This window comes from Nansenia antarctica (genome assembly GCF_963989245.1).
Source record: "Nansenia antarctica genome assembly, chromosome: 4".
In the NCBI taxonomy this organism is placed as follows: Eukaryota; Metazoa; Chordata; class Actinopteri; order Argentiniformes; family Microstomatidae; genus Nansenia; species Nansenia antarctica.
The window spans coordinates 61,837,281-61,981,459 of NC_137689.1; the positions used below are offsets into that span (position 1 = coordinate 61,837,281).

At 45.0% G+C, this 144,179-nt stretch overlaps 9 protein-coding genes across 9 annotated transcripts in view; 3 read left to right on the forward strand and 6 right to left on the reverse strand.

Annotated features, from left to right (window-relative positions):
* Positions 1-28,858: 28,858 nt before the first annotated feature.
* LOC308155051 (DEP domain-containing protein 1B-like) lies at positions 28,859-37,341 on the reverse strand (the record flags this gene model as incomplete). Its single annotated transcript, XM_080528284.1, has 11 exons — positions 28,859-29,026; positions 29,586-29,771; positions 30,190-30,366; positions 30,566-30,732; positions 31,172-31,312; positions 31,540-31,587; positions 31,856-31,986; positions 32,099-32,226; positions 34,349-34,493; positions 35,273-35,538; positions 37,294-37,341. 11 exons carry the CDS (start codon positions 37,339-37,341, stop codon positions 28,859-28,861), a joined length of 1,605 nt encoding a protein of 534 aa, XP_080384410.1.
* A 1,358-nt stretch (positions 37,342-38,699) lies between these two features.
* Positions 38,700-40,521, reverse strand: LOC308156216 (very long chain fatty acid elongase 7-like; the record flags this gene model as incomplete). The annotated part of the gene is made up of 5 exons (XM_080529569.1): positions 38,700-39,158; positions 39,341-39,583; positions 39,723-39,779; positions 39,877-39,957; positions 40,357-40,521. 5 exons carry the CDS (start codon positions 40,519-40,521, stop codon positions 38,700-38,702), a joined length of 1,005 nt encoding a protein of 334 aa, XP_080385695.1.
* A 9,033-nt stretch (positions 40,522-49,554) lies between these two features.
* Positions 49,555-54,255, forward strand: ubxn8 (UBX domain protein 8). The gene is made up of 8 exons (XM_080528616.1): positions 49,555-49,712; positions 50,194-50,322; positions 50,543-50,616; positions 50,741-50,863; positions 51,146-51,280; positions 51,534-51,575; positions 52,007-52,081; positions 52,943-54,255. Exons 1-8 carry the CDS (start codon positions 49,628-49,630, stop codon positions 53,111-53,113), a joined length of 834 nt encoding a protein of 277 aa, XP_080384742.1. The 5' UTR covers positions 49,555-49,627; the 3' UTR covers positions 53,114-54,255.
* Positions 54,256-54,262: 7 nt separating this feature from the next.
* Positions 54,263-61,946, reverse strand: ppp2cb (protein phosphatase 2, catalytic subunit, beta isozyme). The gene is made up of 7 exons (XM_080528615.1): positions 61,540-61,946; positions 59,467-59,676; positions 58,184-58,357; positions 57,641-57,730; positions 57,250-57,411; positions 55,293-55,411; positions 54,263-55,058 (listed from the first exon to the last, which is right to left on the reverse strand). Exons 1-7 carry the CDS (start codon positions 61,639-61,641, stop codon positions 54,986-54,988), a joined length of 930 nt encoding a protein of 309 aa, XP_080384741.1. The 5' UTR covers positions 61,642-61,946; the 3' UTR covers positions 54,263-54,985.
* Positions 61,947-63,438: 1,492 nt separating this feature from the next.
* Positions 63,439-68,487, reverse strand: tex15 (testis expressed 15, meiosis and synapsis associated). Its single transcript, XM_080529917.1, has 3 exons — positions 65,442-68,487; positions 65,277-65,332; positions 63,439-64,905 (listed from the first exon to the last, which is right to left on the reverse strand). Exons 1-3 carry the CDS (start codon positions 68,415-68,417, stop codon positions 63,906-63,908), a joined length of 4,032 nt encoding a protein of 1,343 aa, XP_080386043.1. The 5' UTR covers positions 68,418-68,487; the 3' UTR covers positions 63,439-63,905.
* A 2,691-nt stretch (positions 68,488-71,178) lies between these two features.
* Positions 71,179-74,540, reverse strand: LOC308156217 (protein TASOR-like; the record flags this gene model as incomplete). Its single annotated transcript, XM_080529570.1, has 6 exons — positions 71,179-71,187; positions 72,422-72,460; positions 72,819-72,962; positions 73,239-73,482; positions 73,908-74,076; positions 74,444-74,540. 6 exons carry the CDS (start codon positions 74,538-74,540, stop codon positions 71,179-71,181), a joined length of 702 nt encoding a protein of 233 aa, XP_080385696.1.
* A 20,917-nt stretch (positions 74,541-95,457) lies between these two features.
* On the reverse strand, positions 95,458-96,522 carry purg (purine-rich element binding protein G; the record flags this gene model as incomplete). The annotated part of the gene is made up of 1 exon (XM_080528606.1): positions 95,458-96,522. The coding sequence occupies one exon, from the start codon at positions 96,520-96,522 to the stop codon at positions 95,458-95,460; it is 1,065 nt and encodes a 354-aa protein (XP_080384732.1).
* A 2,845-nt stretch (positions 96,523-99,367) lies between these two features.
* wrn (WRN RecQ like helicase) lies at positions 99,368-134,156 on the forward strand (the record flags this gene model as incomplete). Its single annotated transcript, XM_080529571.1, has 37 exons — positions 99,368-99,436; positions 100,261-100,382; positions 100,542-100,687; positions 103,289-103,437; positions 103,669-103,818; positions 104,815-104,857; positions 105,580-105,818; positions 106,091-106,171; positions 107,881-108,028; positions 108,794-108,869; positions 109,102-109,169; positions 109,633-109,741; positions 113,994-114,062; positions 114,275-114,357; positions 115,867-115,973; positions 116,340-116,527; positions 116,794-116,968; positions 117,188-117,369; positions 117,853-117,954; positions 118,138-118,242; positions 118,646-118,769; positions 121,156-121,326; positions 121,557-121,648; positions 122,926-123,001; positions 123,250-123,326; positions 123,499-123,580; positions 123,903-124,015; positions 124,265-124,379; positions 124,904-125,029; positions 125,373-125,535; positions 125,679-125,839; positions 127,017-127,226; positions 127,570-127,701; positions 129,964-130,095; positions 130,827-130,958; positions 131,446-131,622; positions 133,866-134,156. 37 exons carry the CDS (start codon positions 99,368-99,370, stop codon positions 133,980-133,982), a joined length of 4,611 nt encoding a protein of 1,536 aa, XP_080385697.1. The 3' UTR covers positions 133,983-134,156.
* A 5,356-nt stretch (positions 134,157-139,512) lies between these two features.
* Positions 139,513-144,179, forward strand: part of nrg1 (neuregulin 1) — a gene marked incomplete at both ends in the record, with an annotated part of 117,889 nt that continues 113,222 nt past the window's right edge. The window contains one exon of the mRNA XM_080529572.1: positions 139,513-140,119. Within this exon, the coding sequence (XP_080385698.1) occupies positions 139,513-140,119 (607 nt within the window). The remainder of the gene's footprint in view (positions 140,120-144,179) is intronic.

The following is a 144,179-nucleotide window of genomic DNA, read 5'->3' on the forward strand; positions in this document are numbered from 1 at the left end:
GACTGCGACCTGAACGCAGCGCCTTAGACCGCTCGGCCATCCTGACTTCTTCTTAAGCAATTCATTTTCTCATGAAAAACCCCAGATGTTTTCAAAGTGGCGTGAAGGGAGATCATAGTTCGTTGCATTGTTTTTCCCTTCTCCAGACGTGCAGCAGTATAAAGCATGTCAGAAGTGGGATTCGAACCCACGCCTCCAGAGGAGACTGCGACCTGAACGCAGCGCCTTAGACCGCTCGGCCATCCTGACTACATCTTAAGTCTGTCATTTTCCCATTAAAAAAATCCAGATGTTTTCAAAGTGGCGTGAAGGGAGATCATAGTTCGTTGCATTGTTTTTCCCTTCTCCAGACGTGCAGCAGTATAAAAAATGTCAGAAGTGGGATTCGAACCCACGCCTCCAGAGGAGACTGCGACCTGAACGCAGCGCCTTAGACCGCTCGGCCATCCTGACTACATCTTAAGTCTGTCATTTTCTCATAAAAAACCTCTGATGTTTTCAAAGTGGCGTGAAGGGAGATCATAGTTCGTTGCATTGTTTTTCCCTTCTCCAGACGTGCAGCAGTATAAAGCATGTCAGAAGTGGGATTCGAACCCACGCCTCCAGAGGAGACTGCGACCTGAACGGAGCGACTTAGACCGCTCGGCCATCCTGACTACATCTTCAGTCTGTCATTTTCTCATTAAAAAACCCCAGATGTTTTCAAAGTGGCGTGAAGGGAGATCATAGTTCGTTGCATTGTTTTTCCAGTGGCCAGTATCTCAGTTTCGAGGAGATAATGTCCAGACTCCTGCCTGTCCAGCCAATGGAGGAACCAGTTGGCCTTCTCCAGACGTGCAGCAGTATAAAGCATGTCAGAAGTGGGATTCGAACCCACGCCTCCAGAGGAGACTGCGACCTGAACGCAGCGCCTTAGACCGCTCGGCCATCCTGACTACATCTTAAGTCTGTCATTTTCTCATTAAAAAACCCAGATGTTTTCAAAGTGGCGTGAAGGGAGATCATAGTTCGTTGCATTGTTTTTCCCTTCTCCAGACGTGCAGCAGGATAAAGCATGTCAGAAGTGGGATTCGACCCCACGCCTCCAGAGGAGACTGCGACCTGAACGCAGCGCCTTAGACCGCTCGGCCATCCTGACTACATCTTAAGTCTGTCATTTTCTCATAAAAAAAAACAGATGTTTTCAAAGTGGCGTGAAGGGAGATCATAGTTCGTTGCATTGTTTTTCCAGTGGCCAGTATCTCAGTTTCGAGGAGATAATGTCCAGACTCCTCCCTGTCCAGCCAATGGAGGAACCAGTTGGCCTTCTCCAGACGTGCAGCAGTATAAAACATGTCAGAAGTGGGATTCGAACCCACGCCTCCAGAGGAGACTGCGACCTGAACGCAGCGACTTAGACCGCTCGGCCATCCTGACTACATCTTAAGTCTATCATTTTCTCATTAAAAAAAACAGATGTTTTCAAAGTGGCGTGAAGGGAGATCATAGTTCGTTGCATTGTTTTTCCCTTCTCCAGACGTGCAGCAGTATAAAGCATGTCAGAAGTGGGATTCGAACCCACGCCTCCAGAGGAGACTGCGACCTGAACGCAGCGCCTTAGACCGCTCGGCCATCCTGACTTATTCTTAAGCTATTCATTTTCTCATGGAAAAAAACAGATGTTTTCAAAGCGGCGTGAAGGGAGATCATAGTTCGTTGCATTGTTTTTCCAGTGGCCAGTATCTCAGTTTCGAGGAGATAATGTCCAGACTCCTCCCTGTCCAGCCAATGGAGGAACCAGTTGGCCTTCTCCAGACGTGCAGCAGTATAAAGGATGTCAGAAGTGGGATTCGAACCCACGCCTCCAGAGGAGACTGCGACCTGAACGCAGCGCCTTAGACCGCTCGGCCATCCTGACTACAACTTAAGTCTGTCATTTTCTCATAAAAAACCCCAGATGTTTTCAAAGTGGCGTGAAGGGAGATCATAGTTCGTTGCATTGTTTTTCCCTTCTCCAGACGTGCAGCAGTATAAAGTATGTCAGAAGTGGGATTCTAAGCCACGCCTCCAGAGGAGACTGCGACCTGAACGCAGCGCCTTAGACCGCTCGGCCATCCTGACTACATCTTAAGTCTGTAATTTTCTCATTAAAAAACCCAGATGTTTTCAAAGTGGCGTGAAGGGAGATCATAGTTCGTTGCATTGTTTTTCCAGTGGCCAGTATCTCAGTTTCGAGGAGATAATGTCCAGACTCCTGCCTGTCCAGCCAATGGAGGAACCAGTTGGCCTTCTCCAGACGTGCAGCAGTATAAAGCATGTCAGAAGTGGGATTCGAACCCACGCCTCCAGAGGAGACTGCGACCTGAACGCAGCGCCTTAGACCGCTCGGCCATCCTGACTTATTCTTAAGCTATTCATTTTCTCATGAAAAAAACAGATGTTTTCAAAGTGGCGTGAAGGGAGATCATAGTTCGTTGCATTGTTTTTCCAGTGGCCAGTATCTCAGTTTCGAGGAGATAATGTCCAGACTCCTGCCTGTCCAGCCAATGGAGGAACCAGTTGGCCTTCTCCAGACGTGCAGCAGTATAAAGCATGTCAGAAGTGGGATTCGAACCCACGCCTCCAGAGGAGACTGCGACCTGAACGCAGCGCCTTAGACCGCTCGGCCATCCTGACTACATTTTAAGTTTGTCATTTTCTCAACAAAAAAAAACAGAAGTTTTCAAAGTGGCGTGAAGGGAGATCATAGTTCGTTGCATTGTTTTTCCAGTGGCCAGTATCTCAGTTTCGAGGAGATAATGTCCAGACTCCTGCCTGTCCAGCCAATGGAGGAACCAGTTGGCCTTCTCCAGACGTGCAGCAGTATAAAGCATGTCAGAAGTGGGATTCGAACCCACGCCTCCAGAGGAGACTGCGACCTAAACGCAGCGCCTTAGACCGCTCGGCCAGCCTGACTACATTTTAAGTTTGTCATTTTCTCATTAAAAAAACCAGATGTTTTCAAAGTGGCGTGAAGGGAGATCATAGTTCGTTGCATTGTTTTTCCAGTGGCCAGTATCTCAGTTTCGAGGAGATAATGTCCAGACTCCTGCCTGTCCAGCCAATGGAGGAACCAGTTGGCCTTCTCCAGACGTGCAGCAGTATAAAGCATGTCAGAAGTGGGATTCGAACCCACGCCTCCAGAGGAGACTGCGACCTGAACGCAGCGCCTTAGACCGCTCGGCCATCCTGACTACATCTTAAGTCTGTCATTTTCTCATTAAAAAACCCAGATGTTTTCAAAGTGGCGTGAAGGGAGATCATAGTTCGTTGCATTGTTTTTCCCTTCTCCAGACGTGCAGCAGGATAAAGCATGTCAGAAGTGGGATTCGACCCCACGCCTCCAGAGGAGACTGCGACCTGAACGCAGCGCCTTAGACCGCTCGGCCATCCTGACTACATCTTAAGTCTGTAATTTTCTCATTAAAAAACCCAGATGTTTTCAAAGTGGCGTGAAGGGAGATCATAGTTCGTTGCATTGTTTTTCCCTTCTCCAGACGTGCAGCAGTATAAAACATGTCAGAAGTGGGATTCGAACCCACGCCTCCAGAGACTGCGACCTGAACGCAGCGACTGAGACCGCTCGGCCATCCTGACTACATCTTAAGTCTATCATTTTCTCATTAAAAAAAACAGATGTTTTCAAAGTGGCGTGAAGGGAGATCATAGTTCGTTGCATTGTTTTTCCCTTCTCCAGAAGTGCAGCAGTATAAAGCATGTCAGAAGTGGGATTCGAACCCACGCCTCCAGAGGAGACTGCGACCTGAACGCAGCGCCTTAGACCGCTCGGCCATCCTGACTTATTCTTAAGCTAATCATTTTCTCATGAAAAAAAACAGATGTTTTCAAAGTGGCGTGAAGGGAGATCATAGTTCGTTGCATTGTTTTTCCAGTGGCCAGTATCTCAGTTTCGAGGAGATAATGTCCAGACTCCTGCCTGTCCAGCCAATGGAGGAACCAGTTGGCCTTCTCCAGACGTGCAGCAGTATAAAGCATGTCAGAAGTGGGATTCGAACCCACACCTCCAGAGGAGACTGCGACCTAAACGCAGCGCCTTAGACCGCTCGGCCAGCCTGACTACATTTTAAGTTTGTCATTTTCTCATAAAAAACCCCAGATGTTTTCAAAGTGGCGTGAAGGGAGATCATAGTTCGTTGCATTGTTTTTCCAGTGGCCAGTATCTCAGTTTCGAGGAGATAATGTCCAGACTCCTGCCTGTCCAGCCAATGGAGGAACCAGTTGGCCTTCTCCAGACGTGCAGCAGTATAAAGCATGTCAGAAGTGGGATTCGAACCCACGCCTCCAGAGGAGACTGCGACCTAAACGCAGCGCCTTAGACCGCTCGGCCATCCTGACTACATCTTAAGTCTGTCATTTTCTCATTTAAAAAACCAGATGTTTTCAAAGTGGCGTGAAGGGAGATCATAGTTCGTTGAATTGTTTTTCCAGTGGCCAGTATCTCAGTTTCGAGGAGATAATGTCCAGACTCCTGCCTGTCCAGCCAATGGAGGAACCAGTTGGCCTTCTCCAGACATGCAGCAGTATAAAGCATGTCAGAAGTGGGATTCGAACCCACGCCTCCAGAGGAGACTGCGACCTGAACGCAGCGCCTTAGACCGCTCGGCCATCCTGACTACAAGTTAAGTCTGTCATTTTCTCATTAAAAAACCCAGATGTTTTCAAAGTGGCGTGAAGGGAGATCATAGTTCGTTGCATTGTTTTTCCCTTCTCCAGACGTGCAGCAGTATAAAGTATGTCAGAAGTGGGATTCTAAGCCACGCCTCCAGAGGAGACTGCGACCTGAACGCAGCGCCTTAGACCGCTCGGCCATCCTGACTACATCTTAAGTCTGTAATTTTCTCATTAAAAAACCCAGATGTTTTCAAAGTGGCGTGAAGGGAGATCATAGTTCGTTGCATTGTTTTTCCAGTGGCCAGTATCTCAGTTTCGAGGAGATAATGTCCAGACTCCTGCCTGTCCAGCCAATGGAGGAACCAGTTGGCCTTCTCCAGACGTGCAGCAGTATAAAGCATGTCAGAAGTGGGATTCGAACCCACGCCTCCAGAGGAGACTGCGACCTGAACGCAGCGCCTTAGACCGCTCGGCCATCCTGACTACATCTAAAGTCTGTCATTTTCTCATTAAAAAACCCAGATGTTTTCAAAGTGGCGTGAAGGGAGATCATAGTTCGTTGCATTGTTTTTCCCTTCTCCAGACGTGCAGCAGGATAAAGCATGTCAGAAGTGGGATTCGACCCCACGCCTCCAGAGGAGACTGCGACCTGAACGCAGCGCCTTAGACCGCTCGGCCATCCTGACTACATCTTAAGTCTGTAATTTTCTCATTAAAAAACCCAGATGTTTTCAAAGTGGCGTGAAGGGAGATCATAGTTCGTTGCATTGTTTTTCCAGTGGCCAGTATCTCAGTTTCGAGGAGATAATGTCCAGACTCCTCCCTGTCCAGCCAATGGAGGAACCAGTTGGCCTTCTCCAGACGTGCAGCAGTATAAAACATGTCAGAAGTGGGATTCGAACCCACGCCTCCAGAGGAGACTGCGACCTGAACGCAGCGCCTTAGACCGCTCGGCCATCCTGACTACATCTTAAGTCTGTCATTTTCTCATAAAAAAAAACAGATGTTTTCAAAGTGGTGTGAAGGGAGATCATAGTTCGTTGCATTGTTTTTCCCTTCTCCAGACGTGCAGCAGTATAAAACATGTCAGAAGTGGGATTCGAACCCACGCCTCCAGAGGAGACTGCGACCTGAACGCAGCGACTTAGACCGCTCGGCCATCCTGACTACATCTTAAGTCTATCATTTTCTCATTAAAAAAAACAGATGTTTTCAAAGTGGCGTGAAGGGAGATCATAGTTCGTTGCATTGTTTTTCCCTTCTCCAGACGTGCAGCAGTATAAAGCATGTCAGAAGTGGGATTCGAACCCACGCCTCCAGAGGAGACTGCGACCTGAACGCAGCGCCTTAGACCGCTCGGCCATCCTGACTTATTCTTAAGCTATTCATTTTCTCATGGAAAAAAACAGATGTTTTCAAAGCGGCGTGAAGGGAGATCATAGTTCGTTGCATTGTTTTTCCAGTGGCCAGTATCTCAGTTTCGAGGAGATAATGTCCAGACTCCTCCCTGTCCAGCCAATGGAGGAACCAGTTGGCCTTCTCCAGACGTGCAGCAGTATAAAGCATGTCAGAAGTGGGATTCGAACCCACGCCTCCAGAGGAGACTGCGACCTGAACGCAGCGCCTTAGACCGCTCGGCCATCCTGACTACAACTTAAGTCTGTCATTTTCTCATAAAAAACCTCAGATGTTTTCAAAGTGGCGTGAAGGGAGATCATAGTTCGTTGCATTGTTTTTCCCTTCTCCAGACGTGCAGCAGTATAAAGTATGTCAGAAGTGGGATTCTAAGCCACGCCTCCAGAGGAGACTGCGACCTGAACGCAGCGCCTTAGACCGCTCGGCCATCCTGACTACATCTTAAGTCTGTAATTTTCTCATTAAAAAACCCAGATGTTTTCAAAGTGGCGTGAAGGGAGATCATAGTTCGTTGCATTGTTTTTCCAGTGGCCAGTATCTCAGTTTCGAGGAGATAATGTCCAGACTCCTGCCTGTCCAGCCAATGGAGGAACCAGTTGGCCTTCTCCAGACGTGCAGCAGTATAAAGCATGTCAGAAGTGGGATTCGAACCCACGCCTCCAGAGGAGACTGCGACCTGAACGCAGCGCCTTAGACCGCTCGGCCATCCTGACTTATTCTTAAGCTATTCATTTTCTCATGAAAAAAACAGATGTTTTCAAAGTGGCGTGAAGGGAGATCATAGTTCGTTGCATTGTTTTTCCAGTGGCCAGTATCTCAGTTTCGAGGAGATAATGTCCAGACTCCTGCCTGTCCAGCCAATGGAGGAACCAGTTGGCCTTCTCCAGACGTGCAGCAGTATAAAGCATGTCAGAAGTGGGATTCGAACCCACGCCTCCAGAGGAGACTGCGACCTGAACGCAGCGCCTTAGACCGCTCGGCCATCCTGACTACATTTTAAGTTTGTCATTTTCTCAAAAAAAAAAACAGAAGTTTTCAAAGTGGCGTGAAGGGAGATCATAGTTCGTTGCATTGTTTTTCCAGTGGCCAGTATCTCAGTTTCGAGGAGATAATGTCCAGACTCCTGCCTGTCCAGCCAATGGAGGAACCAGTTGGCCTTCTCCAGACGTGCAGCAGTATAAAGCATGTCAGAAGTGGGATTCAAACCCACGCCTCCAGAGGAGACTGCGACCTGAACGCAGCGCCTTAGACCGCTCGGCCATCCTGACTTATTCTTAAGCTATTCATTTTCTCATGAAAAAAACAGATGTTTTCAAAGTGGCGTGAAGGGAGATCATAGTTCGTTGCATTGTTTTTCCAGTGGCCAGTATCTCAGTTTCGAGGAGATAATGTCCAGACTCCTGCCTGTCCAGCCAATGGAGGAACCAGTTGGCCTTCTCCAGACGTGCAGCAGTATAAAGCATGTCAGAAGTGGGATTCGAACCCACGCCTCCAGAGGAGACTGCGACCTGAACGCAGCGCCTTAGACCGCTCGGCCATCCTGACTACATTTTAAGTTTGTCATTTTCTCCAAAAAAAAAACAGAAGTTTTCAAAGTGGCGTGAAGGGAGATCATAGTTCGTTGCATTGTTTTTCCAGTGGCCAGTATCTCAGTTTCGAGGAGATAATGTCCAGACTCCTGCCTGTCCAGCCAATGGAGGAACCAGTTGGCCTTCTCCAGACGTGCAGCAGTATAAAGCATGTCAGAAGTGGGATTCGAACCCACGCCTCCAGAGGAGACTGCGACCTAAACGCAGCGCCTTAGACCGCTCGGCCATCCTGACTACAGCTTAAGTCTGTCATTTTCTCATTTAAAAAACCTTACATCTTAAGTCTGTAATTTTCTCATTAAAAAACCCAGATGTTTTCAAAGTGGCGTGAAGGGAGATCATAGTTCGTTGCATTGTTTTTCCAGTGGCCAGTATCTCAGTTTCGAGGAGATAATGTCCAGACTCCTGCCTGTCCAGCCAATGGAGGAACCAGTTGGCCTTCTCCAGACGTGCAGCAGTATAAAGCATGTCAGAAGTGGGATTCGAACCCACGCCTCCAGAGGAGACTGCGACCTGAACGCAGCGCCTTAGACCGCTCGGCCATCCTGACTACATTTTAAGTTTGTCATTTTCTCAAAAAAAAAAACAGAAGTTTTCAAAGTGGCGTGAAGGGAGATCATAGTTCGTTGCATTGTTTTTCCAGTGGCCAGTATCTCAGTTTCGAGGAGATAATGTCCAGACTCCTGCCTGTCCAGCCAATGGAGGAACCAGTTGGCCTTCTCCAGACGTGCAGCAGTATAAAGCATGTCAGAAGTGGGATTCGAACCCACGCCTCCAGAGGAGACTGCGACCTAAACGCAGCGCCTTAGACCGCTCGGCCATCCTGACTACAGCTTAAGTCTGTCATTTTCTCATTTAAAAAACCTTACATCTTAAGTCTGTAATTTTCTCATTAAAAAACCCAGATGTTTTCAAAGTGGCGTGAAGGGAGATCATAGTTCGTTGCATTGTTTTTCCAGTGGCCAGTATCTCAGTTTCGAGGAGATAATGTCCAGACTCCTGCCTGTCCAGCCAATGGAGGAACCAGTTGGCCTTCTCCAGACGTGCAGCAGTATAAAGCATGTCAGAAGTGGGATTCGAACCCACGCCTCCAGAGGAGACTGCGACCTGAACGCAGCGCCTTAGACCGCTCGGCCATCCTGACTACATTTTAAGTTTGTCATTTTCTCATAAAAAAACCCAGATGTTTTCAAAGTGGCGTGAAGGGAGATCATAGTTCGTTGCATTGTTTTTCCAGTGGCCAGTATCTCAGTTTCTAGGAGATAATGTCCAGACTCCTGCCTGTCCAGCCAATGGAGGAACCAGTTGGCCTTCTCCAGACGTGCAGCAGTATAATGCATGTCAGAAGTGGGATTCAAACCCACGCCTCCAGAGGAGACTGCGACCTGAACGCAGCGCCTTAGACCGCTCGGCCATCCTGACTACATCTTAAGTCTGTCATTTTCTCATTAAAAAACCCAGATGTTTTCAAAGTGGCATGAAGAGAGATCATAGTTTGTTGCATTGTTTTTCCCTTCTCCAGACGTGCAGCAGTATAAAGCATGTCAGAAGTGGGATTCGAACCCACGCCTCCAGAGGAGACTGCGACCTGAACGCAGCGCCTTAGACCGCTCGGCCATCCTGACTACATCTAAAGTCTGTCATTTTCTCATAAAAAAACCCAGATGTTTTCAAAGTGGCGTGAAGGGAGATCATAGTTCGTTGCATTGTTTTTCCAGTGGCCAGTATCTCAGTTTCGAGGAGATAATGTCCAGACTCCTGCCTGTCCAGCCAATGGAGGAACCAGTTGGCCTTCTCCAGACGTGCAGCAGTATAAAGCATGTCAGAAGTGGGATTCGAACCCACGCCTCCAGAGGAGACTGCGACCTGAACGCAGCGCCTTAGACCGCTCGGCCATCCTGACTACATCTTAAGTCTGTCATTTTCTCATAAAAAAACCCAGATGTTTTCAAAGTGGCGTGAAGGGAGATCATAGTTCGTTGCATTGTTTTTCCCTTCTCCAGACGTGCAGCAGTATAAAGCATGTCAGAAGTGGGATTCGAACCCACGCCTCCAGAGGAGACTGCGACCTGAACGCAGCGCCTTAGACCGCTCGGCCATCCTGACTTATTCTTAAGCTATTCATTTTCTCATGAAAAAAAACAGATGTTTTCAAAGTGGCGTGAAGGAAGAACGTAGTTTGTTGCATTGTTTTTCCCTTCTCCAGACGTGCAGCAGTATAAAGCATGTCAGAAGTGGGATTCGAACCCACACCTCCAGAGGAGACTGCGACCTGAACGCAGCGCCTTAGACCGCTCGGCCATCCTGACTACATCTTAAGTCTGTCATTTTCTCATTAAAAAAAACAGCATCACCATCATTTATATTTGTATAGAATTACATAATTGATGGGCTGAGGCTAGTTATGTTACAGTATGTATATCAGGGCAGACTCTGTGCTCACCACTTATACTGGTCATAAAGACCATTCATTCATTCATATTGTATTTAGAGTCTTGTCCTGTGTTATATGACGATATATTACATGTATTGTTGGCCTGTGTATAGTACTGTGAAATCAAATTCTCCCTGGGACATTAAACAAACTTAGTTAGTTAGCGTTACATCTTATAATAGATTTGAGTCATGTTCTGTATACATACATACTACCATAAGGGCATACTTAATGTGGTTACTCCATGTTTACTAGCTGTAACATTAACGTTACATCATTCTTCTTCACTTGTTACTCAGTCAACCAGAGTGCAGATATCAAAGACTATCAGCCTGTTATTCACTTTATTTGTATAAGTATTATCCTTTGTTTGATTTCTTACCATGTACCGTAACAGTACCTTGCTATGTTTCATTTTCATTATAACATAACGTTATGTTATGATAGCCAGCTAGCATTAGCAAACCGGAACAGTAGTGTCAGTGAGTCAGTCACCTTTCTAATAAGATTCACAAACCTGAAACATCATCTATGTCATCACTGCTGGTGACGTCATTGTTGTCAGCTGCTGATACTGCTGCTGCAACAGTTCTTGGCGATTGTTTTGTTGAAAAAAACTTTCGGATATCACTTCTTCTTCAGGGCAGGGCAGGGCAGGCTACGCAGTACGCAGGCTAATGTCACGCAGCTGCTGCCTCTCTGTAAGTAAGTAAAACATTTGGGGCTTTTCAGAAAACATCCGGGGCTTGAGCCCAAGTAGCCACCCCTTAGCCCCGCCCCTGGCTCCCAGCATAGCATTATAAAACAACTAAAATCATATTATATCATCAAAATGGCCGCGAAAAAGGTAAAATGCAGACAGTACTCTATTGAGTATCTTAGCTATGGCTTCATCCGCTTGTTAAGTCTGACGTCAAAAGTGACGTTTAGCCATTTCCGAGTCCAAACCAGAAATTCCCCCACCAGAGTACCTGTGAACTACAGCGGTAGAATGACAGTTTAATCGTGTTTTAGACTCGGATCTATTCATACAACAAGGGACACAGCACTTTCCCGTTTTCTCCATATTGTCAGGGTATTTGAGCCTCGGAAAAGCGCTATATAAATATAATTTATTATTATTATTATTTCGGCATTTCGAAGACAGCGCCTCAGCTAACGTTGGACCCGGAAACACGTCACGACTTAACAAGCGGATACCGTCTCCTAACAATGACCAACTCCCAATGTGTTTACTGTGTGAACAAGTATTTTTCAACGAGGCAATGAAACCCTCACGTCTAAAGGAGCACCTTAACAAGATACACCCGGACAAGGCAGATAAGCAGCGTCCATTCTTCCAGGCCCTCAAAGAGAAACATGGTAGGAGCACCATCAGCAGTCTCTTCGCTAGGAAGACCACCCAGACTGACTGCGGGCTAATAGCATCCTATAATATCTCCCTGCTGATAGCCAAATGTGGGCAGCCGTTCACAATTGGAGAGAAGTTGGTACTCCCTGCCATCAAAGAAGTAATATCTACTGTGATGGAGCGTGATCCCACACAGGTGCTGAAATCCATCCCACTCAGCAATGACACCGTAGCACTCAGGATAGATGAAATGGGCGCCGATACAGAGGAGCAGCTGTGTGCCATCCTGCGGGAAACTCCATTCAGCCTTCAGCTGGATGAGACAACCACTGCTGACAATAATGCTCTGTTGATGGCCTATGTCCGCTATAGTGCCTCCAACAGTCAGGAGATGGCTGAGGAATTTTTAGTTTCCAAATATCTGGAAACAGACACCAAGGGCCAGACCATTTTTAATGCACTGGATGCATATCTACAGGAGAAGTCAATCCCAATCAAGAACATCCTTGCATGTGCCACTGACGGTGCCCCGTCCATGGTTGGCAGGTACCGTGGCTTCACCGCTCTGCTGAAGGAGCAGGTCCCGCATGTCCTCACAGTCCACTGTGTCTTGCACCGCCACAACCTTGTGGCCAAATCTAAAAGTCCACCTCTCCATGAGTCTCTCAATGTTACAGTCAAGGCAATAAACCAAATAAAAGCCCACGCCCTGAATACCAGATTGTTCAGACAGCTGTGTCAGGAAAATGACGAGACCTTTGAGCGTCTTCTTCTCCACACTGAGGTCCGCTGGCTCTCAAAAGGAAACTGCCTTGCTCGCTTTTGTGAGCTGTTTGACAGCATCGTGAAGTTCCTGGAGGAGGTGGATGCAGCTCTTGGGGAACAGGTGTCATCCAGCCACTGCGACATCATGTACCTCGCAGACTTCTTTGGAAAAATGAATGAAGTCACACTGAAGCTCCAAGGAAAAGGAGTTACTCTGGTCCAGATGTAGCGGGTACAATTATATGCTGCGCCTTTAAGACGAGCTCACATGAACGCGCAGGGGTGAACGCGCAGGTGTGCTTGAGAGAGGAGCAGTGAGTTGGAACGAGCAACGTGGTCGGAGCGGTAGCGGTGTGGGCTCTTTGCAAGTACATCGTTTTGATAAGAAGATATTGACGAGTGGTCATACAAAGTACGGGATACGTTGATCAGCGAGTGTTTTGTTTGGGAGGAGCCGGCCTGAACGTCGTCGGTATCGAGAGGTGAAGCGTGCGCCAGCTCACCCCTCCCCCACCCCGTGTGTGAACTGCGAGAAAAAGGAGCTACACGTGGTTGGTGTTCATTGTCCTGGACAGAGGAGAAGCGTGCGCCAGTGAGGCGTGGGTTCAGCAAGGTTTCTCGGAGTTTACCCTGCCAGCCATCAGACACTCTTGACGTGCGATCTCTGCTGGATGGGTAATCTCTGCACTACACCTTGCCATTAGCACTGGCCAACCACGCATACCGTGCGCAGACGAACAGAACTGAACTGAACGGACTAACGCTCGCACGCGCACACACACACACACACACGCACACACACACACACACACACGCACCCACACGCATACACAAGCCCACACTGGAGGAAAAGGACTGCTCATTCAGACTGAGATGTGTTACATGTCAATGTGAAAGTAAGAGTGAAATGCCTGTTTTGAGTTTATCTGCATTCAGTTAAGTTGATGATGTTGCATTTAAAGGGTATGGTTTATTAAGTGTACATTTCAAGCATTCAGGGTTGGATGGTGAATTAGAACAGATGTATTGTATGCATTGATTTGCCTTTCATGTGATTTCTTGCTAGTGACCAGTGTATTAATGAAACCATACCATATTGAATTTCTTGACCCAAAGTTAACCGTTTTGTGTTTGAATATGTTTCCATAAGCTCTGTGTAATTTCCCATTTCATTTACTTACCTGGGGGTAGGGGCGCCTCACCTGTTTAGATAGACCTAGGTAAAGTAGGGGGTAGTGTCAGGTCAGTTCGGCACTTACCTCGCACACACTGCACACACTTTTCACGGCCACCTACTAAACAGGAAACAACTTGCTCACTCACCTGAACATTGAGGCCATAGGTATTGGGTGTGGGGGACCTAGATCCTGTCCCACTCAGTCCTCCCCAGACTAAGTACTTTGTAACCCCTACAAGGCGGCGGTAATAATCCCGACCGTCACAATTGGCGTCACGAACAGGATAGAATAAGCAACCATTTTTAAGTGGAAGCCATGGCAGAATTAGAGGAACTTAAGAAGCAATTTGAGAGGATGACGGAGAGGTTCAATGACCAAGCTGAGGCCCTGATACAAGCTAGAAGCGAGCAAAGAGAAGCTCTGGCATTAGCTAAAGCAGTCATAGATCAGCAGATAGAAAAGCCCCCTGCATCTATTGTGTATATCCCCAGAGACCGCAAGATTTCAGATTTCAGTGGTAAACAAGGTGATGTAGATATTGAAGAATGGATCACATCAATTAAATCTGCCCTTCAAATCATGAAGGTCCCTATAGAGGACCAAGCCGAGTTCATCAAGCAGCATCTTCAAAACGAAGCCAAACTCACAGTCAAGTATATGGCAGACAAAGCTAAGGATGCAGAGACCATATTTGAAGCACTGCGTAAGACTTATGGTGACAAAGTCCCTTTAGGCACCCGGCTCAAAGAATTCTATGACCGCAAGCAGTTGGCAGGAGAGACCATACGTTCTTACGCCTATGACCTTCAAGAAAAGCTAATGCGAATTCGTCGTAGAGATGCCAAGCGTGTCCCTGATTCAGACGGAATGCTGAAAGAACAGCTTGCTCTTGGGCTTAGAGATGATATCTTAAGAAGAGAGATCAAGAGGAGACTGAAGGAAAATGAGAGTCGTACTTTTGCTGAGCTAATGCAAGACGCCATCTCATGGTCTGAGGAGGAAGAGGTTCAGGGGTCTGATAGTGCGCAAAGCAGTTCCCGTGCCAAAGGTGCCATTAATGCTACCAGGGCTACCGACGAACCTGCTTCGCAGTTGACAATGGAGATGTTGTATGAAGCAATACAAAAGTTAGCCATCCGTCAAGATGAACTGTTCCAGATGATGGGCCACAGTGGCACTGGCATGACACAAGGGAAAGGCGAGAAGGCAAGAAGCCCCCCTTTGAAAAACGAAGATGGGCAGTTCATCTGCTACACGTGCAATGAGCCAGGACATATCAGCAGACACTGTCCTCTGAACAGGGGAGCTATGGGCATAGCACGTCCTCCACTCAGAAGGGATGGGCCATCTGGGCCTGCAGGAAACGACCCCGGAGGGGCGATGCGCCAGAGTCCAGGTACCCCTGCAATTAGAAGTCACCTGGCAAGGCAGCCCTGTAACACTTCTCAAGCCTCAAGTGTAAGTGCCTTTGGAAACTGCTTGGTCGTTGAAGTGAAGATAGCAGGCGTGAAGACTGACTGCCTGTTGGACACAGGCTCAGAGGTGACCACAATCCGGGAATCTTACTTCAGAGAGTACTTTGGGAAGTCGGCGTTGTCCTCAGCCAACTTGGTCCAGCTCGCCGCTGCCAATGGCCTCGAAATTCCCGTCCTTGGATGCCTGGAGGCGGAGGTAGAGTGCATGGGGAAGACCGTTGGCAGGAAGTGTGTCTTTGTCCTTAAAGATGAAAGCCCAGATGTGGAAGAGATGAGAGGCCTCCCAGGTATCCTGGGAATGAATGTTCTAAGTGAACTGAAGGATCTTTTCGTTGCCACGGACGGCATGAAGAAGATGAATAAGTATCGGGAAACAGAGGCTAAGGTCCACAGGGTGATAGCGAACATCAGAAAAGAGGCAGGGTCCCTCGGACAGAGTGACCGAATAGGATATGTTAAAGTGGCAGGCAGAGAGACAGTCATCATTCCCCCACTCAGCGAGCGCATCCTGGAGGGTTCGCCTCGACTACAGAGAGGGCTCGCCTCGCCTACGGAGAGGGCTCGCCTCGCCTACGGAGAGGGTTCGCCTCAACTACGGAGAGGGCTCGCCTCGCCTACGGAGAGGGCTCGCCTCGCCTCGCCTACGGAGAGGGTTCGCCTCGCCTACGGAGAGGGCTCGCCTCGTCTACGGAGAGGGCTCGCCTCGTCTACGGAGAGGGCTCGCCTCGCCTACGGAGAGGGTTCGCCTCGCCTACGGAGAGGGCTCGCCTCGCCTACGGAGAGGGCTCGCCTCGCCTACGGAGAAGGTTCGCCTCGCCTACGGAGAGGGCTCGCCTCGCCTACGGAGAGGGCTCGCCTCGCCTACGGAGAGGGTTCGCCTCGCCTACGGAGAGGGCTCGCCTCGCCTACGGAGAGGGCTCGCCTCGTCTACGGAGAGGGCTCGCCTCGCCTACGGAGAGGGCTCGCCTCGCCTACGGAGAGGGTTCGCCTCGCCTACGGAGAGGGCTCGCCTCGCCTACGGAGAGGGCTCGCCTCGCCTACGGAGAGGGTTCGCCTCGCCTACGGAGAGGGCTCGCCTCGCCTACGGAGAGGGCTCGCCTTGCCTACGGAGAGGCACCCGTCCAGTAAGGACACCGACCCTGACATTGACACAGGCTGCCCTGACTTCATATGCATCCCTGCCACTACACACATGCCCCACACAAACACAGGCCTGGGTATTAGAGAAGTAGTTGAGGAGCTGGGAACTATGGGTGGGTCAGATGCAGGGAGTGAAAGTGAGAGTGTGGCTGAACCCAGACGGTCTCAAAGACAGACCAGGGGTAGAATTCCCTGTAGATTCAGGAGTGATTATGTTTTGAAATAATTTGTGCGATTGCAAATGTTTTATACTTACCTTCATGCATGTCCATGTTTTTAGGTATTGAGGAATGAAAAGTGTTATGATGCCGTGTTTTATTGTTTTCAGCTCTTCTGAGGCATCCTTATGTACTGGTTGAAATGTTACCTGTGTTGTGAACCTACCTGTGGGTACTGTCGTATGGAGTGACATGTTGTATTTTTATTTCTTCTTTTACTGAGGTCGCATCGTCATTTGGATGTTGGATGGCATGGCAGGGTTTCGCAGGGGGGAATGTAGCGGGTACAATTATATGCTGCGCCTTTAAGACGAGCTCACATGAACGCGCAGGGGTGAACGCGCAGGTGTGCTTGAGAGAGGAGCAGTGAGTTGGAACGAGCAACGTGGTCGGAGCGGTAGCGGTGTGGGCTCTTTGCAAGTACATCGTTTTGATAAGAAGATATTGACGAGTGGTCATACAAAGTACGGGATACGTTGATCAGCGAGTGTTTTGTTTGGGAGGAGCCGGCCTGAACGTCGTCGGTATCGAGAGGTGAAGCGTGCGCCAGCTCACCCCTCCCCCACCCCGTGTGTGAACTGCGAGAAAAAGGAGCTACACGTGGTTGGTGTTCATTGTCCTGGACAGAGGAGAAGCGTGCGCCAGTGAGGCGTGGGTTCAGCAAGGTTTCTCGGAGTTTACCCTGCCAGCCATCAGACACTCTTGACGTGCGATCTCTGCTGGATGGGTAATCTCTGCACTACACCTTGCCATTAGCACTGGCCAACCACGCATACCGTGCGCAGACGAACAGAACTGAACTGAACGGACTAACGCTCGCACGCGCACACACACACACACACACGCACACACACACACACACACACGCACCCACACGCATACACAAGCCCACACTGGAGGAAAAGGACTGCTCATTCAGACTGAGATGTGTTACATGTCAATGTGAAAGTAAGAGTGAAATGCCTGTTTTGAGTTTATCTGCATTCAGTTAAGTTGATGATGTTGCATTTAAAGGGTATGGTTTATTAAGTGTACATTTCAAGCATTCAGGGTTGGATGGTGAATTAGAACAGATGTATTGTATGCATTGATTTGCCTTTCATGTGATTTCTTGCTAGTGACCAGTGTATTAATGAAACCATACCATATTGAATTTCTTGACCCAAAGTTAACCGTTTTGTGTTTGAATATGTTTCCATAAGCTCTGTGTAATTTCCCATTTCATTTACTTACCTGGGGGTAGGGGCGCCTCACCTGTTTAGATAGACCTAGGTAAAGTAGGGGGTAGTGTCAGGTCAGTTCGGCACTTACCTCGCACACACTGCACACACTTTTCACGGCCACCTACTAAACAGGAAACAACTTGCTCACTCACCTGAACATTGAGGCCATAGGTATTGGGTGTGGGGGACCTAGATCCTGTCCCACTCAGTCCTCCCCAGACTAAGTACTTTGTAACCCCTACAAGGCGGCGGTAATAATCCCGACCGTCACACAGAGCAAGGCGGTCATCCAGAGTCTCACCTCCAGGCTGGATCTATACAGGCAGAGCATAGGCAGGAGGCAGTTTGCTAATTTCCTGCTGTTGACCAAGGTAATCTAGCCTAGGCTACTAAATTATGATAATAATAAATAATACATGTAATAAATGTAGGCTACTCTATGCAAAACTATATTTGTGTTCCTGGTTAGTATAAATAACTTATGTTCTGTGTTCTTATGTATTATGAGTATAAACTTTAAGAAACATCAATTAGTTAACTAATTAGCAATAAAATAACCAGTTCAAAATCAGATAGTAACATTCTGCACAGATAACAATTTCCTGGTTATGCTCATTGCAGGTGTCTGAGGCTCTTACCGATGAGCGCCTCCTCATTTACACAGACCACCTGAGGATGGTGAATGCTGACTTGAAGATCCGCTTCAGGGATCTTTTGGACCTTGATGTTCCCATCTGGGTGGTGCAACCCTTTCAGGCGGACGTGGCGGAATGCGAGCCAGCAATCCAGGAGCATCTCATCAACATTTTTTTTTTTAAACCTTTATTTTACCAGGAAGTCACATTGAGATTAAAACCTCTTTTACAAGAGAGACCTGGCCAAGACAGGGTCAAAATAGTAGCTTAAAAAACAGTTCAGATAACAAGACAGGACATAAGACAGTGGCAACAATACAATAGACAAACAATGGTAGGGGTATTTACAAGGTGATTAAAACATTGAGAAGTCTAACCAAAGCAGGTACAGCGAGCGGTGACCACATCCTTTAATCTACGCTTGAAGATACTTATGGAAATAAGGGCCTCTAATTTAAAAGTAGTCTGTAGGTCATTCCAAGACCAAGGGCCATAATAAGACAAGCTTGCCCTTCCAACATTGTTCATGATAAGTGGCACCTTGTATTGTAGCCATCTACGAGACCTGAGACCCGAGCCACTCGGTATAGGGATGAACTTCAGGCCCAGATAATTCGGTAAGAAGCCAGAGATGATTTTAAACACAAGAGTGTACCAGTGTTGGAGCCTTCTGACAGAAAGAGATGGCCATCCAACCAGACTATACAGTGTACAGTGATGGGTCCTGAAGGCACTATTGGTGATGTATCTTAGAACCGAATGATACAGGGGGTCTAGCTTTGATAAAGTGGACAGAGAAGCAAACCTATATACTGTATCACCATAATCCAATTGTGAAAGGAAAAGGGCGGAGACAAGACGTTTTCTGGAAGCCAAGGAAAAGCACGATTTAAATCTATACAGGAAGCCCACTGTACGCTTAAGCTTTATGGCGAGAAGATCAACATGATGTTTGAAGTTGAGGTGAGAGTCAAGCCAAATGCCTAAGTATTTGTAGTGGTCGACGGGCTGTATAGCGATGCCATCCAGTGTAGTGACTGGAGAACAAAAGGCACTGGCCTTTTTCCTCCCGGAGGTGAAAGACATTGCCTTTGTCTTTGAGGAGTTGAGGTAGAGTTTAAGTCCAAACAAAGCATGTTGAAGGGCATTGAAGTCTGCCTGCAAGTTGGAGAGGGCTTCCTCAGCAGAGGCAGCGCAAGAATAGATAACGGTATCATCTGCATATAGATGGTATTTGCAGAAGCTGAAGTTGTCACAGATGTTGTTAATATACAGCAAGAAAAGTAAGGGTCCCAGGACAGAGCCTTGGGGAACACCTTTTGTGATGAAGACGGGGTCCGACAAGAAATGTCCATATTTAACCTTCTGAGTTCTCTGGGATAGATAACTCTGGAACCACCCAATAGCATTGGATCCAATGCCGGCCCTCGACAAGGATCCAAGTAGCAGAGGATGGTCCACAGTATCGAACTCTGGACATCCAGAGTGACGATGAGGCCCAGGCTATTTTCCGCACCTCTGGCTGGGGCAACATGTGGATCAAGTACTCTCAGCGTTACCCGGCTCTGTGGGAGAAAGTGAGGCTGCTTCTTCTGGCTTTCCCAACCACATACCTGGTGGAGCAGGGATTCAGCCAGGTCCTCCACATGCAGTCCAAGTACCGCAATAGCTTGAACTTGATGGCCTCAGGTGCACTGCGACTGAAACTAACTTCTCTGCAACCCGCAGTGAAGAAACTGGCGGAGAACCACCAAGCGCAGGGCTCACACTAATCCCCCCCCCCTGTGCAATTTGGCGAAATGTCACACCAGCACACTTAAAAAACGAACAATGTTAGTTGTAATGTACCGTTTTGTAGCCTACTGTTTGTTCTGCACCAGACGTGTGCAATTGCTGCTGTTCCGTAGCGTCTGTTTGTATTCTCTTGTCTGAGTTTGTTTAACACTCATAAACATAATTTGTATTCACATTCACATGGCTTTTCTGCTCTCTGATGACTAATGATAATGATATTCCAACTGCCCAGTTAAATCCAATTTATTATTTGGCATTCAGTGACATGCTTTTTAAATGGCATGCTTTTTTACACAGAATATTAGTCAACATTAATATTCAGGGGAGAAAATAAGCCTACTTTTTTATGGGGGGCGGTAAGAGACCTGGATAATGGACAGGGGGGCGCTGGCCCAAAAAAGGTTGAGAACCACTGCGCTAAATCAACGGCAAAAGTGTGGGCCCCTCTAGCAGGTTTGGCCCTAAACAACCGCATAGGCTGTTTATGCCAGCGGCCGGCCATGCCTTGTTGTCCTTAAGCCATTTTGCTACAACTTGGAGTCATTGTCCATTTGGAAGACCCATTTGCCACCAAGCTTTAACTTCCTGGCTGGTGGTCACTGGGCTGACCATGTCTGTGTGGACCGTGTGGTCATTGTGTTATATTATACTGACCATGTCTGTGGACCATGTGGTCTCTGTACTGGCCATGTCCATGGCCATGTCTGTGTGACTGTGCAGTGAGCGTGGAACCATTAGAGTCAACATAGAGGCAGTCTGTCCTCTGAGGCTGTTGATCTTAGCCTTAGTATGGAGCACAAAGGACCGACCTGCAGCTAAAGCAAATACATGCCATGAGCTGGTACCGGCACAGAGAGAGGGTCATACAGACCAGCCTCAACTCAGAAACACACCTTCTCACACACACACATGCACGCACGGACGCATGCACACACACACACACACACACACACACCTCATGCACACAGATGCACACAGACGCACGCACACGCATATACACATGCACCCACACGCACACACACACACACACACACAGACATCCTGCACATATGCACTCACACACACACACACACACACACACAGCATAACTCCTGTGTAGACTCTATGTGTGTTCTGTGGGTTGTTACATTAGTCTGGTAACCACAAGGCTGGCATAGGAGGAGGGCGATAGTGTGAAAGAGAAACATACATTCACATGTTTGATTGATGGGCACTTAAAAGCTTTGAATACAAATCCTAAACTTCCACACCTCCTTGGAAAGAGATTGCCATGAAGAGATTATAGTCCTGTTTGCTCAAGGACTTCACTTGAAAAACATGAAGGTAATCTCAAAACATTCCATGAACCAGAAATCTAAGCAAACATTAGATTATGAACAGGTTGTGTAAGCAGCAATCTGTTCCCATAGGAGGCCCGGAGGACAGGCGTATTGTAATGATTGGAATAAAAGGAGAAACAGTATCAAGAACAAGTGTTTGATACCATTCCTGATTCCATTTCATGCATTACAATGAGCGCGTTGTCCGATTTCTACCTCCACCACCAGCCTCCCTCTGTCTGGTGTTGATCTGTAGACGAGCATGGTGGTGAGCAGCCCTCACAAGGCTCTGAGAGACTCCAGCAGTCAAACATGGTCATAATAACCTACTGCAGGCGTCTCTCTGTGACATTGACACTCCTGCCAAGACACGTCCCGCCACCCCCTCACCCCACCCGGAACGCTCAGAGAGGTCGCAAGGTTTTAAGCGCACAGGCATTCTGGCTGCTGCCCATGTACGTACCAGAGTACTTCTGCCAAAGAGGAAAAACACGCACTGAGCAAGGTTTCCACATTCCTCTGTGACATGGCCAAGTGGGGATATGTTTCCCAGGAGAGAAAAAGCTGTTGAGCAAAAAACGGGTAAAACTGGAAACTGTGGAAAATGGTGTGAAGTCACTTATCCATAATGCAAGTCATGTGAACGCCACCAGAGTCACGTTCCAATATACATACATCCACATTGAATGAAGACATGCCTCCTTGCAAGCAGCATGCTAGAGTGCATGTTGGAACCAGAGTGCAAATTATACAATGACAATCGGGGAGGTCAACTTTCTTTCCAGAGCATAAAGACTTCCAAGATGGCGGCGCGTATGCACGCGAGGCTCGGAGTGGCTCCGACGCTGGTGCTTCTTAACGTTTTTAAGTACATTTGTATGTACATTTTTATTTTAGTACTTATAGGGAACGGTTGTGTAAATAGTACATACAGCAGACTAGACTTACTAGAAGTTGGTGCGCAAAACGAGAGGACTGTAACAACGGAATTCTTGAAACAGCAGAACATCCCACTCGACATCGCTCGAACACCGGGTGAACAATGGTATACGATCCCAACCCTAAGGCGCAAGCGGCGGCGGCGAGATCGCAAGCAACGCCGAGGCCGCAGAGGAGGCCTGCTAGCTAGGCTGAGGAGAAGCCCAGATAAGCTTGCTTTGCCGAGTATCTTCCTCTCCAACGTCAGGTCTCTGGCTAACAAGATGGACGAACTGAGACTGCAGGTTGCTTCCAATAACAACGTGGGGGACAGCTGTGTGATTATTCTCACAGAGACCTGGCTCAACGACTCCATCTTGGACTCGGCCGTCGGGCTAGAAGGCCGTACTTTACACAGAGCGGACCGGACGCTGCTTAGCGAGAAGACGCGCGGAGGCGGCCTCATTATATCTACGAAGGACAGCTGGTGCTTAAACACAAAAACTGTAAGTAGCCACTGCTCCCCAGACCTGGAATACTTGACTGTTAAATGCCGACCCACATACCTCCCGAGGGAATTCAACGCGGTGTACATAACATCTGTTTACATCGCGCCTAGCGCGGATGGTAGCTTAGCATTGGCGCGGCTACATGACGTCATCAGTAGTGGACAGAGCGCAGACCCACAGGCAGTTCATATAATCGCCGGGGACTTCAATCATGCTGACCTGAAGGGAGTACTGTGCAACAAGAGGAGAAAAAACACTGGATAAGGTATACACCAACATCAAGCTTGCTTACAAGGCTAGACCGCTAGCTCATCTAGGCATGTCTGACCACGTGTCAATCCTCCTGATCCCAGCCTACACTCCCATGAGGAAAAGTGCTCCCATCACCACTAAGACTGTCAGAACCTGGCCAGCAGGGTCCGCTCCACTGCAGATCTGCCTGAATGACACCTCATGGCAGGAATATGAGCATGAGGACCTGGAACAGTTCACGTCGTCGGTTCTGAACCACATAGTGAACTGCACCAACTCAGCCACCGTGGACAAACGTGTCCGGGCCTACCCCAACACGAAGCCATGGATGACTGTGAAGGTCCAAAAACTGCTCAAGGAGAGGGACAACACCTTCTCAGCGAAGGACACACTGCTGTACAGCACCACCAGGGCTAACCTAAAGCGTGGCATCCGGGAGGCCAAGGCAGACCACAGAGAGAAGATTGAGGAATGCTTCCTGAGCAACGACTCCAGGCGGGTGTGGCAGGGGGTTCAGCACATGACAAACTTCAGAGCCAACAGGCTCACAGGAGGACGACCCCCTGCTGGCGGAAAAGCTGAACTCCTTCTACGCCCGGTTCGACGAGGGGCGAACGGAGGTAACCACAACACAAACACCACTCTCTCCAGCTCTCAGCAGCCTCACCCTCACAGAGCATGAAGTGAGACGCGTGCTGAAGGCAGTGGACCCCAGGAAAGCCTCAGGGCCGGATGGCGTCCTGGGACGGGTGCTGAGGGACTGCGCCGACCAGCTGGCCGGGGTTTTCACCAACATCTTCAACCAGTCCCTGTCCCAGGCCACCATCCCACCCTGCCTGAAAACCTCAACTATCATCCCAGTCCCGAAGAAAAGCACGGTGAGCTGCCTAAACGACTACCGCCCGGTGGCACTCACACCAATCATCATGAAGTGCTTCGAGAAACTAGTCCGGGCCCACATAGTCACACGCCTCCCGCCCAACCTGGATCCATACCAGTTCGCCTACAGAGCCCACAGGTCCACAGAGGACGCCATCGCGACGACTCTCCACTCCACTCTATCCCACCTGGAGAGGGGAAACAGCTACGCGAGACTGCTCTTTGTGGACTTCAGCTCTGCCTTCAACACCATCCTTCCAGACAGGCTAGTGACCAAACTACTAGACCTGGGACTATCACACTCTATATGTGCATGGATCAAGGACTTCCTGTCTGACCGCCCCCAGAGGGTGCGGGTGGGCTCCCACACCACAGCTCTCAGACTCAGCACTGGGTCCCCCCAGGGCTGCGTGCTAAGCCCCATCCTCTACAACCTCTACACCTACGACTTCACCCCCGTCCACCCCAGCAACTCCATCGTAAAGTTTGCAGACGACACCACCGTGGTGGGCTGCATCTCGGGGGGGGACGAGGCGGCGTACAGGGATGAGGTGGAGCAGCTGGGCAAGCTGTGCAAGGTTAACAACCTGCTGCTGAACCAGTCAAAGACCCAGGAAATCATCGTGGACTTCAGGAGGAAAAAATCTGAGGTCCAGCCCCTGCTCGTCGATGGAGGGAGCGTGGAGAGAGTCTCAACCCTCCGATTCCTGGGGGTGCACATACAGGATGACCTGTCCTGGAAGACCAACACAGCAGCCATCATCAAGAAGGCACAACAGCGGCTCTACTTCCTGAGAGTCCTCAGGAAAAACCACATCAGACAGGACATGCTTGTGACCTTCTACCGCTGCGCAGTGGAGAGCATCCTCACCTACTGCATCTGCGTGTGGTTCTCCAGCTGCACAGCCGCAGAGAGGAATGCGCTACAGAGAGTCGTGAGATCGGCCCAGAAGATCACCGGCGCCCCCCTCCCCTCTCTGGAAGAGCTGTACAACACACGCTGCCTCAGGAAGGCCTCCAAGATCTCCAGAGACCCATCCCACCCTGGGAACGAACACTTTGCTCGGCTGCCCTCGGACAGGCGGTTCAGGACTATGTTCGCAAGGACAAACAGACTGAAGCTCAGCTTCTACCCCAGGGCCATTCAGGCCCTGAACACAGCAAAGACCTAGGTTCTAGGCCCTGGACAATCTAGACAATTTGATGGCAGCTACTAGATTGAAATCAAGTGCAATACTGAAACACAACTGTGAACATTTCAAACCTGCAAACTGCGACACTTTAAATGAATGTGCAATAACACTATGTGCAATATGACAACCCTCGGGTACATAAGGTTCAGAGATAGGAAATGTTAGAATAGGTATAGCATAGCATAGAGTACAGCACAGTGTTTTATTTGTATAGTATAGTATAGTGGATAGTGTACATAGCCTTTTTTTTTATGTAAACCAGCTCTTTTCCCTTCTTGTTTTTAGTTTTTTTTCCTAGCACCAGGGAAGCCTTCCCTCCCAAATTTCGTTGTTTGGTACCTGTACTATATCAATGACAATAAAGACCATTCATTCATTCATTCATTCATTCATTCATTCATTCATTCAAAGGGAACACAGTACTTTTTTTTCCCTTTGATGAGATGATGTTGATATTGTTGGAGTACCAAAATAAGTAAGGTGATTAGAGTCATTGTAGGAAAGACCCTGGGGGTGGGGGGGGGCGATGGGGGCGGGATGATTGTTGTGCATCCCATTGTTGTGCACCCCAGCATGATTATTGCACAGATGTGCCTTAGGCTGGTCACAATAAAAGGCCACTCTAAAATGTGCAGTTTTATCACACAGCACAATGCCACAGATGTCGCAAGTTTTGAGGGAGCGTGCAATTGGCAGCAATGTCCCCCAGAGCTGTGGCCCGTGAATTGAATGTTCATTTCTCTACCCTAAGCCGTCTCCAAAGACGTTTCCGAGAATTGGAATTGGAATTGGAAACGCTTATGGTAGAGAAATGAACATTCAATTCACGGGCATCAGCTCTGGTGGACATTCCTGGAGTCAGCAATGCAATTGCACACTCTGTCAAAACTTGCGACATCTGTGACATTGTGCTGTGTGATAAAACTGCACATTTTAGAGTGGCCTTTTATTGTGACCAGCCTAAGGCACATCTGTGCAATAACCATGCTGTCTAATCAGCATCTGGATATGCCACCCCTGTCAGGTGGATGGATTATCTCGGCAAAGGAGAAGTGCTCACTAACACAGATTTAAACAAATTTGAGAACACAATTTGAGAGAAATAGGCTTTTTGTGTACATGGAAAAAGTCTTAGGTATTTGATTTCAAAAATAGGAGCAAAAATTATATTCAAAAATAGGAGCAAAAATGTAAGTGTTGCGTTTATATTTTTGTTCAGTGTATAACAGCCCTCCTGGGGCCTGTCAGGGGGTCTGGGAAATGTCTGCCACGCCAATCAATGTAGAAGTCTTGCGATGAAGAGGGAAAGACGTGCTGTGTGTTTGTAGGAGATCTGGGGGGGAGTAATAGTAATAGTATAGAATAGAATTAATAGTAATATTGAAACACTCATTGATGTGTCCCAGGATTTCATTGCTTACCCTGTGTGTATTTTTCTGTGTGTGTGTGTGTGTGTGTGTGTGTGTGTGTGTGTGTGTGTGTGTGTGTGTGTGTGGTGTGGTGTGTGTGTGTGTGTGTGTGTGTGTGTGGTGTGTGTGTGCACCCTTTAGTAAACGGCTGAACATATTCAGAACTGTGAAGGTTGGATATTATTGTGTGATTGAGTGGAGGTGGGGGTGGTGAGTCAGACAGACAGACAGTCAGAGAGACAGACAGACAGACAGAGAGACAGGCAGGCAGGCAGACAGACAGACAGACAGACAGGCAGGCAGACAGGCAGACAGACAGAGAGGCAAGCAGGCAGACAGACAAATATTGATCGTAGGCCACCTCTCTCTGCCTCTGTAAGCTGTCATTGATTCGAGGGCGAGCAGAACCCACGGCAAGCGGACGGGTGGACGCTGGACTGAGAGCGGCAGTTTTTGTTTGGAATGTCAGCCAGATCCTATAAACATGACATAATGAATATCTGCCATCGCCACAGGCCATGGAACACATCAATCACATGGTGTTCTAGGACAGCCAAGTCTGAAAACATCCATCCACAATACATGGGAAAGCATCTAAAGGACACCTCTATCACTCTCTTTTCGACCTCCCTCCCTCTGCTCTCTCTCTCTTTCTACCTTCCTCCTCTCTCGCTAACTCTCTCCTTCCCTCTCTGTCTCTCCCCCTCCCTGTCTCAGCCCCCCCCTCCCCCAACACACTCTCTGAATTCTTCCAACGGTGCAAAGATAACTTCGTTCCTGAACATCATGACCGTAGTGTGAATGTTTCAATTGAAAGGCCAACCCGGCTTGAACTTTCATTGGTGATTCAGGTGCATTATCTGCCACTCCAACTGAGTCAGTCAGAACTGACTTAACAGAAGCCTTGCTGGTGTTCCTGCATAATACTGTACTTGTCTGCTTTTTAAAATATAGATGAATATTAAAGGGGAGGAACCTTGAATATTATCCTCCAATGTGTTTGAAAATGAAGAGAGGATGCGAGGTATAGAGGACTATAGGGACACAGCCCTAGTCTCTACTTTACTGCCCTATGTCATACCACACCAACACTGCCATCTTGTGGAGAAAAAGATACATCACAGTCAGCACACCGACATGACTGCCTCAACAATGGAGAAAAACCCGGTTTCTAGGATGAAAACAAACATTTGTGAATTTCTTGTAATTCTTAGTTGTATTTCTTTATTCCAGCAAAAGGATTCAAACAGCCAACGACACCCTATAGTAAATATGTAACAGTTTACAACTCCAGCATCTGTTCATTCACTACCATTAGTTAAAATCCATGTAGTGATAGAATCTGTATCAAAATCATCCAGTGCTTAATTTACTACAAAACCTGATTAAACATCTCAACTAGGAGGTGTTAAGACGTCAGATATGTACTGTATGAGACACACAGATAAGGTAAGACAGACAGAAAGGACAGAAAAAAAACATACATGAAAAGTGAAAACACAGTAATGCTTGGTACAATAAAAGACATCATGTGACTGTGTGAGAAATGTGTTTGACATACACAGGTTAAAAATGATATCATCAACGGTAAAAATAGATGTTGGAATTATTATTATTATTATTATTATTGCTCAAGAATCCATTTCAAGTGTTTTACAGTGTGATCAGATATGCTTGTCAACTTTCAGTTCAGAATTTACTGATATCATATAAAAAATATACTCTCTCTTGAATAATATCTTGATTTTTTGAAATACAGTACCATGATTATTTAAGACGATTTAGTTCTTATGAAATGTCTTACTGAAATGTACACAAACTTCTCTTTTTGAATTGAAATATGAGATGACTGAACCTTACATTGATCAGTATTATAACAGTGTTCAAGAACCTTCCATAGACCAATACTATAACAGGCCATTGTAGAACCTTCCATAGTCCTAGAACAGGCTGTTCCAGCATTCTAGAAGCTTGATAAGTGTGGAGGAACTCCATATCATTTTAACAGGGACATCTAATTTTATTTAACCAAATTATCAGCTAATTGAATTGCATTTATTTGAGAATGTTCTTAGAACACTCACTTAGAGCAATGGACATTGAATTGAGCTGAAAACAACCATGACACAAATTAGATTCTACCCGTAAAGGTCATTGCTGGATGTTTCAAAGGACCTATGTTACATGCATGTTACATACATGATAAATTCATGTTCATGTTATTCCTAGTATAGATTGTTCGTGTTGGCTAAGACAGCAAGCTGCCCTTTGGACTTCACATCATCCTCTTTTTCTAGTTGACCAGCAGTTAATACAAATTAATAAAATCATTCACTCAACCACCATAACAGTATTATTCTGGAATGAAAACCCTTAGTATTATTTTGACCTGCACTGAACACAACTCAGTGACACAAAACGAGCTCAGAACACTACAACTCCCATAATCCTCCTTGTTGTGTGCTGGCGCCCCAGTCTGAGGTGGTAGGTGAGGGAGTCAGAGGTGAGGGGTCAGGCCCTGAAGCTCCAGCTCCTCTGGAAGGGCTGGGTGAAGGGTTTCTTCAGCGTCAGCAGCATGAGTTGAGGTTTGAGCCGCGTGACTTTCTCTGGGAGGACGGCTGCCTCGCTCTCCGCTGTGGGGAACCGGCGGCGGTAGATCTCTGGGTACGACTTCTGGAACTGTGGGGTGGAAGGACGGGTCCAGTTCACACATAGCCAGAGTACAGATCATCTTTGACTGACATTGAAATACTCAGGCAGGCAGGTGGCGCTGGACTGCATTATCAAAACGGCACTAAAGATAATGAATTAACCGAGGAACATAATAATGCTTTCACTTTCGCTTTTCACAACGATGTCATCAGTGATCAAAGATGGTTACTCTATCATGACTGAAATATCAGTTTAATTTCCTCTGGAAATGTATATATAGTGGCAGGGCCACATGGTTGTTTGGGGAGAACCCTGGCCTGTTTGAGTCTCCTCCAATCTCTGGGCATACCTGCTCAGTCTCCCAGAGAAACTAGATTGATAACCCAGCATCCAAGGGAATGAATAAGGCGTATATATATCAACACAAAGTGGAAGGAGATGAGGATAAGAGGGAACTAAATTGAGAACGCTCTCGGTGTAAGGAGCGAGAGTTAACCTCTGACTACTGTTTATCAAATTGCTATGATGTGCTTTTGCTACAGTGATTCCGTTGTGAAGGGGGATTTGCCGAAAAGTATTTTTTCACCTGTTTGAGCCTCTTCCTCTTGTCCTTGTTGGAGAGCTCTGTGTCAACGATGAGACCCTCCAGCAGCTCCTGCATGGGGCCCTGGGACCCTGAGGCCCTCTGCTCCTCAAACTCAGCACGGCTGATCTTCCTGCAGTAGGAGGGAGAAGCCAGGGAGGCATCCGCATCCGCGCCTACATACTTTATCTGGAGGAGGGAGGGAGAGGGTTAGGTCATGTTCTCACATGAGAATCCGAATCATGACACGGAGCAAGTGGATGAGATAGCAACATTGTTGCATAAATTATTTCTCTGATTTGCATTCTCACAGCCCTTTATGTAAACGAAGTAACATACACAATCGAAGCAACAGACGTGGTAGTTGATTGGTCAGAAAAAAATTAAATTGCCCGTTCTGCAATTTTATATATGAAAACAAACGATCGTTCGAAAAAAATAATAATCACATTTTGTTGTATTTTTAGGATAATTGACAAGGTTTCAGGGTTGACGACTGGTTCAACCAGGTTGCACTTTTTACCAGCCGCCGTCACATATATCCACATATCCACAACAGGCACATTAGTTCTCTTTCTCTCAGTCACAGACACAGACATACACACACCTGTACCCTCCTGAGGTGTGAGAGGTGGTCCTCTACGTGTCTGTGCAGGTTGGAGGGGACCTTGAGGACGTTGTCATGGTGATCCATCATGAAGGTGACCAGGTTGGTGGCCAGAAGCTCGTCCAGGTCCACCTCGTCAGACGAGCCAAGGACGCAGCGGGAGAACGTCTGCACCATCTGATCACACGCACGCATGCAGGCACACACGAACACACACAAAATACAACAGGTCAAGAATAGAATACACTTTATTTTCCAGACTTGTTACATACAACAGACAGACAAACAGACACACACAGACAAACAGACAGATAGAAAAACAGACAGACGAAATACAGACAGACAGACTGAAAGACAGACAGACAGGTGTCTATACCAGGGTGCGTGTTGCTATGGCGTTGTTGAGTGGTGGGAGGTCGGGGTTGTGACAGACTCTGGTCATGAGGCGAAGCAACAGCTGGAGCCTCCTCCGATTGGCCGGGGGCAGGAGGAGGCAACACACCTGGAGAGCCTCCTCTGCTACCTGCTGCTGGGGCAGGAGACCTGGGGGGAGAGACAGGGTTACGGACGCATGCACGCATACACACACACACACACACACACACACACACACACACACACAGACACACTGACACACACATCTAAGCAGAAACCGACTGCTAATGGAGGAGACCAGAGAAGTGGCAGCCGCTCTAGAATTGAGAATTTGCCATTTAGCAGACGCTTTTAATCCAAAACGATTTACAATTACAGATTACAGGGACATTCCCCCTGGAGTAACTGAGGGCTAAGTGCCTTACTCAAGGACACAGTGGTGGTGTTTCTTTGATGACAAGGATTTGAACTCACAACCTTCCGATCACCAGTCCAACTCACTATCCACTAGACCACCACTACCCCGCTCTCACACTAACACACTGACAGAGACACACACCACCTGTCCAGAAGAATGCAGGAATGAGTCAATTAAAAAACTACTGACTGAGAATGTTGACGAAGACTTCATAGAGCTGGAAGGTCATCAGTGGCTCCTTCAGCCTCTGGAAGTAATCTGCTACAGTCTTCAACACATCCTTCTCAAAGCCTGCGTACATGGGCTGTCTGGTCTCACCACCGTTAGGCCCTGGGGGGGAGGTGCATAAATAACACAATTCACAACGGTAAACAAACATACAAACAGATGTTCATGAGCCATCAAATAATCCAGGACTCACAATCCTTTGGGTCGAGGATGATTCAAAATGTCGACACCGCTAATGGGGCAGGCAATCCCCAGAGCAGATGTTGAACGTTTGAAGCCAAAGTTTGAGGTTTGAATGTAAATTGTTTGTCAGCAGTGGTGATACTCACAATTAGCCAGGCACTTCATGGCAGAGAGCACCCAGTAAGGCATGTCCTCTAGTCACGCAAAACACCAGGAGAGAAGGGAAAATCATTCACAGATTTTACTCCATTATCAGGTTTTACGCTATAAACAGTAAGAATACCGATATATCAGTCAGGGTAGGGTGGTAGAGGTAGAAATCGGAGGACGGGCTCATTGTATCACATGGAAAGTAAAGAGTGTCTGATGCCGTTCCTCATTCCATTCCATACGTTACAATGAGCCCGTCCTCTAATGATCTACCTCCGCCAGCCTCCCCTGTACTGTACAGTGGTGGCGTACCGGCTTTGTTCTTCAATATGACAATCCCCGTTTTGTTGACGCTGAAGACATTGTGAACAATATGCTGGGCGTTGACGTGTTTGGACTCCAGCACCCCCTCCATGGACTTCAGCCCCAGAACCCGCTGCAAACTAGCCCAACACAACACAATTAAACAGCTGTAAAAAAGAACACGTTATCTACAGTATTAACATGAGAGTGCTGTTGAGATGACATGTGGGTAAGGGTGGCGGAGGGACATACTGGGCGATGGTCATGGACTTCCAGATGTGGTCCACCTGCTTGGGAGTGATCTCCCTCCTGCGGATGAGCTTACACTCATGTACCTCTCCGATGGCGATGCTGTGTCTCTTGTTCCACGTCTCAGAGTTCTGGAACAAATACATGACATACATACACATGACATACAGATACATGACATACAGATACACCACATACAGATACACCACATACATGACATACAGATACACCACATACATGACATACAGATACACCACATACATGACATACAGATACATGACATACAGGGGCGGCTACGTAGCTCAGCCGGTAGAGCCAGCATCTAATGATCGTAAAAGTTGGCAGCTCGCAGCAGTTCGAATCACTCCTGGCCATGTGTCGAAGTGCCCCGGAGCAAGGCACTGAACCCCTAATTGCTCCAGGGTTGCCATCTATGGCTGAACCCTTGCCTAGAGCATGAAATATCAACAATATCCAACAATTGACAAGTCGATTGCATGGCAATAAAACAATTATTATGACATACAGATACATGACATAAATGACATAGAAATACATTACATAAATGACGTACAGATACATGATTAGTGGTTAGGGCTGCACGATTTGGGGGGGAAATCGAATTGCGATTATTTGGACAGATATTGCGATTGCGATTTAATTTGCGATTATGTTTTTTAAAAATAGCCCAAAAAAAAAAAAAATGAAGTTTTTGTAAAGTGTGGCCATATCTCCGGCTAGGAAGGTCGTATCAACGTGCAGTTTGTTTGTACGTCTTCAGGGGACTTAGAGGCTCCCTCCTCTAGCACCCCCACAGCCCGAGCTACGAGTGAAAGAACTAAACTTACATTGGGTTGCTTTAAAGTTGGGTTGCTTTAAAATCAAGCTTCAGATTAAAACATGTGATGGAGCATTACTAACCTGACTCAGGTGGTTTGTTTCACACAACCATCTAGGAAAGCTTCATTGGAAGCTGTTTGGAAAAGGGCAGGTACTTTCAAAAAATACTTGGCAGGTGATTGGATGAATCTGTCTATCACCTATTTTCAGAGAGCATTACCACATGATACCATCAAACTATTAACTGCTCTAATTCTAATGCAAGGATGAGAACTTAAAAGATATTAATTGGGACAACATATTTATTTATGGGTTTTTTAAACAGCAACACCATTTTGTTTCTCTCAACAAGTGTATTTTTTTTTAACAATTCCAATATCAAAATAAAATAGGACCTTTCTACAAACAAGGTTATTCAATTATGGCTCAGGAGCAGCATCTAAATATTGCACATACTGCAATCAAGTTAAATAAAGTGATAATAAAAATGTCCAGTAAAAAATAATAGGTCCTTTCTGTATAGATAGATAGATAAATAGATAAAGCAGGAAAAGTATACCGTTTGCTGGCAACTCTTCAACTCGTCGTAATGTATGAAGTGCACGGCTCGACCGCAGATCGGTTGTTAGTACTTTTATCCAGCGTTTGGATTAGTTTTTTAAACCCTTCGTTGCTCACAGTGTTAATAAACACCATGTCTTTAGCGAGGTAATGCTTGATGGAATTGGTTATTTCACGGTGCCTTCGTGAGCCCTTTTCATACGGTGTAAAAGCCGCAAACGACTCTGAAACACTAGTTTGCTTAACGTTAGACCGGGCTACGGGACTTTCACTCAACTCTCCTTTTCTGACCGTACACTCGTCATAGAGCTGCCTGTGGTACTTTTTCAAGTGCTGATACAGGTTTGTGGTGTTGCCTCTGGATGTAGCGACTGTTCCACGACAGGTCGTGCACAACACCTGTTTTTGTTGCACATCAGTCGTCCTAAACCCGAAATACTTACAACAGAAGTGCTGCTTTTCTTCGGGACTAAATCGTCCAACGTTGCTTCTGGTTCTGCTGAAGCCATTTATCCACCATGAATGTTGCTAGCTACCGAAACGTGGGCGTTTCACGCGCGATGTTGTTGTTGTGCGTGTGCGTTCATTGACATTGACCGTTGACGTTCATTGACGTTGAATCCGACGCGCTGTATGACGTATCCCAAATCGCAGGCTTTGCGATTAGCTAATCGCATCATTTCAAATCGCGATTTCGATTTAAAATCGATTAATCGTGCAGCCCTATTACCGGTAGTGGTCTATGTCCACCACACTTATGGGACGCGTGAGAGGAATTATTGTGCACATTGAAATGTGGTGTTCACACAGCCTCACACTCATACACACCCACACACCAGCCCTCTCTCTCACCAGGACCAGGGGTTTCATAGGAAGGTTGTCCTTCTGTGGCAGCTCCTCATAGTCGTCCCAGCGGATGAGGCGGGGCAGGTCACTGCTGTCTATCACCATCGGGGGGCGCTGTGGCAGGGGCTTCAGGGGGGATGTGGGAGGGAACCTGGCAGGAAAGAGGAGATAGGTGGAGAGTACTCGAGTATGAATCTTTTCTCAATCACATGCATTGGCCATTTGAGAACCTAGTCTCCTATACCACAATGCACTTCCCATATTAGCCATTAACCCAAAGTGCTAACAGTGCCGCCTCTTGGTTGCACCGTTTTTGAAGACATGAACCACGGGGAGACAATAATCTACCACTGTGTCCTTGAAGTGTGTACTTGTCCACTACCCCACACTGACAGAGGATCCCAACCTGGAGAAATCATTTGCAGAAAGTAGCTACAAAGAGATGGAAAAACCCAGTTTGAAATGAATGACACCTGGCAACATGTGAAACCAGTCAGACACATTGCTTGGGCAGAGCTCCAAAAAACTAAATTCGGTTTTCTTCAATGTTGCAAGCTAGCATAGGCAACAACTCTCTGCAAAACTGTCCTACCCAGTTGGAAAAGATCACGCACATAAGAACAAACAATCATTCTACGGGCATGTGGGGGAGGGTTCTTGGAATTTTATATTCTATATAATTGCGAACACATTCTTCCATCGCTCCGTCCAGTTCTCAAATTCTCACACCTCCAAAGGCGGTGTGGGAACAACGTGATTTGGATGTATGCCTACGCAAGACTAGTGCACACAGACCATTGGGTCTCCGCATGTGGTGTTTGTGCGTTGGCCTGGTTCTGAGTTCGGCTGGGCCTGTCACAGCATACGACACACACACACACACACACACACACACACACACACACCAGACACCACCCCAATGATCCTCACCTGTACAGCTGTCCGTTGTCCTCAAAGTCCTCCTTCCCGTAGCGTCCCTTGATGTCTTCAATGACATGGTTCTTCAGGAACTTACGGAGCAGCTGCAAGGTCTGGTACCGCGTCACCTCCGGGCCAAAGTTACGGTTCCGCCTCAACAGCTCGTGCAGCCAATCAATAGCCTCGGAACCGGCAAAGCTGTTGTCATAGCTACGGAAGTGCGCCCAGTGTCTTCTCAGTGGCATGCCTCCGCGGAAAAGCTTGATGGTTTCATTCCACTGTGGGACAGAGAGAGATGGAATAAGGATGAACTAGGTACTGGGGAGGCTGGTGGAGGTAGAAATCGAGGAACGGCTCATTGTAATACGTGTTTGATACCATTCCATGCATTAGACCATGAGCCCTTCCTCCAATTTCTACCTCAACTAGCCTCCCCTGATTGTTTCAAGAAATTAAACAATTTACACTCTGAAGATGGATTGAGGCCAGGGGAGGCTGGTGGAGGTAGAAATTGGAGGATGGGCTCATTGTAATGCATGGAATCGAATAAGGAATGGTATCAACTGCATTGAGCTGCAACGTTTGCAGGAAAAGTGCTATACAAATAAAAGTTATTATTATTATCAAACAAGTGTACTGCGCTGAGTGGTGCTGGCCTGGTTACGTAGGAAAGGGTCATGTGAGAAGAGGCTACCCTGACAAGCACAGTGCGGTTCAGTAGTATGCAGCCTGTAGTATGTTTATTTTGCACGTTGCCAAAACAATAGGCTATGTTGTGGATACAAACGACAGGTTATATCGGCTAGATGAGCCAACCCGTGCAAGTAGGAACGGCTGTGTTCAGTGTGTTGTGAACATGGATTAAGATTTTGACTGACATGAAATCTGAATTTAGCTGTTTTGGTCCCACCGAGGCCATAGCGAGGTCTAGTTCGTTAGACTATTATTTGTCTCTCAGGGTCTCTAGTAAATAAGGTCTGGAGTGGCCCCATGTCTGTAATTCTTATCTCATTTCCTATGGTCTGGGAAATACACAGGAGTTGTCCGGATAGAAGTAATTATAGCAGGCAATTAAATACTGCAGCTCTCCAACCAAACGGCCCAGAGGGCTGGTCTCTCCTAAACACATCCTCTGAGTCTACAAGATCAGTGCACTGATGTATGCTGGTCGACAACTGGAGCCTAGATCCCTCGTTTATTCATTCCTAGTCAATCTATTTTTGCAAGCATTACCGCTAGACGGGTTTGGCTAGATGGGTACTTTATTGATCCTCGTGACAATCAGTGACAACCAGTGACAATCCCAACACAAAGTACAAGAACACTGAAAGTATAAAAGATTGTGTAGTGGAGGAATAGGCTTAAGTGATCTACATATTACAGTGTTATACGCTAAAAACGCTGCATGGTTGATAGATATTTACAGGGTTTAAGTTAAAGTGTAGTGTAGTCACCATAACAGCAGTTGCACAGAACAGAAGTGCGCAGGATACAAGTCATACGTATAGTTTAGTTAACGACCCTGTATAACCCCCGTTAGCAGCTCCGCCAAAGGAGGAACTCTCTCACTCAACACGGCCGGTTTGGAAACGACGAGCTCGATACCCGCTTAGGGCAAGCTACTCTACAATATACCCACACAGAGCAGATAAATCAGTCCTATGCTACAAGCAGTTAAGTGAATAAAGTGTATTTCACTGCAGGTAGTTGACAGATGGACAGGTCCTGTGGTTCACTAACTACTCACTGTAGAGCGCTGCAGCACTGGACAGCGCAGAACATCCCTGGTGTCAGACAGACTACATGACCACACTACAGCCATGAAAACACACTACAGCCATGAAAACAATCAGTTGTTTATTTACAACTCATCTGATTAAAACAGCAACACTGCGGTATCTAACCACCAACTTATTTTTGATTGGAAATCGGCCAACTGAAGTCGACCTGTCCTATGTCCTGTGTCCTATGTCCTATGTCCAAGATAACAAGCGACGGAACGCGTGACGTTGGCCGACGACCAGCACACTCACCAGCTTTGTCGCTCTGTAGGGACCCGCTCCAATCATTTTCCCGTCCATCCTCGTATTCTTTCAGCTATGAATATTGTTTAACGGTAACGCAAGTCAAACGTTTACAAACGTTATTGGAAACTGTACAGAAGAGTGCACGCCATTGAACCGACGGGCTAGCCGCTAGCTACACGCCTGGCTCACAACAAACTTTGAATCTCGAGCGTTACAGCATGGCGCTGTGATTGGAGAAGAGGCGGTCACATGGCTCGTCATCCAAATATGGGACTGGACGGGAAAACGTGACTGAGAACTTCCGGTGGGTGAGGTTAGCAACACGAATAATTATGTGAAACTACTAGTTACGGGTGATTTCCCTCATACGACTCAAATCAAATCTGATCTTGGATAACAAAAAAGAATCAGGATCATTGTGATCCTGATTAAAAGTTTTGAACAACTGGGCCCGGGAGGGTGAAACCCCCAAAATAAAAACAGTATCACAAGAAATTACATCAATAATTTATTTCAATATTAGCATATAAAAGCACACATTCAATTTGTTTTACAATGTGTTGTGGTAGTAGTCTACTTTGAAATACACAGTATTCGTTATTGACTGCAAAAGTAAAATTCACTGAGAATTTGTTCTCATTCACCATAGGCGCATGAACAAATTAAATTCCAATTCATGGCAGGTTCCTTCAAGAACATTTAAAAGCTCAGACAGCCTTCATACACTAATGTACAGTCCTCCCACGATACAGAAACATTAAAAATGACAAATTAAGACATTCAATAAATATGGAGAAAATATGATATCAAACAAGATCCTAAGCACAAACCATAAAAGCATTTCAGGAAGTGGTTCACCTTGATGGCAAAATCTGATAGCAATGGCCTTCTGAAACAGGATTAAAGCTAAAAATCTGTGAAATGTCAGACAACAATAAGTCTTGGATAAGTCCCAAGGCTTCCTGGCTCAGCCGCTCATCAACCTTGTTCTCCCAAACACGCAGCAAGACACTTCAAGTGTCATCGCTTCTTCTAAAACAATATCCTGCAGCCTGTTCTCAGACAAGCCATATCACAACTATTAACATATGGATAAACCAGAGAATTCTCTTTTTTGTTTGTACAGTCAACTATTCCCTTGAACTTAATTTCTGAACCACAGTGATATATACACAAACACAATATCAAAACTACCGTGAACAATAACATAACCACCTAGTGAAACTGGATACATCCAACATGTTGAGAATCTAGCCTATTAAAAAAACGTGATTAGAAGATCAAAACAAAGTGAGGATGACTGAAATGGTTGAGGTGTAAAACATCCATCGACAAAGAGAATACAACACTGTAACTTGTAGTAGTAGTGGAATTATATAAACCGAAACCTGATGGGCAGAAGCAGGCCTCCTTTACTCTTCGTTCTTGTAAATGCCGTTGCCACGGTGTGCCCCGTTACCAAGGGGAATGCCGTTGGCGACCCAGTTGGTTTTCCCATTAAAGAATCCTTTGGCGCGGTAAGCCCCGTTGCTGTGACGAACCCCGTTGCCTGCGTGAGAACCGTTGGCGTGAACACTGTCGGCATGGTGAAGCCTGTTGCCATTGCAATCTCCGTTTGAGCAAAGACCTTTAGCCTGCACACCATTGGCATAGTGAAGCCCGTTGGCATGGTGATGGCCATTGGTGTTGTGAGTGACCTTGGGGGGCAGCCTCTTGCCCTTGGTGTAGGCATGGTACCAGAAGTTGAGGAACAGAATCAAGAAGACCAGTCCATAGAGACTAATGATGTAGATGAACACAGGGAAGCGGTAGTGGCAGTCCTTAATCAGGAAGTACTGGCTGATGTGGACAGTCACCATCACAAACTGGACCTGGAGAGAGAGGGGAAACTGAGACACTGGCCACAACATGGCTCCCAGAGAAATGGCCATCCCTACACTAGAGCTTCCCATCCAACATGGTACATGTCATGCACCATAATAACAGCCTTAACACATGCAGATATGTTCATGCATAGCACGTCTGTCTAAGACACTACAGGTGTTCCACCTACCAGCTGGACGGTGGTCATGTGTTTCTTCCACCACAGGTACTTCTGGTAGACGGGGCCCATGGCCGCCAGGGCGTAATACGAGTACATGATGACGTGGACGCAGCAATTGAGCATGGCGTGGAACGTCCCCATACCACCACCGGAGAACTTGACCCCAAACCACCAGGTGAAGGGCATGATGGAGTGGTGGTAGACGTGGAGGAAGGTCACCTGGCTGTTCTTCTTACGCAGGACAAAGAAGATCTGAGAGAGGGGAAGGAAGGGGGGAGGGGGTTAGGTCAATGTCTTGTGTGTTTCTGATCAGTCTCATCGACCCCATGTACAACATCTGAAATTCTCAGTAGAAAAGTTCTTGATTGTGTCACTTGAGTAGAATACTTACAGTGTCCGACATTTCAATGAACTTTGAGATGTAGTACAGCCAGCAGGTCCACAGCATCTGAAAAGGGAACAAACAATAAATTAGCCTTTCATTGTGAAATTCAAAGACAGGGATTAAATTCAGACTTCAATTGGGTTGCGTGTATGCTGCTTACCCGAACACCCTGTGGCGAGTCAGAGTAGTCGACAAGTTCACAGCGGAAAGAGTAGCCAGTGGCCCAGCCAGCCATCATAAACTAGACACAAATGTAGTCAAATTAGTCACAACTGAGTAGCCTTCATATAAAAAGCATTCAGATGAAAGAGCAGTCAAGGTCGTAATACTGCGAATAACCAGCAGATGGCAGTCTAGTAGTGGAAATGAATGCACCTTCTAGCACCATGGGAATAGACTGGTGTGAAGTTGAGCTGCATCCCAATACTCTACCCTATTCCCTGATAGAATAGATTTGTACTTTCCCACAAGGATCGAACACATCGGATTGGTGTAAATGGGAGTGAAAGCATTTCCACCACACCTTAACCAGTCCCATGTGTGGGATGAGTTCAAATCTCACACTTCAGTGAAAAGGGTAGACAACTGGCACACAGAACTGATCACACATCTGTAAGCAAGACTTCCTCATGGCACCCACCTCGTAGATCATGTACAGGGAGAAGGCCACGATGCTGAAATTGTAGACGATCATGAGGTTCTTCAGGTCGAAGGGTTTGCGGTCCTCCATCAGGCGAGGGCCGAGCACTTTGACAAAGTAGATGTAGGCAGCAATGATGAAGGTCTGAAGGAGCGGAGATGACATGAGGAACCAGTCCTCTCCTCTGTTGTCTGGAGGGGAAGATACAGTGTTACACACAAGAACTGTTGGAAGGGAATGGGGATAGGACATTACAAGCAGAGGTAGAGATTAGATAATATCTTAATCACAAATGTATAGATATTCACAATATTACAATCTGGATTAGGCTATAAAGCAATATTGCTAGACTTACCAGCCTGCTTGATGAAAGCATCGTAGAGAGGGACAACTCTGGAGGTCAGCGCGTCCAAAGCCATGAGTTATCTTTCTAGTAGAACCCTCCTGCAAAAGAAAATAAGTGAATAAAGCATCCCCATACCTGCAGATAAAGAGCTGATCAGACTGGAGGGTGGCTAGACCACACAGGAGTGATGTCCCAAACAGTGTCAAAGACCTTCGTTTTAAAATAACTCCAATTCGAAAAGTTCCTGGCAGAGACTCCTGTACACAAAGGTGGACGGGTTTGACCTCAAGGCAAGGCATTGCTGCGTTGGGTTTAGCTGGAAAGGACTGTTGCTGCTCATTAATGAAGGCTTGCATTGCACAAAACTGGACTAGGAGACTCAAACGCCATACATTACAGCCGTAAAGAGCTTCTACACATCCATGTCCAGTCTATTGCGGGAGTTCAAACCATTATTAATTATGGAATTTCAAATGCATCAGCCTGCCGTGTGAAACAGATACGCATGTACAGCACTGGTTTGGTCAGGATCGCAAATGTCGTATATTGATCCGGTTGCTGACCCAAACCTACCCTAACGTTTACACAAGGTTGGTCCATCGCAAACATCCCCTAAACAAACGACGTAAGCATTTTTAGAAAGATCTAAAAGCCTTAAATCACTACTAGGCTGCTGCTACTACTACTACTAGCTAAAGGCTGTGTATTTACTTCAACAATACATGTTATAGACGCCGTGGGGATGGGTGGAGAAATCCAGCCTACCTGGCAAGAACACTATTGTTATTGAGAATTACTCATTCAAAAAGCCATTATCCACTGGTGTGGATTTGTGTTGGGTTTGATTGCATAAAGTTGGCATAGTAGGCATAAAATACATTTTGCATAAGAGAAAAAAAACGAACAAAATAACTTTTCTTAAAGATCATGAAGTTGTCTAAATCACCGCAACGCCAATCAACAGGATTCATTTTCTGGGAGAGAGAGAAAAAGTTGACAAACATTCCTCTCCGTCTTCACTTTAAAAACCTATAGGTTTCAAAACCTAAAAAAACGGAACATGAAGGTGCACTCGACAAACCTGTGGTGACGGTGGAGACGTCCCTTCTTCTCTGTCACCTCTGTCACAAACCTGGCGCCGTTCAGCCTCTGGAGTGACCCGCCTGCCGGTGATGCCCGGTACTTATTCCCCGCTGACAGGTGTCTCCTCCCCCGGCCAGGTGGAGGGCGGGACCGCTGAAACCGCTCTACTTACCACCGAAACTACGGCAGGCTGCTCATTGGTCCGTTTTGTGAAGTTTATCAAAATCTCATTGGTCCGTTGAGTTTCTCAATGAAACATGATGCTGTGTCATGACCGACACTGTGTGACCAGTTAGAACGGCACGTAAACAATGTTAGAAGGGAATGAAAGTCATGGTACAAAATATGTGATGATAAAAAAATCATTCAGAATATCTAATAGAAATACACATACACACTCAAAAGCATATTCAAATACTACACAGCAGAAGTCTGTGGGTGCGATAGTACTAGTAGTAGAGCCATTAATAAATCAAATCAAACTTAATTTCTATAACATAATGTCATACACAGATGCAATACAGCACACTTTACTGGGATAATAAATACAAACTGAGGGAGAAAAAAAACCTAAACAAAGGCAGATAATAAATCCTATTGATCTCAGGTATTAGGCTAATGGCTGTTTGCGGTTAAATACCAACCACTCCAAACATACTCAAATACCTCTGTAGGCTAAGTACAGGTTTGAGGTAATGCTGTTGAACTTCAACTTCGGCTTGGCACACATTTCAAAATAATAAACATAATAAACTTGAGCACATGTGAGCAATCTATTAAAGTGATAAAGCCGGATTATTTTACTTGATCAACATTGGCTCAGAGAGCTGTACGTCTATTAAAATGACTAGTTGTAGTAGACAGATCAGTGGCGTAGCGGACGGGCCCGCAAGCGACGCACCGCGGGGGGGCCCCAGCCACTAGGGGGCCCCCTAACATTGGATCCAATTTTTTATTTTATTTTTATTTTTAATAATTTTAAAAAATACAAAACAAAGAAAATAAGTGGCCCTTCATTGTGTCAACCTTAATTTTAATATATAGGCCTATATTAAAAAATATATACATAGTTAGCCGTATCCAATAGCAACATGACTTTGACGTCACACGTAGGCAGCGAGACACAAGGAAAATGAGCAAGCGAAAATACAATACAAAGTACAATAAGCATTCTTTAGGTGGTGGTAGATTCTCTATTCGGACATTATAGCCGCTATATGTGGGACTGTCGGTCCAATATTGTAAAAAAAAATAAAATAAAAAATGTATGTTTACGGAAGTACGTGTCTCAAGTATTATCTCGGCGGTTAGTCGAGTGAAAGAAAAACAACATACAGATGATAATTCACACAATATTATACCACGAAAGCGTACGGCACTAAACAATAACATTTATTTGGGCAGCATCATACTCAAACTCAGGCAGAAGGGCAGGGTCCGGCCAGGTTCACAGTCACAGGCTGTCAGTGCATCATACAGGTACATAATTCAGCATGGTTAGGCTATATATAGCTGTTTATTTTTCTATTCTACTATTCTATTCTACTTCTGCTGTCTGCGTCTCCCTGGGTATTCCTAGACCAGATGGCAAACATTAAAGAAATGCCACAATAATATACCAGGACTTAAGAAACGAGATGTCCAACAAAGGATTTGACTAACCCTGGCCAATTTTACGCAACAAGTAGACTCTGATGCAGCGGAGACAGGGTTGCCAGATGGGCTGGGTTTTGGTGGATTTAGAAGTTTTTAGATTGGTTAGGTTGGAAATTCTCAATCCCATCTGGCAACCCTTAGCGGAGAGTCTACAGCTTGTATGTTTACAGATATCGCGCTGCTGTGCACACCACACTTTGTTAAAAGAAATAAAGCTTGTACTTTTCTACTTATAATACATTCTACTGATGTAGTCTACCATTTGGTTTTAGTTATTGCTCTCACTTGTTTGTACCTTTTGCTAAGTCAAGCATTTAGAATGTAGAGTGCATATTGCGAAATTTCGCAACGTCAATAACGCATCGGCCTCTAAAAAACGCACGTTTTTTTTTTTTTTTTTTTACTCCGTTGCGAAAGGGCCCCCACCGCCACCTTGCGGGGGGGCCCCGGGATTTTGCGCTACGCCACTGAGACAGATGTTATCTTTACTGTTATTTTCTTGTTGATTATTATTATAATTATAGTGGTTGTTATTGTGGAAGCTGTATAGCCATTATTTCCAATTCAGATATAATACATATTACTTGATGTATGCACTTTGTTAGTTGTTTTAATCCTGTGGACTGAGATGGTCATGGTGATCACTCACTGATCACTCTCCTCCACACACATTTTGGCTTTGTGTATCAATAGAAAACATTAGCACTTCAGTCCTAGTTTCAGGGATGGGACGGTCTGGCCTGGGGTTAGGTACATTATCTATAGAATCAATGGGGCCCTAGTGAGAGAGACTACAAACATACACGCACACACACACACACACACATGCGTGCTTGCGCAAGCACACACCACACACACATACACACACACACACACACACACACACACACACACACACACACACACACACACACACACACACAATCAGATGGAGTCAGATGGGGACATGTTAGTCCCTGTTTAACTGCTTAGTTGGAGAACCTGCAAACTGCACAACAATGCCACTGAAGGAGTGGTTGGCTCCTTTCACCTCCCTGTTCTTTTCCTTTTATCTCCCCCCTTTCTCTTTCTGATCACCATTATTTTTCTGCTCCACCCACTCATATCTCTCTCTCTCTCTCTCTCTCTCTCTCTCTCTCTCTCTCTCTCTCTCTCTCTCTCTCTCTCTCTCTCTCTCTTCTCTCTTTCTCTTACTGATGACCTGTAATTGACCTGCAACATTCACATGCTACACCATAGATCTCCTCCAGTTGCCTAAGTAGGAAATATTAAAGCAGTGCCACGATAATTCTAAAACAATGATGTAACCCTGTTTTATTATACAGCATATTCTTCAATAGTCTAAAATTCCAAACAGACATATCAGAGTTGGTGTGTTATTGCTCATAGGATCATGGCAGACAACACGCTGTAATGGAAATAAACAAAAGATGACCTCATATCAGAGCTATGCAGCATGTAGTGTGACTGTTTAGAGTTAAATACCAACCACTCCAAACATACTCAAATATAGGCACCGAAGGCGTTAAATAAAGTCCCAGGGCTGAACAAGTGCCCAGGAGGAGAGACACTAGACACACCCTCCCAGCGCTCACCTGACGAGTCCTGCAGGTTACTGTGACGACCAAGGCAAGGTGTTGATGAGTAGTTAGTTGCTGATCTTACTGGATGGGCATGGACACACAATCTCCAAATGAATACATTCCAGGGGATCGTTTCTGCAGATCAAAGAACACTGTGTGAATGTATTATCTGGCCAGCGTTGACCACATGTGGTGCTGTAAAATATGTCCAAAAACTAACATAAGAAACTATCCCCCAGAACGTATTCATTTAGAGACTGGTTTGGGGGCTGGACACACTATAGACCTCAACCGTACTGGGGCTGGACACACTACAGACCTGAACCGTACTAGGCTGGACACACTACAGACCTGAACCATACTGGGTTTTACAAACTACAGACCTGAACCGTACTAGACGTTACACACTACAAACCTGAACCGTACTAGACTTTACACACTACAAACCTGAACCGTACTAGACTTTACACACTACAGACCTGAACCGTACTAGACTTTACACACTACAGACCTGAACCGTACTAGACTTTACACACTACAGACCTGAACCGTACTAGACTTTACACACTACAGACCTGAACCATACTAGACTTTACACACTACAGACCTCAACCATACTGGGCTTTACACACTACAGACCTGAACCGTACTAGACTTTACACACTACAAACCTGAACCGTACTGGGTTTTACAAACTACAGACCTCAACCATACTGGGTTTTACAAACTACAGACCCCAACCATACTGGGGCTGGACACACTACAGGACCGGCCCTGAATTCAAACTGTGCTTCTATCATTTGTTTTGGCCTTGTCCTTTCTAGCACTGTTTCAGCAATATGGTACATGCATATCCAGGCCAGCCCAGTACAGCTCAGCCTGGCTCAGCTTAGTTCGGCTCTGTAATGTGAATCAGAGTTAGTGATTAGGCTGCGGGTACAGTGATCACAACATACCTGAGTAATCTACGAAGTATGAAATGATGTCCACTCTCAACAGTCAGCTATAATCCAGTTCTTTATCTTTGAGTTGTCATCTATGTTAGAACAGTGAGATTAGAGGATGATCTCAGTAGACACATCAATATAACCATACACAAATGATTGTACTGTACTCAAATATTTGATTGATTGATTTTTGGGAAAACACAGATGCACACAGAGGAACAGTGGAAAAATACACAAGACAGACAATTTGTTTTAATATATATCCTATAAAAACTGCCCCATTTAATGTCTGATATGTTTTTGATATAAACAGCTGTTGAATGTTCACCTAGCACTATGAGTAGGTTATGCATGTTATGAATATGTTACACAATAGTCTCTCAGGATTGTGTCACAGACAGGTTTTAGGCAGACTGGTCCTGCCAGTGTCCCTGACAGAGATGTTTGGAGGGTGTACACACCCACACATACTCACCTACACACCCACCCACGCAGCCAGCAGCACACCCACACACACACACACACACACACACCCACACACACACACACACACACACACACACACACACACACACACACAAACATAAACCCACGCACAAGCACACACACACACACACACACACACACACACACACACACACACACACACACACAAACACATTTTTCCTCAGCTATCGAAGGATCACCATTGCAACAATTACTCAGAGATACCATTGGCATTACATTCCTTATGTCTCTTGTTTTTTCCATTGCTCCATGCATTCATAGATTATTACTGTTACAAAACCAGTTCTGCAGCCTCAGATTCCCCCGGAACTCCAGCCAAATAAGGAGACTGGTAGACCACTGGAGAATTACAAGTTCACCTTCAAAACACTTACAACATAGATTTTAAAGAGTTAAGCCTGGTTACAGTATAAGACCATTTTGGTTTCTTAGTCACCCTGCACATTATATATTTCACTTGTATTACTCTCTATTAATACATTGAATCAATATGATGATTCTATGAATAGATAGAATAAAAAAGACACCTAACAGTGACAAACAAACATACAGCTGGGGAGGCTGTTGGAGGTAGACATCTGAGGATGCGGAACTCATTGTAATGCATGGAACAGAATAAGAAATAGTATCAAACATGTGCGTCTGACACTGTACAGTGAGCCCGTCCTCCGATTTTTACCTCCTGTTGCTATAGTCTGTTGAGTCTGTCTCTTGTCTCTGAGGCCCTGTGTTATTCTCCTGCCCTCTCAGACTCAGGTGTTGCTACTAGTACAAAGTGTGTCCTATGAGACCTCTGCTTTCCACTACAGAAAAAGACAACATCATATGACCTTATACAGGTACAGACATTACAGATTAGCTGACATTCTGTCCTCCTCCCCTACAAGAGAAATGTGTGTTATCATACAAATCATTTTTCGTGATAGGACTTTCAGCAATTACATAACTGATATAGGCAGTGTTGGGAAAGCTACTGTGAAAATGTATTTGACTAGATTACCAATTATTTTACATGGAAAGAAGTTGAACTACACTAAAGCTACCCTTGAGTGAAATATAGTTTGTCAAACTAAAGCTACTTTGAAAAGGTAGTTCACTACATCGAAACTACCTTATCCAACACAGACAGTCAATTACTGAACAATGACCACAGAGAGAGAGAGAGAGAGAGAGAGAGAGAGAGAGAGAGAGAGAGAGAGAGAGAGAGAGAGAGAGAGAGAGAGAATGGTGAGGTGGAGCAAAGTGGGGAGACCGGAGGCAGTAAGAGAAGAAATAGTTGAGAAATTATTCAAGGGCTGGAATAACAGTTACATTCCACTGCTTGGTTTTCTTTCAGAAAAATGTTGTAATAATAATAATAATAATAGCTTGGTTTTATATAGCGCCTTTCACAAACCCAAAGGCGCTTTACAGAATTTACAGACAGAAAGTCAGACAGACACAACAGAAAAAAGCGACAACGACAAAACTAAACTAGGGGCGAAGGCCTTGGTGAACAGATGAGGTTTTGAGGGTTGATTTGAAAGTGACCAGGGTAGGGGCATTGTGAATCACTCTGGGGAGAGAGTTCCAGAGGGTGGGTGCTGCCACACTCCGGCCACGGAGTCAGAGAGGGAAGGTCGGAGTCTGGCAATGTTTTTGAGGTGGAAGAAGGCAGATTTGGTGACGGCTTGATGTGTGACTGGAAGGAGAGGGTGGAGTCGAGGATGACGTCCAGGTTGCGGACTTCAGGAGATGGGAAGATGGACCAGCCGTCAACCTCAAGGATGAAGTCACCAACCTTCCGGAGCAGTGCCTTGGGTGCCACAACCATGAGCTCTGTTTTCTTACTGTTGAGTTTGAGAAGGCTTAATGTTATCCAGATTTTTATTTCCTGCAGGCAGTTGACAAGGGACTGAGGGGGAAGCGGAGAGGATGGAGTAGAGCTGAGATAGATTTGGGTATCATCAGCGTAGCAGTGGAAGTTGAGGCCGTGATGATGGAGGATCTGGCCGAGGGGAAGCATGTAGATGGTGAAGAGGAGGGGTCCATGCACAGAGCCTTGAGGCATGCCTTGATTGACTGGGGCTGGGGGGGAACTCGAGCCATTGACAAACTGTTCCCTGTTTGAGAGGTAAGATTTGAACCAGGAGAGGGCTGTGCCGGTGACACCTAGGAGGGCGGATAGGCGGTTGAGGAGGATGGTGTGGGAGACAGAGAGGTCCAGAAGGATGAGGATACTGAAGCGGCCAGAGTCAGCAGCGATGAGAAGATCATTGATGATCTTAATGAGGGCAGTCTCCGTGCTGTGGTGTAGTCTGAAGCCAGATTGAAGGGGCTCATAGAGCTCATAGTTGGACATATGGACGTAGTGAGTAGTGACAGTAGCTTACTACCCAGCTACATGGCAAAAAAGTAGTTAACTGCATGAAAAACTACTAGGATTTGAATTTAGTTTAACTACCACCAAGCTACTGCAACATGCAGTTAAACTGATAGTTGAATTACATGTAGTGGAACTACTCCCCAACACTGAATATAGGAATAATGAATGGAAACACATTGAAAAAGAGTACATTTCAATTAGTTTACATTCTCTATTCTCATTTCAAATATGACTTATATACACTGATTAGTGAAGGGAGGATCAGTTTCACTTTCCAGACACCCTGCCCTATTCCCCATAAATGACAACAGACAGGCTTTTCTCCCAGGAGAGGAGACACACCTGCTGAGCCTTTTCTCAATTTAGGGTTAGGGTTAGTTAATTGTCCTTTCTCAACTCCCTCACGTCGCGTCTTCCACCCGCTTCGTCCTCAAAAAGCATTAGAGGAGAATATGTAAGGAAAAGGAACCTAGGTCTTCTCATCCAACACGTTTTGGAGTAGGTATGGGTTGGAGGAGGACGGAGGAGAGGATGCGAGGAATGATGTTTCGAGAGTGGGCCCATGGTGAAGGATGCAGATGTGTCGTGGGCCCATGGTGAAGGAAGGATGCAGATGTGTACACATGTTGGCCAGCAGGGGGCGCCCGTCCCGTCCCCGCGCTGCAGATGCAACGTCAGCGGTGTGACGTCATTTACAGGAAAAGAAGATCGTAAATGGATAAACAAACGACCAGTGCGGCTGTTTCATGGAAGACGGTCAATTAACGTGATTTTTAGCTAGATAATGTTCGCGTCGAGGTCAGCTTGGATTTTGGGCATCTTGTCGATATCATTCATTTGTTGTATTTCATGGAAACATTCCATTATCGGTAAGGGTTTCTCTTACTGATCGTCCCATACGTTAAATCAACGTGGTTCCACTACAATTAGAAGTTTCATCGTTGTGTAAAATGAATGTCTATTAGAATGTGTATCAGTAACCACCGCCACCCATGGAATTATAATGGTACAGAAAGTTATGGTGGGCGTCATTCTGAATGACCCTTCAGTGGCTCCTTGTAGTAGACCGAGACAAACATTAGGTTCTTCTCATTCTAATTCTCTCTTATATTGCCACAGTACAATAGCTAAATAGACAGTATGCATACGGTATCGGTATCCTATGGCAACACACTCAGGCTACATATTGTTGATGAGGCTCCTATCCATGTGAATGCCTCTATAACAGGGGGGGCTAGTAGTGGAGGTAGGTATGTTTAATACCATTCCTGATTCAGTTCCATGCATTACCATGAGCCACTGGAGTATCATCTGAATCTCAATCTATGTATTTGTGTCCTCTTCCTCCAGGGGTGAGGAGTGTGTTGTTGCTACTGGGGCGAGCGGTTCTGCTGCTGGGGCTGTCCACCTGGACGGTGTCCTACCTCTACCCACGCCTGAGAGCTGCCTTCTTCCCCAGCGCCATCACTACATCTGAATGTAGGCCGCCAGCTAACCCTAACCACTGTTCAATCCTCAGATGTCACGTTCACGGCTGCGAATCCGGTCTCATATAGACTTGTTGATGCTTATTGATGAAGATGCTTAATAGATATACATTTGGTTTGGCAGGCAGATCAAACATAACATAGATACAACACAAGTACAATGTAAATATAGTAGTATGCTCTGATCGGATGACAGCAGTGTTGTCCTTCAGATCAGGAGGATGAGGAGGCCAAACGGAGGCAGAAGCTGGTGAGGGAGGAGCTGCAGGAGAGGCACAGTGAGAGGGTAAGAACACCTTTCTGCCTCATCATCTGCTAATACTATTAAAATCCGCCCCAGCTCTATGTTTGACAGAGCAATACTTTGCGTGTGTCTGTGTGTGTATCTGTGCCCCCCCCTCCCCCTCCAGGCTGGCTTCTATCAGGATGCTGTACTGAAGCCTCGCCAGACGTTGTCTTGGAAGAAGAAAGAGGAGCGATACTACCGCATGACCGGAGAGACCTGGAAGATGACAGAAGGAGAACAACTTGGGGTAAGAGAACTTGTACAAATGTTTGATACACAATGGAAATAATGACCATACACACATATGTGTCTCTATATACCAACCTCCTTTTACACTTTCTCTATTTCAAATATAATCTTGTTGAAAGCACAATCACTGACTGGAAGTCTAGTCCTCCTGGCCCATTTAAAGCAATGCTGTACCTTTCTGCCACACAGAGGATTGTGTATGTGTTGCACAAATCAGCGGATACTTGCCACTCCAAATTGTACTGACTGCACTGGAAATGTGTTATTCCTGTGCTTACAGGAAGGAGAATCGTATGGAACAAGCCCCCAGGAGGAAGTGAGCGGGACACCCAATCAGCAGGCAGTACGGAGGAGGAAGCTACCAGAGAGCGCCACTAGGGTGCATCCTAGACCTGAGCCCCCTCCTGAGAAGAGAGTGAGTAGCAGTGGAGGCTGGTGGAGGTAGAATTCGGAGGACGGGCTGTTTGTGTGTTTGATGCCATTCCTCATTCCATTCAATGCATTACAATGAGCCTGTCCTTCGATTTCTACCTCCACCAGCCTCCCCTGATGTGTACTATTTCCTTCTGAGGATGCTCTACCCTTGTCCTCACAATGAACACTTCAATCTCACTTCAGATGTCAGGTTGCTAACGGCCCAATCATGTGTTTGCTCTTCTTCTGTTAAGGTTGTCGTGCTCCCAGAAGAGCCAGAGGATGACGCTGAAGGGGTACATACTCATAATATCTACCTCTTTTAGTTCAATGCTGAGGGTTTCATTAGTCTGATAAATGCTGTGAGAAATAATTTTTTGTCCAAGCTAAATCAAATCTTATGTTGATAAGTATAACCCATGCAGATTAACCTCTTAATTGTAAATCTTTCTATACTTCCCCTCTCATCTATCTATCTATCCATCTATCTATCTATCTATCTATCTATCTATCTATCTATCTATCTATCTATCTATCTATCTATCTCTCTATCTTGATGTTAGTTAGTGTTGGTGTGGGTTAGTTAGGGTTCAGTTAATGTGGGTTAGTGTTGACATGGATTAGTGTTGACGTGGGTTAGTTAGTGTTGACATGGGTTAGTTAGTGTTGATGTGGATTAGTTAGTGTTGATGTGGGTTAGTAAGTGTTTGTTACTCCTCTCTGGTAGGTTGTGAGGGTAGCTCTGAGATGTCCCAGTGGAAGAACGGTTCACAGGAGGTTCCTCAAGTCACACAGCTCCTCGGTAAGACTACTCTCTAACTTGACAAGATCGGGTGAAAAAGTCCCCAAGTAGGGCAAGGTCATTTTTCAGTTTTGTACAGATTATGAAAGTGCAGATTGTAAACTTTCAAATCTGTGTCATTTGAAATCTGAAAATAGTTGAAGAAGATATGCTTATTTGAATGTTGGTACACCTCAAACCAAATACCAGAGAAAATCGCTCTGAATCAAAACAGTTGCGTTTGCTACCATCGCGTTGGTAGCTAGCTAGCAGCTAAGAAAGGACATCGCTATGAACATCTAACTGCATGTTAGCACATCACAACATGCTGATAGAAGATCAACATGCTAAAAACACATAACTTCACATAATTAGATAATCACACAGTCCTTGGTTTTAAACACGTCCTAAAACGTAAGTATGTTTACAGGCTACTGGGTTATGTATCACTAACCCAGTAGCCTGAAGCAGGACGGCAGACGATACAGTGAAACCAATTCACAAATTATAAGTATTTAGTGATCCTAAAACTGTTGTTTGTTATATTGAATGGGCTCTTCAACACTTAAACTTTCGTAATATGCCAAAAAATAGAATTGTTTTATTTTATTTCTTTTTTTAAAGAAGCTTTTTGGTCATTTGCGCGACTTGAGAATTGCCGGCATGCCATATCTGTTAGAAATTATCAATAATTATCCATTGACCTATTCTAAAAATAGCAGTGGAGGCCAACATTATTGCTCTGTCTGCATAATATGCTCACTGTTGTTGGTTTTCAATGCTGTCTCCTCAAAGTACCATCCATATCCCAATTAAGATCCAAACATACAGTATACCATGGTAACAGTAATGTCTGTGTCTGTGTCTGTGTGTCTGCTACAGATTCTTCTGGACTGGTTGCTGAAAGTGGGCTACCATCCTACACTCTACACACTGTGTACCTCGTACCCCAGACGACCCCTGGACACAGGGAGAGACATCAGCATGGAGGAGGCTGGCATCCTGACACACACAGTCCTGAACGTGGAGGAGAAGGACCCCTCCTCTACCTGACAGCTATCTGTTGTGGTTTCCTTGTTCTATAACCATTAAAGCTGCCTTCCAGGTCCCTTACATTGCAGTGAACATGGGGTTCCTAGGAGGTTTACCATCCCACACTATCTAATGCTCCCAAATAGGTCAAAACAATAGAATTGAACTATGTACGAGCATTAGGCAGTGTGCAGGTAGCTTCATATGTTCATGTACTGTACCATTTTTGTGACCTGCCCCTGTAACTTGTTGCTGAGTCATGAAGCTATCAGCACTGCCAATCCTTGTTACCATAAACACTCGAGAGGGAAAGCAGAATCTCTGATCTTGAAATCACTTGCAAAAGATCAGCTAGTGCAGTGCCTCACTAACAACAAACACTAACATGGGGGTGAAGCTTTAGGTCCTGTACGTGTGGGTTTTATGGTGTTATTTCTATGTACTCAAATACCACATTTTGTGTGAATTCCAATGGTCTCCCAGGTTAGTTATGCAGTATTTTGCTAGTGATAGTACAACAATACCACATCCTGTGACATTCACATACATGATAAGTGAAAGGGTGACTAAGGCCCAATCCCAATTCACCCCTTGGCCCTACCACACCTACCCATCTGTTTTGCGACGCAGGCCCAATCCCATTTATGGGATTTTTCTTCATTGTGAACGAATTACAAGCGTCCATGCTTTTCTATGATACTACTGATGACGTATCAGGGTCTTTAAGGGTTATCCCATTTCACAGGGGAAGATTTTCAACCACTACCCCTTGTAATCTGTTCCGAGGGGCATGCCGAAAAGCGAGTGACACTCCAAAACTTTTTAGGAGGAAAAATGAGAAATGGGATTGGGCCTGACAAACCCTAAATGGTCTTATAGGCAAGGGTTCACCCTTTAAAATCTATGTTGGTGTCAGTGTTATGAAGGAATAGTGGTGTTTCCTGCTAGTCACCATATTTGGCTGGAGTTCTGGAAGCTGAGGCTACAGAACTGGATTTGTTTATCTGGGAATGTATCGCTATAGACTGAACTGAAGCATACAGCAAAGAGACACGTCTCGTGATTTGTATCTCTGAGTTGTTGTAATAATGGCTGTTCTGTTTTGTTTTTCTGTTTTTAAATCATCAAAAGAAGCCCACAGCAACAGTCATTAATTGGTGTAGTTGACGATTAAAAGTACTTTATTAGTTCAAATACATCAAAGAAGAGGCAATCACTTCATGACAAATATACAGAGAGAGAAAGGACAGTGAACACAAAAACAGGAAGATTAGACAAAAGGGGAGAGAGGGAGAAATAGAGAGAGAGAATAGGGACAGAGGTCTACAGACATGAAAGCATACACTCCCAACAAGGAGCTTGTCCCTCATTATAAGCATCCATTCTCAGATAGATAGTAGTGTTTGTTTGGTTGGTAGGTGATGTGGAAGGGGAGGAGTGGGATGATGTAAGCTTGTGCATTTGTATAAAATAATACCGTAATTCACATGCCCAGCATTGCCAACAAAAGGTATCATTTGTCCAGTGACTTTTTGGGGTTACAGGAGGGAGGGGGGGAGCCAAGTTGTCACATTTTTGCGTAGAAGAGTAATGAACAGTCCATGAACAAAGAGAGACCATTACTAGTATTGATAGCATACAGCAGGCAGTTGCACAAGAGGCTAGAACAGGACACTGTGTAGCAGGATAGAGACACAGGGCGTTGGGATCATTTGGATGTGTACTAAATGCTTTTATGGCACATTTTGGTCCATGTTAGTGCTTCCGGCGTGACGCACAGGTCGTATGCACACTTGTGTTGTAATGCGGGGGGATGGGTGGGTGGGTGGCCTGCTTGCTGTAGAGGACCTCCTGTGTTCCTCCACTAGGCTGGGGGATTAGAGTTGGGGGGGTTTATAAGAAGTAGTCTGGGGTACGGCGGGTGACGTGAGGCTCTCCGCGTCGGGGTGCAGGGTCAAACTGAAGGCTGTAGGGGGAAGCAGAGACAACATGGAAGCATTAGATAATCACTTCACACCAAAATCACATGACATCAAACTCCCATGAGGCATGAAGAAGCCACAATAAGGGATCCAATCATGATTGTTCCTCAGAAATATAGTAAATCAGTTGTCCTCTTAACAGCAGTCAGTATTCTCAAAGACACAAAAGACAGAATATTTACTAGTCAAACACAACAACAACAACAATAACAACTCACAAAGAGTATTTAAGAGTATCATCCAGTTCCATGATGGCCGCTTGGTTGCCACAGCGATAGCAGTAGTTTGGCGCACTGAAGATGGTGACAACGTTTCGATCGTGACACCAGTTGTATCCCTGGGAAACACAATAACGACATTAGATTACACACACACACAAGGAGTTTTCTGCTAACTCTTTCTGTGGGAGATCTGGCTGATAGAACCCATTCCATTGCAAGACTATAGTCATCAGTGTTTCCCACAGGATGTTGTGAGACTGGGGGGGATTAACGACAGTGCTAAATCGTATGGACCTACAGTATATGCAGTGCGAATCCCAAAGATCTCACGGGTAACATCGTGTCGCTCGCTTGTAAAAATATTTTCGAGGGCCACCAGTCTAGGTAATTAATGGTAAACAATGGTCATATAAAACTGCCTTTAACGAGATCAAACTCTTGACACACTTGGAGCTCCGCTTGTGTGTGTATGTACCGGTATATGTTGTGTCTGTAAATGCGTGAAGAAAGTCTCCTAATACCAATAATATGGTATCAAATATAAATGTCTTTAAATTCAAGGAGAAGTGACAATACGCAGGGCTTAAAGTGGGAAAAAATCCTGTGCCTGAAACTTTTCCTTGGGGAGGGGGGTCACAGTTTGAGATATTGGGAGAGTGGGTACAGAAGACAGCTTCTTGTCTCAATGTTAAAATGCATTAATACTGTTTTATACTCATACAAAATAAAATAATATATTTAGATGTCTTTAAAAGAACAAACTGATTAAATCACTTAAAGCCAAACTGATTGCATCACTTATTAAGCCACTATCACTATAACAATAGATCAATAGATCTACATCAAGTAGAATACTGATGACTAGTGACCAGTCAAGACCATTGGACTCCAGGATATCTTTGAGCTCCTGCATGAGGGCTGACGAGTTGGCGATGTTTACTTTCCTGCTGGCTAGGTGTTGTGTTGTTACTTTGGCCAGATCATCATCAAAAAATCGAGGACAAGGACATTGAGGATTTTGTCCATGTTAAGATTAGTAGCTTCGTCGATATTCATTGAAAACGTTGCTTTTTTTAGCTTTTCACACAGCCGTTTCTTTTAATTCCGGGGCAAGGCCATGTGTGTTTAAATAGCTGGCGTGCTGATTGGAAACGGACAGCTTTGTCAGTGCATTTTTGTCTTCTGATAGCTTCTTGCACAAATCGACGAGTGGCTGAGCCATTGTGAAAGACAGATCATGTTCAGCTATAAACGCACACTCGGATCTTTTGCTCGCAAACACGGTCGGTCATTGAAGATGAAGTAGTACCTGTAGCCGTCACTCAAATAGCATGTGATTTTTAAAATTTATTTTTTGCTCAAAATTCCCCCGCGCCGGAGAACTTTAAGCCCTGTATACGTAATGAAGCAGCTTCCACTAGGAAATGTGTTGACTCAGGAATTCTTAGGACTCTTCAGCACTGTCAGCACGCTGGACCCTCCCACGTTCCCTCCTTCCCAATGTGTCAGAGCCCTGGCTCCTCCCACCCTATCAGCACTCTGGCTCCTCCCACCCTATCAGAGCCCTGGCTCCTCCCACACTCCCAGCCTGTCAGCGCCCTGGCTCCTCCCACACTCCCAGCCTGTCAGAGCCCTGGCTCCTCCTCCCTCCCAGCAGGAAATGGGAAATCCTATAAATAAAAGACTGAAGTACACAAGGCTGCTGAATTATTGATGGGTGTTAAACATCTCTAACTCATACAGCAGATTCCATCTGGACCCTCTCCTGAACCAGACTAGATTGCGAGGGGCAGACAGGCAGGCTACAGTCACTAGAACTCAAGCTTGGAGCTACATCTTACGTAATAGACTTACACCTCCAATTAGATAACAGATTTCGCAAATACAATTTTGTTGTCCATCATGTTATAGCCAGGAAACACAAAGTTGTTGTAATGAAACAGGAAGTGTGTACCTCCATGACCAGCTGATGGGCGCGAGACACCAGGGTGAGGCCGTTGGCATGGTTGAAGGTCTCCGATATGTCCTGTCCAAAGGTGTACCCTGCTCCCCTGGGGGAGATGCCCCAGCCTCCACGATCATCAGGGTCCGACCACAGCAGGTCACACATGGGGCCCTGGGAGAGAGAGGGAGACAGACAGGCAGAAAGAGGAAGGAGAGATCTCAATAGTTGCCCTCCATGACTAAACAAGGAAGACTTTTTTTTGGTCACAAACAAAATATTTCTTGGGCAATGTCATACCATCCTACAATCACCCCATGCCAATGGTCGCTACTACCTGTTTAGCCTGTAAGACTGTTAACTACGACAGCCAGGGCTGGAGAACCAGACAGAGCTGACTGACCTCGTGTGGGACCTCCTGCAGGCGGTCCAGGGCTCGGATGTGGTCCAGAGTGTCTATCGACGGGGACAGGCCACCGTGCAGGCAGAAGATCTACATGCGGGATGGAGGGAGGAACCACAAAGAGGGTCATTCAGAGCTCCTACACATTTTCCATTAAAACAATTCCAGACCTACTTTTTCCACATTTCTCAGTAGTTTTGTAGGTTTGTATTGACAGAGCTCCTAGACTATTGCCCCATTACCGTTTGACAGTCCTATGACCACTGTTAAGGACGCAGGCTATGCTTCCAATGAATACCTGTATCGTGTCTGGTCAGAGAGCACAGACAGAAAAATGACCTGGGTCCAATACATATGTCAAACACCTGAGGGCATTTCTCATGTGGTTGGTTGCTTTAGTGAGGGCCTTGCACTTATATCGGTTCCATTGGAGCAGGCAAACTAAACAGAACCAAGCTCAAGTACGTTAAAGTGTCTTGATGTGTGTAGTCGACCCAGATGTGGACAGAACAGGAGAGGCTGCGGCGGCGGTGGTGGTGGTACCTGTTCGTCGACCAGGGCGGTCAGGGGGAGATAGTCAAAGAGGTCTGTGAAGTATTTCCACACGTTGGCATTGCCGTACTTCCGCAGGCACTCATCGTAGAAGCCGTACACCTGCGTGATCTGTCTGCTCTCATGGTTCCCCCGCAGTATCGTGATGCGCTTGGGGTAACGGACCTGAGGAGAGGCGGCAGCTCAGATTAGACACGCCTACACACCAGAAACACATGAACATCCTGTCTGTGTTATTCAACGGGCCTATGAGAAGAAATAACAGGGTTTCACCTTGTTTACGTTCAAGTACCACCATGTGAAATTATGTCTCGTTTATAAGAATGAAAAACAGCAAACTAAACTCTCTATTTGGGCAGAGTACAGCCTAGCTGCACAAGGCCGATCGCTTGTGTTGTTCTTAGATGAGCTGGTCTGTCACATTGCTAAACCCTGATAAATACATACACAACCGGATGAACGCAATTGTAAAGCCCATGTTAACAGCAGTGATAGTGGAGGGCATGACTGTGACCTCACCCACTTACTCATGTCAGCATGACTGCCTTGTCAGCATTACCAGCACAGCTCAGTAATTAATTGAGTCCACAAAAAACATCTATCTAATTGAGGTTTGCAAACAGTGTTGCATACATTTGCCTACTAAGTAATGCCACCCATACTTAAACAAAACACTGCTATCTCAGGGTTCTCCACACAGGATTTCTTAGCATGGTAGCACTGGATTGCATTATCAAAAAGACTCACATTTAATCAAAAATGTGCTAAAACGCTGAATTAACTGAGGAACAACTTTCACTTTTAGTTTTAACAGCAATTGGCAATCAAAGACAGTTAATCTATCATGACGATAACAGTTTAATTTGCTCTGAAATGTTGACATAGTGGCGGAGCAAAGTGGATACTATCCATTATCTCCCTATCCATTCTACGGGGAGAACCCTGCTGTCTGAGGGCTAGTATACGTTCAACCTGACTTTCTTCAGGATGCTCTCAGAAGCCCTGTATGGACACGAGCCCAGACCCTAGACACTTGTGTGCAACTAAGAGGATTGAATAGATGTAAGCTAGTGGAGCTATCATGCTGCTTCAACATATCCAACACTCAGACCTACTGAAGTGGCTCAGGCAAAGTGCTGCAATGTCGTAATTCAATAATCAAAAATGTAAAAGGGCATTTTAACAAACCTAGGTCAGCCTATGGCACAGACCACAGGGGCTAGGGAGGACAGGGCCAGAGGCCAGTCTGCTTTCACCTCTAGTTCACTACTTGCCTTTAATGATACGAGCAGCGTGACGGTTTCCACCGAGTAGTAGCCTCTGTCTACGTAGTCTCCCATGAACAGGTAGTTGGTGTCGGGCGACTTCCCTCCGATTCTGAAGAGCTCCATGAGGTCATGGAACTGGCCGTGGACATCCCCACACACGGTGACAGGGCAGCGCACCTCCTGCACGTTGGACTCCTTGGTCAGGATCTCTTTAGCCTGCAGGAGGAGAGACGATCACCACAGGGATGACAAACTCCCATACTATGACCTAGTGAGAGCTCAAATCACAACGAAGCTCAGTGGTTTCTCTGTGCTTTTGATTAAATCATGGTATGCAAAAGGTGAAAAATGTATATTGTCCGTATAGTCAACTTCAGGGTCAATCAAATCATATAACCAAGCTGTATCATTCTGGCCATGGTCTGAATGATGACTTGAATAACATTGAAACAATAGAATCAACTGAGAAGACTTCTTAACGACCCGTTCTAGAGCAGCTACGCAACCCACCTGCAAACATATGCTGTGTCCCATTTCTACAGCCTCCCCGGAAGTATGCAACTCTGCACTGAATTCACCCACATTTGAGCTGGATTGGCATTAGAGCCGATGCGTAGACCAATCACGGTTAAATCCATCTGACGATGTGTAGCATACTGTACTAGGAGAAACGGGACACAGCAACAGTCCTATGTAATCATATCTACCACTACATGGTTTATGTTGATGCTGGAGCAAACCCCCCCCCCCCAAATCACCATAACATTAGCTGCTACCCCATCATCACCATGGAGACAATGCTCCTGTGTCTCCATGGAGACCTCTCTTTGCAGCACAGCCCTATGCCTCCTAAATCCTCACTGTCATTGTCTGCCTGTGTGTGACGTTGATGTAAATTCAGTCAAACTTGCCACCTCACCAAAGCAAACAAGGCACACTTGTCAGTCTGATATAATGTAATATTTGCATTCACCCACCTGCAGTGCAATAAATACTTACTGGCTGCATTGAAATGAACATATTAATGTCTGTCTATAACTGTATATTATGCATATTGTAATCTCTCCATGCAGAGTAGATTGACATTGAATTACCTAAGATCACATATGTATTGGGTGCAAAGGGCTTTTTTAGACCATAATAAATAGTGAGTCAGCCACAGTGATTCTGAGTCATCCAGAAAAGTAAATCAACTACTGCTAGAAGAGTTCATGACTGAGTAGCTAAGTCGGCGACATCAGAGGAATCTGTCTGTTTACCATTAGCATCAAGCTTTGCATATGATCCACCCTTACAAATTAAAAGTGAAATCTGTAATTCAAACGCGTTCCCACCCACGTTTTTGCTAAACAGCTGAGGGATGGGGCTCTCAATTACATAGAGAGCTATGGATGCAATAATATAGTTTTAACCATGTTTAGAAGCTATACATTGTTTGTTTACAATTGCATTGTTTGCGAAAACGGAACAAGCTTATGTTGGGGGTCTGATGGGGTAAGACAGTAGAACTCTGAGCTAATGAGGCATTTATAAATGATATTCTTCAAGAATTAATGGCTATAATATCATTCATTTAAACGTCCAAACATTGTTGTATCAATTAGAGATTGCACCTTAGGTGTGATAGTTTTGGATAGGTTTGTCAAATAAATATGTAAAGCTGTATTAACAAATAAGCAAGACTTTGTGTTTATGTCGTTATGATGATCAGGTGATTACGACCTGGGCGGCCTCGAGCTAGTTTGTCTAACTACGAGTTGTATTTATCTATGTTAGCTACAATATGTTGTTGACAAGGGGGTGGAAATGCCATTCGCAAGCGAGCTAAGACATTTAATTCGTGTAACTGCAACCAATAAATGTAGCCTAGCTAGGTAGCTTGTTGGGGGAGACATTCGACATGGCTAAGAATACGGCTAGCTTGCTAACAGCTACTTGAGCTAACGACGTTGTAGTGAATGTGACCAGCCAGGCAGCCGCCGGTGTGACAGCTAGCATCACCGCTAGCATGACAGCTAGCTAGCATTGCTAGCTAATTAGCGAGCTAGCCAGAAAACGAATTGCCAAGTCGATCCTTACCTTTTCGCATAGCGTTCTCACTTGATTCTCAGACAGCTGCTTACATTCATTCAGTTGTTCGACCCATTGGTCTAATTCCTTGGTAAATACTTTATCGTCCATTTTGAAAGCTGTATGTATTTAGCTAATTGTAATGGTGAGGCTAATGAAACAGAAACGTTATTTCCCCAAATTCGACGCAACAACACAGTCGGGCTAAGGAGTTGTCGAGCGTTGCGCACCTAATCTCGTTACCCCTGTTTATTGTAAACCAACGGTTTGGGGAATCTGGGATACAAATTGGAACCGTTGTCCACTATTCCAAACTAATCCGCAGAGAATAATGTGATCCACGAATGAACGGTGTGGCGCGGCGGGGACCAGCTCCTCTCTCCCCGACCTTCCAAAGGAACTCGCTGTGTAATGGCCGCTCGCTCTGCCTCGGCCAGACGTCATCACATTGGTATTTGCAGCGCACCTCAAAAAGCCAGGAGGAGGACGGACGAGATGAAGGCGTCGGCGCCGCCTTGAGGACAAGAGGATGAACCATCACATCAAACAAGAAAAAAAACAATTTTTCAATCTGCACAATTTTAACAATCTATATTAAAAACCTCCGGAATGCACCAATATTTTACACCCATACAACTGAGAATTAAACAATACAGGCTTATTGACAATGCATTAAATGGTATGCTAGTGTAGATATTGGAATATACAGACAGACTTGTTTACAGACAAACGTATTTCACATAGGCTACAGCCTTTCTCTGATGACTGATGATGTCCCAGGGTGCATCTCAGTCTAAAGTGACTTTTTTCCCCTAGTCGTCTCTACTTGTCCACTGCTCTGGCTCCTACATACCCCCTATATCCCCCTAGCTCCCTCCACCCCCCAACAGGATGAACATTGTTCACTCAGCTTTTGCCCACTACTGTTTTTGCACTTAAGTACATAATATACTGATATTGTATTGATAACTATTGCCCTGCATATATCTTACTGTACTCTCACCCTTGTCAGTATATACAGTATCTCACTGTACATTATACAGTATCTGTACATCTTTATGGCTTTTGCACAATGCACTATTGCACATCTGGCTAGATCGTTTAGTTGTCAATGTACTTGTATTCTGCCAATGACAATTAAATTGAATCTGAATCTGAATCTGAAAGTCCATGTTGGCCTGTGCACACTACACACTGAAGGGACAGGAAATGGGTTATTGTTGAAATGGACCTGGCTACCTCTCTGATCATACGTTCTACTGAATCAGCAGTTGCACATCAGGACAACATCTATACTAGAAATACAAACTATTTAGTGGTTCCTGAATAGCTCTAACCTTTCTGAATACTAACCCTAACCCTGAATAGCTCTAACCTTTCTGAATACTAACCCTAACCCTGAATAGCTCTAACCTTTCTAACCTTTCTGAATATGTTCTGTCAACCACAAAGGAAGGGCTTTTTTCCCTCTGCTGCTGCTTCCTCTGTTTTCTCACCTTTATTTACCCTGAGTTCTGCTCTGCCTTTTCCGGCAGTATAGTGTTACACTAATGTATGCAAAATATGTGTCTACTGCATTTAGGTAAAGTAATTCTCATTTGAACCTAAAGGGCTCTGCACACAGCGTGCGATTTCTGTTGCGCGTCAACGTTCCATTTTGAAGTTTGAATGGAAGTCTATGAGAACATACAACAGAAATTGCATCGCACGCTGTGTGCATTGGGATGCGATGTTTTATGATTTTCTCATAGACTTCCATTCAAACTTCAAAATGGAACGTTGACGCGCAACAGAAATCGCACGCTGTGTGCAGAGCCCTTAACATTCCTGTCCTATTAACGAGAAAATAGTTCTTATGGTGGTAAAGTTTGTCAACATGACAACACTTTATTGCAAAACAGAGGCTCAGTCAAGGCAAGTGTCAAGTTACAAAAACATGAAAACATACAGTGCAGACAAGCTAATGATAACAAATGTGTCTCAGATATTTAAGGTAAACATTTAAATACTATTATTCACAATATAATACTGTATGATTACACAATCCACTGGGAGGACATTCATTTAATAAGTTAACAGCACTTTATATAGTATCACAGAATAATTTTGGTCATTAAATGAACCCCATTAGGTAATCAAATATGTATCTATAGTAAGATGACAAAATGCTTCAGAGCATATATACAATTATATAACAGTATACCATACCACAAAAACATAAATAAAAAAAATAAAATCCATCCATATCTCTATCTTTTATGACTGATATGTCTTGTCTTCACTAAGAATAATTCACTTCATTTAGAAATGTCCCTTTTTACTGGCCTGAAAACAAGCTTTAACAGTAAAAGTTGATAGTGAATGTAAGCAGTCCTCTATGTAGGGTATGGATGAAACCTGCTCCCATTATGAAGACCAGAAGAGGAGACTGGTGGTTTGCCAGTGGAATAGGTCTGACCATTCAGAAGGAAGAAGGGGTAGTTGATAGGAGCCTTCTCTGTTTGGCTAGTAGCGAGTGGTGCTGGGTTCCCTTTTGATGATGGGATGTATGGAGGAGGGAGTAGGGAGAGAGGAGGTTGGAGAGAGGAGAGAGGAGGACAAGGTTGGAGGGGGAAAAGAGGAGGAGGAGGTTGGAGGGAGGAGAGAGGAGGAGGAGGTTGGAGAGTGGAGAGAGGATAAGGAGGAGGAGGTGGGCGAGTGGAGAAAGGATAAGGAGGACGAGGGAGAGAGGAGAGAGGAGGAGGAGGAGGGAGAGAGGAGAGGGGAGGGGGAGGAGGGAGAGATGTAAGAGGTGGAGGAGGGAAAGAAGGAAAAGGAGGAGGAGGAAAGAGAGAGGAAAAAGGAGACGGAGGTTGGAGAGAGGAGTGAGGAGTAGGAGGAGGGAGTGAAGAAGACAGACTAGAAGACAAGGAAGATAGATTACTTTGCTCCTTGAGAAAGCCTGAAAGGACAGGGTTCCTGATGGGATGATGTCCTTGTTCTCTGGTGGCTCTGATGACAGTAGGCCAGGGAAGCCTTGCCATCGGCCTAGGACCCCAATTGACTTTGACGAGTGGCCAGTCTCGGAGGCACTGTTGGTGCATGTTTAGTTTAGTTCCCACCAAGCCTCCCACCAGGCTCATTGGGGCAGGTAGCTGGAGATGGGCGTTAGCTGCTGTCACTCCTTTAGTCGTCAGACAGGCTCTGATCTCAGGGCACGGCGGCATGGTTGAGGGTAAGAATGGTGCCGGGATGCCCCTCTTCGATGCCTGCATATCAGCCCACTTTACCTGGTTCTGTGAAAGTGTATCTGTCCGTAGGGGTGGGGGAGGGTTGTTTGGTGGTTGGATCACATCCTGCTGATTCGGACTAGAACCCATATGTGGAGGACTTGAGCTGAAAACAAAAATCGCAATATTTATGTGTGTAGCCAAAACCATTGCATAATGATAATGATATTATGTCAACTGCTACTTTGTTGGCCATGTTTTGCTCATATAACAGGCCAAAGTGTCAGACTTATATTATTATACCTGTGTGATAACTCTATTACCGATAACAACATTGTATTAACATGCTGTCACATTTGTAATGACTTTGTAATTGCATGGTAAAACACTTGGGCGATTTGGGTTATTAAACAAGTGGAATAAGAACACAATAATAACACAGACCGCTAAACTTCATATGCCACATGTAATGCAATTAGTGTACCTAATTACTATATAATAACATGATACAGTTTTGTGAGTACAGTTATTACTTACGTTGGTGTGCTTGTTAGGTCAATCGGTGGCATGGATTTATGTTCAGGAGGTTTATACTAAGAAATAAAACAAAACAAGTTAATTATACAATAAATGCTTTACAAACTTTCTATAAAGTACACCTTAGTGTCACCAAATATTCTACATTCAAATAAATCAACAAACCTGACAGCGTTTCGACTCCATAGGCTGTTTACCTCTCCCCCGACCGCTGGCTTGATGCACCCTGCTGGGCATCCAGTCTGGTTGTACTGAGACCCCGGTCATCACCATCTTAGCCCGGAGCTGAGTCCTCTTCACAGTGCTTTCATGTAACAGCGAGACACCAGACTCAGTAATTCCATAGACAATCTGTGGATTTGCATTATTGTATTTCCTCAGTGGGTCCTGTTGTCCCCCACCTTTAGACTCTCTCCACACCAATATCTTTGAGGCGTCGTATAGGAGATGCTCCATGCCAAACCAGGATATCTTGCTAAGAGGCTTATCGAGGGTTTTCAAATAGCTGATTTTCTCCTGTAGGAATCGGAACATCATGGCGAGGTGTTCCGCCTTCCCAACATCAAACCCTCCCTCCAGCTGGTCCTGAGGGGTCTCAGTGAAGGTATTCACCAGACCCAGGGCCTTCTCTAAACTTTCGACACTGTCCCCAAAGTCAATCATACAAGACAGCGGCACAGAGAGGTAGAAGCTGTCTACGTCTAAGGGATTTCGTAATGCAGCCTCAATCTCCAGTCGCTCTCTTTTGCTCTTGAGATACATGTAGTAAGACATCTCTGGGCTCCCGTGGAGCTGCTGGTTCAGTGTAGCGACAGCAAAGTGATATTTCCGTAATGTGTTGACGCCTTCGTTGTCTACACTTTGCTGGAAGGATGTGTATAAAGAGGACTGTTGCTGAAATCCCACCTTTCCTTTAAACAGTTCACCATACAGGCTTGGGTCGTACCACAGCAGACTCCTGAATGTAGACTGTCTACTTATATATCTCATCTTGTTGTCCACAAACTGCCAGGCTTCTAGCATCATCTGTAGTTCTAAGAAAGAGCTCAGAGCTTTGTAATTCAGTTCCATTGGGGCAGGGGGGCGTTCCAGATAGCGTTCCAGAATCTGGTCTCTTGTAACAACGACTTGATTGGCTTCTACGTTCTGCTTCCTCTCAAAATTCACAATGAAGTACTGGAGCATGTCTTTGCATTGGGATCGCAATGTGCTGAGCTCAACCAAGTTACCTGCTCTATCACCCTGTCTTAATACGTTTGAGATATCTGTCACACTAAAGGTTCTATGCAAAGAGGTAGGTCTGATATGGCCCGCTTGGTTTACAAACTTTGTTTGGCCAAATTCTGAAATGACTGCTTGTAATTGTGCTCTATTCATATTAATGTTGCCTAAATCATTATCATTAGTAGAACTGTTGGGTATTTGGTGTTCTCTTGTGGTATGTGTTTCTGCATTTTCTGCAATTATAAACCAATGGTTTGTGTCCAGTACACTTGTGGAGATTTCTGAATTGTCTGCTTCAATGTTTTCCTTGTCCATAGGGGCTTTAGTGGTCTCTTTGGGGATTTCCAACATGGAGGTGCTATCAGGACTGACACTAGGAATGCTACTGTGGTTTCTACTGTTTTCCTTAATTTTCTCACGTTCTGGTTCAGCGTTATTATTAACATTACTGTCTACGTTGGTAATCACAGTAGAGGCCTTAACTGGGGGAGGCATAGCATGTGCTTCCTCAGATTGATTTCCTTCTTCTCTGTCATCCTCCGAACACTGTGAGGGGGTTATAACCTGACTCTGGGGTCTCTCTGGGCACTGTGAGGGGGTTATAACCTGACTCTGGGGTCTCTCTGGGCACTGTGAGGGGGTTATAACCTGACTCTGGGGCTTCTCTGCTGGAGACTGTGGGATTATAATGTAACTCTGGGGCTTCTCTGTGATATTTGGAAGCAGTTTACTTCTATTCAGTCTCAGATTGGGTAACTCCACCCTATCAAGGATGACCAATGGGATTTGGTAATTGACTTTTCTCTGAAACATTTCACAGATCTGTGGTAGATTATTATGCACAGCTTCACAGACTGAATCTAATGTATTTGGCTCCGGTTTCCTGACTGTGGACTCAAACTTTGTCAGATAAGATCTTAATCTAGAGATCATTTTGACCTTGGTTGGTGAATTGATTTCCTCCTCTGGTTCAAGTATGGTGGAGTAATCTATATTCTCTGATGGGACTACTTTCTCTCTCTCCATCTCAGCATAACTCAAAATGGAGTGTGGTGGATCAAGAGCCGTTTCCTCCTGTGGTTTAGGTGGGCTGGTGTTGGATTCACTCTCTAATTCACTGCCACATAGAATCTCTATGGCTGCTTCTAAGGGGTACTCCATCATCTCAGAGTCTGGAACAATGTCCTTAGTAGTGCTCATTGCATCACCACAATCATCATTGAATTCTATAATCTCTTCTATACAAAGTGTGTCATCTTGTGATGTCTTTTCCTGTCGTAACTCCACATTCTGTCTTTCCTGGTTGGTTGTTAACTTATTCTCCTGGCTTGATTCCGTGATACTAGTGCATTTAGGTGATGAAATGTCCTCTGGAGAAATGCAGAAACTCTGGGTTGCCTGTGGCTTTTTTGTGTCATGTGACTTGTCTCCACAGGAGGTTACCCTTGGAGACAGAACCACAACTTCCTCAGTGGGTTGAAGATCTTCCCCTATGATACTGAGGTCACTTCCTGATGAACATTGCGCAGCATCCTCACCCGTAACGTCTAGGGTGGATGAAATAGAGGTTGTGTCAACAACATTGGTCACTTCATCTGTCTTTTCTTTTTCATCCGTCTCTTCATTCTTATCCTTTAGAGTTTTCATCTTTCCATTTGGTGTTTTCAATCCTTCCTCATCAGAATGCTCACCACTCTTCTGAGATGTATGACACACTATTAGTCTTCCTTCTGTTTCTTCTTCCTCATTTGGACTTGGAGGAGTATCAGATAACTGGCTTTGACTGTTTATCCTGTTGGTTTTAAACCTGTGATTGAACGTTGTTGAACGTTGTTGAATTGAATTGTTACTCCTCCTCAAATCTCTCATCATCCTCATCATGATGCCTCTCTTGGGTTTCCCAGGAGCTTGTTTCATGGCACTGTAGTAGTCAGACAGGCCTGCAGAAGTGCTGTGAACTGTAGTTGTTGTGTGTGAGGGTTTTAGTTTGTTCCCCCCAGTTCTATTTCTGTTTTTCTTTCTGAGCTCCATGGAAAACAAAGTGTTCAACCTCTTCCTCTTCCTCTTCTTCCTCTTCTTATTAGTCACATCAGAACAGTCCTTCTCCCTTTGTACGAATGGGCCCTCAACATGACCTGTTATGGTTTTGGTTTTGTGGTGTGGAGGGGGTATATCTGGGGGTAGAATCGTGTCAGTGAGGGATTTTTCAAACACAGAATTCTTCTTCACTTGGTGTTTTTGATGTCTCTGCTTGTTAGATGAAGTATTTTCCTTTCCATTGTATTTCTCTGCCATTATTTTGATTAATCTCAAATTATGGGAATTTGGTCTGTGTCCGCCATCATTGTGAGTGCTGGTTGCTTTAAGAACACCTTCAATGGGTGTGTTCTCAGTGATAATACAGTTGTTGGCAGGCATATCGTTTCCTTGTTCAGTAGGTGAGGCAGCTGGATTCCCTTGAGGGCATTCTGAGAGCAACCTCGGAGAAAGTGATTCAGCAGTGTATTCTCTTTCTCTGTCAGCCTTTATGGTAATATGGAGGTTGCATAGCTCTGCCCTGTTTAATCTGTTTGGGTTGTACGGTGGCAGATGGGATTTGCTGGCATCCATGGGACTGTTGACACCTTTAAGTCTGAGGTAATGTTTATGAGATACTGAATATGCAGCGTTTTGATTCGCTGACAGAAACAGCTGATGAAATTGCAGCCTATTACATAGGGAGCTGTAAAGCAAATCTTCCTGTTGTGATTCGGCACCCATCTGACATTGAGTATTGTAATATATGTCATCACTGATCTTACAACTGAATGTCTTGGATTTCAGTTCTAGATCTTGGTCAGTTTTATGGAATTCCCTGTCTGCCTTAGGACCTCGACTCAAAGAGTCCAAAAGATAGACAGTGCTTACCTCTTCCTCTGAACAAACCTCCATAGGACAAACCTCCTCACAGACGTCCATTACATCAGTCTGACAATCCTGTGCGTTGTCAATCACGTCATCACAGTTCATAGAACACAATGTTGCCGGTTCGGGTTCTAGATGTTGGTCAGTTCCATAGAATTCCCTGTCTTCTTCAGGGCCATGACTGGGCGGGACTAAAGGACAGCTGTCCCCGTTCTCTGCCTCCTCATCATATATTTCCATGTCACAGGGAGTCATATTATCAGAGTGGTTCTCAGATTCCTGAGTATTTTCACTCACATCATCACAGTTCATAGAACACAACGTTGTGGATTCCGGTTCTAGAACTCGGCCAGTTCCATAGAATTCCTTGTGTCCCTCACTTTCCTTACCAGACAAGACAGAAGTACAGACATCAGAGCTCTCAGCCTCCTCATCGGATATGTCCATGTCACAGACAGTCATGTTGTCAGAGTGGAATTTGTAAATGATAGGACACATTGGTTCTGATGGTGTTTTCTTCTCCACTGTGTCACACACTCTACTCATTGGGTTTGACAATGTTTCTCTTCCCATCATGTAATCCTGAGAACTAGTACCACCCTGGGGTGTTTCCTCCGCTGCTTCTGACCTCACCTTTCTGCCTTCCACACACCCTTCACTGTTTGCAGTGAGAGAGTTTGGGGTTTTCCCCTCCAGGATTGAGTTACCCTCAGACCTCACAGGGGTGTCCTGTGTAATGGCCTGCGAGTTTACCTTTTGTTTGATAACCGGTGGATGGTTCAGAGTCTTTGTTTCTACTGCCATAGCCTTACAGTTTACAGTGAGACCACTGGTAGCCATAGGACCTTTGGAATGAGCTGGTGTGTGTAGGCATACACTGTCAGAATGTCCAATGGACTCCACTGGAGTGACGCTGGGCCTGTCAGTTTGGTCTTGCTGTTCTGTGAGCTGTGCAGCACCATTGCATGTGGATTCATTGTAGATAAGGGTCATTAATAAGGATGGATGCAAAGGCCCTGGATCCTCAGGGATTATTTCCAGAGCTCTGTCTGGTTTCATCCCTGAACTGGTTTTGTGCCTTTCTTTATTTCTTGCGAGATGTAATGCGATAGGTCGTATCGCATAAGGTGCAGGGCTGGAATGTTTGATACACGGTGCCTCTTCCAATTCCATGTTTTCTGTTTTGCTCTCAAAAGGCATTTTGTCCTCCACAGCTTTACATGTATGAAATTCTGGCTTATGGGTTAAGATATCTGGGGACAGGAAATGCGAGCTCCGAAGACAGTCGATGTTAATAGGAATTTCATGTAACCTGACCTGTTGCTGAGTGTCTGTGCCCTCAATAGACTTTTGACTATTGTGCCTCTCTTTCACGTCTGTACTGGAAGTTTTATTCTCACGTCCTCCTTTGTGTGATAGCATTGGGTCCATGACAGTCTTCTTGTCATTGTGAGTCAGCAAACCCCTTTTGTGCTTCTGATAATAGTTCTCGTAGAAATTGATTCTCTTGAGTAATGCTGTTTTGTCCTCCAGTTTTAAATATTCTACAGAGCATACTTTTTCATACCTCTCCTCCTTAGTCAGCCCCAAAAATTCTGAATATTTCCGGAATTTCATTTGCAACATCTTAAACGATGGCTGTTTCTCTGTCTTGCAGGTGGCTGAGGGAGCAATGAAAAGGTTCCTCACAGGAGGAGAACTGACATTCTGTGTGTCGACCTGGGGTAGTTTCTCCTCATTGGTCGATGCCTGCATGTTGCTGTCTATCGATCGTCTAAGCATCCTGGGATCCTTAATCACACGAGAGGCATAAACAACAGAAGAGATGGGTTCCATTACACCTGTTGTCGTAGGTGTCTCACACTGTGGTTGCCATGGGTTACTCTGGTTTCTGGACAGGGCGTTTGGAACTTGTTGACAAGAATGGACATGACTACTTGTGTGTAGTTTATTTTGGTTAATTTGAGTTACCCCATAATTAGCACTGTCCTCCAGAAATGGAATTGAGCCACTGGATGGTGGTGGTGGCAGGTTGAACGGAGGGGTCAAGTGTACTTGAGGTGTCCAGGAACTCAAGAGGGATAGGAAGTGATCACTGCCATTCTGGTGGTGCGATTGGTCTAGGGATGGTGTTTGGTCACAAGATGTCTGCGGTTCGTCAACACTTTGGAATGAGGGTGTCGTTTCAAATTCTTGAGCTTTGTATCCAGAGGCAGGGCTTTCAGGCGTTCCAAAATATTTGAATTTGACAGTTGTATTCTGCCCCCTGCCCCATCTCTCGGCCACCGTGCATGTCTTCAAACATAACACTGAGTCTGTGAAGGAGGAAACAATAGATTATTACGTAATTAAATTACAGTTTATGTATGAATATAGCTTATGTACATGGGTTGACAACCTTAGAACACCACCTAATGATGTATATGATTAATTAGCACACATTTATTGTCCCCTAAGGGAAATTGACACATTGACACATTGACACATTGACATTTTCATTTTTGGAATTTAGCAGACACCTTTATCCAAAGCGACTTACAACATGGTTTCACAGTTACTTTAGAGTAAAACTGATAATGAAAATGTTTTTCCAAGGTCGGCCATATCCCCCACCTAAATGTTCCAGTGTATTTACATGGGAAATACAGCATAAGAAATGCACATGCATACACAAAATCCAGGAATCATGATATACTGTATATAGGAATACAATATCCATAAAGCAATGAATTTGTTATAGAGGCATAGACTTTCCTACCTAATGGGTTTAGCTTCATAGACAGGACTGGAGTGCTAGACGACAGGGTAGAGGATGTAACAGAGTGACTAGAGGAAGCAGTCATCTCGCGAGCTAGACTCTCGGACACAGTGGTCTCACGAGCCAGATTCGAGGACACAGCAATCTCACAAGCCAGACTTGCAGATGGAATAGCTTCCTGAGCCAGATTTGTAGGTGTTGTATTTAAAGCAGAGACCAATGAAATTGCAGCATATGGTAAACACTGTCTTGGTCTCACGTTCAGCTCCTGCTTTTCATCATAGTCAAAGAGGAACACCTGTGAACACAACACAAAATATGTCAGCCAAATCAAATAATCAAATACAGGTTAAAGTGTGTGTGTGTGTGTGTGTGTGTGAGAGAGAGAGAGAGAGAGAGAGAGAGAGAGAGAGAGAGAGAGAGAGAGAGAGAGAGAGAGAGAGAGAGAGAGAGAGAGAGAGAGAGAGAGAAAAGTGAACAAACAAGTTAGGAGAATCAGGTGTGAAACGAGTTTGGTCAGTTTTTGTGACCTGCATTTTTTCCTGTATCCAGTGTGTGTGCGCACGTGTGTTTGTGTGTGTATGTGTTTGTCTTTCCTAAATAAAGACTATTTTAGTTTAATTTAATTTGTCTCTTTGAAGATGTGTGTAACTTACAGATGAGGCTAGGACTTGCAAAGGGAGGCTGTCCCTAGGACCAGCTGGGTCTTTAGTCATGTGACAGTCATAATTCACTGTTGGGTCATGTGTGCTGCACTTCCCAAAACTTGGAGGAACTTTCTTCACCTTCCCGAAGAGGACCTGGAACATAAGTCAATGTTTCCATTGGTTGTTAAATACAACAATACGATTCGGTAAAGCAGTATTTCACTACAAACTACATTGGTAATAACATAGCTACATACACATTACTATACTTGCTTGTTTCTTTGAGATTCATTATACAAAGCACCATGCACCATTTGGTGCCAGGTGCAGGTTGTATTGAATTCTATGAAGTAATGTATCACAAATAAAGCGCTAGCGATAACATTGGTATTACAAACATGATCTCATTAATAAGTATTTCCAACTAACCTTGAAAATGATGAGTATTTTTCCTGGAAGTGTGTTGCTACCAGAGAAATGTCTCACGGCCACGTCAACGTGCCTGTATAAACAAACCCCATATGCCGGGTTTCCCAGGGAGTGCTGCTCCGTCATGTCCCCGATCCTCAGGCCGCGCTGATAGATCTGTGAAGCCTTATGGAATGATGTGACTAAAAAACAGAACCTCTCCTCCATTTCTCTGACGTGTCTGTCTTTCAAACGCATGTCTGACCTGAAGGGACAAGTAAAGTTTTACTGAATTGAAGAAATTGAGGAAAATGGGATGGGAGGTGATGGACCAAGAGTAACAGTGTTTAAGAATGTTTTGTAGTGCATATTATCTATGATGGATAGGTACATTACAACTTATGAATAAAGGTTAAATATGAAACCCTGACTCCTCAGTACAACATCTACTGTTGAATCTGTATATACTGTACATACTACAGTTATTTTAAAGACACAAACAATTATCATATACATCATTCTGTTAATTAGTCATTTTACACCTGGCATATCAACTTCAGTTGCGCAGATAACTCTATTGAAGAGATGAACATGTGTATACAATAATATTGTATTATTATACACATTGTTGTAATCTGCAAAAGCATACACTCCTGAACAATAAAAGAGATGTGTTGATCTGATCGCCACCTTTTATCAGAGAATTCTCTCAGCAGCTCCTCATTATGGATCAAGCGAAACTGGTCACAGTTCCAGGTGTCTGAGATGTCCTTGGACGTGTCCAGGCGAGACTCAGTCAGCGTCACCTGGAGCAGGCTGTAGTCTCTGGTGTCCTTAGGACACAGCTCCAAAATAGCTGCTGGGAGGACAATGGAATGCAAGGAATCCCACCAATTCAGGGTAGGTAGGTATTGTTTTGTAGGTATTGTTTAGTATATTGTCATCGTGTTGTATATTGTAAGGAAATGAGAAGGACATGTATAAGAAACCCATTTGACTATATGTATGTAAGGCAGATATTATATATTTCATGAGAAATAGTTACATTTAAATCACAAATGATTTGTTCAAACCATTTGTTAATGTTTATTTTATGCATGACGACCTACTGGTATCGTAAGGGTTCATGTTGTCGATTGATATGAATCAAACTTAATACTCATTGTATTCAATAATTGAAAGCATCTGTTACATGTATTGTTAATGTAATTGTGTGTTTCACAAACCTTTTCCATCTCCCCTCTTCTTCCTGGGAATGGTGAAGTTCTTGAGAGCAGGAGTTCTCGTTGGTTGTGAGGAGCTTTGTGATGGTAGAGCCGTCATTCCTTTTTTATATCCTAGAATATCCATGATCCTAGATCACCCTGCAAGAGGTCTACGTGTCATAAAACGTCCAAGAGGAACCACATACCTTTGCACTGTAAAACCATGAGATACCATCGTTAGTTCTGAATCTGAGAAGAGAAGAGAAGAGAAGAACCTGTGAGATACCATTTTGTATGTTGAAAGTTCTCTGTGACATGTGATATGCTGTTCCCTATTTCACAAGTGACATTGTTACATTCTTGCGCAAGACAGAGATAGAAAACAACCCTTCTTACTATTAGTAGGAGAGTACAAGAGATAATTCTAATACTAATACTACTTCCCTGTTCCCTTACTAAACAGTGAATGATCAAATGACCAAACATTTACTTGTACGCACAAGAACAGTCATGTTTACCTACCTCTCAAGTGACAAGACAGTCTGTCCAAAGTTTGTTCATTAACAAGAGCAGGAAAGGAAGCTGCATTTGAAGTAATTACCTCATTCTGTAAATGTGCAACCTGAATGACTAATCATCTACCTCTACCCTGACCCGACATCCACACCTCTCCAAGCGTAGGCGTAACCTCAGGCATCTTGGCATAGGATTTTTTTTTTTTTTTTACATGATACAGATATTATGTATCTTCTCACCCAGTCAGAGAATAATAGTGTCTGTTTTAAGCGGTTTTCTACCCTCGTCCTGGTACCCTGGATCACTGTGTACCCTTTGTTGTAATATAGTTTACCTTTGACCTTTTTTCATCCAGCTCTGATAAGCCTCACAGGCTTCATTTGCTTGTTTTGCAAACCATGTGACTATGTGACCATATAAAGGAGATATTGCGGCTAAAGTCCTTTTATGACTTACAACTGCATGCAGCCGTTAGGTTGGCTACAAAGTTAAATTGGGCAAAGCAGATTTGGCTTCATGACGCTTTAAATTTAAACTGTCAGAATTATATATAAAGTCAAAAGTTCACACGGCTGCCAATACCTGCCTATATTTAACTGTTGGAAATGGCTATTCACCACATAATGTACTGTAAACTACAGTCAGTATATTGTATATTTACAGAGAAAATAATGTTTTACACACAGTATGTAATAAGATTCAGCCAAGCTGCTGCAAACCTGATGTGGCTAATGCTCCAGAACCTGTTGGATGGATAGAGATATCACTGCGGAAATGGAACACTGATAGAGATCTGACTGTATGGCAGAGCCCAGCTGAAGCAATCACACAGACAAACTGCTCAGAGGAACAGCCCCTTGGCCCCGGAGAAGACAACATCAGCATGTCGTCTCCACTGAGAAAATATCACGCAAAACAACTCTAAAGAAGCATGAAGTACCGTAACAATAATCTTTCTTAAATGAAGAAGTAGGCACCCCCAGGTGAACGTTTTGGATTGGATGAGGAAGCTACTCATGGTTGCTGTGTTTGTCTGTGTGTGTGTGTGTGTGTGTGTGTGTGTGTGTGTGTGTGTGTGTATGTGCGTGTGTGTGTCTGTGTGAGAGAGAGAGAGAGAGCGAGAGAGAGAGACAGACAGACAGAGAAAAAAAAAAGTGAACAAACAAGTTAGGAGAACCAGATGTGAAACGAGTTTGGTCAGTTTCTGAGGCATGCATTTTTTCCTGTATCCAGGAGGAATGGCCAAACTGTGGATCATTGAAGCATAGAGAAAGTGCCACAAATCAGAAATCAATACTGTAACCGTCACCACCTATACTTGTGGTCTAGTCTTTTCTATACTGAAAGCTGCAATCACTGGTAACATCGCAAAGTCCATCTGAAAACTAGCAACTATGCATGTCCTAAATAGACCATGTCTAATCTTTCTAAAATGCAGAATACTATTAAAAAGGAACAGGAAATAAAAATGAGTTAGATAGAATATCTGTGCTCTTACCATGCTGGAAAGCTGTTGCTATAAATCCTAAAGCTTATTTTCATAGAATGTACGCAAATGTCCTAGAATGTATGTCAGTCATACAGCTTGTACTTTTGCGTTGTGAGGGCCATTCGCTGCAGGCTTGTGAGTAGGAGGAAGCGGTTTGACCTCAAACATGTTCAGTTGCAGCGTCTCAGGAAGTCCCCACCAGCACCCCAGCTAGAGGAGACATCACACCTCCTGTGGTCGGTTGCTCACTTAGCTTCTCACCACAGAGACATTACCACACGGCCAACACTACCAGCCTTAGGCAATGCTGAGAGAAGACTATATACTCAAAACATCAACAGGTTCTTCATTCGGCAAACAAAGGAAATTTGCCCCCAGCAATGATGATCACATACCCTCGGGACAGCTTGACGTTGCTGAGACTGAATCTGTGATAATCAATTGTGTTTAATAGGGTTGTTGACAATTAACTCTATTGCTTGTCTGAGTATTTATTTGAGATCGTTGGGGGCCTTCGGGATATTTTTGCCCAAATTTGTGCAAAAGCACCAAGCACCAAATTGGCCCAGATGTAGCTCAGAGTATGCTCTAATGATTTAGCCAGGGCGCCCGAGCCAACGACCACCAGGGTCGCCATGGTGGCCAAATCAATATGGCCGCCCTCCGAAAAAGGTTTCAGCTATAACTTTTGAACCAAATAAACTAGAAATGTAAGCCTGGGTCTATTTTATGTTTTTTTACTATTAGAAACACATTAGCATGCTTATCACTAGAACCGCCAGAGGGCGCTGTATACCTAAAACCGCCAACGGGTCAAATTGACATCTGTGCCTGGCTACGGCATTTCTAGTATCCGAGCCTACAACAAAATGTACTCTGTCATTGTATTAAGGCATTGTGTTCACAAATGAATATTTCAAGTCATAAAATGGTTGACCACCGACAGGTTTGCCCTCATGGCTGAAGTGTGCTGCTACAAGCCAGGGCAGGACATCACCGTGGACGAACAGCTGTTCCCGACGAAAACAAGGTGCAGGTTCACGCAATATATGCCCAACAAGCCAGATCAATTTGGAATTAAGTTTTGGCTGGCAGCAGATGTTGAGAGCACCTGCTGAATCAGTGGTGTAGTCTAGTTTTTTCTAGTGGGTATACTGTGATTTTCCCCTCCCAGCCTCATATTGTTCATTTCGGAATGCCATAAAAATCCGCTCCCTGTCTAACGTTATATATATATATATATATATAAATTACATGTTATAAGGCTGATCTGTTCATGATAGTGCTGCATTTTGACATATTTCATGTCGCATCTCCCCCCTTTGATGGCGTAGCGGCGTAGCCTATGACGCTATAGTCAGTCCCAATGGTCCAGAAGTCAAGTGCTTCGTAACACAGACGGGGTGAATTTTATGAATGAAAGTGAAAGTTCTGTCACAAAACGCTGTTACGTATCCTCACACATTTTTAAGTGGGTATATGGAAATCCTTGGCCTTTCCTAGTGGGTATACGGCGTAGTCCTGCGTATCACCTAGACTACACCACTGGTTACAAACATGTTTTGTAAATATTCATCCCTTTTGTGGCCAATCTTAATCTAAAAGGGTTAGGGTTAGGGTAATCACTGTTTACCCCATTGTAACAATTTTAAATAATTACAAAATATTTTTTAATGAATACATTTGAAAATGAAGGATACATCATTATCAATAGTAGTCAAATGTGTTATTTGCATACACATACACTCACTGGCCACTTCATTAGGCACACCTTGGGGTTGGACCCCCTCTTTTGCCTTCAGAACTGCCTTAATTCTTCGTGGTATAGATTCAACAAGGTGCTGGAAACATTCCTCAGAGATTTTGGTCCATATTGACACTATAATATCACACTTCATCATGCCAGGTTCAAAGTCACTTAAATCACCTTTATTTCCCATTCTGATGCTGGTTTGAACTTCAGCAGATCGTCTTGACCATGTCTACATGCCTACCGTAAATGCATTGAGTTGCTGCCACATGATTGGCTGATTAGATATTGGCGTTAACAAGCAGTTGAAAAGGTGTACCTAATGAAGTGGCCGGTGAGAGTATAATAAAGTATTATTAATATTTATTGCTTTTTCAAAATCTTTGGATTTGGACAAGTAACTTGAGCTCTCGGACAAGTACAAGATAAGTTCACTTGTCCGAAGGACAAGTACCTGAAAAAGCTTAATGTCAAGCCCTGCTGTGAGTTCGTTTTTCATGTCTCATATGTCCGGACATCTCACCTAATATGTTGTTATATGTATGTCGTCATCTTAATTCTATTACACTCATATCATGAGTAAAATAGGTCGGTCACAAGGCTAAAGCTAGCTAACTAAAGAGAGGCTAAAGCTAGCTAACTAAAGAGAGGCTAAAGCTAGCGCGATGTGTAGCTACCTAACTTGCCAGAACATCCATTTCAACACAGTTAGTATTAGAAGTTAAATCTTCAAATCCTATTATCTGTAACTGTATCTTCATTCTTCAATCAAATCACATTTTCCACCAGTTTGCCGTTGCTTCGCTTCATTTAGGGAAACCAAGGAAAAAGACGTTACTCTCCGTTGCCATGGAAACCCAAAAGGCGGGTCAAGTCTCTGACTGACCAATCCAATAAGTCTGCAACCCTGCTATTTACTATTTTACACATATAAATCGGTTTCTTTCACACAATTCATATCTTCTTTTATATTATTTATATATTTACACATAAATATATACTATGCAAGGTTGGTAACCCAGGGTTACAAATGGTTCTGGAGGACAGAATGTTATGATCAGTGGTGTAGTCTAGTTTTTTCTAGTGGGTATAGCCTACTGTGATTTTCCCCTCCCAGCCTCATATCGTTCATTTCGGAACGCCATAAAAATAAATCTGCGCTCCCTGTCTAACGTTATACATCTAACATTACATGTTAAGGTCCCAATGGTCCAAAAGTCAAGTGCTTCGTAACACAGACGGGGTGAATATTATGAATGAAAGTGAAAGTTCTGTCACAAAACACTGTTACGTATCCTTGTACATTTTTAAGTGGGTATATGGAAATCCTTGTCCTTTCCTAGTGGGTATACGGCGTAGTCCTGCGTATCACGTAGACTACAGCACTGTGCTGAATGGCTTCCCATACAAGCAGACCAGCCACGCAGTCCCTCGGAGAGAATGAGTAGACTTTGAATCATATCATTGTAATTGCTAGGCAACGACATAAACAATGCAATGCCGCGTAGAGGGACTATTGTTTGTGCCGTTGCCTATAGCGGTTATAATGCATTTTTATATGTGGGTCGATTTGACGTCGTGGCGGTTATAGGTATAAATGCCTGTATTTTTTATTTAGATGTATCTATACCATATTTAATAATAGGAAGTGCAACACAACACCATTTTAGGAAAAGTCAAAGACGGGGGGACTTCAATATTTTATTAAAACAAAGTTATGTACAATTGAAAAACCCACGTGGGTCAAATTGACGTCATGGCGGTTCTAGTGTTATATTCATGATTGGGTGTGTCTGGACCCCTAATTTGCTTATTTCCAAGATGGCAACTACCCAAAACTGAGTTTTATCATAACTTATCTTCTTTTCAGTCTAAGTGAAATGCTATCAATATTGACCAAAGGTGTTTAGAATTTCAACAATATAATGATATCATAATCAGAATTAGACACCTTAATTGCCAGGAAATATTTATATTGTCAAATAAACTATAGGATCCCTATAGGATCGCCCTCTACAGGACTTTTTGCAGCTGCAGTGGAGGAGAATGGTGCAGGCTTTATTGGCATCTGCTAGATGAGTCCAGCAAGGTTCCCAAGTCTTGGTCGTGGAGTACCAGTACCAGCCCCATGTACTGAACAGCTGGACAGAGGTTGCCAGGTTCCAGTAGAAGCTGGCCTGCAGCAGTGCCATTTTGACATGCTGAATCAGTGCAGCTTAGGTGGGAGGCAGGTTCTCACGGGACTTGGTACTGTTTGAGAAAAGCCGATGTCTGGCTTCATCTACTCGGCTGGAGCCAAAGCTCTTGCTGTACATGATGATGACCATATGCTCCAGTCTTCAGACATGGACATCTGCGTTGATCTGTTCAGGCTCCAAGGTGAGGGCGACCAGGGTTTCTGTCAGATCTGGTGTTGCCTCCCAAGCTGCCCATGCACTTCTTTTCCCATAGCCATAGCTGCTTCTGGATTGTGGATGGTTACAAGGCTGAAGCGCAGATATGTCATATTCAGGTCTGTTGGAGAGTACAACATCCTTCTTGGTAGAAAGGAGGAGTTTACCCTGCATGTCATGCTTGGTGAGCTCATCACTGTTTCGTTCTCTTCATTCTTCAGGAAGTTGTTGTTCCAGTTGTTCCAGTTGGAATAGGAGTTCTGCCATCTCCTACTTTAGTTCTTGACCCTGTGCCATGGGTAATTCAAGTAATTGAGTAATTCAAAATCAAATCAAGTTTTATTTGTATGGCACATTTCTCACAAAATGTGACCCAATGCACTTCACATGATGACTGAACACTCAAGCAGGCAAGGGCAAAAAACCTGTACACTGTGTATCCAGGAAAATTCTGGATATATTATAATAATTGGCCAGATCTGTTATGTATGTGGGACTGCACCTTTAAGAGACACCGGAAGTTAGTGGAGTTACCCCCGGTTGACACGTGTTGTTGTGGGCAAGATGGCGATGTGAGGAGATAATAAAGTGATGACTGTTATCCAAGGTGCGGACAGTTATTAATCGTAACATTGGCGACGAGGATTATGGATTCTCTACTCTCACCTCTTCCCCCGTTCCTCGCCCTGCCGGGCGATCCACCGGTCCCGTGGATTCGCTGGTGTGAGTCCTTCGAAACATTCATAGTAGCCGCCGGGTTGGCCGGTGCTAGTGACCAACGAAGAAAAGCCCTGCTGATTCACTCACTGGGCAGCGAGGGACAGCGGATTTTTCGGACTCTCGGACCCGCTCCGAGATACGCGGACTGTGTGACACTGCTCAATGGACATTTTGCTGCTCCACAGAATGTAATGCTCCGGCGGATAATGTTTCGCCAACGTCGGCAGCAGACGGGTGAGTCTATCCACCATTACGTGGCTGATCTGAGGGGACTAGCCAGCCTCTGTAAATTCGGGGTGCTGGAAGACGAACTGATACGGGATCAGCTGGCTGAACACACTAATAACTCAAAGCTCAGAGACAAGTTGTTAATGATGCCAGACGACCTAACTTTAGCTAAAGCTGTGGATTTAGCATTCCAGCTCGAGTCAGCAGCAGCCTTGAAGTCACAGCTAGCGCCCACCTCCAGCTCTTTTCCCCCCAGACCCATGCTACTAACTCAAATGGTGGCACCGCCCACGGAGCCTTCCGAGTCCGGTTTCCCAGAGGACGGCCTCGATGTGAACTTTGCTGCACGCCAGGGTACGACAACACGCCGGGCCTGTGGTAATTGTGGCTCATCATCACACCAAAGCCGAGCCCCAAACTGCCCTGCCAAGGGGCAGCAGTGTCAGCGCTGTGGCAGGCAGAACCATTTTGCCCGGGTCTGCCGCTCTACCCCCACAACAGACAGTCCACGGCCACAAGGTACACCGGGACGGCCCACACAGACGACCATCCATTCAGTGACTGCCACCCCCCGACCGGCTAAGTGGTGCACTGTTGAGCTGGATGGGGTTCGCCTCCCACTGCTGGTGGATACGGGGGCCTCCAGGTCGCTCATGAACGCTGCCACGGTACGGCGGCTCTTTCCACTCCGAACGCTCACTGCCAACGCCGAGGACCTATATGGCTATGGGCACTCCAAAATAGACATGGTGGGCACAATCGCCTTCACTGTGCGTTACGGGACTAAGGCCCTCCCCTCATTCACCTTTCAGGTGTCTCACCAGGGTTCTAACCTCATGGGTTTTGATTTGTTTTGCGAGCTGGGTTTCACCCTCATGGACAATGTTGGATCCGCCATCTTGTCTGTCGGCTCGCCGTGGGAACAACGCTGGCCTGCTCTATTCAGCGGTTTGGGCTGCCTCACCGCCTTCAACCACCAGCCCCTCCTCAAGCCCGAGGTGCATCCGGTGATACAGCCCATACGCCGCCTGCCCCTCGCCCTACGCGACGACGTCACCGCCGAGCTCCAGAAACTCTCGGATGCGGGCATCATCGAGCGTGTCGATGCCTCCCCCTGGATTTCGAACCTGGTGGTGGTAAAGAAAAAGTCAGGGGGCCTGCGTCCGTGCATCGATCTCAGGTCAGTCAACAAGGCAGTGATCCCGGACAGGTACCCGCTGCCCACGGTGGAGGAGCTGGCTGCACATTTCTACGGCTCCTCTGTGTTCTCGAAACTCGACCTTCGCCAAGGCTACCTACAGGTTCCGCTGCACCCCGACAGCCGCAACCTGACAGCTTTCGTGACGCATGGCGGGGTGTTCCGCTACACCCGCATGCCCTTCGGTCTCAGCTCAGCCCCCAGCTGTTTCCAGAAGATCATGACCACCATCTTCGCCGGCATCCCGGGCGTGGTCATCTTCCTGGACGACATAGTGGTCCATGGTGCGACACCGGACGTCCATGACGAGCGCCTGGCGAGGGTGTTGGACGTCCTCGCCAGCCACAACCTCACGCTAAATGGGGAAAAGTGCACCTTCGCCACTCCGGTCATCGAGTTCGTGGGGTTCCGCCTGACCGCCAACGGACTCAGCCCGCTACACTCTAACGTAGAGGCTGTGCTGCGCCTGCCGGAGCCGTCCTGCCCAGCTCAGCTGGCTTCGTTTCTTGGGATGACGGCCTACTACCTGCGTTTCCTTCCCCGATACTCCATGACCACCTCCCCACTGCGTGAACTATTGAAACAGGACGCGGTCTGGGAGTGGACCCCGGCCTGCTCTGCTGCTATTCACCAACTGAAGAAGCAGCTGACCTCGCCGCCGGTGCTGGCATTCTTTGACCTGGCGAGCCCCACACTCGTGACGTGTGATGCATCCAACACGGCGATCGGGCGGTGCTGTCCCAGATCCAGGGGGGCACGGAACGCCCGGTGGCATTCGCCTCTCGGTCCCTCAACACAGCTGAACAAAAGTACTCGGTGGGGGAGCGGGAGGCGCTAGCCTGCGTCTGGGCGTGCGAGCGGTGGCATATGTATGTGTACGGGCGACACTTTACATTGCGAACTGACCACCAGGCTCTCACGGCCCTGCTCGCTACTTCAGGTTCGGGCCACAAGCCGCTGAGGATCTACCGCTGGTCGGAGAGGCTTCAACCGTATGATTTCACCACACTGTTTACCCCCGGCAGGGAAAATGTAGTGGCTGACCTGCTCTCCCGAGCCACCCCCGTCCCAGCACTCGGCGGCCCCAACCCCGGCCCGTTGCCCAACAAGGGCCCAGACGAGATGGAGTCAGAGCTCGTGCTCATGCTTCACGCCCCACTCCAGGCCACGGTTTCCCTGGAGGACCTTCAGCGCGCGTCGACAGAGGACCCCACGCTCTCCCATCTCCGCACTTACATCCGGGAGGGTTGGCCCACGAAAGTGCCGGAGGAGCTGGCGCCTTTTCATCGGGTCAGGAATGAACTGACCTGCTGGAACGGTGTCTGTGTGGCCCGGGGGCTCCGCACGTTCATCCCCAGCGACCTCAGGGCACGCGTCCTCGCCATGGCGCACGAGGGCCACCTGGGCATTGTAAAGGTGAAGCAGCGCTGCAGGGATTTGGTGTGGTGGCCGGGCATAGACCGTGATATCGAGATGATGGTGAAGGAGTGCACGGCCTGCCTGGTCAGTGGGAAGACGGGCCCGCCACCCTCACCACCCCTACAGCCCTTGCAGTGGCCACCCACGCCTTGGGAGCACATCCAGCTGGACATATGTGGCGAACTTCATGGCGTCCCACACCACCAACGTTTCCTCCTAGTGGCCTACGACCTCCACTCAAAGTGGCCAGAGGTGGTCGCCACGGGGTCCGTAACAGCTCGGGTGGTCACTGACTTCCTCTCCTCTCTGTTTGCTCGGTGGGGCAATCCAAACGCCATCACAACGGATAATGGCCCGCAGTTTGTCTCAGCGGAGTTTGCCGTCTTCGTGGAGGAAAGGGGGATCAACCACATACGTACGGCGTTCTACCACCCGGAGGCAAATGGGGGGGTCGAGCGTTTTAACCAGACTCTGAAGAATGGGGTCAGAGCACACCTGGCAGATGGCCTGCCGTTCTCAGCCGCGCTGCTCCGCACCCTGCTTCACTACAGAGCAACGCCGCACTCAACTACCGGCAGCTCCCCAGCACTCCTGATGATGGGCCGTGAGCTGCAGCTCCCTCTCAATCGGCTGCGGGCCCCAGCGGTCGCCACGCCAGCAGCAGCACCCTGCCAGAGCGCCAGGGTCGCAGACGCACAGTGGCGGATGAAGCAGCGGTTCGATAGGAGACGGAGGGTGAGAATACCTCCCTTCACAGAGGGGGACTGGGTCAGGATTCGCCGCCCTAACCGGGACCACAAGCTGCTCTCGTTCTGGTCTGCGCCGATGAAGGTCACCGCTCAGCTGGGCCCAGCCTCGTTTCGCCTGGACGACGGATCACGGTGGCACGCAAGCCGGCTTCGGAAGGTGGCATCGCCTCCCATCATAGACCCAGAACAACCGCAGGGTCCAGCTGAGTTCCCACCTGAACTGGTGGAGGCCGGGGTTCGCCCAGAGGCTCGTCCGGCCCGTGCCCGGGTCAGACCAGCACACCTGAGAGACTATACCGTGGACTGGTGAACCCAAGGGTAGGGTTTAGGGCATAGCCTGTTCAGTGGCAGAATAACCCACATGGCTATGCTGGTGACTGGCAGTCTACCCAGTTCATCAAGTTTAAAAAAAAAGAAAAAAAAAGGTTTGATAATTATAATGTTGTGTTATTCATTGTGTTCTTCTGGTTCCTGTGGGGGGGGGTAAATGTTATGTATGTGGGACTGCACCTTTAAGAGACACCGGAAGTTAGTGGAGTTACCCCCGGTTGACACGTGTTGTTGTGGGCAAGATGGCGATGTGAGGAGATAATAAAGTGATGACTGTTATCCAAGGTGCGGACAGTTATTAATCGTAACAAGATCATTTGGACCATTACTGCGTCATCGAGCACAACTACAGTGGCATCCCTTGCTGCTGATATGCAGGTTTTTTCCACATTCATGCATTCAAGAATGTCTGCCTTTGTGCCGCTGCGTAAAAGTCGGAAATGCTGGGTGGCTCCCTCTGATTTTCAATCCTGAAGAATTCTGCCATGTCTGCATCGGGCCGGGATTAAAGGGAAAGGAATAGTTAGGTGACAAGAGTCATGTTGTGCTTGTGAACGCCATTATTATTTTTTGTTTGGCTTTTGGGTCAGGTCGATTGGCAAATGTCAATGTCCTTGCTGTGACGTATTGCATCGGTCTTGCAGGTGTGATGGGTGCCGCCAAATGCATTGTACTTCTGACATTGACATTCTCGGTTGCAGGTTGGCATCTTCTGTATTAGCTGCAAAGGGTTTGTGCTTTTGCACAAATTTGCACGAACATAGCCTCATATAGCCCTAAGGCCCCCAACTAAGAGAAAACATTGAAAACACGGTTTCAAATGTGGCACGTTCATTCACACCTTTTTTTCATGCGGACGACGTGTGATATTTCACGTCCTGTGAATGGGGAAGAGATGCTCAAATGGTACATCTGGTCATTTGTTTGAGCTGATGATATCTCAATATCAATAAAAAGGGCACTGCAGGCACCTGGGTGGCATAGCTCACTAAGGTGCATGTAATTGTAGGCAGGGGCGCCGCTAGAGATTCTGGGCCCCATGACAGAATATCATTTTGGGCCCCCCCCCGACCTAAACCACCCATCAACCTAGACAACAGGCACGTGCCGTGAGCTTTTAGATTGGGTAAGCATAAGATATAGAAATACACATAATTACACATACACGCTATCAGTGAACGCAGTTTCAAGGAAATGCAATTTTGATGCCCTAGAACCCGCTAATAAACTGTAGGGTCACTTTGTGATCAGATTACCAAAAACAAAAAAAACAGTTGCCAGTTTCGACTATATCAGGGGTGCTCAAGATCTTTTCAAGTAGCCAACCTGCTGAAATCTACAAGTCCAGTTTCAACATCGCAAACGCACACACGCACAACACAGACACACACCGTTTCCATCCTCCATAGTAAACTCACAACACACTTTCTTTTCACACTTTTGTCACACAGGCACTTGACATCACATCACATCTCTATCTCTCTCAAACACTTTTGGTCCAGAACCACTGGCACGGACAGCGACATTAGGCCTATCTCAGCGATTGATTAAGCAGGTCTCTCTCCAAACACAACGGCACAGGCCTACATTCAAAGGTAAAAGCAGAGGAAGTCTTAAATAAGGAGCCATAACCAGCAGTACAGCAGTACTCAAACCATATAAACAAGCACAGATCGCCACCAGCCTCGCGAATCATATAAACCGCTCATACGATACCAGGCTTGCTGTAACCCCTAGCGACTCTCCCTTTCTGGGTGTGAAGATCGGTGAGTGGTGGCTTCGGGCGGCCTTTAGCCAGTAGTTGTGTTTTTCCAGTCCAGTCCAGTCTACGAAATCCCTTTAGGTCGCTGACAGTAATGTCCATATTCACAAAATCAAGCAAGTTATCCTTATTGATTATTATTATTTAGATTGTTTGAGCTAGCTGGCATAAGCTATTCTGCCGGGCGAGAGAAAGTAAGGTGAAATGTTAAGTGAACTTGAAAGTGATAAGAGCCAATCAGTAGCTCTTATCGGAATGAACGAACTACTGATTGGCTGGTAAGCATGCTTACCCTGGCCACATTAAACAGTGGGCTGAGGCATTGAAGAAAAAAAAGAAGACATTTTCACAGAGAGACGCAGACATTACATTATGACATTTCAGCAGAGAGAGAAGTGCTTATAATGCAACGCAATGCAAGCAAGGAGAATAGCGAGTGCTTACTCCTGCAGGTGGCGCCAAAATGAATGACTCCTGCTGCCCTGGGACCTAAAATACGACTCTTTTAATGAAAACAAACAAACGGTTACATGCACTTTTATTTTAATATTTTCACTGTCCTTTTTTTTTTTTTCGTTGGGTAAGCACTGCTTACTATGCTTATATGGACGACACGTCCTTGCTAGACAACCCAGTTGAAGTTGATGAACGAAATCCAATGATGGACATCTTTTGTAAATGTAATTTAAAATTACTTAATACAGGAATCAACAATTCAGCAAAGAAATCTCAACATTCTTTAACTTATTAAATTAAGACTTGAACAACAGAAGGACAAAAGTATAATTAAATGAAGATTTGAACCCAATTATAAATGTATAAATCACACAAAAAGTCTAAATATAATTTTAATGGGGTGGTATTGTGTCTAAATACATTTAGATCTTTTAAAGATCAGTTGGCCATAATACTGTCAGGATTAGATCAATGAAGAATTACAGCAGAGATATTTACTGACTCAGCATTGCTTGTTTCACACAAAGACAAAAGTGTTTTATACAAGAGGGACAACACAGACATGGTGCCAGCGAAATTGAATAGGTAATTTTTACCCACTGCGGCAGTACTGTGGAATAGTATACCTGGAGAGCTAAAAACTATATCTAGCCTAATGCACAACGATTCAAGATAGGAGTAAAGAGACCAAATCAAAGCTAAACTCTGGGCCTTCTTAGTAGCAAAATCTTTAATAAGATCCTTGAAATCTAGTGATAAAGCCAACTTGCTGTGCTGCTGTCATTGTCCTTTGTTACTTCTTGCTCTACATAATTCATAATATGTCCTATAATAGTATTAACATACTGTAGTAATACATACATTACACCAGATTAGCTAACTTAAATGTTATCTAGCTAGCTAACAATAATATTAAGATGCCAGTGGTCAATGTTATTGCAATTACTGGAAGAACTATTAACTAAATATGAATATTAGCTAAAGTTGTATTCAATGCTTGCATGGTAATGCAGCATACATTAAAATATTCAAAATCTGTTTGTTAACCCCAAACTCCTACTGCTCACCTCCTTCTCCTTCAACTGGGAGGCTGCATCTGTGCATGACGTCATTAGCATGTAACCTTATACTAGTTAGCAAGCTAGCTAGCTATAGCAAGAGTGCATAGCTGCTGAATTCACTGAGCTCTAATAACCTATATTTGGACCAAAATTGCCCTCATCTCATACATTTAACTGAAATGATACTGACAGTGTACTGTAAGTTAACTTTACTTGAAGTTAATGTGAATTAGCTGTAGCGAGCTAACTAGGTCATTCACGCAGTGATTAGCTAGAGCTAAACCACACAATGTTGGCTAGGTAGCCTACATGTTATGGACCCCAAAAGAAGGTCTGTGAATGAATACTTTTTTTTTTTTTTTTACTTTGTGACTAGCTGTCGCCCTTTTTTGTCACTCTCCTCGTTCTTTACTTTTACTTTTCTCTTTTGAGACCCTTACCTGACTTTGGCGTTGCCCACCATGACCACATCACCCCCATCCTTGTCAGACTATTCGCGGTAACGTTCCTCTCGCGCGCGGTGGACTGAACCATGCAATGAATAAATAGAGGGGTAAATAATAAGGCTTAATTTTGTCAAACATAGAGAAACAAAACTCCAGTTTGTTTCTTTTGTAACTTTTTTTAATACATAGAATTATAAGTCGGCTACATTAACTTCCTTATGATAATAATAATAATATTATTATAAATATAATTTTTTAAAAAGATTCTCTTGGGCCCCTGTCAGTGCTGGGCCCTTAGAATCGTCCTAACTTACCCCCCCCCCCTTAGCGGCGCCCCTGATTGTAGGGTCCTTAGTTCGATTCTGGCCATCAACCTATCCTGCATGTCATCCCTCCTCTCTCACACCCATCCTTTCTGTCAATCTCTATTCTCTCTATCCCAATAAAGCAGAAAAGCCATAAAACACATTTTTAAAAATTAAATAATGAATAGATAAAAAGTGCACAGAAGTACAAGGGGTCAACACACCAAGAAGGCTGGTGGAGGTAGAAATTGGATGACGAGGATGCATTACCATGAGCCGGTCCTCTACCTGCAAACACACATACTGAACCACACAGAAAATTCAATATGAGCACAGCTGGAGTCATAATTCACACAGCTATAAGACTCAAATAGGGATGTCAATGCATAGTGTTGTATTGTATGGTAGTTTCTTTGCTCCACCAAACCTTCTATTGAGATATTTGATTCTGAGTCAGGACAAACAAAAAACTCCACAACTGATTAATCTGGTCAAACTTTTATTGAACAACAAAATAAAAGGAATGATGGTTAATACAACCATAAAACATGTTTCATTTTCACCTTTCAAAACGTTACACATCTGTTCCCATAACAATCACCTCATGAGTTTTCCAAGCCAGTGTAGTAACATCAACTTTTCCAAGACTGTGACGACTGTTTCCTTCTCTGAAAACCCTGCTACATGTAAAAGCTATTCCAAGACATAAACTTCTGAGTCATTAGCAATACAAAATGTATTTCATCATTAGATTGTCTACCTATCTTTTGGGAGCAGTAACTCACAGAGGCAGCGTAACTGTAAATAGGCATCGCTGATCTGGTCTGAAGTAATCGTTTCCTTTGGCTAGAGTATCAACAGCATGGAACTGACTGACTCTTTATAGAGGGTGAGGTTGCCCCTAGTGGCTGCTCTGGGGTCAGATCAGGGTGGTTCTCTCTTATGGATGTAAAGGCTGATCCTAGATCTGTGTCTAGTGGCAACATCACCCTGGAACAACTGCTTCCAGAGCTGCAGGGAAAGTCTGTGTGTTTGTAGGGAAGTCTTTCTCTCTCTCAAACACAAGTGATGTATGACATTATGACAGATTCCCCCTGCGGTCTTGATAAGTGTCAGGAAATCGACTCCCACTGTATTTACAGTTACACTAAACCTTCTGTGATCTGGGATAACACCTGGGCAGTCATCACATGACTGGAACAAGATGTCTGACTTCAAGTTTTTTTTTTAATTCTACTAAAATTTTCCATTCTACTTCAAATGTCCTCAAAACATGCATGCAGCTGGAGTCCATATAAGCACCTTTAATTATATAGTATGATATAGCACCATTTTTAAAATGTATTTGTTTTTTGTCTTAATTTTTGTTCGGACCCAACTGTTGGCATGCATAAACTTGTTGAATAAAAATGTGGGTTTTTATCAGATAGTTTTTTTCTAAATTGTTGCAACCTTTTACAAACATTACAAGGCAATTAATGAATATTCATACAGTACCATACATGTAGAACATTAACTAATACAGTACACACGTTTAAAGAAAGTGCTAGAATATAGAACAATTGCTTTCTTTGTTTTGAGTCTTATAATTATTCTATAGGACTAAGACACGCTAATGTTTTACATTACATTTAATCCAAATATACACTAAACATTTTTGCTTCACCATTTCATTTTTATATCATTTACCGAACACTTATAGTTTCTAAAATCCCACTGCAAAGATGCCATGATAAACACAAAGCAAATAAATCAACAAACAAACCCAACAAGCTTCTTCAATACCCATACTTTCACAGCACGCTACCTACACAACTATAACTTAGTAACACATAAGATGCTCTCACTTCTCCCCAAGTAAAGCCTGAAGTATTTTTTTTCTTTTCCTTTTTTCTTATTTTAGTCATCACTACTACATTTGAGTGGTTAGTAGTGTTTTTGTGGAGCTTCAGTGCTAAGTATGCTTTTGAAATAATAATTTCCTTAAACATGCTTGATCACCATTAGTGTTTTTGTGCAATGGAAATTTGTTGCAACAAACTTACTCCTTCTTATGTCTTAGGATTGACAGGTAACCTTTCCAATATTTTCAATATCCAACTTCAAAAGAAATAAAGCTAAAAAACATAATTATAACTCTAATCAAAACAATACAATCAAATTGTAAAGATGTTTAAGGCTTAAAGGCTGGATACGGTGTTCGGAACAGTCCGAATTCGATTAATTCAAGTTATTCAATAAGAGACCAATACAGCCCTCAATTACGACCTTTAGCCATTCTAATGTTGTGGTTGTAAACCCAAACATCTGTCAATGAAGTCAAGTTGGATATTACACAAGTAACATATCCACAAGTAACATATCCATCACAGATCTCAGATAGACTTACGGGAATTAATTCAACCAAAGGCATTATAAATCTTTCCTGTTGGATAATAAGTTACTCATATTTTCATGACGAATCATTAGGGAAATGCACCACCTTACTGGATCAAAAAACTAAAACAAAAAAACAACAACACTTGTATACCATCCTCAACAAGCACACAAATCAGTACATACAATATAAGACAAAGGTAATATAATAAAAACAGTATAATATATCTTGAATCATTAAACCTCATGTTAACATTTCATATAATTTGTATTCATTAATTTCTTTATAGTATATCATTTTTGGAAGAGGAACATGGGGCAGGAAACCCGTGCACATAATGTAAAGTGCTTGGTTGGTCGTTTGGGTGAACTGGGTCATCCTCACTGCAACCAAACAGTAAGGATCTTTATTCACTTCATCTTCTGATCATCACCAACAGTACACTGTGGATATGACATCTTTCAAATGTCTAAATCAAACAGGGTAAATAAAACTGAAATCAAATGTTGAATCACCATACAGCTTTTCAGAAAGGTATGGATATTTAGTAAAAGCTGAAAGAGCTAAAGTAAGTTAGAGAGTTAAGTTCTGAGTATGATGCATTTGCATGTTGAACTCTATTGGACGTAACCATTATTAGCTACCCTTGCTACAACAACCAACAACCCCAGTACGCTCTCATACGTCTCATACGCAAACAACACTGCAAGACCGTGACCTCGTTATAAGGGGGGTCACAGGGGCTCAGGTAAAACAACACTAACGGTGAAGGTAATAACTTCAGGACTACCATCTGGGTCACTTTAACGCTCACTGAAGCTCTTCAGAGTATAAATGGACGATGTCTATGAATGCCTTCCAGAAGATTAACCTCATGGTATGGCAATTGAAGTGTGTGATTGTCACTTTAAACCAAATGCATGGATCTTTATGGTCCCTCCATGTAAGGTGAGTTAAGGAGCAGCAGAGAAAAGTGCTGTTTGTTTCTGTTAAAGTGCTTTCTTAGGGAGGCTTGAGTTTCCAAGGACAAATTTAGCTGTATAGGCTAGGCCTAGGCCTACCTGCTGCCCTTCAGATATAACTCTCTACTTCATGCCCCATCTCCAGAACAGGAGAAAGGACATGGTTTTAAGATATTCAAGATTTATTTAAGATATTCACTGCCACCATCATTAAAGCCTTAATCTTCAATAAAAAAAAACTTGATCTGACACATAAAAAGAGGAAAAATGTATCTGAATTTTAAAGTGAAAATAGGCATTGAGAAAGATAAACAAATCAAAGCAAAGGAATGGGAGAAAGATTCCTATCTGATTAAGCATAATGATTAAGTTGTGCTTTGAATGAGATTCCCGTAAACTGTTCCGTTATAGAATAAACTAAATCATTCAAGTTGAAATTCCATACCAACAAACTGGATAATACAAAGAAAACACAACCCAACAACAACAACAACAACAATCCAACTATTCTTGTGCTTTCTCATGCATCTCTTTTCTACAGTCATAACTAGATTGGATTGCTGTCTTTAACAAACTCAAAACACTGGTCTTTGATATCACAATATCAAGTTAATCTTTTAGACAATGGTTTTCAACCATGACTTGTTATGGTGTAGTAGACCTATCCAGATCTCATTATAGTATACAGTATACCTTTTTCATTGAGCTTTGAGAAACGGTCAACATCATTCACATGGACTGGGAACCACAATATGCTATGTTCTAACAGACCACCTCAACAGTTGTATCATGCTGAGTATGATGCGCTGTGACCGTTCTATTTGGTTCATTTCTCTTCAATGGATCCTCTATGCAGGACAGAGACACAAAAAGCTAAATGTACTTCAAATTACATTTGTCCATTTAGGCTCTGCAGGAGAACCGCTGATTTGTGTGGGCACTCTAACACAGACATATGAGGGGGGGCAAAAGGAAAAGAATACAGACATGAATGTTCTTCTCAGACAACTTCACCCTCAACATCTCGGTCATGAGATACAATGGAAAGGTCAAATAAGATTCAGCACAAAGTACGTTGGTTTTTAACTCTACAATTCTACATTTCAAGCCCTGTTTAAGCATGGTGTGATGAGCCCTTACTAGTAGGGCAAGATGTTTCCTCTACTCTGTTAAACGCTTCCAGAGGTGTTCAGGCGTGTGAAGGTGGAGGTAAGAGCAGTTCTCCAATGTTGAAACAGGCCTACTTCAAACTCAGCTTCACTTGGGTCTGGCAAAGGTCTGCATGTCCTCAATGTTCTGATGAAACTCTAAATAGGCCTAAATGTTACATCATGTACCATTTCCACAGACATCAAAGGCTCTACGACGAGCAGTACCATAGCTTAAGGGGGGACAAAAAAATACCAGCTTTTGTTGAGCAGAGGAGGCTGGTATTAATTTACACATGAGCGCCTATCTCAATAAAGATGGTAGATGATCTGTGTTAGGAGACGTGCTCCTTTCCTTAGCACCACAGATTGTCAGCGTGATTTGAGATACAAAAATATAGTATGGCGTACTATCAAAAATCCATTTGATAAGAGCTTATGTTAAACATCAAGTAAGCTAATTTTCATAAGATCAGTGTCAAATGCGTTAGCTATAGATCTAGCAAAAGATGTGAATAGGTTCATTTAAGGGGGGGGGGGGCATCAAAGCTGCCCCTGTAGGTGTGTGGAACGGGCCTCTGGGACATTTTAGCTGCAGGAGTCGAGATGTCAATGTTTCAAGTATCCTCGTAAGATTTTAGAAGGCATCAGAATCAGAATGTTCACTTTAGAAGTGTTCCGGTTCTTGATCACTGAAAGCAGAGTTAAGGCGACACCATAACATCCGATGAACTGTCTAACTGTGCTCAGCATGAACAATAGCTTTCCTTCAACTGTGTGTGTGCGTGTGTGTGTGTAATATGAGATGGTGCCACAATGCCCATTTTATGACTGCTTATTACAGCATCACCACCACGAATCAATACTATATCTCTTGTCTGATCTATCACATTTTGTCTCATATGTTTTGTGTTATTTGCAGACATGTTAGACACACGTTCACAATAATAAGAGTCTAAGATAATATTGTTAGTGCTCCAACTAGATGCAAAGCAACCCCAATACCCATCATTCTAGCTTATTCTATTCTCAAGATGAAACGGTTCACTATGACATACTGCACAAAAAAGACTAATGATTGTTGATAGTTAAACAACAAACAGATAATTTCTCCTTCCATCAGCCTCATATCAACCCTCTCCATCCACCAGTTAGCCTCATATCAACCCTCTCCATCCCCCAGTTAGCCTCATATCAACCCTCTCCATCCCCCAGTTAGCCTCATATCAACCCTCTCCATCCACCAGTTGTGAAAGGCAGGAAGTTATATCTCTCCTCACCTTCCCTCACTTACACACGCACATGCGCACATGGACACCCACCCACACACCCACACCCACACCCACACACACACACACACCCCCACTGCAAGTCTTCTTCTAAATGTTTCACAACTGGCCTGTATTAACTCCAATTTCGTACACCAGTTTTCATAGTGCAATATTCTGCGCCAATTTCGAAACAGATGCCATTAGTATATGATCGAAACAGATGAACGATTAAACAGGAATAGCCTAACCATGAGAAAAATGTGAAAAAAGTGCTAGTTGACAATAGTCATACAGTACAGTATTATAGAGGTACATTATTCGGCAAGAAGAAATCTTTTTTTTTTTCATATAAACTACTAGAATATTGTCACGTTTATCTTTTGATCCTTCCTCGGTTTGACACCCACCATCCATGACACCTCTGATAAAAACCATATGCTGCAGTGCTGCTACTGTCAATCCTCCTGGTCCTCGCTGTCCTCCCTGGGCTCTGTCCGCTTCTCCTTGTGACAGGTGAAGATGCGTCTCATCTCCTCTTCGTACCGGAGAAAGTTCTCCCCGAACCGGGCCCAGGCCTTCAGGGGCACCGTGATGGTGTTCCGGTACGGCTGCCGGACCTCGCTGATCTTCAGGAACACCCCGTACCGGTTGGACCCGACGTCGAAGTAGAACCGCTTGTTGTCCACCCTGAAGGAGGCCGCCTCGGGCAGCTCGGGGGTCTCTGCCTCGTGGTTCCTCTGGCCCCGGGCCCGCTCGGCGTCCTCCTCGTCGCCGTAGTCTTCGATCAGCTGCGACAGCGCGTCTCTGAACTCGATCAGCCCCTGAGCCGGCAGCACGATGGTCTGCTCGATGCCCTGGCCGTAGTAGCCCATGGTGCCGTGGCCTCGGCTGACAGTCTGGCGGATACGGAGGAACCGTCCCCGCTGGTTCTCTTTCAGGTCGAGGTAATACTTCCTATTGTCTCTCTCGATGAACTCGCTCTTCAGGACGCGGTGAGTGGGCTCCTCCGCGGACACGGCGGACCCGGTGGGAGACACGGAGGAGGCTTGGTGGTCCTGCTGCTGCCTCCGGCGGGGGTCCGGCGGGCGGCCCTGGCCGTTGCTCTGCTCCTCTGGCCGCGGCGCCAGGCCGCCGCCCCCCCGCAGCCCGATGTGAGCGTAGTAATCGATAAAGTCCCCCAGGCAGTAGCGTAGGTCGGGGGCCATCGACATAGACAGCGTCAGCTTGCTCTTCCTAATGTTATCGTGACGGCCTCTTCCGATCCAAACCTCGGCGATTTTCAGGAATCGTCCCCTGGCACTTTGCTTCACGTCCAAATAGAAGCGTTTCTTCTGGATGTCGACCCGTTTGGAGGCGAGCTCCTGGATGTCTATGCCCTGCTGCTGCTGCTGCTGCTGCTGCTGCTGCTGTGGGCCGGGGTGCACATAGTGCTGAGTGTACGCGCCTCTCGTCATAGAATCTGATGTAATTCTCCCTCCTCTCCCTCTATCCATCCCTCTCGAACACGTATCGGCCATCATTCTTCAGTTTACCCCACAGAGTTGTTAGCTGCTAAGCACACGATCAATCGACTGCCCCATATTCCAACTATCCTACCATACCATGCTGTCTTTTCGGTATAATAGCTTATTCATCTAGCTAGCCCTACCAGATTGTGGTGGCTAGTGACAAGTTTGAAAGGTACCTCGAGTGACCTGAAAATGGCAGCTTACTCGCGGCAGCAGGAGTCATCAGCTGATCGCTTTTTCTGTGTCCTGAATTAAAGGTCAAACAACGTTTGGTGCCATTTCCATCGTGAACGTTGGCGAGGCTGGTTCCCTAGCTACCCGGTCCCCCGCATCTGCCACCACCTCTCTCCCCGTCTGCAGCACTGGGAACATGGGGAGAGCAGCGAGCCTCCAGTCTGCTGAGATGAACGGAGAATCCCTCGTCCAATCCCGGGTCTCTTTAGAGGGCGCTGCTTCAGTACAGGCGGCGAGATGAACCCAATGAACCCCGGCTCCAACCCCCTCCCGGAGCGAAACAACCCCACCGTTTTAAAGAGACAATCTGGGTTTGAGCAATGAATATTATATGAGTCGTAATGATTTTACACAGCAAGCGAATTTACATCAGACGAGACTGCTGCCTTTGTAAGATGCAATGGCTGTCACGTCGATTTATAGTGATCCTATGTATAATCATATAGCAGCGTTTTTTTTTAAATTTTTTTTTTTTTACATGATGTGGATAAAATGGGGTAATAAAATCCAACGAATCGATTGAAATGTGCTGATAGAATAGATACGCTACACTGATATGTTATCTATTTTTTTCCCGCGACTGAAAAAAAAAAAAGAAAAGTGCTACATTCAACACCACAACGGTTAATTTGGAGTACAGCTATTTCCAGTCTCAGAAACGGCAAGGGATAAAGAGCTCGTTGTCAGCTAATTAATGTAGCTGATAATGACATTCATGATATGTCATGTTTTCACAGAAGTGACACGGCGACGGTCCGCTTTGATAGGTATTTTCGTTACAGCAAGCACAGAAACGGGTTCATCATCTTGAATGCAGCTTAACACAGCTGTCATCTCCAGACGCAGTCTGCTGCAAACCGCTGCAAACCGCTTCTACAGCTGGACGTAAAGACATGCATGTGCGAAGTCATTCACGACACACTCATCATCCTGAATGTATAGCTAATAATAGTTACTCTTATTAGTTAGTTGATGACATCTAGTTCGAAATAAGGTAACAGCAGCATGTCCGCCGATACAGCGTGTGGCAGTAATGTGATGTTCAGTATTTTATGCGCTTTTAGAAAATGACAACAACACGAATCAGTAGAAGAAGACGACGGCGGGACATGCCATGACATGGACTGGTCATCTTTTCAGTAACTCACTGTCGTGTGTTGTATGAAGTAATTTTGACAAGTTTGAAAGTTTATTTTGACAAACTGTATTTGTCGGGAGTCGTTAGTTAGCATGCTTGTCGTCCGACGGCGGTGAGATGTGAACGTTGTTAAACGATCTGTCAAACCATAACATCTCTAACGTGAGTCTTCAGTTGAATTCAGCTTCTAGCTAGCTATCTTATGTTACTATTTCATATGCGAAATGTTGACCATAATTGCGAACAATATAGCTAAGGCAGCAGAGAACTTGTTATTAGCAGTGTAAAGTTAAACTAATGATTAAATCATCCAGGTTATGCAAAACTGAATTTGATTAGCCTAGCCAGGTTACTAGATGGTCAAAAAAGTGAGCGTTTGTTTTGGCACATGTACAACATGTTCGAAACAAGGAGGACTAATATCTGTCCACAGCACTAACAACGATTTCCATTGATAGACCATTCAAACATGACATTATGTTGATGAAATGTGTCTGTGAATAAGAATAATGTCGTCCTCACCTTGCCTAACTCTGTCCCAGCGTGGAGTAGGTCCAGTTCCACTGGCAGTTTAGTAGTTCTAGTAGTGTGTCCAGTAGAACGATGCGCTCCAACTGTATTCTTTTTTAAAAAGTATTATTATTTAAATTATTATGCGCGCGCTCAACTCACGATTCGATATTCTATATTTCGTGACGTTAGAATTATAAGGTTCTATCTCCATCTTTTTCAAAATTTAGTTTTTTTTTTTACATCTGATCCATTAGGTGTTTATTAATGCCTGTGTGGTGTTATTTTTAAAATGTTGACATTTTTGAGTTAGTAATTAATACAATACAAAGGTTCCATCTCACAAAACATAATGGAATGTAAAAACTTTGACGCTCAATATCTCTGAACTACCCTAAACGGAGATAGAACATTATAATTCTAAGCTCACGATTTGATATGATGTGGTTCTAGCCCGGACTCTCTCACTGCAACGTCCATATTCCTCGCATTGTCCGAAACAAATATCGCCATTATTTTTTCATCTAACCGATTTAAATCGTCACAGATTTGTATCGATAATTAACTGCATCGCGATGCATCGTTACATCCCTAGTGTCCAGTAGTTAGCCTAACTATTTGTTTGCCATGTAGCGTTGTAGTAAGCGACTACTGTCAGTATTATTTACAAATGTAACTATGATTCCAACTTCAATTTCACTACTATTTCTTACTTCACTGCCTAATCTCACTCACCACTTCAGTCACACACTTTCTGTTACATGACATGGACTGGTCATATTTCAGTAACTCACTGTCGTGTGTTGTATGAAGTAATTTTGACAAGTTTGAACGTTTATTTTGACAAACTGTATTTCTCTCAAGGGTAGCTTTAGTGTAGTTCAACTTCTCTCCAAGTTATTGGTAATCTAGTTACATACATTTTCAAATTAGCTTCCTCAACACTGCTCTTTCCCCTTGACAGATCACTCCAACATGAGTGACAGAGCCCTGCCCGACTGGATGTCCGAGAGAGAGAACCCAGAAACAGATGCCCAGAAACAAGTACTGTCATTACATTAATTATGAGTAATTACTGTACTTACATTTACGATTCAGGAAGTTGGAATGCAATCTGGCAGAACAAGAGGTGGCTTGGCTGTCTGTCCCTGATGGTGTAACAGGTGGTAATATCACAGTACTGTACTCACACACACACACACACACAGAGTTACAGTATATCTCTTGTAGTGGCCTCGAATCTTGCCAGCGGCACGGTGTTGAGGCAGGCTATCAAAGTGATCAAACAGTGGCTCACTGTCAGAGGCAGGTTGTCGAGGTGGGGTTCTCTTCCAGTCCTATGAGGCTGGACACATTTGCTTATATTTACTCATGCACCAGAGCCGAGGGAGGGTCACATTCAAATGAAAACCAACGTACTGTTTTCCACCTCAACCTCCAAGCATATTTCAATACCCAGTCAGGGTTTTGCACTGTATGCAGATTTGTTTTGATGACTACTATTAATAATTAGTTACATTTTTTATAATGTCAATCAAATTGCTGATTGCTGCAGTAAGTAGGTATAGCAGGTACATCATACTGTATGGTATTGTATAGGACTATACAGTGAGAGCTAATGTATGGTCTGGTCTAGGCTGTCATTTGATGATTTGCATAGGCTAGGAGATTTACATTTCTAAGCAAGGAACAAGAGCACATGTGCACTCTGATGGACAATAGTGAGTGGAATTGTATTTGCATATTTCCTTCGACACAGGTCAAAACTTGATCAGCACCATTCAGTTGGGAAAAAACAGGTCTCATGGTGAATATATGACCATACTGTAACTGTAACTAACTGTCGTTCTCTGTTTTTGCTTTAACAGGTTGGATCTGGATTCTATAAGAAAAATGTCTTAGAAGACGGCCTACCTTATCTAGAGTTTACTGGTACAGTCGTGTACAGCTGTGAGAAAAATGACTGCTCCTTTCTCACAGAGGACATCAGGTAATCAGGAAGAGTATTGTCAGTTGATAGCTCTTGTCCCAGAAACTAGCCCTAGCCCCTCCACCCTGTTTACATCTGAAAGGATTAGGTGAGCATTAGCAAGTTGGTAGCTCCACCTTGCCCTCTGCTGTAAACCAATCTGTGTGTTTTATCCATCAGGTCTACCCTTACACCCAACTCTGTGGTCGGATTCGACCTAGAATGGCCTCCCTGCTTCATCAAAGGACAGACAAAGAAAGTGGCCCTGGTCCAGTTGTGTGCCTTTGAAGACAAATGTTACCTCTTCCACCTCTCCTCCATGTCAGGTATGATCAGGCCTACTTGTTATTTGAATTGACAGGTAATGGATCCGCTATGAAGCACATCATTTCATCATCATTTCTTGCACAAACTACTACAGTGTTTCCCCTACCATTGCCTTGGGGGGGCGGGCCGCCCTCCCAACGGAACCCCCCGCCCCCCCAAGAAAGAGGAATTATTACTGACGGAGACACCAAACATCTGACAAGCAGGCTAAAATATCCGCGTTTTTTAAACGCACCCAACCCGAATCTGGCGAGTGGCAAGCCCATAGGCTCGTTGGTAACGTTAGTCCGCCAGTAGTCTGGCATAGCCAGACCTATCTCCACACTTCGCGCTGTGCCAGCGCTGGAGAATAATACAAGATTTTGCGCAAGTGTGCGCGCGAGACGCGAGAGTTTTTGCCGGCTGTGATGTCTGCAGATTGAAAGTAAGCAAGTTGAAACGTTAGCAAATATAATTGCTGAGTGTTCTGACAGAGAAAGTTGGTTAAAGTTGGTAGTTATTATCATGACTAGAAAGTGTCTGACTATAGTTCCATAGTGTAAATAGTGTCAAAGAACTAGCAAGCTAGCTAGCTCAGAGGTGATGAGATGAGCTACCGGTAGTCTCCTTGCAGACTTGCCAGCTAAAGAGCTAACTGGAGGCACTTTATTATTTTACTTAAAGTAGATACTATCTTTCTTATTCTGCTAGAGTTGGGCTTCATGGTAATACCATAATGGCATATTTACAGTACATGGACAGTTGATTGAAGCATTGGAAATGTCAGTTTTTTATAGTTGGACATACACATTTTTTTCAGGTGAGAGAGTAAAGTCAAAATGACATTATCTGACTGGATTGCCCACAGCAATCCAATATTCAATTATAATTACCGGTATGTTATAAATTGATATGGATATTAGATTATAAATACTCTGGCTGTTTTGTTTACCTTTTGGTTGACAGCAAAAGGGAGAGAGGAGGATAGGGAGGGAGAGAAGGAGAGAGAGCAGGATGGTGTCGGCTCGGCACACCAGAGAGAGAGAGAGAGCAAACCTAGGGGAAACACTGTACTATAAAAAATGTTTTACTTTAAAACTCATGAAACTCATAATACTAACATTCTTAGAAGAAAAAGGTTAGCTTTTTACCAAATAGATTAAAAAAAGGTCCTGAGTGAAGCTTCAGTTGTTTAATCCCAAGATGCATCATCTTAATACACAAAGAATGAGAGGTAATGTACTCCCATTAAAACACAACTCCGCCCCAAGCTATAAGACGAGAGTGTTATCTCGTGGGAGTATTTTGTGTAAATGGACTGCACTTATATAGCGCGTTATTCCAAAGCACTTTATGATGGCCTCTCATTCACGCATTCAATTTAATTAATTTTGCCATTTAGCAGACGCTTTTATCCAAAGCGACTTACAATTACGAATTACAGGGACATTCCCCCTGGAGTAACTGAGGGCTAAGTGCCTTACCCAAGGGCACACTAGTAGTGGTGTGGCTTCAGGCGGGATTTGAACTCACAACCTTCCGATCCCAAGTCCAACTCACTATCCACTAGACCACCACTACCCCTACAACTACCCCTTCATTGCATTCACACACGCAAGCTACCATGCAAGGCGCTGGCCCGCTCATTGGGAGCAATTTGGGGTTCAGTGTCTTGCCCAAGGACACCTCGACACGTGTCCAGTCGGGGATCGAACCGCAGACCTTGCGATGATTTGACGCCAGCTCTACCTCCTGAGCCACAGCCGCCCCTTGTGTGAGATGTGTGTTGTCGTGCTGTGTTGGAAGCTGAAAGAGGAATTAAAATGTTTACCCTGAAAAAAGACAAGCTTTTGAACTTACACTCACTCAGCACTTTATTATTATTATTATTATTATTATTATTATTATTATTATTATTATTATTATTATTATCCTTTTTCTCTCAAAACAGCCTCAATTCTTCATGGCATTGATTCCACAAGATGTTGGAAACATTCCTTTGTGATTTTGGTCCAGTCATGCATCATGCAATTCCTTTCTGGTGCACTTTCAAGCTGTGAATATCCTGTTCATTGTCATGTTCATTAAACCAGTTTGAGATTACTTTTGCTTTGTGACATGGTACATTATCATGTTGGAAGTAGTCATTAGAAGATGAGTCATTGTGGCCATGAATGGCACGGGCTGACATGGTCAGCAAAAATACTCAAATAGACTGTGGCATTCAAGCGATGATTGATTGGCATTAATGGGCCCAAAGTGTGCCAAGAAAACGTCCCCACACCATTACACCACCTGAATGAATGAGAAAGTGTACAGGTGTTCCTAATATAGTTAATAATATAATAATATAATATATTCCCAGTGAGTGTATATAATATAAACAAACAAAGTCTGATACCAACAGCAATTGTGAGTATTTGATTCAACCTATCCCTCTTAGGTTTCGTAAAGAGACTCTTTGAATTTACCGGCTATTCTTTATCAATTCAAATCAAGCTTAATTTGTGAAACACAAAGACAATGCAATACGCTTTACAGGAAAAATAAAATAAATAAATGAATAAAACAGAGAGAGAGAGAACTGGCTTCTATACTCAATTGTATATGTGTTATTGCAGGATTCCCACCTGGCTTGAAGATGTTTCTGGAGGATGAGAGCATCAGGAAGGTTGGTGTGGGCATTGAGGGAGACAGGTGGAAGCTGCTGGCAGACTTCGATGTTAACCTAAAGGGTTATCTGGAGCTTGGGAATTTGGCGAATGACACCGTAAGTTCACAGGAAGGACATCTGTGCTCTCATCACACAGCTGTTCCCAAAAAGAAACAAAAGGCTGTCCTTGTGTAATCATATGAAAATATTTCCACTATATACACACAATATTTCCCAAAACATTTTCAATGAAGACTCTCAAAACGAAAGTGTGTCGTAGTCTAGGCCGTGACTTAATGTGTGTCTGGGAGCCTGTTCCATGGTGTTTCCATACTGTTCTCCCTTCAGCTCAGGTGCCAGGAGAAGTGGAGTTTGGACGGTCTGGTCAAACAACTGTTCAAGAAGAGACTGGTCAAACAGAAGGAGGTACGCTGCAGTAACTGGGCCGACTTCCACCTATCAGGGGAGCAGAAGAGATACGCTGCCACGGACGCCTTTGTGAGTGCATAGAAAGAAAGGCCTAGTTAGTATGATAACAAATATGTCCTTTTCTTTTAAAAAATTGTTGTAGAGAGTCTATAGCTCTGTTATTTAACCAGGCTAGACCTGGAGAACAACGCCTCTTTCACAACAATGACTTGTGTGTCAGGGGAGGATGCACTCACTGGAATGTATGGAATGGAATATGGAATGGTATTTGATACTATGGTGGATTTCTCTTTTAATTGGGTTAAAATGTGTATGTTGAAGAGCTTGGATTGTGTTAAATTGTAACCATAACCCCCATGAATTTTACAACAACAGGCCCATGAACTAGCTAGGAGTGTGTGCACTATATGTAAATGAGCAGTTTGGGAGGGGTCCCCACTCTATGAAGGTGATATGTTTTGTGTACGTCGGGAGTTGCTTCGCGAACTAACTCAGGCCCGGCATTGTTAATCTATGACAATACCATTCCTCATTCCATTACATGCATTTCATGTGTGTTTGAAACCTTCCTCATTACATTCCATGCATTATATGCATTATAATGAGCTTGTGTGTTGTAGTGGTTTTATATCATGTTATACTGAGAAATGTAAGTCTCTCTACAGTTTGGTGAATCTAGCACTCAAGGAAGGCCCATTTCCTTCCTGTAAGGGATGGGACAAGATCTGTGGCGCAGTGAATAATTCTGACTATGGACAGGGCCCATAACTAAAAGATTTGTATAATATGATTGGTTCCCAAGAATAGTGACCTCATGACCAGGGACGGGTCTATAAATATGAGTCGCACCCATCGTTGGGGGCTTCCTGCTTGCTTCTGGCTTTTGGGCTATTGCTTATTGCTTATTGGTCTGCTCATCTATCTCTGCGCTCATGTAACTTGGCTTAATAAAAGGCCTCTTTGGAGACAATTGATCTAAGCTCTTTGTGCTTTGTAAGTTCTACAAAATCTATTAAGAATCAATTATATCCACGACTGTGTTAAGCTGTGTTTTGTCCTTCCCAGGCTGGCCTGATCATCTACAACAAGCTGGACACTATGGCTCCTTGTGAGTACATGATGACCCTCTAATGTATTTGTCACACAAATGTTTGTATGTTTACTTCTCTTCATCAGTCTCATCTTTAATCAACATGTGCGTCCTGTATGTCTTCAGTGAGTGGACCAGTGAGTTCTGTGTGTGATCTGAAGGCCAAGCTTTGTCACATGGCCAGGGAACTAGAGGACCTGGCTATCGGCCTACCTGAACAACTCAACGACATCGATAGGTCTGGTATACAAATGCTACAGTATACTTCCTACATCATCACTGTTTCACAATCACTTATTTAGTTTAGAAATACCAACTAGGTCGTATTGTGGGGTGAGATTTTTTTGTGGGTTTTTCATTGAAATGATCCCGCAGTCTCATTGTCAAATGGTGGCATTGGACACATTTTACTACCTCCCACTGCAAAAGTGATAAATGTCTAGAATATATTTTCTTCTGTCTACACAGAGCTTCCAAGCTAGCAGAGGACATGTCTGACAGCCTCAACTCTCTGACAGTTCTGTTGTTAAACAACAACAACAACAACAACAACACTACAGCTGCAGCTTGTGCCTTAGCCCCAGACCCTGTGCCCCCTAACGAGCCCTCGGTCTGTACAGAACACAGGACCAATGGAACACACTCCCAGGATCATGGAACGCCAAGAGAAGATGAGAACCTTGATGACTCAAACATAGACCTCTTTAACGCTTCACGACCACATCTCTCTGACGTAGAAGCATGTGACTCTAAAGTCCCAGAGCCTGGAGAGGAGGTCTGTGGAGCAGCAGACCCCCAGAGAGCAGACCACCAGAGAGAAGATCACCAGAGAGCAGACCACCAGAGAGCAGACCACCAGAGAGAAGATCACCAGAGTGAGTGCATCATGTCTCTAGATATCTCTGAATATGAGCTTCAGCTGCTGGAGAGACAAGCCAGACAGGAGGAGCTAGAGGAGCAGTCTACACTGGACTTCCAGGTACAACATACCTAATTGCTTTTTACAAACAAACAATACTGAAAGAAACTAACCCGTAACAACAAATCATACTGTATATAGAGGGGGGTGGGGAGACGACGACGACGACTGTATTGGTGTTGACTATTCAGTGCCACAATTTTCTATGTTGGATACAAGATAGACACTCTTGGGTTTCTGGACATCAGAATAGTCAAATGACATGTTTACACCCCCCCCCTGCTTTGAATGTAGTACCCATACGTTTGTGTCCATCTCCTCCTCTGTGGTAGGAACAGAACGGCCTGGACAACAGTGCAGACCTGTCCTACGAGGTGGAGAGTGACCAGGAGCTGGACAGTGAGATGCTGCAGGTGATCTCAGCCTAGTGGGCAGTTAAGCTAAGTCAGGAGCACGCGTTGACATTAGACGCCTAGGGTTGGAGTCAGTGTTAATTTTGGCAGGCTTTTTAGTCGTTTAGTCTTGGGCCCGATCCCGATTCCCTTTTCTACCCCTCTGGCTCGTTTTCGAGTGCCACTCGCTTTGGAGCCAAGGCCTCCGAACAGAGCCACCAGCCGTAGTGGTTGAAATCTCTCCCTATGAAATGGGACAACCCTTAAAGACCCTGATACGTCATCAGTAGTGTCATAGAAAAGCATTGACGCTCACGATTCATTCACAACTTAAGTTTTACGCTATCAATCGATCAAACAAGCCATCAAATAAAAAAGAACAATGCTTCACTATCAGACCGTCAGACCGACGTTCATACCTCCACATTTGTAAGCATAGGCACAGCACATCGGCATAATAGTGATTTTTTACGTTTTTGTTTGTTTTGCTTGTTATAACGAAAAGGTCTATAATGCATTGAAATTACATTAAACTAAGATAATAAGATGGTTATCATAATTTTTCAAATCTTTATTAATAAGTAATTACAGAAAAAGTAAATTACATTTGTGGTTGACTTCCGCATAGACTCTAGGCCAGGGGTCCCCAAACTACGGTCCGCGGGCCGGACACGGCCCGCCCCCACACTTGGACCGGCCCTTTGAACAACGTGTAATTTCTAACTGCAATTGCGGCATTGCACCGACGTGGTGGCGGGGGCGCTGTTTCGCAAATAATTGGAAATACATTTCCACCATAAATTGATGCAGAAAGGGCACAAATTGCATCTAAATTCACCAGAATGCAAGAAATTAAGTGTTTGATGCTCGTTTAAGGACCCCCAGACAGCCCTGCTTCATGGGTCCCCCCGTGTATGATGAGGGTCCTCCCTCATGTATCAGACTGTAAAACTGATTATATTTCATTGACATATCACTATAGGTATAAATTCCATCCAAATTCAACTGTTTAGACTTTGTTTGCATCCACCAGTGCTCTCCTGCGCACAATTGCTTTGCGCAACCGCCTCCATTCCACTCCGTTCCATATTATTTTATGTTAGAGACCAACCCAGGCCCCCCATCACAGAAAGGAAAAATGATGTGGCCCTCACAGAAAAAAGTTTGGGGACCCCTGCTCTAGGCCCTAGAGCGAAATCAGATTTCTGTAGATGAATCGCAATGCATGCTGGGAGGGTCATGGCTCCGAATCCAGCGTGGTCTCAGAAAATCTCCAAACGGAGCCATAGATAGCCTTCCCCCTTCCCCCTAGCCCTCGATGAAAAATAAATTGGGACACCCCTACCCTTAACGTGAACGCGCAAAACAAAGCCGTAGGGGTGAAAACGGAGCGGTAGGTGTCAATTGGGATCGGCCCTGTGAAGGATGGAGGTGACTGGGTGTGACTAGAACTGGTGTGCATCTTCGTCTGAACTAAAGACTAAAGACTAAAAAGCCTGCCAAAATTAACACTGGTTGGACTCCCTTATTCAGCTGTGGCAAGGATGGACGGTATGCATGCATTACAATGAACCTGTCCTCCGATTTCTGCATCCACCAGTCTACCCTGGCGGGTGTATTCTCTGTAAACTCTGTACTGTAAGAGGACAAGCACCTGTGATGAAAATCCTTCTCTCCTCTCCCTCTCATCCCTCTCTCTTCATTCCTCTCCCTCTCATCCCTCTCCTTAGTGTGTGGAGGAAGTGGAGAGGCAGGGTCAGAAAGAGAAGAAGACTAAACGTGAAGATGTGAAGAGAGAACAAAAGGAGGAAGAGGAGTCCCCGACTGGCCCTGAGGAAGAAGAGGAGGACATAGAGGAGGAGTCAGAGGAAGAATTTGGTACTTAACCTAGTTGTTTCAGGTTGTTAGCCAGTTGTGTAGAGCTTTTTTTTTATTAAATAGGCTACTTATTCACTGCCAATTAGACTGCAGTGGTGAAGTGTGATGTGCTATACTGTCTTGTGTGTGGATTGAGGTTGAATAGGGGTCAGCTGACAGCCCTAATTCTGGGCAGTGGTAGTGGTGAATCTTCACTGGGGATTTGATAACAAATCAATGATAACACAACATGATGGAGCTGTTGATGGATTGTAGTGGAGCCAGACATAATTATATTCATAGAAATCCTGTCAATAATGCCATTTGGAGGTATAGATTTTCCAAACTGTACATCCAGTGCCGTGCTATCCAAGATGAATCATATTCCCTAGGCCAACTGCAGGGTTTAAAACAGCAGTTCAGGATTAAACTGCAGGGTTTAAAACCTGAGTTTAGGATTAACCTGCAGGGTTTAAAACCTGAGTTTAGGATTAACCTGCAGGGTTTAAAACAGCAGTTCAGGATTAACCTGCAGGGTTTAAAACCTGAGTTTAGGATTAACCTGCAGGGTTTAAAACCGGAGATTAAGTTTAACCTGCACCCTCACATTTACTCACCCAGATGTGAGGGGAGGCAATTGAGTCATAGTCAATTGACTTCTCTCTCCATCCTTCTCCCGCCCCTAATTCCTTCCCCTCTCCCTGCTCCCGTCTCTCCATCCCTCTTCCTCCCCCTCTCCCCCTTCCTTCTCTCTATCTCTCCCCCTCCCCCCATCCTCGAATCTAGATCCATCTATCCCAGAGCCCAACTCAGAACAGATCAAATGTCTGAAGATGTATTTTGGACATAGTCGTTTCAAGCCGTAAGTTCCTCCTCCTCTCTCACCCCATCTACTATGTCTTAACACAGTAACCGTGTTACTAACCCTAACACACATTATAACGCATCATAACACATTATAACACATCATAATACATGGCACACAATCCAGTCACACACATCTGTAGCATTGTTATTATATCACAACATCATATAATTCTGTCATTCCTGCAAATTCTTTGTGTGTGAGGAACAGGACATCATGTCTGTTTCAGAGTACAATGGAAAGTAATTCACTCCGTTCTGAAGGAGAGGCGAGATAACCTTGTTGTCATGGCAACGGGTAAGTCCTCCGCTCCCTCCCTCTCTCCTTTGTTAGGTAATTATGATTGAGTCGTAGTAATAACAGCTGCCACAGTAAAAACCCATATGGAAAGTGGTCATTATCTGGACAATCTCTAGAGCCACATCCACTGAAAAAAAGGAAATAGTTGGGAGATTGTTCATCCTACAGGATACCCCCTTTGTCAAAGATAAACTTTGCCCGCATAGACACTAGCCTTAGTATATGTGCTGCCATCTAGTGGATGTTCTATCTATGACAGTTATGAAACCAATTACTTGTATGAAACACTATCAGTATAGTGTGTGAAATAGGAAATAATGTTCAATAAATACATGAAGGCAATGTACTGTAAGACAATGCTGTGCTAAACTGATTGCCATCCCCTGGTCCTGCCTGTAGGCTATGGTGAAAGCCTGTGTTTCATAGTGCTATGCTAAGCTAACTCCTCTCCCCTGTGTAGGCTATGGTAAAAGCCTTTGCTTCCAGTACCCTCCAGTCTACTGTGGAGGCATCAGCATCGTTGTCTCTCCTCTCATTGCCCTCATGGAGGACCAAGTGCTGCAGCTCAAGTGAGTTTACTAGGAGGATAAACCCTAATACAACACCGGCCTCACCTGAGTTTACTAGGGGGACTGTGGTGGAAATCTTGGGTTTACCACTCCTTAATTGGAGGCACGTACACAATATATGTTCTATTTAACATCTGTAATGGTTGCAAGCTTAGCAGTCTGACTCTAGTTGCCAGAGAGAGAGAGCCCAGTACAAGGTTACAATACTTTATATTCTCCTAACCTCCCCTCTTCTGGGAGGGGTTTTCACATGTTTATTATCTATCATGCAGCCTTGAAGCGATGGGGGGGACAATGGTGCCTAGGTTCTAGGCCCTGGACAATCTAGACAATTTGATGGCAGCTACTAGATTGAAATCAAGTGCAACACTGAAACACAACTGTGAACATTTCAAACCTGCAAACTGCGACACTTTAAATGAATGTGCAATAACACTATATGCAATATGACAACCCTCGGGTACATAAGGTTCAGAGATAGGAAATGTTAGAATAGGTATAGCATAGCATAGAGTACAGCACAGTGTTTTATTTGTATAGTATAGTATAGTGCAGTGGTCTTCAACCGGGGGTCCGCAGAGGTACTGCAGGGGGTCCGCCAATTTTTGACATTTTTCACCAAAATAATCAGTGAGAATTAAAAAATATAACAAAAATGATATTGAGTAAAGTACAAGCATTAATAGGCAATAATAAGCTACTTTTGACAAAAACTATTTACAAAATAAATGATGCCCATGATTCTAGAGTCTCACATAACGTCAGCTGAAAAAAAAAAAAACCTGTCTAGCAAGCTAGGTGTTGGCTAAAACGCTGCAATTCGGTCTTCATTGCGAAATTAACGTTAATTAATAACTAGCATAACGTTACTAATTTAGTTAGTTTGATAATAACAAACCCGCCTCTTTGCTTCTCTATGCGCTGCTATAACCCGCTCCTTTACCATTCCGAGGTCAGATGGCTTTCCCGTGGATCAGTATTGGCGTGCGTCTTTGAATTACGCACAGCTATCCACGAGATTCTGCTACCGCGCGGAGCTGGCTGCGCATTTCAATGCATTTCCGCGGATTCCGCGGTGCCCTCGCCTGACGTGAAATGTGCAATTGTTGATCACTTGGAGGCTCTCGAAAGTCAATTTGAGAAGTACTTTTCTGAGACTGAGTCTTGGAGAAAGCACAAGACATGGATACGGTTTCCATGCAAAGACAATGCATCCGACGCCTAAACCTGACAGCCGCTGAGGAAGATCAGCTGATCGACCTAACCACAGACAGTACACACAATAATGTGTACGAGTCACAGCCTCTCACCCAGTTCTCGATGAGCCTCTTGCCTTTTGCAACAACTTATCTTTGTGAAAGTGGATTCTCCTCCCTCACCTACCTGAAGAGCAAATACCGTTCCAGACAGCAGTCTGAGGATGACATGATGCTCTGCCTGACAACCTCCATCTCCCCCAGAATAGACAAGCTGTGTACCACCAACCAGGGCCAGTCATCTCACTGAGGTAGGCATACCTGGCTTCCTGAAGCTAAAAGTTTCATTGTTGAAAAATAATAATAATAGAAAATATAAGCCTCATCAACAACAACAACAACAACAACAATAATAATAACCAATCATAATTATGCATGAACGTTTTATCAATCATAAACACATATAGGCTAATAACCCAGTATATAAATAGGTTAATACGGTGAAAGAAAAGGTGAAAGAAGTAAATATAAAAGTTATTATAGGCTTTAAAATGTGAGACATTTAAAAATATATATTACATGTGGGGGTCCCTGTTCTGTTTGTCTCTCGTCCAAGGGGTCCTTGGGTTGAAAAAGGTTGAAGACCCCTGGTATAGTGGATAGTGTACATAGCCTTTATTTATGTAAACCAGCTCTTTTCCCCTCTTGTTTTTAGTTTTTTTTTCCTAGCACCAGGGGAGCCCCCCCTCCCAAATTTCGTTGTTTGGTACCTGTACTATATCAATGACAATAAAGACCATTCATTCATTGTGGCCATTGCTATACATCCCTATATTTTAGGGTCAACTAGGTCTTGGGGAGGGAAGGCGTCCAGTTGTCTGTTCAGCTTGCCACCCTCATCAGTTCAAAGCCGGTGGATGCAATGTGTTAGTATTTATTCAGGACAGGTCGTCAATACAATTTCTACCTCTGTTAGTTCCCAGGTGGTAAATATACTCGCCTGTTTCTGTTAGTCCAATTATCTCTACTTTAAGCTCTAAGTTAGTAATAAACAAGGGATGACCCCACCAGGTCAGGACCAGAGGTAACTACCCCGGGGTGACTCCACGACCACCAGTTGTTATGAACAATCATCCAGTACATGTTTAACCGTGACAAACATCTAATACATATTCTATTCTTAATACAATGCTTAAATGGTTAAGTCATTAAGTGAAGTCATTAAGTGATTAAATCATTAACATCAACATTATTAGCTCTAGCTATTAGTATAGTATTACAGGTATTTTAAAAAAGTGGGGGAAATAAGTATTCAACACATCAAAATATTTTAATTCAACATATTTCCATTGCAGCTATTCACATAAAAGTTAGACCAGACATTGGTATTAACTCAATAATATAAAAAAAACTAAAAGGAAAAGGGAATTGGTGCATTTACGCTATACGTACGTACGCATGAGTGGGCGTGTGATTGGATGAATATACTAAACAAGGGAGGTCCCGTATATTCATCCAGCCCAAAATACGAGACATCCTGGCGAATACGAGACAGTTGGCAAATAAGCCAGTCCAACACCTTTATTTTCTTCCTCTTGAACCAATTGACAGTCTCCTTTGCAGCATGTTTTGGATCGTTGTCCTGCTGGAAGATCCACCCCCATCTCATCCTCATCATCCTGGTGGATGTTAACACATTCTCCTCAAGAATTTCCCAGTACATGTCTCCTTTCAGCTTCCCTTTGATCATTTGGATCCCACCAGTACCATGTGAAGAGAAACAGCTGCATACCATGATGCTTCCACCTCCGAACTTCACTGTCGGTATGATATTTTGAGGATCATATGCAGAGCCATTTCTCCTCCAAACATGGCGTGTCGTATTGTTGCCAAAAAGTTCGATTTTTGTCCAGACTACATTCTTTCAGTATTCTAGAGGCTTCTCCAACTGTTCAGTATCAAACTTCAAACAAGCTTCAACATGCCTTTTCTTCAGTAATGGAGTCTTCCGGGGTGATTGGGAATGGAGACTGTTATGGTGGAGTGCTTTGCCTATAGTTTTCTTTGTGACAACTGTACCCGCTGCTTCCAGGTCTTTCTGGAACTCTGCTCGAGTTGTCCTTGGCTCTTGGGCTACTCATCTGACTAGCTTTATGACAGCCCCATCAGAAATCTTGCGAGGAAGATGTGCGTGGCCGGTTGATGGTTGAGTGATGTTCCTTCCACTTGCGGATAATGGCCCCAATAGTGCTTCTAGGAACATTTAGGAGTTGATAAATCCGTCGGTAAGCAGTGCCATTACTATGCAACTTAACAATGTTGTTGCGAAGGTCTCGGGAGAGCTCTTTGCCTCTACCCATCATGAGATGTGTCTTGCAGGAAAGCTTGGTGGCAATTGATTTGTTTATTTGTATTCAGAGGGAAACCCTTTTTCAAAGAGTGGAAGTACTTATCCACCTATACATGCAGTAACCCAGCTCATTCTAATTAGCACAGGTAGGAGAACTCATTAGTGGCTTAAGTTGGTTTAGTGCTTTTTCTTACTGTGTTCCTGTGTCATTCCACTTTATTGCACATAGCGTTTTATGTATTTGAATGTTACAATTTCTTTAGCTGTATAGTTTAATTGAGTTAATATCAATGTCTGGTCTAAAATTCATGTGAATAGCTAGAATGGACATACTTATGTTGAATTAAATGATTGTTGATGTGTTGAATACTTATTCCCCCCACTGTACTTATTACACCATTACAGGACAAACCCTAACACAACACCGACCAAAGGGAAATTAGCCATCTAATTTTTGTGATGGTATATCTGACATTTTAGGACAGTATCATGTATTGGAATGCCATTTTACTAATACATCACAGCAGTTTCGTAATCTAATGCATGTGTTCTAGAATGTAAAATGTTCCTAAACATTTCAATGGGGTGTCTGGATTTTAGCTCATCAGTGCTGGAGTCTAAGACAGATCTGATTGTAGATGATCCTTGTGCTGATCCTGGGCTGATCCTTCCCCAGTAATACCCCCTAGTTTTCTCTCTGTTCCAGAATGTCCAACATTCCAGCCTGTTTTCTGGGTACAGCTCAGACCGAGAACGTCTTCGCTGACTTGAAGGCGTGAGTATTGGTCTGTTCAATCCTGCATCTTGGTAGTCATATTGGGGGTGAGTTAGTTGGACCCAGATGAACCCTAGTCTGGGACCATGTTCCTTGAAGAATCTCCTTTTAAAGAATTTAAAGGGATTAATGGTTTCACGACAGAGAACCTCCCAACATTGCCTGCCTCTCTGACCGATAATAACAACATTGCCATTTCTTGTCCTTACCAGGGGCCATTTCAGGGTTGTGTACATGACGCCAGAATACTGCTCACACAACGTCTCACTACTGGAGGACCTCAACAGAAGAATAGGTGAGTTACCTCTTGACCCCAGTCTATGTCTATGATTGTAGAGTTACGTACTGTAGATTACAGAGACTCAGGGCCCTATTATGCACTTCTTAACTTGCCGTCTTAAGTCTTAATTAAGACGCACCGCCAGGTTATGAATGAATGAATGAATGAATGGTCTTTATTGTCATTGCTACAGTACAGGTACCAAACAACGAAATTGAAATTGTTAAGACCTACCGCCACCCTTATTATGCGCTTCATACGCGCTACTGCTATTATGCAGGTGTCCCTAGGCGCCCACACATAAGACGTAAGACTCCCGTGCATATATTACTCATTGTGGGAGTGTTCATAATATGTTAATGAAGTGCGTTAGGCGCCCCTGCTATTATGCGATCTGACTTTGCGCCTAGCGCTAAGAAGTGGTTTGAAAAGTTCTTAGGCGCTAGACTTCATGCACGTTTTGAAACACGAGCGCGCCTCCGCGGTTTGCGCATGCGCGCCGACCGTCTTCTTAAGAAGTGGGTCAGCGCGCATGCGCAAACCACGGAGGCGCGCTCGTGTTTCAAAACGTGCATGAAGTCTAGCGCCTATGAACTGCATAATAGCATAGCGCTTATGACTTAACGCAGCCGGTTCTTAAAGGGAATGGCACCTGGCACGCTGATTGGGTTGATTGAGAAGACGCCCAAAACACACCCATGACTAATTTCTGGGCTTAGCGCCGGGTCTTAGGCGCCCACTACCGCACGCATAATAGCAAAGTGGCCTTGACCACGCCTCCACATCTTAAGTTTAGATCTACCGCCTCGTCTTATTGCTTAAGACTTATGAAGTGCATAATAGCCCGCACTGTGTTTCATTGTTCTCATTTCACCTTTTAACCAGGTTAGTTTCCACTAATGTTTTTATCAGGAGAGATCTTCTGTCTGTCACTGCAGCATCCTGCAATCAGCCGTGTGAAAATGACTGGTGTAGTTACCATTATGATACTGATGATTACTGTGTGGTGATTTTTAATCTCCCATGTATGTGTCCTGTAGGACAGTTCTTCATCCCCATGTTTAATCTGTTCCTGTAGGACATTGATAATAATAATAATAATAATAATAATGGGGCGCTTAGGTGGCGTAGTGGGTTAAGCGCTGACCATGTAACCACTGACCATGTAACCACTGACCATGTAACATGAGCACATAGAACACAGAGTTAACAAACAGGGAACAATTAACACAGCAATGTCCAGGGGGGGAGGGGGTGGCAGGGTTAGGGGAGGGGAGGTTGTATGCATGGGAGAACAGGTAGGTTTTGAGGTGGGATTTAAAAGTGGAGAGGGAGAGAGTTCCAGAGGCGGGGTGCAGCTCGTGAAAAGGCACGGTCTCCGAAGCCTTTGAGTTTTGAGGGTGGGATAGTGAGGGGAACAGTGGATGAGGATCGGAGGGTACGGGTAGGGCGGTGGGGGATCCCCATGTATAATCTGTCCTGTAGAACATTGATGAATCCCCATGTATAATCTGTGTCCTGTAGGCATCTCCCTGATAGCAGTGGACGAGGCTCACTGCATTTCGGAGTGGGGTCATGACTTCAGAGGCGCCTACAGGACCCTGGGCAGCCTGAAGAGAGGCCTGCCGGATGTAAGAGCCATCAGACTAGGATCTGCAGCTGTCTGTTTTTAACTAGATGGAATACATTTTCAACTAAACATTGTAGAGTCACTTTATTTCACATTTAGCAGCATTTGAATCCTCTCAGGCATTCCAATGTCCAAATGAAGACTTGGAATGTGGTGGAGGGCAAACTTTGGTTCCACATTTTAGTTCTTTTTTTCTTTCTCTTTCTTTCTCCACTATATCCCGGAATTATGACAGAAAGACAATGTTGCATAGAATACAATAGAATAAATAGTCCTTAATGAGAAATGTGTCCTCTGCTCTGCCCTCTATTTGGGTCCAAGTCTCAGTGTTACCCAGATCTTTGAGTAGTTTGTTTGCCCCGTTCAGGTTCCCATCATGGCCCTGACGGCCACGGCCAGCCCCTCCATTAGAGACGACATCGTCAGGAGTCTGAAGCTGGACCGTCCCGTCATCACCTGCACTTCTTTTGACAGGCCCAACCTCTTCATGGATGTCAACAGGAAGTCTGGGGACATGGCGCAGGATCTGAAGACCTTCCTCAAGAAGAAGAAAGGGTAGGTACTAGGGAAGGTGACAGAAGACTAGACGTGTGTGTGTGTGTGTGTGTGTGTGTGTGTGTACTATGTGTACTGTGTGTACTGTGCATGGAGAGCTTTAGACCAGTCCCTAACCCCAATTTAAAGGGCCACTTTGCCACTTTTAAATGTCATTTTTTAAAATGTAATCATTATATGATTATATTCATTGACTCCGGCACCATACCAGTTTCTACATATGCTTGTATGACGATAGTGCTGGTCTTCTCTGCTCTGTTCCTTAGGGGTGAGTATGAGTTTGAAGGGCCCGCCATCGTCTACTGCCCCGCCAGGAAGGTGGCGGAGCGCGTGACGTCGACACTGTGTAAGCTGGGCGTGGCCTGTGGCGTGTACCATGCCGGCCTGTCAATCCAACAGAGGAAGGACACACAGTACCGCTTCATGAGGGACGAGATTCAGGTGAGGGGACACGCTTTCATCGTTGGTCACTTTTCACTCTTTACACTCGTCCAGAGGACGACGATTGTGAGACTGTGTTTTCTGTTATATACCACACCTCTTGTCTTTTAAATTTTCTGATGCTTTTCAAATTCAAAACGCTATACGAAACATACCCCCATTGAAATGGCGTTCCCCACATGAGGCTGACGCATTGTGTGTTTGTGTTGCCACCGTCAGTGTATGGTTGCCACCGTGGCGTTCGGCATGGGCATCAACAAGCCGGACATCAGGAAGGTGATCCACTACGGCGCTCCTAAAGAGATGGAGTCCTACTACCAGGAGATGGGCCGGGCCGGGCGGGATGGACTGCCCAGCGCCTGCCACGTCCTCTGGACCCACGCGGACATGAGCCTCAACAGGTCAGATTCACAAGGTCGGGGGGGGGGGGCGTGTAGTGCTCTGGTGGATTTTTATGTTTCTGATGATATTAATCAAATCAATCAAAGGCTTTAATTGCCATACAATCTGATTTTTAGGAATGTGATATTTATTGCATCCACACACAACATGCACAAGGCGATCACAGCACAGAGTCAGAGGTCAGACCCCCTGGAGGAATTAGGAGATCAGAGCCCCTGGAGCTGTTAGGGTTTAAGTGCCTTGCTCAAGGGCACAACGGCAGTGATAGGCACCTTAGATATGATGCCAGCAACCCTCCAGTCACCAGCTCACATCCGGCTCCCTCCTGTGGTGCGGATCGAACCAACAACCTACTGATTGCTGGCGGGTTGATTGCCTACTGATTGATTGCTGCCTCTCTGAGTTTCGTGATCGACATTTGAAAATGTCAGCATCAGAGACTGTCCGGCTGACCTGACCTGAACCTACTCTGGCTGTCTCAGGTTCCTGATCAACCAGGTGTCCAACACCCGCTTCAGAGGCTACAAGCTGACCATGATGTTCAAAATGGAGCAGTACCTCAACTCACTCAAGTGCAGGAGGAAGTACGTCTTAGTTCTTTGTGTGTGTGTGTGTGTGTGTGTGTGTGTGTGTGTGTGTGTGTGTGTGTGTGTGTGCATGCGTGTGCGTGTGAGAGCGTGCAGGCGTATTTAAAGTATTAAGAATCAAGTTTTGAATGATGTCTTAATTGTCGGTACGTGGCTCCATGTATGTTCTTCTCTCTCCAGACTCATCCTGTCCCACTTCGAGGACAAACAGCTGAGGAAGGTGACCTCTGGCATCATGGGGACAGACCAGTGCTGTGACAACTGTTCTGGGTGGGTAGTAAACAGGTACATCAGGGGAGGCTGATGGAGGTAGAAATTGGAGGACGGGCTAATATATAATAATAAACATTGAGCCTGTCCTCTTATTTCTACCTCCTCTAGCCTCCCCTGGTGGGTAGTGGTGACCAGGTTGAGTGTAATAACCTACTGTACATAGTTTGATAGATGATCAGTCACAGTGTGAACCGGTTCTGTCAACATTTCCATCACTGTTTATGGAGATGGAACCATATCGAACTGGATTGTATTAGCGAACTACTGGACAACTTCAACTCAATCCACTTTATGTTACCTGTGAAGGAGTTTGTTATGACTGTGTGGCTGTGTGTGGCTGTGTGTGCACATGGGTGTGTATGTATGTGTGTCTGTTTGTCCATCCTTCCGTCCCCAGATTGTTGAACAGGCCCAGCCTGGAGGTCAGTGGCGGGGGGCGGCAGGACTTTGGCCCGCTGGCCTATCAGCTGATGGGCGGAATCAGCGCTATGGGGGAGAACTTTGGCGTCACCGCCCCCATCCTATTCCTAAGGGGCTCCGTGAGTATCCACCAATCAAAGCTCACCATTCAACCCCTCGCCTCTACACTGGCCTCTATACACCTGTGGAGATCTGAGAGGATTCCATAGATAGAATATGTGACACGGTCTGGTGAATTAGGCTGCAACTCAGCAATTGTGAAGTGCCGCAAAGTCTTGAAGAGCCCACTCAATATAACAAATGACAGTTTTAGGATCACTTAATAAATACCTATAATTTGTTAGCAAACTTGGCTAGTTTCCGGTGGTTTCGGGGGCGTATGGTAATATGGACCAAGAAACCAATCAAAGTGACAAAGGGGCGGGATACGCGCATGCACGTGTTTGCTGAGTGCAGTGTTTCCTCTATATGCATTTATTGGTGGCGGGCCGCCACGAATGAATTTGCTCCGCCACCAAATGATTCAGACAGTCCACTTTGATTCAGGCTGCGCAGAAAGGCAGCGAGTTATTATCACCGGAGAACTGAAAAAAAAGCATGTGTCCCTGAACGCTCCGCCAATCACTGTGAGTAAACTGACTCTGAGAATGTCCTCACGTCACATTTTACCGTAATACCCTATATGTTGGTTGAAGTGCAACATCTCAGCTTTCAGGGACAGTTGGATTTTTTTCGATAGCACAAACCGTTTAGAAATTACGGTAATTACAATGTCGGGTGCGGATTTGTGCAGGTGGCGGTACATTCGGCGCAGAAGTGGTATCTATACCAGATAAATAATAACCATTTGCTTACGTAATTTTTCGTTTGTTTACATAGTCTGAAACTACAGATGGTAAGCTTTCAAATGATGCGTCATACATTGACATCGGAAAAAAAATCAAGACGACACGAGTATTTGAATGTTTGTTTGTATCAGTGTTTTGCTCAAGAATGGTGACTGCTAAACGCTACGTTTCGTTCTAAAACGAAAGTATTGTAACGTCCCCACTTGGACAGTGGTTGAAATAATGACAGATAGCTTCTCTCATGTAATCTGTGCGTTCAATTGTAAACTATCTCATACACAACTTTCTTAGTTCACCCGTGACCGGAGCTCTCTCTCCCAACGGTCTCAATAACACACACAGCACCCGCCCCCCCCGTGACCTCCACCAATCACAGGGGTGCATTTGGCACACAACACAGTAACAGTGCGAACATGAACATGAACTCAAGCATTAATGAACAGGGTTGTTCTATCTAATTTATTATGTTTGTGTTATGCTAATAAATGTAGATCCACACAGGTATACAAACTGAGCTCCGTTTACTGTCAAGTGACATTCATTCTGACAACACACACACCGTCGTAAAGCTCTACGGACGTACAGAACGTGACGTCGTAAAGTGCAACAAAGTGCTGCAATGACATACTGTCGTACATAACAATATTGGTATTTGATCACCTTCTATATAAAATCACCTGCTCGGCTTTAATGACTTAACCGCTATTTAAGAAATTATATTTGTTTTCGCGTGCATGCGTTTTATGCGCGTGCACGCGAATATTCGCGCGCGCTGCTCGCGCGAAAGACGACCACTCCGCCACGAATGTGAAAAATCCTGGAGGAAACACTGAGTGAGAGGGAGAGATGTGAGAAAAATAGAGAGAATGATGAAAACAAAACATTGTCATTATAGTCCAGGCAGAATTATCTTTTTGAGAAGATCAGAGAATTCTATTCTGATGAGGCACAAAACATCACATTCCCTCCACCAAAGTCCCACTACATGCATTATGGACTATAATGAGGACACAACATTATAATAATTTTTTACTATTCTATTATTGTATTGCTCAATTGTATCTTGTCTTATTGTTTCCTTTTATAAATATTGTTATTTCTCTCTTTCTCTGGGGGAGTGGTTGGGGGTGGAGTTAACCAGCTATTGTTTTCGGCCATTTCCTGCCTATGACAAATGTGAAAACTTTGAAAGCCTTTTTCTCTATTAGTTGATTTGAGGTGTACCAACATTCAAATACGCATTTCAATGTATGACACATCATTTGAACGCTTACAATCTACCCTTTCATAATCTATAAAAAACTGAAAAATAACCTGCTGCCTTTTTCACCAGACCCTGTCATATATGGTGACATTTCTGGTACATGGAAATATTATTATTTCTTAATTTTCTATTGAAATATTATTATTTTAAAATGTTCTATTGAAATATTATTATTTTTCCCTATTGCTACTACCACTCAAATCCTTTCAGATCTACAGCAGTGCCTGGAGGGTAGAGGTTAGGGGTTAGGGACTAGGGGTTAGAGGGTAGAGTCTAGGGGCTAGGGAGTAGGGGTAGGGGGTAGAGTGTAGGGGCTAGGGGGTAGAGTGTAGGGGCTAGGGGCTGATGTAGAACTCTGCCGTAGCTCATCACCATGCTGCTCTTCCTCTCCAGTATTCTCAGAAGGTTCAAGTGCGGTACCGGAGCCACCTGCTGTTCGGAGCAGGGAAGAGCGTGTCAGAGGTGTGCTGGAAGGCCCTGGCCAGGGTGATGATGATGGAGGACTACCTGCAGGAAAGTACCGGACGGAGCAAGTTCATCACCCTCTGTAAGATCACCCCCAAGGTAGGTTCAACCTGACCCAGGATAACGGCTGCAACTCAGTAGTCTAAAGTAGCTACCTTCCCTCCCCTCTTCTGTCCTTTCATCCTCTCCTCTTCCTTAATTCATAAACAGTTGAATTGCGTTTGAACAATGAAACCATTGTTTACTGTGCATGTCAACTATGTTGGATGAGTTGAGTACAACATTGATAGATGTTTAATTTGAGATGTGTGAATGTTTCCTGCTCGTAGGGGAGGCAATGGTTCAGCCAAGCACAAGACGAGAAACACAGAACCCTCCTTCTCCAACCCAACGCTGAGCTCACCACCTGCTCTGTCCTCAGGTACGCACTAGGTACTCAACTAGTTACTCAACTAGGTACTCAACTAGGTACTCAACTAGGTACTCACAACTTCACTTCACCCTCCTGATCCAGCCCAACCCTCACCTTATGCACTCGTCCACTACGGGAAGCCCCTCAGAAGTAGTCTTCCCTTCCTCCCTCCCACTTCTTAGAGGAGGGAACATGAGGGCCTCCCAGTCCCTCCCAGCTGTTCCAGAGGCTTCTGTGAGGACCACCAGCTGTTACTGTATATCAGACAACAGCGGAGGACCAACGACACATCAAACACATCAGTTAAAACACAACGCTTAGCTGCCAAACAGGGGTTTCTCCACGGCATGGAGTCAGCACAGGACCAAGTTGTCTTTGAACTCCGTACATGCCTTTTAGATTTAAAAGGTTTTCTGAACACGGATCTAGGGTGTAACTGTCTGTTTTGGCTTCATGCAAGGATTGAGATTAGAATACAGAGGGTAATTCAAGACCTTCCAGGCTTTAGGGGAGGAAGTTATTTCAGATGAGGTGTGTGTGTGGCATAGACATGACGCCTATGGAATGTCATTAGCTTGTCAGCCTTCTAGAGTTTTTTATGTGTGTTTGTGTGTGTGTGTGTGTGTGTTAGAGCGCAGTGTGTGTTAGAGTTAGCGAGTGCAGCCAAAGCATTATGTTAAGACTGCTTTGATCTTTGACAAGCACCCCCCCTCCCTCTGGCATCACGTTCCTGCAGCTGTTTCTCTTAATGAGTGTGAAACTATGCTAAAGCGCTACCATTGTATACCATTACTATAATATATATATATATATATATATATATATATATATATATATATATATATATATATATATATATATATATACCCCGGAACATAGCAATGTGTCCCCTCTGATATCTTCCTCTCGTTTTCAAAGCTCACTCACTCACTCACTCACTCATTCACTCTCTCTCTCTCTCTCTCTCTCTCTCTCTCTCTCTCTCTCTCTCTCTCTCTCTCTCTCTCTCTCTCTCTCTCTCTCTCTCTCTCTCTCACACACACACACACACACACACACACCGCACACTCCACACACAAATATGGGTTCTCTTTTGGCTTCCAGTCAATTTCCATCTTTGAAGTTCTGTTTGAGTCGTTACTCTGCTAGGAGAGTGATAAAGTTATTCACAGTCTAGTCCTTTCTGTTTTCACTCCGCTATGCCTTTAATACAGTAGTTACGCAGTTATTCCGCAATATGTGTGCCATCTACTGACTACAGTCACTGTGTCTGTGTATGATTTCAGACCCAGCCAGACCACCACCACCCCCACCCCCACAAACACCAGCACTTCTGACAGACGGTCTGTAGCCTCCACTCAGGTCAGTGGTCATTATGGGATGTCTGCTCCCTGTACTCCAGGGGAGGCTGCAGGAGGTGTAAATTGGAGGATGGGCGATTGTGGTCATCCATAGAATGGAATGAGTGTGTTTGATACCATTCCTCATTCCATTCCATGCATTACAATGAGCCCGTCCTCTGATTTCTACCTCCCCCAGCCTCCGCTGGTGTATTCAGATATTAGGAACATGATGAACACACATGACACGTGTCTCCTGGTTCTCCTCAGATAACCCTGACGTCTGCCTACTCCTTCTCCCAGCCCGGTGCCAGCAAGGTCCAGAGACCTGACCCCTCGCCTGCCAGGTAGCACCACTCTGCCTTAAACAATAATGAACTGAGTTCAGTACTGACAGGACATTTCACCATCAAGTGTATTCATTTCGAAAAATATGTGTTGACATCAACTTGAAACCTCTGCTAAGTGGCTTTTCTGTGGAAATGTTTGTTTGATCCGTGTACCTTGGGTCTCTCCCAGGCCAGCAGCAAGGCACTTGACCCAGGCGGAGGCGTCTAAACCCCAGCCTCCCCCCGTCTCAGCAAGGGAGCTGCAGCTCCAGGTACGCTCCAGACTGGAGGCTGTGGAAGGGGATCTCCTCAGCCCTCTCTGGTTTCCTGCTGTATCCTGCTTGCTTGTATTATTGTGTCAGCGCTGGTCAAATGCCGCCGCTCACCGTTAAGCAATCTGATAAATGTTATACAAATAGAATTAGAATACAATTTCCCTAATAGAATGTACCTAATAGAATATCATGTCTCTAATAGAATAGAATGTCCCTAATAGAATAGAATCTGCTTAATAGAATATAATGTGCCTAATCGAATTTCCCTGATAGAACATGTTCTCTTGTTGATGCTGTTTGTGTTGTTGTCCCTGTGCAGACGCTGCTGTATGCTAAGCTAGTGTCTGAGCGTCAGAAGCTAGCCTGTGACAAGGACATCCCTCCTGCCATCCTGGCCACAAACAAGATCCTGCTGGACATGGCGAAGATACGGTGAGGAACAAACAAGATGGCTGACACTCAAAACACTGAGGGCCAGTTTCCCAGACACAGGTTAACTAAAATGCATCTACAATGGAGATGTTTGATTGAAAATGTTCATTAGTCCTCCTCATCTGTGTCCAGGAAACGTCCTCCTCCTTACCTTCTACTGTTTGGTGATTGGCTATCTGTGGTACTGTTTGCTGATTAGCTATCGGTCTACTATTTGGTGATTGGCTATCTTCTCTTGCTATGTTCCAGGCCGTGCTCTCTGTCTAGTCTGAAGCTGGTGGACGGAGTCTCCGAGGCCAAGTCCAGCATGCTGGCACCTCTGCTGCAGACCATAGCACGCTTTTGTGAGGAGCACCATCTAAAGGTAAGGCAGGGTTTTGCTGTACTAGACGGGCCTAATCCAAGATTAGTACCATTAGCCTCACATTACTCATTCTAGTCATTCTTGTACACTAAACAACAGTCAATCCTACGGCAACATGTAAAGTCCTCAAGCACTACCTTTCCTTAGTCTCCTACCTCCTACCTCCTCTCTCGCTCTCCTAGCTCTCTTTCCTAGCTCTGAGGTCTCTGTCCTAGCTCTTAGCTATCTATCCTAGTCTCCTAACTTTCTGTCCTAGTCTCCTAGCTCCTAGATCTCTATCCTAGTCTCCTAGATCTCTATCCTAGTCTCCTAGCTCTCTGTCCTAGTCTCCTAGCTCTCTGTCCTAGTCTCCTAGCTCTCTGTCCTAGTATCCTAGCTCCTAGCTCTCTATCCTAGCTCCTAGCTTTCTGTCCTTGTCTCCTAGCTCTCTGCCCTAGTCTCCTAGATCTCTGCCCTGGTCTCCTAGATCCTGGTCTCCAATTTCTCTCCTAATGCTACTGTCCTTCTCCCCCTCTCTTCCCCAGGTGGACTGCGGCCCAGCCCCGGCCCCAGCCCCGCCAACGGTGATTGTGGAGGGGGCCAGACCCTGCCCTCTCCCAGACAGCATCGCACTCACCTACAGGCTGTTCCAGCAGGAGGGCAAGAGCATGGTTGGTGACTGCAGTGGGAGACCTGGGTCACATATAGAAATGCCTTGCTTTGAAAATGTGTTTGTTCATCTCATACTTCCATCCACAATCACCTCGCTATGTTATTTCATTCATAAGGGTTCATTTAGAGCCCTGAAAGTGTGTTTATCTACTGTATTATTACTGTATTATTACTACTGTATTGAATTGAATTGAATTGAATTGAATTGTATGATCTGACTGTGTGTGTGTGTGTGTGTGTGTGTGTGTGTGTGTGTGTGTGTGTGTGTGTGTGTGTGTGTGTGGCGTGTGTGTGTGTGTGTGTGTGTGTGTGTGTGTGTGTGTGTGTGTGGCGTGTGTTCAGAGGCAGGTGTGTGACATCCGCAGTCTTCCCTCCCACGTGGTGGAGTTCCAGCTTCTGCAGGCATACAAGGCCAACCACCCCCTGGACACAGAGAGAGTGGGCCTGGGTGCAACCTTACGGGACAGCATCACCCGCACCATCCAGTCACACCCCATTCTCTCCGGTACTGGCTCCCTTTTTATCCACGTTTCCACATGGTTTAGAGACCAGAGTTTTTCCTGGTCAGAGGACATGTTCAGGAAAAACTAGTTCCTAGGTATGGTAAGTAAAGATTTGCCCACTGACACACACACTCTCCCCCCCCAGACCTCAATGATGTGAAGGCCATTCGTGCCCGGGTCCCCGAGGACGTCAGCACCTTCCTGATCCAGCTGACTGTGGCGCAGATGCAGAGAGTAGGCATGCGCACAGCGCCCCCCGGTGGCAACTCCAGACTACAGCAGGAGCTCACCTGGATAGAGCCAGAGGTCAGAGCTGCTGTCATCTCAAGTTCACGTTTTGCTTATACAGTATGTTATTACTTTGAATACAAACACAATGTAACAAAATGTCTTGGACAGAGCAACTCTTAACATCCACAACAACAATAGTAGAATGTACTAAAGATAATAAGGTAACAACAACAATTATATGAAATCTTTGTTCAGCCCTAGCCTGCCTCTCCCATTTGAAGTCTTTTAGTAGACTTCAGTACCTCCCCCTTATGCACTCGTTTAGGTCTGAAATAATGGGTTAGCTGTTAGAATTAGGCTGAATATTTACCATACCAAGTCTCAGAAGCCACTTTTGACCAGATTTTTCGAGGACGACACTTTTTAGCAATGGATCGTGAAAGAATGTTTTCTCCCTAAAACGATAGGGAGGCATACTTGTCAACTTGTATACAAGCATACTTGTAAACCACCAATAGAGGGCGACCTAACACCATGTCTGATGTCTCTCATCAGTGATGCTGCAGTCATCATTTCCCCTTCCTTGGTGTTTCCATAGGTAGCCTGTCAACCCTAGCGTGCTGCTCTATGCCTACTTCTGTATGCGGAGGGCTCCTCTCTGACTGAAATGCATCGCATGAATGATTGACAGGCAGACGTCACGTTAGTGAACAAGTGCGTAGTTCCGAGAGAAGGGCAGACAGTTGGCACTGTTGAATCAGGCAGGAAGGCAGTTGTTGTCACCTCATAAAACTGTTATGGGAGTGGAAGGTGGGTGTTGGGGGTGGGGGGGGGGACGACGACAGGCTTTAGAGTTCAGGAGGCAAGTGTACAGGTAAGATTACATCTGGAGCCTGCTCTCTCGCTGATTACTACTAGAGACCTACTTACTTAATGACAGCACAACAGCAACACCACACACTCAGCACTGCCCTACCCCAGCCCTAGTTCCAGCCCTAGCTCTCTCTCCAGTCCCAGACCTAGCTCTCTCTCCAGCCCTAGCCCCACTCCAGCCCTAACTCTCTCTCCAGCCCTAGCCCCACTCCAGACCTAGCCCCACTCCAGCCCTAACTCTCTCTCCAGCCTCAGCCCTGTCCTCACCCCTGTCTTCAGCCGTGTCCTCAGCCCTACTCCAACCCTAGTCACTCCTGTACTCCATGGTCATTCCCAGTGACTAATTAGGCTCTACTTATTATGCTTGTGTTTTTAACAGGACAAACCAGTGAGGTCACAGAGACCCCTGGTCCAACCAACCCCACAGAGGACCACGGTAAGAGGCCTAGCACTCCAGCCAGCCCCACAGACCAGCACCAAGCCTGACCCACAGACCTACACCCACCTGGTGAAGACAGAGTTCAAACCTGACCCAGACGAGATGGAGATGAGTGAGGATGATCTGTTCAGAGACCTCCCCATGCCTGAGGTACAGTAACCTCCTACTAATGTTCTACCAACCAAGACACAACTACATCTAACCTCCTACTAACGTTCTACCAACCTAGACACAACTACATCTAATGTTCTACCAACCTAGACACAACTACATCTAATGTTCTACCAACCTAGACACAACTACATCTAATGTTCTACCAACGTAGACACAGCTACATTTAACCTCCTACTAACGTTCTACCAACCTAGAGACAACTACATCTATTCTCCTACTAATGTTCTACCAACCTAGAGACAACTACATCTAACCTCCTCCTAATGTTCTACCAAACTAGAGACAACTACATATAATCTCCTACTAATGTTCTACCCAGCCAGCCCCACAGACCAGCACCAAGACTGACCTACAGACCTACACCCACCTGGTGAAGACAGAGTTCAAACCTGACCCAGACGAGATGGAGATGAGTGAGGATGATCTGTTCAGAGACCTCCCCATGCCTGAGGTACAGTAACCTCCTACTAACGTTCTACCAACCAAGACACAACTACATCTAACCTCCTACTGACATTCTACCAACCTAGACACAACTATAACTCCTCCTAACGTTCTACCAACCTAGACACAAGTACATCTCCTAATGTTCTACCAACGTAGACACAACTACATCTAATGTTCTACCAACGTAGACACAACTACATCTAACCTCCTTCTAATGTTCTACCAACCTAGACACAACTACACCTCCTCCTAACGTTCTACCAACCTAGACACAAGTACATCTCCTAACGTTCTACCAACCTAGACACAACTACATCTAATGTTCTACCAACGTAGACACAGCTACATCTAACCTCCTTCTAATGTTCTACCAATGTAGACACAACTACATCTAACCTCCTACTAATGTTCTACCAACCTAGACACAACATCTCCTAACGTTCTACCAACCTAGACACAACTACATCTAATGTTCTACCAACGTAGACACAGCTACATCTAACCTCCTACTAACGTTCTACCAACCTAGAGACAACTACATCTAATGTTCTACCAACGTAGACACAGCTACATCTAACCTCCTTCTAATGTTCTACCAATGTAGACACAACTACATCTAACCTCCTACTAATGTTCTACCAACCTAGACACAACATCTCCTAACGTTCTACCAACCTAGACACAACTACATCTAATGTTCTACCAACGTAGACACAGCTACATCTAACCTCCTACTAACGTTCTACCAACCTAGAGACAACTACATCTCCTAACGTTCTACCAACCTAGACACAACTACATCTAATGTTCTACCAACATAGACACAGCTACATCTAACCTCCTTCTAATGTTCCAGTACTACCAATGTAGACACAACTACATCTAATGTTCTACCAACGTAGACACAGCTACATCTAACCTCCTTCTAATGTTCTACCAATGTAGACACAACTACATCTAACCTCCTACTAATGTTCTACCAACCTAGACACAACATCTCCTAACGTTCTACCAACCTAGACACAACTACATCTAATGTTCTACCAACGTAGACACAGCTACATCTAACCTCCTACTAACGTTCTACCAACCTAGAGACAACTACATCTAACCTCCTCCTAACGTTCTACCAACCGAGACACAAGTACATCTCCTAACGTTCTACCAGCCTAGACACAACTACACTTCCTCCTAACGTTCTACCAACCTAGACACAACTACATCTAATGTTCTACCAACGTAGACACAGCTACATCTAACCTCCTACTAATGTTCTACCAACCTAGACACAACTACACTTCCTCCTAACGTCCTACCAACCTAGACACAAGTACATCTCCTAACGTTCTACCAACCTAGACACAACTGCATCTAATGTTCTACCAACGTAGACACAACTACATCTAACCTCCTTCTAATGTTCTACCAACCTAGACACAACTACGCTTCCTCCTAACGTTCTACCAACCTAGACACAACTGCATCTAATGTTCTACCAACGTAGACACAACTACATCTAACCTCCTTCTAATGTTCTACCAACCTAGACACAACTACACCTCCTCCTAACGTTCTACCAACCTAGACACAAGTACATCTCCTAACGTTCTACCAACCTAGACACAACTACATCTAATGTTCTACCAACGTAGACACAGCTACATCTAACCTCCTTCTAATGTTCTACCAACCTAGACACAACTACACTTCCTCCTAACGTTCTACCAACCTAGACACAAGTACATCTCCTAATGTTCTACCAACCTAGACACAACTACATCTAATGTTCTACCAACGTAGACACAGCTACATCTAACCTCCTTCTAATGTTCTACCAACCTAGACACAACTACACTTCCTCCTAACGTTCTACCAACCTAGACACAAGTACATCTCCTAACGTTCTACCAACCTAGACACAACTACATCTAATGTTCTACCAACGTAGACACAGCTACATCTAACCTCCTTTTAATGTTCTACCAATGTAGACACAACTACATCTAACCTCCTACTAATGTTCTACCAACCTAGACACAACATCTCCTAACGTTCTACCAACCTAGACACAACTACATCTAATGTTCTACCAACGTAGACACAGCTACATCTAACCTCCTACTAACGTTCTACCAACCTAGAGACAACTACATCTAACCTCCTACTAATGTTCTACCAACCTAGAGACAACTACATCTAACCTCCTCCTAATGTTCTACCAAACTAGAGACAACTACATATAATCTCCTACTAATGTTCTACCCAGCCAGCCCCACAGACCAGCACCAAGACTGACCTACAGACCTACACCCACCTGGTGAAGACAGAGTTCAAACCTGACCCAGACGAGATGGAGATGAGTGAGGATGATCTGTTCAGAGACCTCCCCATGCCTGAGGTACAGTAACCTCCTACTAATGTTCTACCAACCAAGACACAACTACATCTTATCTCCTACTGACATTCTACCAACCTAGACACAACTATAACTCCTCCTAACGTTCTACCAACCTAGACACAAATACTTCTCCTAACGTTCTACCAACCTAGACACAAGTACATCTTATCACCTACTGACATTCTACCAACCTAGACACAACTATAACTCCTCCTAACGTTCTACCAACCTAGACACAAATACTTCTCCTAACGTTCTACCAACCTAGACACAAGTACATCTCCTAACGTTCTACCAACCTAGACACAAGTACATCTCCTAACGTTCTACCAACCTAGACACAACTACATCTAATGTTCTACCAACGTAGACACAGCTACATCTAACCTCCTTCTAATGTTCTACCAACGTAGACACAACTACATCTAACCTCCTACTAATGTTCTACCAACCTAGACACAACATCTCCTAACGTTCTACCAACCTAGACACAACTACATCTAATGTTCTACCAACGTAGACACAGCTACATCTAACCTCCTACTAACGTTCTACCAACCTAGAGACAACTACATCTAACCTCCTACTAATGTTCTACCAACCTAGAGACAACTACATCTAACCTCCTACTAATGTTCTACCAACCTAGAGACAACTACATCTAACCTCCTCCTAATGTTCTACCAAACTAGAGACAACTACATATAATCTCCTACTAATGTTCTACCCAGCCAGCCCCACAGACCAGCACCAAGCCTGACCCACAGACCTACACCCACCTGGTGAAGACAGAGTTCAAACCTGACCCAGACGAGATGGAGATGAGTGAGGATGATCTGTTCAGAGACCTCCCCATGCCTGAGGTACAGTAACCTCCTACTAATGTTCTACCAACCAAGACACAACTACATCTAACCTCCTACTAACGTTCTACCAACCTAGACACAACTACATCTAATGTTCTACCAACCTAGACACAACTACATCTAATGTTCTACCAACCTAGACACAACTACATCTAATGTTCTACTAACTTAGACACAACTACATCTAACCTCCTACTAATTTTCTACCAACCTAGACACAACTACATCTAACCTCCTACTGACATTTTACCAAAGTAGAAACAATTACATCTAACCTCCTCCTGACGTTCTACCAACCTAGACATATAGACACAACTACATTGCCACTCCACAGTTTCCATACAAGACAGTTATGACACACTAATCATAACTTTAGTTATATTTGTGGAATGCTAGTTGAAACTGAAACATTGGATAAATGTGATATCTGAGTCTGTGTCCCTCATGACAGAATATGTCTCCTCTTCTCTCTTACTCCATGCAGGAGACAGGCCCTAGTATCGGTGTAAAACCCAGTACTTTAGAGCCTGTTACTGCCTATAAAGCGCCTGTTCCTGCCGCCAAGGTTGTTCCCCAGTCCAGCGCAGCAAAGCTGGCCTCCTGGAACAGTCAGCCTCTGGATGAGGACACTCAAACACTCTTCACAGAGACTCATTCTCAGGTGCAGCACATAGCACTGACTCTCACTCTATCTATCTATCTGTCTGTCTGTCTGTCTGTCTATCTACCTACCTATTGTGAATTAATGAATTAATGAATTAATGAATGAATGAATGGTCTTTATTGTCATTAATACAGTACAGGTACCATACAACAAAATTTAGGAGGGGGGGCTCCCCTGGTGCTTGTAAAAAAGACTAAAAAACAAGAGGTCCAAGGGTAAAATAAAAAAGGGAAAAGAGCTGGTTTACATAAATAAAGGCTATGTACACTATCTACTATACTATACTACTATACTATACAATAAAACACTGTGCTGTACTCTATGCTATGCTATAAATATCCTAACTTTTTCCTGTATCTGAACCTTATGTGCACAAGGGTTGTCATATTGCACATAGTATTTTTGCACATTCATTCATCATTAACGTATGTGTCTATCTATCTACAGCTCCGACCTCTGATTGTAGTGTGTGTGTGGTGTACAATTTCAAAGTTAAACTGAGGTCATGGAAACGTACTCACTTTTACTTGAATAACTTGATAGCAAAGTAACTGAATGTCATCATCAATTAGGCGGGAGGGAGAGGAGGGAGGAGGGGGAGAGAGAGGCAGGGAGGAGGGGGGGGGGAGAGAGAGAGGGGTGCCCTTGGTTAAATATTTGCTCTCATCAGCATCCTCCTTCCATCAACTCCCAATTGGCTCCCAAAAACCTTGCCAGCGTTATAGAAACTCTCCACTAAGCCCTTTCTAAACCCTCAAAAGACTAACACAAAGAACAACATGGAATGCATGAGAGTTAATGCAGAGTTAATCGTTATTCACTACAAAGTCTGTGGTTTATTTGTGATGCTCTCTGGGGTTGTGACCCCAGTGGCTGGCACTAATCCCACCGGGCGGATCGATGAGTGTGCGACGAGCCCTGTCTAATGAGATGATTGTGTGTGTGTGTGTGTGTGTGTGTGCATGTGCAAGGGCAGAGAGCTTAGCCTGGAGCTAGCTTACATTTGACCCCTACTCTGTGTCTGACCTCTGGGTCAGGGGTCGACAAGCGCTCACCGTGAGCATCTGGGATCTTTGACCACCACACCGCCCTTTCATGGCCCACTGACACTCCCGCTGTGTGTGTGTGCGTGCGTGTGTGTGCGCACGTGTGTTTGGGAGAGAGATCTTTGACCATGTGTGGTGAGAGAAGAACAGACAGGATGTCTGTTGTCTCTGTTGTCTCTCAGCACAACCTGAAATATCCCTTTACTATTGATGTCTACGTTTCCTTTCCTCTATCTCCAGATCACCACGTTAACCTTTGGATCAATAGATGTGCATTAGAGCTACCTCTAAGTGGATCAACACTAAGATCTCTGATCCCTCCTGTGCCCTGTAGCTATGGCGGCACTGGTGAGGTCACTAAAGAGTTTGCACCAATGAGATTGGTGGAGACAGGGAAAGATGACTCCCCAGGAGTAAAAGACATTTGGAGGTTGCGATAAATGGTTTAGGAGTAATAGTGATGAAGAGTAATCTGGTGGGTGGGTGGCTTTGGGTGGCTTGGGTGGGTGGGTAGGTGTGTGTGTGTGAGTGTGTGTGTGTGAGTGTGTGTGTTCATGCAGCTGCATGTAGACAGGGACCCTCTTTTAATACTTTTAATTTAGAATCCATCCTCCTCACCTTAAAGTTACTACTGATTTCATCTGATATGACATAACTGGTGAAAGCAGTTGAAGTTGGAAGTGACCAAACCAATCGTGTTAGTCTGTGACTAGTCAGACATGGTATGCTAATGTAGCCTAGCGGATGTAGCGACTCTGGTTCCATTGTGTCTGTCTAGCTATGCTAAAGTTGATATAGAGGAGCGATAGGTCATCTAGGTCAGACTGCTTAGCCGGTGTGGTTTGTTTACCGGAGCACAGAGACTTCCTGGTTCAGTAATCTCTGTTGTCTAGCTTCAGGATGAGTCGCTACAAGCCTTGCAGGACAGTTCTGTTACTGACATTTTTGTCATTGTCAATGTCATTAATAGCATTGGAGTGTGTCACATAAAGGTACTATCCACCGAGAGGGTTTCACTAGGATCAGTCACACTTATTTGATTTATTTGAGTTTTAGATGTTTGTTTCATTATCACAACAGGGAGTGATGGAGTCAGTGATTGATGATATTTCTGCCTGTGTGTGTGTGTGTGTGTGTGTGTGTGTGCGTGCGCGCGTGTCTGTGTCTGTGTGTATACGTGTTTTCTCTCCACAGAATGTCAGCCAACCAGCGAAGAGGAAGTTACCTGACTGGTCAGAGGTTCCAAGAGGCTCCACCAGTTCTGCTGCCTGTACAAAAAAAGCCAAGAAGAAGAAAGGACTTTTTTCGTAATTTATGTATTTAGTTGTTTTTTTTGTAATCTAAGCTCTGTTACAGCTCTGTCTATGAGACTGTTAAAGCTCTGTCTATGAGACTGTTAAAGCTCTATGAGACTGTTAAAGCTCTGACTATGAGACTGTTAAAGCTCTGACTATGAGACTGTTAAAGCTCTGACTATGAGACTGTTAAAGCTCTGACTATGAGACTGTTAAAGCTCTGTCTATGAGACTGTTAAAGCTCTGACTATGAGACTGTTAAAGCTCTGACTATGAGACTGTTAAAGCTCTGTCTATGAGACTGTTAAAGCTCTATGAGACTGTTAAAGCTCTGTCTATGAGACTGTTAAAGCTCTGACTATGAGACTGTTAAAGCTCTATGAGACTGTTAAAGCTCTGTCTATGAGACTGTTAAAGCTCTGTCTATGAGGTACCATACAACGAAATTTGTATGTCTGAGTCTGTGGGTGATGTTACTGTTGTGATGTACGTAACATCACAACAGTTACGCACAATGAGATTTGGAGTAGAATAAAGACAGAACATTATCCTCCTCTATAGAAATGTGCCATCCTTGTTCTGATGCTACTGTACTGTATGTAGAAAACGTTTCTGTAGTAAATAAAGCCTTCTTGTAAAGATCTTCGTAGAGAGTGCTTAGTAACTATCTAAAATAACATCCAGCCTCTTGTTGGACACAATGTGTAGGAAAAAAGGCATCACCTTCCTCTACAGCGAGGGCACAGTGTACTGGCCAAACTCTGTCCCAGAGGCCTGTCTCAGAGTGACTAAAATAGAAGCACAATCAAGGGTAAACCAGTACCTCACTGTACAGCAGATGTCATGTGGGCAATATAGCTGATGTAGCTTTACCCCACTATATATTTCCATCGCAGTGTAGCTGTAGTAAACACAGATACCATATAGACGAAACACCCTATAAACCATTAAAAAAGGCCCAGATTAAATAAACCCATAAAAATGTGTTATTTGAAACGTAATTGTGTGAAAGTCCTGTACCTAACAATAGATGTATGTTGGGCCTTGGTGGCTGAGTGAATGTCCTTTACCTACAGAGAGCTTTACACACTACAGCGTAGACGGGCAGAGCTCAACTGAACTGCTGGCTCAGATATTTTCTTCTCACATTGTCGACTCCAGCACGATGTTTGATGGGTAACCAGGCCAGCCCGGTACAGCTCAGCTCGGTCCGGCCCTGTCCATTCAATTGTCCTTTTGGCAAAGTGGCTACAGTAAAACCCTCTAGGACGAGCTACTCTTTAGACGCCCTGCGCTCTGGGATGAGAGAGCACGGTCAGCAGATTCCTCTACATTAGTCACCTGGGGTCTGTCTCTCTCTGCCCAGCGTCCCTGTTCCAATATAGACGCTCAGATACTTCCTGTCTCCCTACCCTTCCTCTAAGTGGTCACTGATCTAATGTGAGTGGATTGGTCCCAACAAGCTTCCTCCACGCTTTGATCAGTCTTACTATGTAAAATCAGTGATTCAATCTCACTACTTGTGAGGATAGAAGAATGCATTCCACAAATGTCTGAACGGATCCAGTAGTTTGTCTTTAGCTCTCTGATGTCAGATGCTGTTCCACAGAGAGAAGCAGAGTGGAGCCCTCTCCACACAGACTGTTTGTAGCCTCAATAAAACACCCCTTGTCCTCCATCAATAAGGCCAGAACAGAGGCGCCCCGTCGATACAGGCTGGTTTATAGACAGGGAAACGCTTTATGGCTACATTATAGAACAGGACAAACTGAACATTGAATTACTGGTGGAATGCTCTTAGCTAGTGTCAGAGAGCAGCTCTGAGCAGACAGAATACACATGAAATGGCGATAAATGCTCCACTTTTCTCTCTCTGCCTCGTTAGGTGTTCTTATTGATAATCTCCCTAATTGTGTTTTTGAAGTCAGAGGTGTCAGCTGGCTGGATAATGAGAGAGAGAGAGAAGCAGGTGACCTGTGAAATTAATTTGGAGTGCCTTTTGCTCTAAAATTACTCCAGATTGCCGGTGGCGTTTAGGGGGGGGTCATATGTTCATTCATGTAATCAATACATTTCAGCAGCTTCCCTCTGTGCTCCAGGATCACCGTGACAACCTCATACAGACGGGATGTTTCCATTGAATAATCCAGGGAGTTGTGTATCTGTTTCCATGGGAGAGGACCGTATTTACAGTGTGTATTGTAAGGGGGTTCCATTATTATTATTTTTATTATTATTATTATTATTATGGGGATGTGATGGCTGTGTCATATGTGGGGGGCTGTTGGTAATTGTGACCTGTTAATGCCTGCCTTAATTGCCCCTGAGGGGATCAATAAAGTTGTACTGAATTTAATTTAATTGAGTGAAATGTGTGTAGAAGATCCCATTCATGATACGAGGTCTCCCCCTTTTCCTCCCCCATGCCCTTCACACCATACTGTGTATATTCACTGTGTTGTGTGTATACCAGTCATTCTCTATATGTGACAGCTGTTGGTGTTTTAGGTTAACCAGTAGCCAAAGTCATGTTTAAATTATTTTATTCTGATTCAGATTCTAAGCTTTCAAATTATGTGTCAAACATTGAAATCTGAAAAAGTTGAAGAAGATTTGTATTTGAATGTTGATACACCTCAAATCAACTAACAGAAAATCCCCATTGCCCCCCAAGTTTTTCTTTGTCACTTCACACTTCTCACAGGCAAGTAATGTGTGGGAACAATAGCTGGTTAACTCAACCCCAACCACTCCCCCAGGACAACCACAAGATTCATGTTTGTTTGTTTTTATTCTGAGTGGGGCAGTCCCACTCATATTTTTCTTTTTATTGTGATAAAGACAGTAGAGGTTTGGACAGGAAGGATGGGTGAGAGAGAGAGAAGGGATGACATGCAGGATATGTCCGCGGCCGGAATCGAACCGAGAACCCTGCGGTTATGTGGTCAACACCTAAGTGCCCCGTTTTTTTGGTTTTTTCATTAGTTTGTGTATAGTGATTCTGACACTGACAAATGTTTTGTTGTCACATGTGCATGTCTATTAAGTTTTCTGATTCTGACAAGTGGTTCAAGTGTTCCCTCAGAGGGCGGGTAGCTTGGCAAGCACCCTCACACTCTGCAGTAAACACACAAGGGCTTCTTCAGTGGTGGCAACTGCCCCCAACAAATGATACACACAAACAGATGCTCAGAATCATAGATACTGTACACATGCAGAGAGAGAGAGAGAGAGAGAGAGAGAAAGAAAGAGAGAGAGACGTATGCAAACAATGTATATAAAACGCTCCTGCAAACAAGTCTGTTTTAACATTCTGTTAGTTATAGGTGCGTGTGTATGTATGTGTGTGTGTGCGTGTGTGTGCATGTGTGTATGTATGTGTGTGTGTGTGCGTGTGTGTGCATGTGCGTGTGGGGCTGGTGTGTGGTAGCAGAGTGCTACTTAACCAAATTAGGTATCGATCAGGGTGATGGCCTGAACGTGTGTTTCTCTAGGTTCAGTCACAGCCTGTTCCTGTGGCCACATGAACACAAACACACAGACATATTTACTGGACAGGATTGGATTATTTTATTATTCAGATAGGGCCAAAGTAGAGTGTGTGATCTTCCTGTTTCACAGTACAATAGCTATGCCAATCAGAAAACCAACAATCCCTTTATCGTAAAGGATATTCGTCATCAGTTATTACTGTATGTACACTATGTCAAGAAGAAACATGAATGATAAAGTACAATCGTCTCTACAAACCCAGATACAACTCTGGTTTACATGCAGCATCATGTCTCTTCTTCTCTCACCACACCTGGTCAAAGATCTCTCTGACACACACACACACACACACACACACACACACAGGCAAGCAAGCACACACACTTGTGTGTTTTGAAGCATTTATTTTTCAAATCAGGATGATCAAATGCCTTTGCAATATTGCCTAAACAGGACATAAAACAGCAGACAGAGACAAATGTCCCCATACAGTGGTGTACAGATATTCACTCCCATCGCTGCAGTTCCATTCATAATGTGTCAAGAAGTTGGTGTGTTGGTGCGTTATAGAGATGGATCAACTTGCATACCCCCACATGCGTACAGAGAGAGGGAGAGGGGAAGGAAGGAGACAGCTGTGGTAGATGTGTCATATGTGCCCACAGTGGGACGTGCCAGATCAATGCAGGCCAGCGTGTGTGTGTGTGTGTGTGTGTGTGTGTGTGTGTGTAGCCAGACTGTGGTTCTTCAGCAGGTGGAAGTCTAAGGCAGCAGGCTCCTAGCAGACTGTCCTCCAGGCCATAGGCGCCCCTCTCAAGTGCAGCTGCCCAGCAGAGGCTGTTGTGGCTGGGGCAGCGTGTGTCGCAGGCTGGGATGTCATGCCAAGGAATGGGCCTGGAGGAGAGAGCTGTGTGCAGGGGCTTTGACGGCCCAGCCCCAGGCTGTGTGTCCTGGGACATGGTGGACAGACCACTGCAGGTGTTCCTCTCCTCATGGAGCATGCCATTATTAAGCCCCTGGTTTGGACACACACACACACACACACACACACACACACTTATGGATCATCTGTTTCATAACCACACCAAAGTCAAGAAGAGATCATGATATTCTAAAGCAGAGGCAACACTGATGACAACAGTCACCACATGGACCCTAGAGTGCTGGAGAGGTTTAAATAAGCTGCTGGGTTCGAACCTGGGACTTCTCACATGGATGACCCAGACATAAACCGCTATACCAAGAGAACATCCTCGGGGTGTGAGGGCTACAGGCAGGGAGAACGGAATGATTCCTAATCACCTTCGCTACAGACACATTTATCAGACCGTTGTGCCCTCTGTGAGGTGGAGTTCTGCCCTCAATTAGGTGGCTCACAGCTTGCTTTCCTGCTGTACAGGGACAATTAAACGGTTAGTAAATTGGGGCCTAATGACTTCAGATCCTTTTGCCAAATGTCCTCCACCAAATACTCCGTACTACATACTTCGTAATCTTGGATCAGACTGTGTTGGGTTTTGTCCAAATATAACGCCTGTAGAGGTTTCTTCCATAATGTGAAGAGATCAGTAACACACAGTGAGAAGCATGGTTTCATGATAACATGGACATGTGACTGTAAGATAAACATGGACAACTTACGAGAATGGGAATCCACTTTTTGTTGTTAGTGAAAATCAAATGTAGAACTGCAGAAATTGGTGTCAAGAGGGGAAATTCTCCCACACACCCATCTGTCTCTCTCTCTCTCTCTCTCTCTCTGACACAGACACACACCAACACACACACACACACACACACACACACACACACACACACACACACACACACACACACACACACACACACACATGGCCCTAGTAGTGAGAGACTTTCCCATCCCCAGCTCCGCCCCCTCATGTAGTAGCTGACTGTTCCTGCGGTCTACAGAGAGGGGTCACACACACACACACACACACACACACGCGCGCGCTCCTGCATTCCCCATCCCTGCTGGTCCAGTCTCCCTCTCCTACCTGCGGTTCTTATATTCCTACTTGACCTTTACCGCCACGATGAGGGCGCACCTGGCCACGGGACAGAGTTCGTTCACTATTTCGGTTGTTTGCGGGATCTTCGCGTCCTTCTCCATCTCCCCTCACGGGGGGCTCTGCGGGTCGCCGCCGTGCCAGCCCTCTCCTCCGGTGGCCCCGGTGCAGGAGCTCGTGCACCGCTCCAGAGTGGTGTTCGAGGGGAAGCTTCACGAAGAGGGGCACGCGAGCGATATCAACCGGGAGGAGCGCGAGGAGCTTCTCCATCAACGGACCCGAGCGAAACGGAACGACACGGAGGTCCGGGGACGGGACGAGCCACGAGTGGACTTGCTGGTGGAATCGGTGCCAAACAGGACAGCGCAGCCGGAACTCCCACCGACTCTGTACCAGGTCAGGATAAGGGTCCATCTGGTATGGGAGATCAAAGCGGGGGGTCTCGAGAAGGATTCTATCGTCTCGATCGTGTGGAACCGGAGGAATAACTGTCTGACGCTGAGCAGAGACACGAGATACATGTTCTTCATGGAGCCGACCAACGACCCCTCGGTGTTCCTGGCGGTGTTCCCCCCCGTGGAGACGCGCCGGGCCGTGCGTAAGGAGGTCAGCAAGGTGCTGTGCCGGGACTGTGGTGAGTGGAGGGGGACTGATGATAAACCTTCTGACGCTCCGTTGTCTGACAAGTTCACTACGTCTCTCCACTCTCACACTTTTACGCATTGTGGAGAGGATGTATTGGATTCTAACTTGCAGCAATGTTACACATGTTTGGTCTAAGAACAGTCTCTATAAATGGTCATATTCAACCTAAGATGTGCTGCCATAAGGGCAGGTCAAGTGAGAGAGGATGCGGTCAAATAGGCGACTAAAGGCCAAATCTCTAAAGGCTGCGGATATGACACGCATGGACACGCATGTAGGTTAAGCTTGTATCATGCGTGGAAACATGTCTGTGTCATGAGGGTAGACATGGACAAGGTGAGTGAGAGAGTGAGTGAGTGTGAGAGAGAGAGAGAGAGAGAGAGAGAGAGAGAGAGAGAGAGAGAGAGAGAGTGAGTGAGCAAGAGAGAGAGAGAAAGAGAAATAGAAGGAGTGAGTGAGTGTGAGATAAACAGACAGAGAGAGGAGTGAGTGAGAGGAGAGAGAGAGGTGTCTGCCTGTGTCGTGATTCCCGCCCTGTGGATGCTCTCTACACACGCTGGTGCTGAATGGGATTAACAGGGGGTTCCTGCTCCGGTTGTTCTGCTCCTGTTTTTGTTGACTATCTATAGCTACTGTACATATTGTGGCTCTCTCTCTCTCTTGTAATTGATTAATCATCTGTGTTATCATCAGTATAAAGATAATCCCCTTTATCCCTATAATCACCAGGAAATTGACGATTGTATCATTCAAACTGTGTTTAATACCCCATCTTTTATATAGTATTATCATGCCACAGATATGACCGGCACATGCAAGACATGGTTGACTGAGTTTATAATCCATTTTGTTTGACAGCAGGGGGGATGTGGGTTGGGGGGGCACTATCATCAGATGCACATGGATTACCAGACTCCCTGGCCCTAGCGTGACACACTCACTAGTCATGAATCGGTGACAGATGTTTGAGATCCGGTCAAATCTACTGTAGGAAGGATGGGGTGAAACAGATCAGATCTACTGTTTAATGGACGGGGTAAATCCTGTCATGAGAGAGAGGAACTCATACATGTGTCGTCTCGGATGTCTGCGTCCAATAGTGTTGGGGAGAAGAAGCTGCATTTTCCACACACGTCTACATGCGTGTCTAGGCGCCCACAGCCAGTAGCATGTCAAGATTCCTCTTCCTATCTCCTCTGTGACATGCATGTGTTGAGAGTTACTCTACGTCTATCTTTGTATCTTCATCGCAAGCACGCACACTTCTGGCATGGATGTATGGTTTCGATAACACCCTCTAGGGTTAGCTAGATCATCATCCGTGATGCGGAAGGTTACAGAACTTGATGTACAGAACCAACTTTGAGGTTTTGAAAATCCTTTTGTTTGGGTTTTTGGCATCGGTTTCAAATCCTCCCCTTCCAGCCAGCCGGGCTGTTGCTTCACCAGTATGGGCTCACCACCAGTAATGCTCTAAGGAGCTTTGGAATGTTCATGAGCTCAACGGTGCTGTGTGTTGTTCTCTGCTCACCTAGAACCAGGACAGTACCACAGCTCAGACAGCACCGGGCCACTGGCTGGACCCTGAAACATTCCTCTCTCCACTGTCGCCTTCCATTGGTCAGCCACTTACTGCAGACCCAACGGTGACCTCCTAGAGCAGTGCATTGTGTGGGTGCTCACCTAGATCTGTTTTCTCCTTGTATGGTGACATTTATTTCTCACAGATATCTTTGTACAGCAGGAGAGGCTGGTGGAGGTAGAACGGGATGTGTGGGATGGAATGAAACACGTTTTCTGGAACCATTCCTTGTTCCATCCCATGCATTACAACGAGCCAGTCCTCTGGTTTCTACCTCCACCAGCCCCCTCTGGTGTACAGTGTTGAAATGGTGAGTTTATGACGGTCTGAGGCAGTAAGTGCTAACTGTATATCATGAGAGCGGACGTTGTTCACTATGTTCATTTAGTTATCAGCCATTATGCCCTTCAAGTCAGTGACATCAGAGATGATACCAAAGGGCAGAAGACACCATTAACCTCAAGAGGCTTGGGTAGGATGTGTGGGCGTGTGTGTGTGTGTGTGTGTGTGTGTGTGTGTGTGTATGTCTGTGTCAGAGAGAGAGAGAGAGACAGATGGGTGTGTGTGGGAGGATTTCCCCTCTTGACACCAATTTCTGCACTTGATTTTCACTAACAACAAAAAGAGGAGGATAGGGTCACAGGTGCATTTAAATATTATTGATTGGTGTGTGTGTGTGTGTGTGTGTGTGTGTGTGTGTGTGTGTGTGTGTGTGCGTGTGTGTGCGTGTGTGTGTGTGTGCCTGCCTGCATGCGTGCATGTGTGCATGCATGCGTGTGTATGTGTGTGAGCATGCATGTGTGTGTTTGTGTGTGTCTCCCCAGGTAAAGGGACAGACAGATGGGTTGAAAGGTCAGCCTGGGGACGGGAGCTCCTCTGATGACTTCACGGTAGAAGTCTACTCTACGTGAATCAGAAGGGACAGACAGCCGTGGTCTAAGAGTACTGAAAGGTTTAGTGTTAGTCCTGTACTCTACCTCTCTCCTGACCAGAAGGGTCTCAGAGGTCTGAAAGGGTTTAGGGTGTCTGGAGGAGGTAAAGTCTGGAAGACAATGGGCTGGCCATGTGTTCCTCTGGGTCCGGAGATGGACGAGAACAAAAGAGAGGAAGACAGACAATGGAGTGAGAGAGGAAGCTCTCCTCCTCTACTCTCTTCAGTTGAGTCCCTCACCTTACTGCCCCATAGCAACACCACAGCTGGCTGCTACATGCCTCTCACTGACTCTCAGACTCACACACACACACACACACACACATGTGCGCATGCACGCACGCACGCACGCGCGTGCACACACACACACACACACACACACACACACACACACACACACACATACACACACATACACACACACATAGACACACACATACACAGACACACACAGACACACAGACACACACACACACACACACACACACACACACACACACACACAATGCACTGACAGTGGGAACAAGTCAGCAACTGACCAAATGTTTGGACTTGTTTTTTCACTTTTCACTACTACCTAGTTAATGTAGAGTAGTGGGGATTACTCACCGAATCCATTGCATTGCAATCTTTTGGCTTGACTAGCAAGCGTGTCATTGATTTTCAACAATGGTGACATTTATTCAACATTTTCAGAATAAAAGTCTGCACATTTTGATTGGTTGCCGACTTGTCCCCGCTTTCACCAGCTGCTGTTACAATTTACTTGGCCAAATAAAATAATTCTGATTCTGATTCTGATTCTGTTGGACGGGAGGTTCCCCTAGTTACTAGAACATGACATGAAATAAGGCTAGTGGAAGTGAAAACCTTCTGTGTTTAGGCCCACGCACAGAGTACCTCTCATTCTCTAATGAAACACCTTTTTACTACTGTGTCCATCTCTCAAACGCTGAGGTTGAGTCTGATCACGGTAGATTAAACTCCTGCAGCTGGTAGCTGAGCATTAGTGATTGCTGGGACAGTGAGGAGAGTTTTACTGCATGAAAACCTGTCATAATAAATGTCATTTAGGAAATAGGCACCAGGCTAGTATGGAACCTAATGGTACAGGACATGGTTATTGATCTCTGCTTTCAAAACTGGGAGAAAACACTAGTTCATGTTATGTGATCAGCTGTAACAGAAATAGCTTAGATGGGATGACAAAATGATGTCAAAACAGCTACAACAGCTACAACCATAGCTTGGTCATAGAAAGGTGATAGTGAACATCAGAAGACTAACAAGACTTGCACACCTCTGTTAAAGGCATTAAAGGGGCATTTAAACAAGGAATCCATTTAGAGGTTGTAGGTAGATAGGGTGAATATAATACAGAAGAGTGTGAAAGGTGCTTCATGCTGAAGAGAAAGAGACAGACAGCCTGGAGGAGGAGAACCTCATTGTGTCTATTGTCTACCACTGCCTGATTTTGTTGCTTGAGTTTTTTGGTGTGTGAAAAAAAAACGGTAGAACTATCAGAACAGACATGGC

What these genes read in the sequence shown, in the direction of transcription:
- tex15 (XM_080529917.1), bottom strand. Translation starts at nt 68,417, where the DNA reads ATGAAACAAGCTCCTGGGAAACCCAAGAGAGGCATCATGATGAGGATG. An exon ending in TGGAGTCGAAACGCTGTCAG is followed by an intron (nt 65,333 to 65,441) that starts GTTTGTTGATTT and finishes TTTATTTCTTAG; the next exon opens with TATAAACCTCCTGAACATAA. An exon ending in GACCTAACAAGCACACCAAC is followed by an intron (nt 64,906 to 65,276) that starts GTAAGTAATAAC and finishes TTTTGTTTTCAG; the next exon opens with CTCAAGTCCTCCACATATGG.
- ppp2cb (XM_080528615.1), bottom strand. Translation starts at nt 61,641, where the DNA reads ATGGACGATAAAGTATTTACCAAGGAATTAGACCAATGGGTCGAACAA. An exon ending in TGAGAACGCTATGCGAAAAG is followed by an intron (nt 59,677 to 61,539) that starts GTAAGGATCGAC and finishes CTCCTCCTGCAG; the next exon opens with GCTAAAGAGATCCTGACCAA. An exon ending in TGCAGGAGGTCCCACACGAG is followed by an intron (nt 57,412 to 57,640) that starts GTCAGTCAGCTC and finishes TCTCTCTCCCAG; the next exon opens with GGCCCCATGTGTGACCTGCT.
- ubxn8 (XM_080528616.1), top strand. Translation starts at nt 49,628, where the DNA reads ATGTTCGCGTCGAGGTCAGCTTGGATTTTGGGCATCTTGTCGATATCA. An exon ending in CGCCATCACTACATCTGAAT is followed by an intron (nt 50,323 to 50,542) that starts GTAGGCCGCCAG and finishes GTTGTCCTTCAG; the next exon opens with ATCAGGAGGATGAGGAGGCC. An exon ending in CAGAAGGAGAACAACTTGGG is followed by an intron (nt 50,864 to 51,145) that starts GTAAGAGAACTT and finishes CTGTGCTTACAG; the next exon opens with GAAGGAGAATCGTATGGAAC.